We start from the raw sequence: 142,910 nt of genomic DNA on the forward strand, positions 1-142,910 counted from the left end.
AAGATAACAAGGTGACAAAATGAAGCATCATTAAATGTTTGGTTACGGCTTACTTCTCAAATGTTTGATATTGTGGGATAAAATCTTCTCAATATATTGTAATCCTGAATGATGCTATGACTAACCATTACCACACAGAGCTAAAATAAAGTCAGTGTCAGGCAAAGGTTCTACTAGCATTTACAATAAGAGCCGATGCTTAGAGGAAGGTGATGGAAATGAATGAAATGTAAACAATATAGAATATGAAATGTTTTATTCAATATCTGCTCCACTCCTTGTCTCATATCAAGAGATTGTTTAGCACAAATAACCTGGTTTACATTAGACAACAAAGTAATTTGACAATGCTGGATTTATGATTGACAATGAAAAGAAAACAACAACATGCATTTAGAGTCATCATATCACAGTTCACTTCTCAAGTCATTCAGTTGGCAGTGTAACACAAAGCAAATTAACAGCCGAACAATCTGGATTCCACCAATTAAATAAACACTTAATTATATAGAACTGAACAAAATCAAAAGCAAAAAAAAAAAAAAATGTATGTATGCCATACTGCAGCCATCCATATCCACACTAAATGGTACATGCACTTTGGCCACATATTAGTACGTGTCGCACATTCAAAGGTCTTATCCCACTGTCAGTTTCATATGAAAGACAGAGCATAAAACCATCATCAATCAGGCGGTTACTTAGGGGAATAATAAAATAGTGTTTTATCCTGCAGGTTTATTGGCGTGCAGGTCACTGAAGTGCAGCGTTTAAAAGAACTGTGTGGCTGGGCATCATTTTAAAGTGCTTCTGAATTTCCTTCCAGTTCTAAACTGAGGACTGACACTTATCGTACATTCAAAGACTTGATTCAGTCCGTCTCACCTATCATTCAGACAACCCGTCACAAATACCTGGGTGTACCTTCAGGTAGATTCTATTTGGTTCTTGCTCCAGAACATTTACAACACTTCTGGCTTTTTAGTGACTTGATGATCCTCCCTTTGGCTAGAGGACATTTTGAGAAACTCACTTCACATTAAAGAAGAAGCCCTCAAAAACCTTCTGTTACCAAACAAACCCCTTTTATGGTTTAAAACCACACAAATAGGATAGGTGACAGATGAACATGTCATGTTGTGCAGTGTACAACAATAATATATGTTATTTAAATGTACATATTACTCCATCAACACACGCTTACATCATTAGTTTCAATATTGTAAACATTCAGTCTGTATGAGTGAACCTTTTCTGTAAAGGAAAACAATCCGACCTTTTTCCTTAATATTAGGATGGTTTCCAGAGCATAGCAGTGATTCTTTTTTTTTTTTTTCAGAGACTGAGCTCATGGTAAAAAATAAATTTCAGTTATCAAAACACACACTGGGGCCATTCACATGTTCTTGCATTCGTCTGCACCACTTTTAATTGTCTTGCTATGTAAACACGCACTACACGGACATCTTTGACAACAACCGCTGCGTTTCGTAAGTTAAAAAGGTTAAACTATTAAAACGCATCCTGTGTGACGTGAACAGCCCTTTATTCGTGACAAAACTTGAGCAGTGTTTTGTCCAAAGAGCACTATATCCTGATCAAAACACTTAATTTCAAGCTAGTCTCTCCTCTATTTCTTTATTTCTCTATAATCCGTTTGCTAGAACAATGGATGAAACTGAGAAGAAAAAGAAAATCTTCAGTTATGAATAATTTAACACAATTATCCAATTAAAACACAAAGTGTGCTCAGGGTTGATTTGAAGGATTGTTGTAATGTGAAAGGCAGAACTGAACTCCTTCATAAACCCATGCTTCTATAAAAACATACTGTCCCTCTTAATGATGCAGGTCAAGCAAAACATTGTGGGTTAACACATTATATAAATTTTTAAAGCATGTACATTGTGGATGCATGGATGCATGTGTATGAGTATATTACATGTGCGTGTGTGGAAGAAAGGCACTATAAAACACTGAAGCTGTACGGGTTCCAGCTATCAGAAAGGTACAAATCTAAAAAAGATATTCTATTTGGACGACACTTTTTGGAAAATAAACCTGCGAAATATTTAGAAAAAATTCTTGCTCCAGACCAGGATTAATAAAATTATTACAAAAAGATGCTTTTTAAAAAGAAAATCTGTTTCTAAGTGTTCCAGTTTATTCAATACAATTTTGGCAGGTAAATGAACCTTAAATGACATATTCTGCGTGGCCAAGTCCATTGAGAAGACAGCAGGAAGGCTCAGTTCTCTATGACACCAAGGCCTGGCAATTTTTAACCATAAAGAGCAGCAAATCGAATCCAGTTTTTAGATGCTCTGATCTATATATACATACCTGCTAGAGGCATTGAAATGCTTTGAATACTACAAAATGATCGGTGTATATGCGTCACAGTGCTAAACCAGTTTTGCAGGGCTTGATGGGAAGAGCAGTTTCTCTTTTAGAGTCTCACAGAGCTCCAGCCAATCCGGAGTCATGGGTCACGACTCACGGGAGTCCAGCTTACTGTACTTAACCCGGGCGCTCGTCAACGTTCGCATCAAGAATGGTAGCTGGTAGTTTCGAGGTACAATGCCACAGACGTTACTCTCAAAGTACTGGAATAGGCTGAACCACCACACACGAGAGAACAGGTTGCCAGTGGAATTTTCCTTTAGAGCCTATAGGGCAGAGAGAGAGATTATGTTAAGAGGCTAAATAGATTTTGTAGTACCACTGTTTTCCAGTTCTCCAGAAATGGATGAAATGCAGGAAGGAAGTTACTCATCAATAGCAGCAACATTTTTCAGCTGTACACCCTCACCCTCACATCCAATCAATATAATCAAAGACCATACGTATATATGTACATATATTCATATATTCTACAAGTCACACAAGTTACATAATCAGATTACTTTTTAAAATTAACTAGACACTGAAGACTGGAGTAATGATGCTGAAAATTTAGCTTTGCACCACAGAAATAAATTATATTTTAAATTATATTAAAATAGAAAACCATTTTTTTATTGTAATAACATTTCACAATATTAATGTTTTTTTTTATTAAATAAATGCAGGTTTGATGAGTATAAGAGACTTCTTTCAAAAATATAAAAAATACTACAGTTTCCAAACTTTTGACCGGTACTGAATAAATATATAAAAATGTAATTACATAATTGTGGTATATATATATGTGTTATAAAGAATAATATAATACAATTACTATAGCAAGAACACTGTTAGTGGAAATCGATTAATAATGATAAAGCAAGCTGCTTAAATAAATGCATATAAACATCAATTACCACTTTAGATATCTTAGAAAAAATGATGACATTTTTTAATTGATTTAATTTAATTTTAATGTTTTGATGATCATTTTAATTGTGGTATGCATAATACATCACTAAAAGCATTACAGTTAAGACTGAAATAAATATAGATACCTGCTGTGTCATATGAGACACATTTACAACACGATATAAAAAAAAATATTGTATGAAAAATTAAGTAGGCACAAGATGCTTGAATCTGGTAAATAAGCTTAATCAGTTTAAACTCCAAATTTACCTGCTGATTGGCCATTGTATGGTACCACCAGAAGAGGCGTGTGGTCATGAAGTAGGCCACTACAACGTCGATGGTGTAGTGGTCATGAGCCAACAGAATGCAGAAAATACCGACAGCACTCAGGCACCAGCAGAGCCAGTGATACCACCAGAACCTCCGTGGAGAATCTGTCACCCAGAATTTTTTTTTAATTCTTTGTATTGCTTTCAAAGTGTAGGCAAAAGTAACAAACTCACAGATGCAGTTGGTTTTATGTACGCAAGATGGCATCATTGCTCTTCATGTCCACTAGATGGAGTTCAGACAGAGGCTACAAATCTGATTTTTGACATGATTTTTCATGAATATGTGTACTCACACTCTTTAATAAAAAGGTATGTTAGTGTCAGCATCACTGTGTGTCCACTGTACAGGTAATCTCCACACAAAGAATGAGAGCCAGTGATTGATAGGCCACCACCTGCCATCATTTTCATTACCCGCCGTGACTGGGCCTCCCAGTCACCAAAGAGCTAGAACACACACACAAACAAACAAACAAACACATATAAGCATATACAAGCACAAAAAATACTTTCTTCACTACTTTATCTTTGTTCTCTCTCACAACTTTGATTTTAAGGAATAGTTAATAGTCCGAAAACGAAATAACTGTGTATGACCATTTTTTTTTCATACATCATCCACTTCAGATCAACTGTATGCCTATTCTGGATGAACTGGACCAGCTTCAATCATTATGGTTTAATTTCTGTGTCGAGCTAAGAGTACTGTCATTCTTCAGCAGTTACCTTGGGGGAACACTTGAAGTGCATGCCTGGCACAGGTAACGTTGTAATGTACATGGTCACGCATCTGTACAAATACAGAGTTCCCACGATAAAAAAGAACCGGCGGCCGATTATGGACCTGCAAACAGAGAGAAATCAGGGGCAGAGTCAGCCAAATAACAGCCAGAGAAGGATCATAGGATAGGCCACATAGTTTAAGGATGACAATGCTAAAGAGAACATTCTTGATTTAGTAGTCACAACAGGAGTTTAATGAAGTTGTGACCCATCTGTTTAGGAGATGATACCATGAAATTTAACAAGCTGGGATCAGTTGTTCTTAACTGGGGGCAGGGGTCCACTAGGTAGCTTCAGCAAACTTCCAAAAGGGGCCTCAAGATGACTTAAAACAATTTCAAATAACACAAAGGGCTAACATAAATAAGATAACATAGATTTCCAAATTTACCTGCCTTTTACCTGCCATTGTACGGTACCACCAGAAGAGTTTAAATTATTTAATTATTTAAAATAACACAAAAGGCTAATTTAAATAACATTATTTCACAAAATGGCTTTAAAAGCCAAAACAACCAAATGTCAATATATTTCTTATTTTAACTCTCTCTCTCTTGTGTGTGTGTAAGTGTGTTTGTAAAGTTAAGGCCCCGATATACTTCAAGCGAAATCGAACAACAAACCGATGCAACATAATTTCAAACAAAATCAGGCCAAAATTAAGTTTGTTTGGAGTTTGTTTTATGAGGTCGAAACAGCTTGCAAAGCGGAAAAGTTTGCTCTGGCTGGTAAACACCTTCGACGCCTTCATCTTTGTGAGGACCAACAATTTTCAACCATCAGAGTGAGGACAATGTTAAGTGAGGAGTTTCACTTAATCACACAAATATCAACAATGGTATATAAAATAATCAAATTAGAATCATCAATACAAATGGATTTGGTTCAACCTGAACCTGAAATTTCTATGAATTTCTGTCTTGACCTGTCTTTTTTGCCTGTGTAGAACTGAAACACCAACTTAAATCTATTTTAACACATGCACACACACAGCTTATAGGCTGTATTAATTTATTGTCATATACATAGAGCGCTTCACGGCCGTTAAACATCACATAGGCTACCCAACACTTCATTTGTCCTGTTAAACTACTTTACTAAAACGCTCCCACATGTTACTTGACTTTCCTTTTTTTTTTTTTTTTTATTAGGTAAATTCTGCAAATTAGTACCTGAACCTGAAGAAAAAAAGTTATAAACACGTTAATATTTCCAATCATTATGTTGAAAAATTCTTATCAGAGTAATTTCTTTCAAGTTAACGTATGTTTTTAGGCAAAACTTAAGTTATTAAGCAATATCTAATGTAGGGTTTTTCCTTTGTGTTTTATATACTGTCCACTAGGAGGTGCTCTAGGCATATGTTATCCTCAGTTATTGCGCACGTTTGTTGCGTTTTACTCTGAAATGAGAGTTCTGTGTCTTTAATATTATCAACACATTAATTATTTATCTCTCATTCACCCGCAATTAATTACAATTAATTTTATGATTTGGTCTGCCTGACCCGCGATATAAACGTGATCCGCTCATCACGAACACACTGAAACAAATATACGCACACACATACATCGGCTAAACTTCACTGCCGACAAATCAGCATGATCAAAAACATCCGTGATCTTATTTTTCCTTCAGATAACAAGTCAAGAGTGTCAACAACGCAAAGCAAGAAGGGAATTTTATTCACTATTTAAAATAGCCCGTCGGGCAGGGCTGTGATGCGTTTTGATTGCCCGGCTGGAAGATACCACAGCCCCGGGACATCGGGCTAGTGATTTTGCGAGCCCTGCTAATCAGAGATACGGGGGCCGTACTCTGGGTTCAGGCCAAAATTCTGAGCCCCACCTCAAACAGCATGCCAAATACGCAAACATTTTATTATTTCTCATTATTTGTAAGTGTGAACTTATGAAAGGGCTGTTTGCGGGTTAAGACTTGGTTATAGGGATAGGGTTAGATTTAGGTTAAGGTTAGGATTAGGCATTTAGTTGTGATGGTTGATGTTAAGATAAGGGGCGAGGGGTTTCATTATATCAATGAATGTCCTCACAAAGATAGCTCTAAAAATGACTGGAAAAATCATGCAGGTTCAAAATGGAATCAAAAAGGTTGAAAACCAATGGTATAATGTGTAAGGAACCAACCTGTGTTTAAGCAGAAGCCACTGTGTAAACCACAGTCCCACAAGCAGCATGCCATTGATCTCACAGATGGAGAACGCCCACTCCACACGATCAAACAGATCAAAGAATTTATCTGGCAGGGGCGGGGACTCTTCTTTGGGTGGGACACGTTCGTGCACCACTGAGATCACAACTGTTGTTGTGAGGAAGCAACACAGAGCGTATAGGAAGGCCATGCCTGTTTTGAACCACTCTGTGGGATACGGGGTGCGCTCCTGCTCAGGCAGCGGCGGAACCAAGATGCGAACCACATCTGAGTGCAAGCAGTTCTTTGGAACACCGTTGAGGATCTTGCCATTGCTAACACTGCCGTTGGCAAGGGCGCCGCTGACGTGACCGTTGGCGTGGTGACTGTTTTCATGGTTGTTGTTCTTGTGTGCCTTCATGTGGCTGGTGAAGCGTAAAGTCTCTATGCGCTCCAAAAGTTGTCGACCACTGTCCCCGGTGACCAGGGACAAAGGCGAGGCGTTAAAGTCTTCCTCAGAGAGTTGCAAGAGGGCAGGGCCGTCCACTTTCCGCAATGCATCCGTGTACTCCTGCATGCCCTCATCGATCAGCCAATCAGAGACATCACTGGCTGTCCACAGCCTCACCTCCTTCATGTCTGGGTTAGAGGGAATAGGGGGGCTGTTTCAGGGGCTGGGGATGGGAGTTGAGCCCACACTCAGCAGTTTGGTGCCCTGACAGCAGTCATAGTGTCTCTGGGACATTGGAAAATAGTAGATGGGAGGTCCAGTTTTTCACCCCCTACACCTCCACTGTGTTAAACTCAGTAATGGCAGTCAGACAAATGTTGTAGTCTCAGGGATGCTGAATCCCTTAGTGTCAGTGTGCACCAATGGATGGCCCTGAAACAAGAAAAGCACATTAAAGTCAGATAACAGATTGTGATGTGTATACAGAAAAAGCAATTATGTGCCCTGGCAGTCCTAGAAATCAACAATCTTTGCTGACAATTATGCAGACATGTGTGCCCAACGACAGTTACTGTGGCATAGCACGGAAGAAAAAAAACAAAAAAAAACTTTTCCATTATATAGCCATATCTATTACATAGTAGAGCTGCAACTAACGATTATTTTTTCTGTCGACTAATCTAACGATTATTTTTCCAGATTAATCTTATTATTCTTTTTTTACTGATTATTGTATTTCAAAGAGGGTAGTGAATTTGTATATTATTTTAACATGAAATCAATGAATGATGACAATATTAATTGTATTTCAGGAAGGGTTGTGTACATAGTATGCCATTTTATAATGAAATATATGAACACAAGAAGCTTTTTAAACATAATATATAATGATACTATTCATCATAAAATGTATACAGAGTAGGCCTAATTAGGAAAAGTTGTTTACTATAGTAGTTGAGTATGATTTACTTATTGATTTGTGTCAATAGTAAACGAAAATGCACTTGTATTTATCTGCAAAAGGTTCACATACAGGAGCTTTCAGCATAGTGTTAATGTTTAACTAGTCGTCTATTTTGAAGATACATGTGCACAAACAACGACTAAAGCTGCCAGAAGTTTTTGCCCAAACTTCAAAGACACATTTAAATGATTAAAGCTAGAGGCATATCTTAACTTTAATGTTACTTTAATCATGTAAACTACCTATATACAGCAAGTTATTATGCATATGTGTTTGGGACAGAGCGGAACCAGGTCGCATTAACAGGAGATATATGCAGCCCATAATAAATAAAAGCACGAGACGTACTGGGGTCGGAGAAGAACCCAGGAAAATGTGACCGTCTGTTGCAATACACGCGCCACGGTTCAGCTGCGCGAGAGAACCATGGAGAGAACACTGGAAGGGTTGCCAGGTTTACACAACAAAACCCACCCATTCGTTACTCAAAACTAGCCCAAAACAAGCCCAATCGCGTTTCGGGGAGGTTCTCTGGTAAACATCGCGTTCGGGGGGTTAAATATGTGTGTTTTTTGCTTCAACCCGCGGACATGAGACACAGCCCGCGGCAACAGTGTAGAAGTAGCCCAATTCCGCGGAAAAAAGCGGACTTGGCAACACTGACTGCAGTGTGAAAGCTCCCGCTCTCCACGCGCACAGCTTCGGCTCTGCCACCGCATGCAGTGTGAAACCGGCGTTATACAGAGCGAACAAAGGACAGTTTTATTCGGCTTCTGTTTAAAGTACTCCCACACTTTTGAATGTCGCGGTCTGGCTTTATATGATAAATTATCATTTTCACTATGCCCGGGAGCAGAAGCCGCCATTATTCTAGATCTTCTGTTCCATTCTAGAACGTAAATAATGTGCCGCCGACGCGTCGACGCATTTCACGCACGTCGACGTATTTTCGTAGTCGACGTCATCGACGACGTCGACGCGTCGTTGCAGCCCTATTACATAGCTATGCTGATCTGGTGCTCAGGAAACCTTTCTTATTATTATCAATGTTCAAAACACTTGTGCTGCTTGATGTTATTGTGGAAACCTTGATAATTTTTTTTCCAGGATTCTTTGATGAACAAAAAGATCAAAATAACAGTATTTATTTGAAGCAGGAATATTTTGTAACATTATAAATGTCTTTACAGTAACTTTTGATCAATTTAATGCATCCATGCTGAATAAAAGTAATACTTTCTTTCTAAATAAATCTTACTTGTCCCAAACTTTTGTATATATGTAAATATTTTACAAATATACTGTTTTAATACTTCAATAAATCAATAGTTCATAATGAATCATGGGATGTGTCATTCCTTGACTCATAAAATAACTTAAGCACACAGTCGATTTCCAATTGTTGGTTTGGTTCAAAGCTGCAGAAAATAGAAACGTGAATGAGAAAAATACCTCCCAAACCAAGGACTGGCCAGCCACTGCTAGTCTGTTCTATTCTCATATATTAGTAGGTATCTAAGTGTATCTAATTTTAGAGCTGTACAAACTTGATTTAAAAATCTATATTTCATGTTGACACAGAGCATACAGCTAGATTTTATATTACTTGTTATGTAACAATTACACCATACACACCCTCAATGTTCTGGAATGTGGATTATGACTCCTACTTGCCAAGCTATAACTTGGAAGTGTGTGTAATTGAGCATACAACAGAATACAAAGAGCAACAGAGTGAGAGAGAGGGAGGAAGAGAGAGAGAGAGAGAGAGAGAGAGAGAGAGATGAATAGTGAGAGAGAGAGAGAGAGAGAGAGGAGAGAGAGAGAGAGAGAGAGAGAGAGAGAGAGAGAGAGAGGAGAGAGAGAGAGAGGAGAGAGAGAGAGAGAGAGAGAGAGAGAGAGAGAGAGAGAGAGAGAGAGAGAGAGAGATTAAAAGTCTCTGACTCAACACTATGTCTGGAAGACCTTTGGTTATTAAATCAGCTTAGGGGAAAAATACACCCACACACACAAAGAATAACCAGTCAGCATTAAGAAACAACCACAACAACAAGTAAATAGCAACTTGGACATTATGCCAAATAACCACAGGACATTTGTCAGATGACCAGCCAACCATTAGCAGTGATAGAAATCTGTGTTGTTGCTTTTAGAGAACTGACCTGTGGGTAAAAGCTGATTTAGTTTTCCATTTTCCACAGTATGTATTCTTGTTTTATTCTAAAATATTGTTATCTCAGCTCTTAAACATTATAATATCACTAAACCGGTTCTGCCACATTCATCATTTCCTTATTTTTTGTAAGTTATCATGTTACATCACATTGTGTTTATTAGAAACATAAGAAGTATTTGTGATAGGCATTAACAGCGCTGAAACACTTCCTTCTTTGAAATGTTTTTGCATTTAAAAAAGTTAAATTTTAACAAGTTAAACTTCAACATGATCCTGTTAAACAACAAGAGGACAAGTTGCAGGCTACGGCTTTGAATTTTGTCATTTTTAAACATTTAGAAGTTAGAGAAGAGAGGTCACTTTTATAACTGCGAGTTTATAACTGTTAGATACGCTGGTGATAAACATTCTTTAAAAAAAATGTAGGACACATGGCTCGATCGTTTTCACCAACTCACTCTTTAATATAGATAAGCCAACAATTAACTTGTAAATGTCTTCTCAGGTAACACTTTACAATAAGGTCTCATTTGCTAACATTAGTTAAAGGTAGGGTAGGTAAGAATGATCTAAAACCCTTTTGTCCAAATTTGTTTAAACTTTCTTTATATGTCAATACATAATTAAAATGTAAGTACTCTGAAAAAGAGAGTATAAAAATCGAGTAACTCTAGACCTTTTAATCTGCAATAAACACCGCTCATTATTTTCGTCCGGGACGAAACAAGTGATTGGCTTGGGCGACTGTCACTCTCTCTCGCTACCATGGCTACCACCTCTTTTGCTACAGGATCTGCCCACATGCGCCCACCTGTTTGATTTGAGGAGTTCACGAGGCTGTAGTATTTCTGTTGGACAGGTAATCTGTCATTTTGATTATACATTTTTTTTGTTTATGTTTTCATGAAGCATGTATCACTAGCACACGTAGCTGCCTAATATAGCTAACATAACATTACTTAGCATAAAGTTACAATACACTTAGCGAGCCATTAGTAGAGATGATAAATACTCAATATGCTTAGCTCAAGTTGATCGCTGTCGTGTTGAATTTCGCAAAATGTAACTTTAGATAACAAAATGCATGTGTAAAAGCTAGAACACCGCATCCAGGAACTTTTTTTAGAACTAAGTTAGCTTTAGCTACTACCCTCTGTCTAAACTCTTTTACCATGTTCACCGGGAACTTTACCTGCACGTTTATTTCGGCCCTTGGTTTGTTTTTATATTCTCTACCTATGTTTACTGATGTTTTTATCTTGTATCTGTGTGTGTCGTAGACACTGTGTTGTGTGTGTATTTTAAACTTTACCAGTATCGGTATTCTAGCTTGATAGTGAGTACTAAAAGACATCTTATTTGTTTATATTCATAATGATAAAGTTAGATGTGATTCTGACATGATGTCACTACATGCACTTCTTCTCCACTCGTCTCAGGTAAATAATGCGCCTTTCAGCTGAGCTGATCGTGGTCGGCGTGGCGCGTTCATGTGTTTTGGGGGCGTGGCTTTGGAAAGAGCCTAAAAGGGAGAAGGTGGAGTGAATGGAAATAATGAGCTGTCTTTAAAACAGTCGTGAGAGGTCTACAGACACTCAATTTTTATACTTTCTTTTTCAGAGTACTTACATTTTAATTATGTATTGATATATAAAGAAAGTTTAAACAAATTTGGAAAAAAAGTTTTTTAACCAATTCTTACATACCCTACCTTTAATGTATTAACTAACATGAACTAACAATGAGCAATATATTCTTGCAGCATTTATTAACTGGTTAATGTCAATTAAAATGTATTAGTAAATGTTGGGATTAACATTAATATTAATATTAATAAATGTTATTAAAAAAGTGTTACTACCTCTCTACTTGACTATTCAATGTAATAGTCACAAAACAATGCATTTATATTTAATATAATGAATTTTAGTGTTGAGCAGTTAGTTATGCTTATTACTGTTAACCAGTTTTTCCAGTAAGTTATCAGCAGTAAACATTGTGTATTTATGATGTTGATGATGATGCATTAGATTTAAAAAAGTTTCAAATGAACTGTGAACAAACTGACAACGTGAATAACCAAATCTCACCTTGACTACAATAAAACCTACTCAATAAGATTCTATAAATTGTCTGTGACCCTGGACCACAAAAAAAGTCATAAGGGTAAATTTTTTGAAATTGAGATACATCTTCTGAAAGCTGAAGCTTTCCATTGTGCCCCAAAAATGGTCCCAGAGCTAAGGAGTTTAACACTGCTGTTGATGCTTTGTCCACAAACCAAATGCACAGCCTTTCCCCCCAAATTTTTCCAAAGTGGTGACGCCCAAAAACAGCTAAGAATGGAAAAGCGACAGCATTTACTATTTTTTTCCGAGGTTGTCACTTGTCAGTCATATTACAGTGGATCTCCATCATTTAATTGTGACCATAAAAAGTAGCCTATACGCTGGTGATTCTTCAAAGCCGTTTGTCTTCTTTAAATCTTAAAAATGAAACTGAATTAAGGATCTAATCATTACCTTGATCAGTTTCACTGACTGATAATTACTGAATCAATGAACTAGTCAATTGGATTTTATGCTATGCCTTATCATAGAAAATGCAATTTCATGAAATGTTATGGAATTTAATGTCATTCAGCTTTAAAGAATTATATATTTGTTTGCGGATCAGAGAGAATCGACCAAATCAGCTTTTTGCATGACTAAAACCGAATAAACATCATAGTAGAGATTTAATCCCATACAGACTTGATACTGTATTTGTGTATAGCTGCACCATTTTGATCACCTCTCATTTTACATCACCTTAAAACAAACATGGCCTCTTAACACACCTGGCTCAGTTCCTATTCACAGAAGGTGGCAAATATTTACAGAACACACACATACAAGGACACTACACATATGTGCATCCAAGCAAAAGAAAATGACTACAAGCTAGTAAAATGAACAGAAGAGTCATCTGGCCATTGAAATCTGCATCATAAAAATATTGTCCGTTCTTTATTTTGCAGTCCAGCTGATGGTAAGGTGGAAACAGTCATGCGTGTCATTGGTGAAACTTAACACATAACACACATTAAATTAATGGAACACGCACACCTGCTACCACAAAAGAATACTTAAAGGACTATACATTGCCAATATTACATAAAGACCAATGTTGGGCCAAACAGCACAAAGTAATGTCTTTACTAACTGCAATTAGTCATGCAATAGCACAAATAGGACAGCTAAGCACTCTCTTTTGGCTTGTAATTATTACTGTGTGTATTGGCAGAGAAGCCGCTGTTCTCTTTAAAGTCACGGCAGTCATAAATAGCTTATTTGCTTTTACTCACAGTAAGCCCACTAGCTGGATATAAAGATTTGCTTACAACTGGACAATTTGGTTAATATTTACATTTTACAAGCAGTTAAATGCACATGACAGTAAAAGTAATTTGTTTGGCAACCCATACAATTCAATCTGTCATTTTTGAATGATAGAAATACAATATGTTGCTATATATTTGTGACATCATACTTTTGGTTTAGACTTTTATCATTTAATTCACATGTAAGCAATTAAAAACTGTATAACATACCCAGAAATAGTGCTGGGCGGTATACTGGTTCATACCGAATACCGGTGTTTATTTTTATTATGATATGAATTTTGATTATACCACAATACCGGTAGCCTGACAAGCCAGACCCACATCAAGATGTTGGATCTGGGAACACACCATTGGCAGGGCTCAATCCGAGAGGCAGGGATAAACGGTTGTCTTTCAAAGCGCTACAACCAACCAGAGCACTATCAGTGGTGAAAACAATCACAAGCGAGTCCCATGCGTTTTCCCACCAGCGGAGCTAGCGTCTCCTTTTTATATCTTCTTTTAATTCAATAATTAAAAGAAAATGAAAGCTTTAGCATAAGTTCTGCCAGGAAGACTTAATTGTCACGTCACTTCAACTTTTTATCTATCCAATCACATTCTAATACTTGGGTACAAAAGATTGATCGGTAACTATTCATGTCTGATGCTGACGCTCCAATTCACCGCCATCCTCCCCACCACCTCCGAGTCAAAACCTTCCCTACATCCACCCCACCACCACCAGGGTGGTCCCTTCCATACCTCACGGGGGGGTCGGCTGCGCCTCTGCCTTCGTCTTCAGGCAGGATATGCAGAGTCCGGACCCTCAGATTGCGAGCTACGGACAGGGCCTATGCCAAAGTACTTTATTGCTTGCTGGGTTGTTAATAAATGGATAATTGTCACAGTATTTATTCTCCCGAGTCTTTCTGGTAGAACTATGAGATGTGTTGCACTGATGGAAACAACACGAGAACATGCGACTGTCAAGACTGGCTCGCACGGTGTCCAGAGTTCACGCCAGCAGCAGCAGTGAGCGTTCCTTCAGCACATCTGCAATAGTTATGGCTTTTTCACCTCATTCATTTTCTCTGATCAGATATCTATCCGATTGTAAAAAGATAATTTACTATGCCTTTCGAAATTCTTTAGAGATGGATTAATATCGATCACTCAAACAAACCAGAAGGTGGTCTGGTTACGCATTTCAGACAAAACTGCACACATGTAAATGCATCTGGTTGTTTAAACCATATGTAAATTTGACTCCTTCCAAATTGTTAAACAATAAACATGTGAGAGGGTGTTATAGGCTATATGACATGGTGTAGGGCAGGCTAGTCACACATAACTCCCTACTGCAACACGCATCACCGCAAATGAAACAGAAAGTAGCCCAAGTCTCAGATGCTCAAAAACACAATCATCTTCATTAAAGGGATTGTTCACCCAAAAATGAAAATTCTGTCATCATTTACTCACCCTTAAGTTGTTCCAAAGCTGTATGAGTTTCTTTGTTCTGCTGAACACAAAATAAGATATTTAGAAGATTATAACCAAGTTTATAACCAAGCAGATAGAGCAACTGTTGACTACCATAGTAGGAAAAATACTATGGTAGTCAATAGTTGCTCTATCTGCTTTGTTACAAACATTCTTCACTCCGTCTTCTTTTGTTGTTCAGCAGAACAAAGAAACTCATAAAGCTTTGGAACAACTTGAGGGTGAGTAAATGATGACGGAATTTTCATTTTTGGGTTAACTATCCCTTTAAAACTAATGAGACTAAATGCTCTTACCAGTGCTTAGGTCGCTCTTTCTCCTATTGCGGCCGTTGATCTTGAAATGAACTGATGATAAATAAATGCAGCTCATATCTGTTGCTTTCGTTGACGTGAACTCCGTTAAATGTACATAGCGTGGGAATTGAAGATCGGATTTATATTCATTTTGCGGAGTGGTGTAAAGTAAGACTAACTGCATGTTTTTTTTATTTTATTTAGTTTATTAGTAATTGTAGCCTGTTTGGTTTGAGAGCGCCGTTGCGAGCAGCATCAGCCTGCCACAGCTTGTCAAAAATGCGTTTTTACTGTGGTGGTGATAGTAAACATTTAAACTAACATTGTGATATGCTTGAAGTTTTTTAAATCTAAGGACTTTATTATACAGGGAGTGCAGAATTATTAGGCACGTTGATTTTCTGATCATATTTTTTTTCCAGGCACATTTGACCAATTCCAAACCACAGTAATCCTAATAACTACTATTGATTTAGTATTTAATAATGTATAAGTGATATATAATTGTTCATGAAGGCTGGAAATGAAAATCACCTTATATTCAGGTGTGCAGAATTATTAGGCATGTTTTCTTTTACAGATAAATTGAGCCAAAAAAGAGATTTAACTCAGACTGAAAAGTCAAAAAGTATTAAATGCCCATGAGAAGGATGCAATACTAATGCAATACTAGACATTGCAGTTAAGGCGTGACCATTGGACAGTGAAATGCTCGTTGGGTCAGCAGGATCTGACAAAAACAGGTGGTGAAGAAAAGACACCTGTTAACTGCAAAAGAATTAAGAATTAAGGTGAAGAATAAAGTGTGAAACCATCAGGAACCCTTTAGTCTCCAGCGCCACCATTTTCCAAAGCTGCAACCTACCTGGAGTCTCCAGAAGTGCAAGGTGTCAGGATCTCAGAGACTTCAGTTAGGTAAAGAATCCTAAAAAATGACCCCCACTAGATAAGAATCACAAGCTGAAGTGTTGTAAAATACATGAAGAAGGTTTTTTTATAGGCTTTATGGACAGATAGGTTGAGAGTGACTCTTGAAGGACCAGCACCACATCCTCTAGTACCACTGTTTGAAGAATTCATCTTCCAGAATCTGGCAGTACGTTTTGGGAGTTCATTTTAGTCCATCCTGAAGTCCGTTTTGCAGAGATGGACTCCCAAAACGTACTCTATCTGTGTGTGTGTGTGTGTGTGTGTGTGTGTGTGTGTCAGCGCGTAGGCTATACGAACAGCAATTAACTGACCTGTATAAACTGTGTAAAACATGCAGTTACTATAGTGATTATGGGCATCTATAAACACAGATAACTGCTCCTGCATCTCTGTGTGTGCCTTCAAACTGCACTTGATGTGACTGACGGGGCGGAGTCACGTGAAAACCGGAATAACCGACATGGGAAAAATACGTCGGTTAGAGGTTCTGAATGTCGGTTTCGGTTATTTTTCGATTAATCGTACAGCCCTACACTATATATTTTTTACTGTTATAAATTCTAATTTAACGGATGACAAATGCTTATCTAATTATCTTTCAATTTTGCCAGAGAGCGCAGTAAAGCCCAAAATGTGAATATTCAAAATCTTAAGACTCCAAATCAAAGGTCATGCTGTTAAGGGGTCATTTATGGAAGACGCAGGTGTATGAACCAGTGTCACTAAGCGATTCTAACTATGAGAGCTCTAGTTTCTCTACTTTCCCACAAGCTTTAGGTCTTGGCTGTGGGAAAGCAAATGTTTTTTTAGAGAAGAAAAGCAAACCATCTACTAGAATCTCTGACTGTGCTCTCTAAGTGTATGTGCGTGTGTGGATTTTTCCATTAGGAGACATCTTCAGTGTCCGTCTCCGTGACTCCATATCGCACAAATGTATTCATCAGCACTTCAAAGACTAAAACATTAACACCGTTTTGGTGCTCTGCCTGCTATCTTGCCCTACATCTACAGCCCACATCGTCCTCACAGACGTGTACCTTTACATAGCAGTGTAAACCTGAATCTGCCACAGATGCTATTTTTGTTGTGTTTATTTTTATTCATGCATCAAGCCAGGGGCCCTCAGTTCCTGGAGGGCGAGAGACCTGCAGAGTTTAGATTCAACCCTAATTAAACACACCTGATCCAGCTAATCAAGTCCTTAAAGCTTATTTGAAAATGCCTTAGGCTGCCTTTGCGTGCTCTCGGAATTCTTATAAATACGAGCTTCCTAGTTCCTAAAAACTGGACACGAATGCCATCTCAAGTTGTATTTACCGCTGGGAAGTTCGAGGGCCATCAACTTTAAACATGCTGGAGGGGAAAACAATTGCTGATGTGACAGGTATTCCTTATTCATTTTTTCCACAACATTGACATCGTCTTATAAAAATAATGCATATTTACATATATGAATTATCATTTGAAGTATATTGTATGTTTTATACACAGTAAAAAAGCCTGTATTTGACCAAAATGTCAGCAAGCTGACTATCTAGATAGCGTGGTGAATGTATATGGTTGTCAATGAATGGGATGCTAAATATGATTTTGGTTTTAATAAGATTTTCCCAATAAATAGCCAGGAGTAAACCTGGTGTCCCTCTTCATGATTCCTGTTCTTTCCAACAACAAAGCACTTGAATGCGACAAGCTCATAATCATGACTTCAGAAGGCTGCATTAAGGAAGGTATGTGTGTTTTGGCAGGGTTGGAACTAAACCCTGCAGGGCTGTGCTTCCTTTGAACCAAACCAATGGCCTTAGCATTGCTAACAGCACCATGCTCTACCAAATATAGGCTATAAGAATGCAACTTAAACAGCTGATGCCAGTGAAACTTTTGTTTTCTATTGTATTTATATGAAGAGAGAATGCGATTTATTTGTCCAGTTTAAGGGATCGTTCACCCAGAAATCATTATTTTGTCAACATTTACTCACCCTCATGTCCCTTGGATTTAAAAGAAGATATTCTGAAGAATGTTTCAACGGTCTTTGTCCATACAAATGTCCAAAACAACACTTAACTTCACTGACTTTCATTGTACAGATAAAATGCATTTTTAAATTCATTATTGTGTTAAATAAAAAAAGCATCAAATAGATATTACAAAAAGTAGCTTTAGAAAAAAATATTTTATTTGATTCAGCACAGAATTTATTACACACAAACTTTTAGGTTTCAATGTCCATGAGGGTGAGTAAATATTGACAGAATTTACATTTTTGGGTGAACTAAACCTTTAATGGGGTTTTTATTCATATGGAAATTATATATATATATATATATATATATATATATATATATATATATATATATATATATATATATATATATATATAAAAACATACGTTTTTTTTTTTTGGCTTTTAGTATGAATATTTTAGCCTAAAGCTTATCCATAAGCTAGTGTGCTTCAAAACAATGACAAAATTCACACTCATAAGATATAAGCATTCAAAACTTAGAGTCTCCCACTTCCGCCAATATGGATCAATGATTTTGACAACATCACTCTGCACTTCAGCTTCTCATCAAATTTTCTGTCCAATCAAATGGTCTCTAGAATCTGAAGCGTTAGTGTCTCATGCAAACCACTGCAGCGCACACACAGGTCCAGAGACACGATAGCACAGAGCGGATCATATGCGTGAGTCGGCGCAGCCCACAAAACATATCGAACTCATTTGAATTTTACACAGAAAGCTATATTTTCAAGCAATGGGGGAGAAACATTTAGACAGACTCGGCATTAGAAACAGAAATGAAGAGTAGAAGAGATAACACCTGTGCCATGCACCAAAATAAACTACACACTTTTCATACTACACATTCTCAGCATGATTATGTTTAATGTTTTGCTTTAGTAAGAGTTTCATATTAAGGGCCCTATTTTAACGATCTGAAACGCAAGTGTCAAAGCGCGAAGCGCAAGTAACTTTGTGGGCGGGTCTCGGCGCTGTTGCTATTTTCCCGGCGGGATAAATGGCTCTTGCGCCCGGCGCAAATCTAAAATGGGTTGGTCTGAAGTAGCTTCATTATTCATAGGTGTGGTTTGGGCGTAACGTGAATAAACCAATCAGAGCGTCATCCAACATTCCCTGTAAAAGCAGGTGCGCAAGTTCCATTATGGATTGCTATTATTATGGCGTATTTACCAGGCGCACGCCAGGAGCGGTTCACAGCCAAGGAGACTGATGTTCTTGTAAGAGCAGTGAAAGACAGAAGTTGTGTTGTATGGGGATGGGAGAAAATAACCCAAAATAGCGTCGGTTAAACAGGCGTGGGAGGAAATAGCCACAATTGTTTCATCAGCTGGCATCCCCATGATGTCGCACCAGTGCCGCAAGCGCTACAATGACATCAGAAGACGGGGAAAGTCCAAGCTTGCCAGCATCAATCGGGCACGCCGTGTAACGGGAGGTGGATCTGCCTCTACTCAGGACCTGACGCCAGCAGAGGACATCGCTGCGTCCACCCTCACCGATTTTTTTTTCCTGGTTCTTGACGGACAAACCAATTTGTTAGATGTCCTTATATACATATATGTCTTGCCAGAAGTTGCCACTATTGGGCAAACAGGTCTCCTTAATTATTAGACTACAATTAGCCTGAATAATTTGTAAGCTAGATTTATGCCTATTTTTTCACATCTTCGTGGCACACCACAATGATTTCCGTCATCTTATGTGTTAATATTTTTTAGTGTAACAATTTATGATTTGCAAAAATAACTGTTGCATCTGTGTAGATTACATGAGCAAAGTGTATGCGCGTTGTGCACGCTATTATGGTCAAGCATGCGCCCTTAAAATAGCATAATGAACAACGCGCAACGCGCCACTGACTTTAGACTAGGTTTTTTCTGGTCAGTGGCGCAATTGTTTAATGGAACAGCAAAATAGCACCAGGGATTGTTTGCGCCGGAACACGCCTCCTTTTTTGCGCTGAACCGCCCAGGGAGCGCAAGTTCATTCACTAGTTTAGCGACGTGCTTCTGTGGAGGGAAAAGCGCGCTTTGCGCGGGTGCAAAATAATAATGACACATGCGTCGGTGTACAAAGTCAATTGCGCTGGGTGCAAGATAGGGCCCATAATCTAAAAGGGGAATCTATTAGACATTCGGAGACACACAACAGTTATTTTTCGTTGGCAAAATTTACCAAAAGCAGACATTATTGTGTCTAAAATGGAACACAACATTAACTACTTATTTATTGAACTGTTGTATAAAATCAATATCACATTTGAACTTGTATTATTTGGGACAAAAACAACACGTATGATATTGCTTAAAGGAGTAGTTCACTTTAAATTAAAAATTACCCCATGATTTATTCACCCTCAAGATAGGAAGCTTGAAGGTGAGTAAATCATGGGGTAATTTTTCATTTAAAGTGAACTACTCCTTTATTTAGGTAGTTCACTTCCAAAGTGTGTATATGACTTTCTTCTTTCTGATGGATCTTATCAATAAATATCCTGACGCTTCCCAGCTTTATAATGGCAGTGATGGGGTCCATTGAGTTTGAAGCTCAACAAAGTGCATTCATCCCTAACAAACGTACTCCACACAGCTCCGGGGGTTAATAAAGGCCTTCTGAAGCAAATCGATGGGGTTTTGTAAGAAAAATATCCATATTTGAAAATGTATAAAGGAAAACATCTAACTTCCGGCAGACGCCTTCCGTATTCAACTTACGAAAAAAGCGTAACTGGTGCGACATATCAATAGTGCGGAAGATCAATATTTTTTATATAACTATATCATGATATAAATATGAGACAAAAACGTATTTTTGCCCCACAAGTGTGTTGAAGGTCTTTTTATTCCCTCACCCCGCATGTGTGTGTATAATGAGAAGGAGCAGCTGCTACTCTTTTCACCAAAATACAGTGCCTTATTTTCTTGAAATGAAAAACAATGTAACTGCTGTTATGCAAAACATGTACTCCTCCTTTAGTGTGACCTTGTCCAAAGTCCTCATCCATCCTAGCTCCTCTGAACACCTGCTACTCTAGGTACAAACTCCATATAACTCCCATAACCTCAGCTCTGCCTGTTTTATATTTGCATTTTTAAATGTTTTTAATTTATCTTATTAGTATGCATGTTCTCATAACCACCCCGTAAGCAGGAACTGTCTGACCTCTACATAATTTGGATGTTTTTGTCCCTGAAAGCCTGACTCTTCCCCACAGGTCACACGTTCACATTTTTGTAACTTAACCACAAAGCACTTCCTCAAATTTAATTTCCCTGCCACACATTTACCAATTTCTCTTCCTTATTCTCTTTTTCCCACTTTTCGCCTCATACATTTGGTTTGTAATACTACACAATTCTTTTGAATAGAAAATACAACCAGTAACAATAATGTATCGGAAACTGTGGAGTTTATTGTAAATTAATGTTTTGGCTTCCATTATTTACTCTTCATTCTTTGCCCAGAGCATAATAAACCACTGAACACACAAACATCCACAAACACTTTCACACTGAAACCAAGTAGCCGTTCGTATGTAAAAACGTATGTAAAAAAATTAAAATTACTTCTGTGCCACAAACAAAGGGGTATTGAGGGTGTTTGGGTCTCCTAAAACATGCTTTAAAGTTGTTATTACCTCATTATACTCACCCTGTGCCTGTGCATCTTGTTAATAAGATCAAATTCTGATATTTAACCTCCTTAAAATGCATTGAGTGCAGTAATTGTGTTTTTATGCATGTGATGAAGTGAAGTGTGTAATCAGTGAATTAACTGGTTGAAAACACAGCTGGAATACTCCAGAGTCTTGCACTTAAAACTACATCAAAACACCACCTGCCATCTGGTGCAGTTCGTTTGATTAAAGGTTCACCTCAAAATGAAAATTCATCATTTACTCACCCCCATCTCATCCAAGATGTTCATGTCTTTTTTCTTCAGTCGAAAAGAAATTCAGTTTGAGGAAAACATTCCAGGATTCTTCTCCATATAATGTATTTCAATGGCAACCAATGGGTTGAAGGTCCAAATCAAAGCAGTTTCAAAGGGCTTCAGAGGGCTCTGCATGATCCCAGCTGAGGAAAAGGGTCTTATCTAGCGAAACCATCGGTCATTTTCTAAAAAAAAGAAACATGTATGTATACTTTTCAACCTCAAATGTGCGACTTCTGTGTTGTTGTACTACGATGTATGGCGTCTTCACGCATTGATTTGGACCTTTAACACATTGGTTGCCATTGAATACAATATGGAGTATATGTAACATATATTATATATATATATAAAAACGCAATTTCTTTTCGAATGAAGAAAAAAAGCCCAATACAGTTCAGTACAGGCGTCAGAAACGCCGTCTCCTTGCAGCAGATCTCTGTGTGCAACGAAGGAATTCCTGGCACTGTTTTGACTCCTTAACACATTTTATAAACTCTTCATGATTTCTCAGTTGGTCCAAATGCCATCATACGTACGTACACACAAATAACGAGTGCATTTAGCCCAGAACACAGCATTGTTTTGGATGTTCGGTAAGTTCCATTGCAAAATATTTGTTGGTATCTTTAGGTTCAGTCTTAAAAATGACAGTGTGAACGCTAAGCGAACCAGGACAAATTATAACTATTATTTTCTTTTTTGGTCTGGACCAAAAGAACCGAGAACCAAACACACCCTTAACAGTCAGAAAAAGAGAACAAGAAACAAATAAATGACTACAATACAAAGCCAACCCACCTGGACAGTACTGAAACTTCCCCCCGCGCACACACACACACACACACACACACACACACACACACACACACACACACACACACACACACACACACACACACACACACACACACACACACACACACACACACACACACACACACACACACACACACACGTGTGATCAGTGACAACAAGGGGGACCTACTAATGTCTTCTATGATACAGTATCTTCTCATTGAGCCCACCCATTAAATAACATTGTCCCAGGCTCCTTGAATTTGAGGGACGGCCCTGCTTGTGAATGTTGTTATTAACCTCCTTGGGGTATTGATGATAAAAATATAGACCTCTTCCTATAATTAGACCATATGACACTTCACTTTAAGTAGGACAAATTGAAAAAAGAAAAACAGAGATAGAATGAAAGAGAAACAATTGGAAACACGGAAAGAGAAAGGGTGGGGCGTGAAAGAAACTGAAGACACATGTCACAAAGACTCCACATCCTCATAGAAAAAATGACCTCACAGTAAAAAAGTCCTCATAGTAAAAAGTCCTCATAGATTGCAAAACCAGATAAATCACCAGTTTTTGAATCTTACATCACATTTGACTTGTTTAGGATTACATTAATACATGGAGTAACATCTCACCAGAGACCAGTGATTTATATCTTCCTTTATATAGGCCAATATGAGCATGTTGCTATCTCCCTCCGCTCTTCTTCCCAGTATTTAGAAACACATTTTTCTCACTATGGCTTCCATGATGTCACGATGTGGCCCAGTTTTAAGTCATTTCTGAGAGAAAAAATAAGTGGTCTCTTTAGACTGAAACAGTCTGTCAACTTGGGTCTTAAACTACAGAACTGTGGCCAACACAACATGGAACACATCTGACTCCAGATTTTATTCAGCTTTCCCTCCATGCCCTCAAAAAGATCAGGCAATTTACTATGTGGCTAAAGACCAACTGTTTTAACTCTTCCAGGGTTTTTCCTGGGTCAAAAATGGTCTTCGGTGGTGGCTGACAGACATGGTCATCCATACACACACACACACACACACGCACAGTAAAAAGTACCCTACCCACGTGATCTGTAAGCGCAATACTGACAATACATTTTAAATAAATTCAAAGAAAGTTTGTAACTTTTGCTTATCTTATTTTGATCCCACATGAAAAAATACTAGAGTATATTATAGTAAAATTACTCTAGTAATTACTATAGTGTTTTTGAACCGTACTATAGTAAATATACTACAGTAAATTAACAAAGTGTAGTATATACTACAATTTACTGTAGTATCTTTACTATAGTATGGTTCAAAAACACTATAGTAATTTTACTATAATATACTCTAGTATTTTTCCATGTGGGATCCCTTGATGTTTGTTTTTGTTCCTCATTTTTACACTATTTACTGATAATTGTTTTGGTATATAATCATATCAACTCTTACACCCAATCTTGCTAAATTGTGTAAGCACACTTGTGTTCTCATTTCAGATGCGCTCAGAGTAAATGATTAAACTGATTCGTGAGTTCAGTGTTGGACAGATCAGATGTTCTAACCAGTCGTTGAAATGATTCGGTTCAAAGGAGTCATTAGGTGGCGAATCGGACATTAGCAGACGCGTTGAGTGCGAATCCCGTCTGTTAGAACATCGCGAAAGATTTGTAAACACACAGAAAACACTTCATAACCGGATAGGATTTGTTTCCCGTTTATTGAAAGTATGGTTTATGTCAGCTGGTCAGAGAATCAGTCAATGTTTTTTGAGCGCAATTCACACCCAGCGGTAATTAAAGGAAAACATTGTCTGATAGCGCCACGTGCAACATGGATTCGGTCTTCCGACCTTTTGATTTGGATTAACGTAATATGTGAAATATTAGAAAGCTAAGAATGCTTATTTTGAAGACAGAGAGTGTGCGAGCGGTGACTATTCTACATCATTCATAAATCACATTTGGCGGCCGCCAAATAAATTTAAATGTAGGAAAAACCCTGTCTTCTATCACGAATATTTGATTTTACAGCATTTTGACGGGTCAATGATCTCTTCCAAGATATTATCCATGTAAAGCAGAAAGAACAAGGTCAAAGTCCTCAAGGTCAAAGTATCAACTGCAGGGCCGTGCAGAGAGTTCTTCAGGGGCAGGAGCTCAAATGTAAAAAAAGGGCAATATATATATATATATATATATATATATATATATATATATATATATATATATATATATATATATATATATATATATATATATATATATATATATATATATATCCTTATGCTCATCAAGCCTACATTTATTTAATCAAAAATACAGAACAAACTGTAGCCTAATATTGTGAAATATTATTACATTATGTTCTTTTTAACTTTTTATTAATCCAACAATCTTGAAAAGAGTATCACAGTTTCCATCATTGACATTAAATCCTCATATTAGAATGATTTCTGAATGATCATGTGACACTGAAGAGTGGAGTAATGATGCTGAAAATCCAGCTGTGATCACAGGAATAAATTATATTTTAAATTATTTTAAAATAGAAAACCATTATTTTAATAATATTTCACAATATTGCTGTTTTTTATCAAATAAATGCAGGCTTGATGAACATAAGAGACTTCTTTCATAATACTGCATAATATTCAAAAATGGTAACGTTAATATAATAAAGTCCTTTCACGTAACCATTTCGCCAGCCTACACTTCACATAATAGGCCTGTAGGTGCCGGTGGCACTTGGGTTTTGTTAACTTTGATAGTTTCATGAAATAGTAAACGGTGTATCAATATACATAAATACAAGTGAATTTAACACTACTTACCATTAATGCGACTTTTGCTGCTGTGGTTTTGTGCAGTGATTTGTTTGTTGTCAGTTAAAATCCATTTTGTCAGTGATGCAATTTATAAAATGAGACAATCCGCAGGAAATCGTTCCACAAACGTTAGTTCGTCTGTCCATGTCATTTTCAACCGATTTATGAATAAGAACAGAAAATTACCGCTTCACATCGCCCAATGGAATTTGAACTTGCTTTGCCAGATCACGATTGGTTGGTGTATATACATGACAAACGAGCATTGGTGAATTGTGTAATACTTTAAAATATATAATATATAGATTTGTAATTAAATCAACACATTAGCTCTGATTATGGATGAAAAAAAATATTGGTTTAGTTTTTTCCCGTGAGGCCACACACTCTCTGAAAGGACCATATTTGGCTCGAGAGCCGTTTCCGAACAGTGGAAAATCAGCTGTCAATCAAAACGCCCGCAACCCATAGCAACGCGTTACGGCAACGCCTCAACAGAAATTATCCGACTTTTGAGCCGTCCGTTACTATTGTATACATTGTCATGTTATAGTCAAATTTATTTAGTTTTATTAACCACAATATTATCATTGATATTTGTCTGAGAGGGGCACTTTTGATTCATTTTGAAAAAGGGCAGGGGCTCGAGCACCCAAAGCCCCCCCCTCTGCACGTGCCTGATCAACTGTGAGGACGCAGCAATTGTTTTACAACTCTAGTGGACAAATATTAATCAAGTGAGAATTATGAAGAAACACATGTAAGAGCGATCAAGCATCACTCATGTGTATCTGAATGAATGCAAAAAAGCTCACTGGAATTCAGGTACAAATAATATTTTACCTGCCACTGTTTCAAATGACCCAGAGGACTTTACCCCAAAATGAATACTTTGTCTTCGTTTACTCACCCTCAAGTTGTTATGCAAACCCATATGACCTTATGAGAGAAGTTAGCCAGAATAACAGACTCAGTCACTATTCATTTTTAGTTCACTTCATGGAAAGGTTGGAAAAGAAGTGAATGGTTTTCTAACATCTCCCTTTTTTATCCCACAAAAATAACAGGACGAAGGAAAGTCATACAGGTTTTGGAACAATGGGCCTAGGCTTGGCTTGAAATCACCCAAAGGAGATCATAAAGTATTTGTGTAAAAACAATAGTGAAATATTGTTTTAAATATATCAATGAACTATTCAAATAGTTATTCAAATAATTTTCTGGAAATCCGTTTCAGTCTGACCGACTGCGCTAAATTTGTACACTCGCAAAAACTCGCAAGAGCTGTCATTATTTAACGCGTTATTACAAACTCACACTTAAAGCCACAATATGTAATTTTTCGCTTATTTAAAACAAAGGCGTACTTTGATGATGCCTTGATTTTGCTGAGCTTTTATAATGCCGCAGACGACCGCTGTATATGGGGTAGCGTTCTGCTGTTTTATCATATTGGATACATTTGAGTGTTTTGAAAGTTATGTTATAATGCTACTCTGTGCATTTGCTCAGCGGCTACTATGAGACACTTGCACAATGCAATTATCTAGATCGATATCAGGCATGGTAAAACATGGTAGCCTACTTCTGGTAAATCAAGAAAACGAAATTTAAACAATAAGACGAACTGTGTTGAGCTATATAACAATGATTAGTTTTGTGTTGATGACAAATATCCAAACAGTTGCTCACATCTGAGGTCTAATAAAACACATCATGTATTAAAGCGTCTTTGGTGTTTCCATGGTTTCTACAAAATAAAACCGGAAATCGAGGGTAATGGGGGTAACTGTTATGTGTCATTCATAAAAGACGCAAGGACACGGTCCGTGTCCTGGTTAAAACTGCTTATTTCTCTTGATTTAAACATTCGTGGAAACAGTTGGTTTTTGGATTATTTTAATCCAAAAAGCGTACATATTGTCAAATAATCGTTAGTATTTTGTATAAAACATCTTTAAGACGGTTGACATTAGCAAATGTCCTAGGAACCAAAAAAACTGAAAGACTTAAATCTTTTTTATTTTAAATGTACTACCCCTTGAAAGTTATTGTATACTTTTCACACTCATTTTTTTTTTATTTTGGGTGAACGAAATCTTCGGTGGCATATTTTGGGGAAAAAATTGAATAGGACGTGTGTCGTAAACAACCACAGAAAGCAACATGTGGGCCACTCAGCCACAAACAATTATATCGCACTTTTACTCACCAAACTCGGCAGCATGTCCTTGAGCGTGTGGTTATTTTAGCGGTTTTCGTAAACTAGCGCGTCTGGCGCGAAAAAAAAAGCGTTACACTCGATTACACTACAACGGCCATCGAAAACACCAACAAATATGCTCTCTAATGCGTGGCAAAAGCTGGCGATGTGTCGTGTCATAACGCCTCTTTACCTTCGGAAACGGTAGAGCTGGTCCAGATGACTAGACAAGCGATTAAAAAGAGATTAACTGTTACACAGCAAAGGATCACTCGACCCTGGTGGAAAATAAATTCCCCTAGTCCACAGTGGGCGGTTATTATTTATATACAGAGGACTAGTTGACGTCAAAATACAAGAAAGGTGTTCTTAGAAAGGCCTTGTGGAAGTATAGATCAACAGCTCTATTGAGTCTAACTCACCGGGTTTTTCTTCTTTTTTCCAATGGAGACTTGTAGCTCGTCCGATCCTGAGCCGTGGCGATCCAACGCGATCGCGAACCAGGCCAAAATAACACGCCTCTCCTGGCAATCCCGCTGTCGCGTAATATATCCCCGTCAGAAAACTGTGTTGTGATGGGGCCGGTGGTTTTGGCCGCGTATACGAAGCTGGGGACGTGCGCGTCAGTGGGCGGATTGTTAAAAAACGGCCGGTGCTGCGTTAAGAAGGAGGAGAAGAAGAAGAAGAAGAGGGAGGGAGGGAGAGAGGGAGGGGGATCCCATCTTGTTCCACTGCCTGTGACGTAGAACTCAACGCCCCGCCCCCTCTTCTCGGTCCAACCAGAATGTAACACTGGATTTGCATGCACAAGTAAAGTCTTTTTCGCCACATTCTTTTCCCGTGGCAAAATAGGTTCAATAGCATTACATTTGTTCTACAGACGCCTTATAGGGATACAATATTATATACAATTCACTTTCAAGAAAATATCTTCACAAAAGTAGCCTACAAATGTCACCAAAAATATATTACAAATATTTCTGACAGCATAAAGGATATTGAGATCATATGTGGTTAAAACACAGGGCAGGGGCAGCTATAAAATATCAAAATCTTCATTTTCTGATGGCATGTTATTTTAGAATATAAAATGCTCTAAAATGCTTAAGTGGGGTTTTAAACATATAATTATGTTCACGGGTTTTCTTAATTAATTGTGAGTTAACATAATGTGAATTAACCAGATATTAATTTGTTATGACACAGTAACTAACATACACTACCCCAAACCAACTCCTGCAGTGCAGACTATTAATATATGACAATCATTTCTGGAATTTCTACTCGATTTTATGTTTCATTCGATTTTCTTCATAAGTGGTTGAAAACTGTGGTTACCATTTTTTTTATTTTTTTTTGCGTCATTGTTACAGTGTAATTATATATTTAAGTACTGAGTAATATTAATTAATTATTAATTAATTAATTAACTAAATGTACTTACTATAGGGTTATGGTAGGATTAGGGTTTGGTTTAGTATGTATGTAATTATGCATAATTTACTGTTATTACTATGGTAAGTACAAGTAACATACATATGTAACAAGAACACTGTAAAATTGTTACCAAAACTGTCACTTTGAAACAAAATTTCCTTCACTAATAGATTTTATTTTAGTAGGCCTACACTTAATTTATAGTACACTTAATTCAAATGTGTTAAGAAAAATTTGCCCTGACTTTTAAGAATTTATGGATTTCCATGACTTTTCCATGCCACTTTTAAAAGTTTGATATTTCCAGGGGTTTTATTGGGGAATCCTGTTAAGAACCAGCAGCACTACCAGTGCAGATGCAGAAACAGGGAAAGCTACTATTTGGCCAACATTTCGAGGTCCTCAGTGTAAACACCCGCAAACAACAGCTTGCGAGTAAAGTCTAGTGAAATGAGTCACTTTTCACTTGCGCAAAACCAGGCAACGGAGAGGAGACGCCAAACAACGCACCCCAAAACACAAATATGGTTAAACAAGTGGTAACAACAATATGTTTTGTTCTTTTTCACTGCATTATAAGTTACTGGGCGTTTATGTCATCTTGTAGTATCCACTCATCCACAAAAAACAGCATACCAGCGATCGCCAGGTATTTTGGCACCAAAGGTCGCTATGAGGAGGTTAACTCGTACTTAATCGACGATATTTTGGCCATAAACAACTCCCTCGTTACGCTGCCTTCCTCGACATGCAGCGCAATTCATTTGACAGCTATAATCCGCCACGGGACGAGGTTCCCGACCACTAAAAACATTCTAAAGATGCGCGAATTTTATAATCTCGTCGTGCGTAACGCGACCAACAACTTAAACTGTTTGTCAGAGATAAAGTCCCAGTGGGAGATGTGGTACAAGGATGAGATGGACGGGCGACTGGTGAACAAAGGCCGTGAGGATCACAGGCACCTGGCGCAGAGACTCATTAAATGGTTCCCCTCTTTGCTGACCGAGGACAATTTGCGTCAAGGACGCGTACAATTGATCACCAGCTCCAAGCACAGGTGTGTGAACAGTACCATCGCTTTCAGAGAGGGACTAATGACAGGACTCGGCATAAAAGAAGGTAATGCATGAAGTGGACCCAGCCCTGCAGTTTGGCAAGTACTGAATCATCTGCATGCCATACTAATAAATCATTGTAGCTACTTTGCATGAACGGATGTTTAAGTTAATCCGTGCTCTGCATACATGATAGTGCTCACTTGTTTAACCGCAACAGCAGTGAGATTCAGGGGAGAGAAAACTGAACCTGAACCTGAAACTGAATTCTTGTGTAATAACCAAACAATGTTATCACATGCCTGTTGCATTTCTACATGCTCATATAAAGAACCACCAAACATAGATCTCTTTATTATCTTAATAGTTGTTTCTCCTTGACAGCAATGAGATTCGGCGAAGAAAAAATTCTCCTGACTGATATATTACAGTCATATATCAAAACTGTCTGATATCATTATTGTTCTATAACCTAAGTTTTGCTCTGCAGTAATGTGTATTCATTCATGTTGTGGTTGACACATAATTTTAAAGCCATATGTATGCCAAAATGTTGAATTACACTAATCTTTTTTTTTTAAATACCCTGAGGAGGCAAAAACAAAATTTAAATTGACTTAAATTTGAATAAAGTCTAATTGACTATCTAAAAACTTAAATATGCTCATGTGAACCTTCAGCAATGTGCCTTATTGGCTGTGTTTGTTGTCTTGATATATTTATATAGCCTATATAGTATATATGCTTTCACAATTCACACACAAAGAGACTGGTAGCTATATGGGCAGACAAAAACAGAAAATGTATCATGAATCCATTTTGAACAATACATTTTTTTGATTTGTCTATTTTTATTAGAAATCTATATTACTTTCTTAATTAACTTCCCCCACTGATTAAATACGTTTAGAAAGTAACATGTAATTCCAGCTTTAAGAGTCAAAGTACAATGGTTATAAACCGGTAATTCTGTTAAGGCTCTCATTTATTATTTTTTTGTTTGTTTGTTTTATTCTTCAGTTGAGTTGGAACCTGCTGTGAATGACGCTTTGATGCGTTACTTTGACCAGTGCGAACGTTTCGTGAAAGAAGTGGAGAACAACAAGAGTGCCTTGGAGGAAGTGAAACGTTTCAATGAAGGCCCTGAGATGAAAAGAGTAATGGAGAAAATGGCTGACAGGCTGGGGGTCCCTTACACCAGCATCACCGATGGTAAGTGATTGCATAATATGATCATGACACTATTACACTCTGCTGAAGTACTGAAATAAATCAGCATCCAAGATGCTATTGTGCATTTTAAAAATATGCTAATGTTCTGATAATTTTTTGTTATGTTTTATGAAAAGAGCTGCTTCAATTTCAGAACACGAGTCAAATTCACTTTCCTCTAAATGTCACGCTCTACTTTCAACCACAACCACAAAACTTTGCACACGAGTATATTATTTCACACTCTTCCTTCCTGAATTCATGTCAGGCTGACATCATTTCACATGTCAAATAAACGTCTTTAGGTGAGAACCTAAAGATAGAAACGTTCTTTAACTCTACCATTCTTTGTCTTTTCAAATTTCCTCTGCAGTAAGCATGCACGTAAAGCGGATTAGAGGTTCTTGAGATGATTTATAAATGTTAAAAATCAATAAACAAAACTGGTGGAATCCATAACTCAAGTTGATTGACAGGGCTGGGCGTCCAAAGTTCACAATTTGACATGGTTTGCAACCACATCGCTAATCTGGGGCCGTATTCACAAAACATTTGATCTTATCAGTAAAAGTAGCAGTAAAAGTTCTTAGTTAAGAGTTTTCTCTTAAAACCTATTCACAAAGCTGCTGAGACCAACTTTTACTAAGGAATAGAGAGAAGTCTTAAGCTAAGAGTACGGGCGGGGTTGACCTCGTTGCAATGGATGATGTCAGCACACTTACTAACAATGCACACATTGATTGGCTGATAGGGGAGGGATCTCTGTCAGTGATTTAATTAAAGAAATATTTTGTTGAATGAGGTTTCATGTTGCCACATTACATTTTTAAAATGTATTTATTAAGAATGTTGCCATATTCAAATAAAGATTTTAGAAGTGTTGCTAATTCAACTAGTATATGTTCAGCTAATTGTCAGCCTCTTACATGTCTGTATCTCGAAGGATTGCAAAATTCAAGCAAAAATTATGTTTTAAAAACAAAGTTTGTGAGGAGCACGTTCAAATGGTATATCTAATCAGCGCGAGAGTATGTATATACACAGCCGAGAGCCACCCCGGCACCTCACTCTCGGCTGGGGATACGGGGCAGAACTCTGGGTTTGGGCTAAATTCCAAACATGGAGCCCTCGTTCCCCTCGGACAGCACCTAATATTCTTTTACTCAATCATTTGTAAGTGTGAACTTGTGAAAACAACTGCCGCAGGTAATCTGACATAATTTTTGAATTAAAGATTTATTGTTGGTGTTTTATCATAGATTCAATTCTATAAATCTAAATATGTATTGCATTTATGAAGAAAAGGTTCAGCACTCAATGTTGTATAGTGTCTTTGGGCAGATTGCTGAGGCGGAATGCGGCAACATCCATTAGGATTGTTTAGTGATTTGGTCTTAGTGACTTAAGAGTCCTCTTGACTACTCCTAGCGTTTCACAGATTTAGGAGCTAGGTTTAGTACTAAAATGCTTTGTAAAATACTCTTAGAGCAAAAATGTAGGAGTCCTATAATTAGGACTGACACGCCCATTATTTTAAAGAGTTTCTCCTAAATCAGCAAGTTAGGAGCTAATTTTAGCTTAAGGTGTTTTGTGAATACGGCCCCTGTACCATAATTTAGATAGTAAAATGTAGCTACAAAAATATCACACATTTTGCTGGAGTTATAAAAAGAATGAAAAATGTAAAAAATACATATATATATATATATATAAACCTTATGAGAAGCAATTTGAATTGAGCACCCTTGCTGTTATAAGCTGAAATATGTATGTTTATGATGTTAAAGTTGCACTGTGTGAATTTTAGTGGCATCTAACGGTGAGGTTTGCGAATTGCAACCATCCACCGCTCACCCCTCCCGATACAGGACAAAAATATGTTATGGTCTGAGACAGCAGAGAGTAGCTAGCGCTCTGTAGAGCAGTTTGTCCGTTTAGGACATAGACTGTAAAAAAAGTTGAACTAAGTGAAGCTGCCAGTGTCCAAATATGGTGCTGATGTCTTGGGTCTCGAGTCTGTGCAGTAGAAACTTGGAGCCCATGTCTGCACACTAGTGAGCACGAAGTGGAGCCGCGATATCAAGGTACCGCCCACACTCCCGCCTAATCAACAACCTTTTGTGAAATAAACAGTTATGGAAATGTAGAAATTAAAGTTAAAGCTCCAATCTCCTCCCGAAGTTCCCGAAAAATGTCTGTTGTTGCCTCAGTGAGTACTTCGCTCAGAAAAGCTGTCAAACTCAGCTGTTAATCATAACGTCACATCCCCTGTTTTTTATAGAATCGAAAAACTAACCATAACCAAACTTATTTCAAGAACGAACACTTGAACAAACATCAGTGTGATAAAAACCTAAAATGACAGAAAGCATCTTTGGAAATGTATTTGAAGTGTAATTTGATTGTTTAATTTGTCTATGTCCCATTACATTTCATGTAGAGGGCGGGGTTTATGACCTATACTGCATCCGGCCACCCGGGGGCGATTGAAAAGCTTTGGCTTTACTTTTCAGGACTCGTGTGGCACACTTGGGCTGAATCTGAAATCGCCCCTAAACCCTCAATCACTATTCCCTACGTCAGTCCACTTATACTGTTCACTTGAAGGAGTGGATGAAAACGAGTGAGCAAATTCAGACAGCCGTTGAGTGGATCGGTAGAAACATGTAGAAACATGACAGCGCAAAATGGTGATTTCACTGTAAGGGGACCCACGGTGTATGTAGATACAAATGGCTCATTCTAAGTTAATAAAAACATAACGGTTCATTAAGAAAGGTCTTTATACACCACTGAAACATAGTTATGTATATTATATTGCATTTCTGTCAATATATCCTCATAAATATTACACACTGCACGTTTAAAATACTCTGTCCAATCCTTCTCCTATCTCAATTTGCACTTTTTTTCCCCCTCTTCTTACTTGAAATGTAAAAATTGTGGGACAGTATCCATATAATTTAAGTTGATTGAAATAGATTGGAGCACTGTGTATTGTTGTTAAATTCTATAGATGACAGGCCACGTTTGCTGCAGCCTTTTCTCTGGAGAACAGAAGAAAGATGGGAAGAATTGGGAATGAGAATCACAAAAGCAAGAAAACCACCAAATGTGACGAAGCAGTGTTTACTAGCTCTAAGTAAAATTACTAAGAGTTTAGAGGTCAGGGCTGCTCACTTGATCTGCTGCTGTCAGCAGCTGTAAATCAATGCACAAGCAGAGAGCGAGATAATGTTGAATAGTGTTAGTACCACTAGATGGCAGTGTTGTTTACAAGACCACTAGTAGATTTTTTTTTTTTTGCCCCAAAAAATATCAGATTGCCTTGTACACCAGCACATGCTTTTATGAAATATTGCATGTTTTATTTATTTATGTTTTACAATGATAAGCACAGTTTAAGGTCTAATTTGGTCTGCTGTTTAATGCTTTAGCAAATGACACATATTTATTTTGCTTTGTAGATTCAGTGGAAGCAGCGTTCTACCTGTGTGCATATGAGTTTACTATCCTCAAAGAGAACTCACCCTGGTGCCAGTTGTTTGACGAGGTAGATGCACAGGTACTGGAACAGAGCAGTTTTTCCTGTTTGCCCTTATTTTAGGATGACCACCATCAAACAAACCAAATGTGGGACGATTACTAAGTTTGTGTGGGACAATGTGGGACATGTTACCAACACTAAAACATATCCTGAAACGGTTATATAATGTCTATCTAACTTAATAAAAACATTTGTATTCTGCCTTTCAGCTGATAAAAATACTTTGTTCTTTAGTCCCTTCCAGAAAACACCATTACATCACAATGGAACATAACATGTCTTTTTTTGCATGTCATTTAAATTTAACATCACTGAGCCCAAAGGCAGCAGGCATCATGCAGATAAATATTTTTGAAACAGTCCAACTAAAATCCAACAAAAATGAACAAATAAAATATAAAACAACATGAAATTAGTTAATTGACAGTCTGCTTTTAGATTAGACTGCAAAACACTCTTTCAGTATCCCCTTCTAATGGCCTCACCCAGATATATGTCCTAGCCCAGTCTTTACTAAAAGAAAATTTCCTCTTTTTTGCCATTATGCCGACTTGTAAAATTTTAATTTACCGAATTATCCATTTGTTCTCTGACAGGGAACACATGGAATGAATCACCGCTCCACATTTTGATTGACAGCCGTCACAACCTACTAGTGGCCGTGTTTACTCCTTTCTTTTCAACCATTGGATAGCATTTAAAAATGGCTGTTGTATTTGTGTAAGGCGGGATGTTACTTCTGACGAAGCTATTAAATAAAGGTGAAAATGTATGCCGCAAAAAGAATAAATAAAGTGTGCATAATAATGCATGCATGTTTTCTTAATATGATCATTAAAAACCAACAGACTAATGAAAATGCAGGACATTTTCTCAATATGCGTCAAGGGGTGAAAATGCTGTGCGGTACAACGCAAAGCAGGACGGGTGGTCACCCTACCTTATTTACTTAACTTAGGACCTAGGAGATTATATTTAAGTATACCAGGAGTATTTCTTCCTCAGATGGAACATAAACATAAAATGTGTTCTGTCATCAAATTCTGACATGTTAAAGGCACTTTAATTTTCAGTTTGCCATCTCCAAGTAAATCCATCCAGAGAAGAAACAGTTGCCTGTGGTTATTTTTAATTTATATAAGAAAAAAATTGTAAAACTTTACAAAATGTTTTCATTAGTTAACATGAACTAAGAATTAACAATACTTCTACAGCATTTAATAATCTTAGTTAATGTTAATTTCAACATTTACAAATACATTATTAAAGCCGCACTAGGTAACTTTTGCTCTCGGGCTCCCCCTACAGTTGTGAAACAGTATTGTCCTCTACTACTGTCGTAAACGGTCACTCTACATCAGGGGATGCATCGCACGTGCATTTGTTGACATGACAACTATGATAGCCCTGAACTCTGCAGGAGTTCACATGCAGGTGTTCTGCTTGCGTCGCGTGTGAAATGTCTTCATCCCAGGTACAGTGGCATATGTTTCAGCATGTCATATGAATCCAATTTCATGGGTTTTATTTTTTTCAAACGCCAAATGATCGCGATGCTCACGTTTACAAGCCAGCGTCATTATAGTAGCCTAGTCTATTGGTTCCCGTTTTACAGAATCTATATGATACTTCAATTCAATGTTTGAGTGGTAGGTAATCACCATATATCGTCAATATTATAATATCAAGCTACCATAGATGAATCTGCAAATTCGAAAAATCGATTTGCATTAAAGCTTGAGGAAAGACAAATAAACCAATATCACAGACATGTTAGGTATCCTAAAATATGATTTTGTATTTATTACGTATTTACTTGCAAGAATGTAGCCCCTCCTCCTCCAGCTCACGTCAACGAGCAAACGCTGGCCCAATGTTGATCCTCGTCCTGCCTTTAATCCGATCACTTTCTCGTTTTCTCTTTTTGCTTTCCTCAGACAAAACCTTTGCTTTCTTATTTTTCTGTGCTGCTTCGGCCATGACTATAACATTCGGCAAACAAATGATTTGCGAGCGATTTTTTTCACGCACGTCCGAATTTAAGGAAGTGGGGATGGTGGTGGAAGTGACGTATATGCCGTAAAGCAGTCTAATTTTGTAGTTCTTTTTGTTCTCGGGTTACTACCCGAAACCCGAAGTTTAAAAGTACGATTAAAAACGATACAGACCCCGTCAGGCTATGGCAGACGTGTCATTCAACCTATTGTAAGTCGATGTATCATCACAAGAGTTTTGAAAATATATTATGAAGGTTGAAAAGTTACCTAGTGCTGCTTTAAAATCAAATGTTGTATTTGTTAACATTAGTTAATGCACTGTGAACTAACATAAACAAACAATGAACAGCTGGATTTTTATTAAAGGGATAGTTCACCCAAAAATTTAAATTAGCCCATGATTTACTCAAGTCATCCAAAAAAAGCACCTGTCCATCGAATAACGTGCTCCACGCGGCTCTGGGGTGTTAATTAAGGCCTTCTGAAGCGAATCGATGCGTTTGTGTAAGAAAAATATCCATATTTAAAACTAAATCAAGTATAAAGTTCCAGCCGATCGCCTTCCGTGGAAAAGTGTTGAAAGTTGTAACGGTTTATCCACTGATGAGGCAAGTTGTTGGACCCAAGTGCAGCTTTTTATTTACAAAATCCAAACATAAAACAAAGACGTTGCGACTTGACTTGACCTTGACTTTGGACTTGACTTTGGACTTGACTTGACTATGACTATGACTATGACTATGACTATGACTATGACTATGACTATGACTATGACTTTGACTTGACTTTGACTTTGACTATGACTATGACTTTGACTTGACTTTGACTTTGACTTTGACTTTGACTTGACTATGACTATGACTTTGACTTGACTTTGACTTTGACTTGACTATGACTTGACTATGACTTAACTATGACTTGACTAGACTTGACTTTGACTTTGACTTGACTTGACTTGACTTGACTTGACTTGACTTGACTTGACTAGACTATGACTATGACTATGACTTGACTTGACAAAGAAACAAAGACTTGCCTGACAACGGATTACAATGACATTCAATAACAGACGAAGACACATGGCAAACATGAGGGCTAAATACAAACAGACTAATGACAAGACAAGTGACACATGTGAACAGTGATTAAACAATGAACCAATGACATGACACAACACATGTTGAAAGTTGTAACGGTTTATCCACTGATGAGGCAAGTTGTTGGACCCAAGTGTAGCTTTTTATTTACAAAATCCAAACATAAAACAAAGATGTTGCGACTTGACTTTGACTTTGACTTTGACTTTGGACTTGACTTTGGACTTTGGACTTGACTTTGAACTTGACTTGACTATGACTTTGACTTTGACTTGACTTGACTTGACTTGACTTGACTTGACTTTGACTATGACTATGACTATGACTATGACTATGACTTTGACTTTGGACTTTGGACTTGACTTTGGACTTGACTTGACTATGACTATGACTATGACTATGACTATGACTATGACTATGACTATGACTATGACTTGACTTGACTTGACAAAGAAACAAAGACTTGCCTGACAACGGATTACAATGACATTCAATAACAGACGAAGACACATGGCAAACATGAGGGCTAAATACATTTATCCACTGGTTTATCCACTGATGAGGCAAGTTGTTGGACCCAAGTGTAGCTTTTTATTTACAAAATCCAAACATAAAACAAAGACGTTGCGACTTGACTTGACTTTGACTTTGACTTTGGACTTGACTTTGGACTTTGGACTTTGGACTTGACTTTGGACTTGACTATGACTTTGACTTGACTTGACTTTGACTTGACTATGACTATGACTATGACTTTGACTTTGACTTTGACTTTGGACTTGACTTTGGACTTGACTTTGGACTTGACTATGACTATGACTATGACTATGACTATGACCTTGACTTGACTTGACTTGACTTGACTTGACTTTGACTTGACTATGACTATGACTTGACTTGACTTGACTTGACTTTGACTTGACTATGACTTTGACTTGACTATGACTATGACTTTGACTTGACTTGACTTGACTTGACTTGACTTTGACTTGACTATGACTATGACTATGACTTTGACTTGACTATGACTTTGACATGACCTTGACTTGACTTTGACTTGACTATGACTTTGACTTGACTATGACTATGACTATGACTATGACTATGACTTTGACATGACTTGACTTGACTTGACTTGACTTTGACTTTGACTTGACTATGACTTTGACTTGACTATGACTATGACTATGACTATGACTTTGACTTGACTTGACTATGACTATGACTATGACTATGACTATGACTTTGACTTGACTTGACTTTGACTTGACTATGACTATGACTTTGACTTGACTATGACTATGACTATGACTATGACTATGACTATGACTATGACTATGACTTTGACATGACTTGACTTTGACTTGACTTTGACTTGACTTTGACTTAACTATGACTATGACTATGACTATGACTATGACTATGACTTGACTATGACTTGACTAGACTTTGACTTGACTTGACTTGACTTGACTTGACTTGACTTGACTTGACTAGACTATGACTATGACTATGACTATGACTATGACTATGACTTGACTTGACTTGACTTGACTTGACTAGACTATGACTATGACTATGACTATGACTATGACTTGACAAAGAAACAAAGACTTGCCTGACAACGGATTACAATGACATTCAATAACAGACGAAGACACATGGCAAACATGAGGGCTTAAATACAAACAGACTAATGACAAGACAAGTGACACATGAGAACAGTGATTAAACAATGAACCAATGACATGACACAACACATGAGGGCATGGGAATCACATGACAATAAAACATGACAAAACCAGGAAGTGCATGACAAGACTGAACATGACACACTATAACATAACCAAGAACATGATAAACTTAAAACATGAACAATGAACATGAACCAACACCAAAACACCCTGTGACAAAAGTGTAACTCAAGATGCGTACGTGACGTTATGACGAGCGTACCTGGTCGCGTTAGTCTTTCGATCGGCAGAGGACCTTTCAACACTTTTTTCATAAATTGAACACGGAAGGCAGTCTGCCGAAACTTTACTTTATAAAGTTTTAAAGATGGATATTTTTCTTACACAAACGCATCGATTCATTCAGAAGGCCTTTATTAACCCCCCGGAGCCGCGTGGAGCATGTTATTTGACGGACAGATGCATTTTTTATGTACTTCAAAAACAGAGCAACTATCACTGCTTTTAAAATGCTTGGATTAGCCAGGACTTTTGTAATATAACAGAAAGAAGAATGTCATATACACCTAGGATGACTTAAGGGTAAGTAAATCATGGGCTAGTTTTCATTTTTTGGTGAACTAACCCTTTAAATAACATTAACAAATATTAATGAATACAGTTAGAACGTCTCGGTTACGTATGTAACCCTCATTCACTGAAGTAAGGGAACTGAGAGACGTCACGTCAGTGACTGACAGAATGGGGGTTTCGCTTAGAAGCCAATGACCTTCGAGTTCTACAAAACGAGCCAATGGCATGACAATGCCATGGGTCTGTGGAATTTGCATAGCGCGACTCTGCCCCACCTCATGGGTATAAAAGGAGCTATGCAGCAATCTCGCATTATGTTACCTGCTGAGGAGCCGAGGCTGAGCGCCCCGGCCTTACCAGCGGTACAGCGGTTGTGGCATGGGGATGTAACGTCTCCGTTCCCTTCCTTCAGGGAACGAGGGTTATATACGTAACCGAGACATTCCCTTTCAGTCAGTCCACTTCGAGTTACATCAGTGACTGACGGAATGGGGGTCCCAGTCTAATCTCGCCACAACGGCTGTCTTCCAGATGGAAAATATGCCAAGCAATTCCTGCCCTGTAGGGAGGACTTAAGAATACACATATGACCCATTAGAAAAAACACTGAGGTATCCAGCCAGCAGGGTGGAATATTTCAACCCCAGGGGTAGGAAGTTGTCTTGCCAAGGGAAGACACGTGCTTGAAGAGACTTACCGTGGAAATACACATGTGGGCACATGGAGACACCTAGCCAAACACGTGGGCTGACCAAGAGGGCATGCACTCTGGTGTCGGTGTCAACAGTGCTGGAGGAACTCAGGGCTTACTGAGAAACTCACCTGAGTGAAAATAGTGCACGCATCCAGTCCATGGAGTGGAATGGCGCAGCAAGCGATGACACCTGAGCCTGTCCATTACTGGCCATTTGGTGCGAGTACACGAGAGGACTCTGGCTCTACACAGAGATTATAGAATCTCACAAAAATGTTTGGGTGTCGCCCAGCCTGCAGCTCTGCATATGTTTGTCAATGAGGCGCCATGCGCTAAAGCCCAAGAAGAAGCCACACTCCTGGTGGAGTGTGCTCTTACCCCTAAGGGGCATGGCAGTCCCTGAATCTGGTATGCCAGGACAATAGTGTCCATGATCCAGTGAGACAACCTCTGCTTGGAGAGAGCCTTCCCTTTCTGCTGTCCTCTGAAACAGACAAGAGCTGGTCTGAGGTCCTGAAACACTTTGTCTTGTCTACATAAGCGCGAAGGGCGCGTACAGGACAGAGCAATGCCAAGGCTGGGTCTGCCTCCTCCAGGGACAGCACTTGCAGGTTCACCACCTGGTCCCTTAAAGAAGTGGTGGGAACCTTGGGCACATATCCAGGCCGGGGTCTCAGGATCACGTGAGAGTTCCAGGTTTCCTCAATCAAAAATGCCTGCAGGTCCCCTACCCTCTTGATGGAGGCCAAAGCAATCAAGAGCACTGTCTTCATAGACAAGAACTTAAGCTCAATGGACTGCAAAGGCTCAAAGGGAGCTCACTGCAAGGCAGAAAGAACCCCTGTGAGATCCCAAGAGGGCATCAGGACGAGGAGGGTTTATCCTCCTTGCTCCTTTAAAGAACCTGCTGACCAGGTCGTGCTGACCTACCGTTTTTGAGTCCACAAGGTGATGGTGTGCCGATATCGCGGCCACATAGACCATGGTAATGGAAGGAGATAGCCTTTGATACAACCCTTCCTGGAGGAAGGAGAGCACGGACACGATAGGGCATTTCCTGGGGTCTTCTCGGTGAGAAGAGCACCAGGTGACGAAGAGTTTCCACTTCAACGCATAGGCCTATCTCGTAGACAAGGCCCTAGCGGAAGTAATGGTAGCCACCACCTGAGGTGGTAAGGTACTCAAACCATCCAGGGCTCACACGTGTAGGTTTGACAGGTCGGGACGCGGGTGCCATAGGGTGCCCCGTCTCCGAGAAAGGAGAAAAAGCTAAATAAACCCGATACAGCTGAGCTGTCATACAGCGGTATTGTGGCAGTTGTGTGTCATGTGAGACGCATGACGCATCGCCATGGAAACAATATATAAGGCGATGCGTTCTAAAATATTTAGCCAGAGAATATGGTCATATTTCTGCAAAATAAAGCTGAAGCTTGAAGCTGGTTTGTAGCATACCAAGAATACAGACTACTGCTGTTATTACTGTAACTGTTATTTAGTGTTAAATTAGTTGTAGTTGGGTTAGGTGGCTTTAGTTTTACTGTGAATTTGTTAAGTAAATTGTGTTTTGTATTTATTTATATTTATATATTTAAGTATACTTTAAACTTGTAATAAAGTTTTAATTTTAAATAATAAAAAATCAATAAAAAGCCATTCTTTAATCTCATCCACCTCGTTTTGTGGCTCTTTTTTTTTAAGTATCGGTTCAGGCACCGTTTAGGCACCGGTACCATTTTAAAAGTATCGGTATGGCACCGGTATCGAAAAAAACCCAAACGATACCCAACCCTATACATTAACTACATTAATACAAACTTAGTTAATATACGTTGCTCTTTTTCCAATCATAGCTGATCATGTGAAGTCATACTATAGATCTGTGTGAAGAACAGGTGCAAATTTAAGTTATGGTTTCACAATATCAGCTTTTTTGCTATTCAGAGCTGTTTTCTTGAGCAACTTGGATTACTTAGATCTTTATGGTGCTTTCAACCTTTGTGTTCCACAAAAAAGTAATAATACTTTTATGGTGTGCAATTATTTTCAGGGAAACGCACAGCTAAAGTAGGTCTAGGCAGGTCTTGACCGCATTACAGTTCCATATCACTTGACCAAATGATTTCAGTTATTTCAGCCTACAGCAGCAAATGAACCAAAACCCACAACAACACTGACCAAAAAATAAATATACAGTAGTATAGGTTTTTTTTTTCCAAAACAAATTAAGTTTTATTATGTATGGAAAGCACATACTCTAGCCTCTTTCTCCCTCTCTCTCCCACTCAAACACACACATATATATACAGTACGGACACATACTCAAACGTATTGTCAGTGCCAGGTCAGCTAGTTGGACCAGTTATAATTGCATTAATAATAACTGCATTAGTCTGCTATCAACAATGGCTCAAGCCTCCGATACTGGCTTTAAGCTGACGTTTTGGAATTAGCAACAGAGGCTTGGCATTTACACCTAAATAGTCCTAAACACAAGAGCATTTTAAGGACAAAAGCCCTGACAAATGCCTTAAAATACATCATCTGAACAATGTTTTGAGGTGTGGCAACCTTTGGATAAGCATATAATATCAATAATTGACTGTAGGCTGTTTAATTATGGAAAAATAATGCACACCTTAAGTGTAATGAATGTGCATTATTTTTCTAATTATTCAACGGCCCGTTGTCAATTATTCCTCACATATATAAAAATTTAATTTATTCCTGTGATGGCAATTCAGAATGTAAATCTAATGACAACAAATATATTTCTGAATGTTACTGCACACTGGTGAGGTCAAATGCTCCTGTAGATGTTTGAAGGGACTGTATTGTGTCTCTTAAGGTGATGGAATATGCTGGTGACCTGAAACAGTACTGGAAGCGAAGCTATGGGCATGATATCAACAGGAAGTCCAGCTGCATTCTCTTCCATGATCTTTTCCATCGTCTTAACCAAGTTGTAGACAAGATCAAGTAAGAGCACCGTGACATGTCTTTTTATATAATGCATAAAATAAATGATTTATACTATTTCCACTTAGTTCAAAATTCCTTCTATTGTTCTGAATTCTCCATGTTCAGCATAATAACCTGAGATGCGCACAGAATCAGCGCTGCACGTTATGCTGGGTACACACCAAAAGATGTTTTACATCTTATAAGATTTTCAAAATGTGATAGACCACAAACATGAGGACAAATAATCCTAGATTTAACCGTTTTGCTCCTATAGTGTGTGGTGTGCCATGATGTGACAAAGACAGCACACTACACACGAACAGATTTTCAACCAGAGTCCTGACTGTAAACACAGGAAATCTCACAAAATCTCGCAAGACTTCAGAATAAGCATGGCCGATGATATGCAGGAAGAAATTGCGATGATAGTGTTTGGGTGATAAATTGACAAATATCAATTTCGATCTTGATTCAGTATCAATTCATATAGCCTACTGTACATATAAGGAAAGTTTGCCTTTTTAGAACTATTTTAAACTTTTCTTGGGTTAAACATATTTGCTTGCATTCATTAATATTCACTTGTGTGTGCTTATATAAGTAGCCTATCATTAAAAATATTAGGATGTAAGTTATTAACGTTTTAAAATTTCACATTTAAATAAATCTAGTGTTTGATCATGTCTAAATATGTATTTAAATGCAAAAACTAAAAATAAGTAAGCAGTTATGATCTGCAATAGCCAAGATTCCGTCAGATACATGTATATTTATTAAAGAGCCATTCAGGCACCTGGTGGGTAATGGCATTACAAATAAAAATTATTAAGACTAATATTATTATTATTAGACTATAAATTACTCTAAATTGCCTCTGTGCATTGGAATTCTCTATTTTAACCTTAATTACTACACTAATTGTTATATAAATAATAAAAAAAAAAATATTTTAAGTGGTAGGTAGTAGGCCTATTTAGTACCAAAATATATCCTCAAAATATTCAATAAATATTATTAAACTAAAATATAGAACATTTATTTAATTGAAAGATATTGTAAAAAGGTGTATGGTCACATTTGATCACCAATGAGTATGAGTGTGACCAATTAGTAAGGGGGCTGAGGGGGCTAAATACAAGAAAAACATTAACATTAATGTAACAATGTTGCATCAATCATCACTCTCCATAATAAAACGATACTGTAAATCTGATAAGATAATCTTTAGAACCATCAAGATAATCGGGACATAGCTAGGATTGTCGGAACGGGGGAAATCGGCCCAAAATCAGCCCGATTAATAGTAGCCCGATTAATAAAATGCGGAGTTTACGCTTAGTAGACTGAGAATATGCGTAGCGCTAGTTGCATCAGCCATTCCGACTGGAAAGTTTGCTCGCTGGATTGCTCGCACTTTAAGGACATTGTATGAGAGTAAGTTGAGTAACGTACAAGTAAGTCCAGTGTTATTTGAATATTAATGTTGTATTACAAGTGTATTCGTTGCAGATACTGTTTATAAGTTTTATTCATTTATATCCATGCGATCTATTTATCTCACGTGAGTTATGCGCTGATCATAGACGTCAATCCTTTGAAGTTTAATATAGCGATCGCTATAACTTGAATGAGGAAGAAGACCATTTATGTTTATTTATATCTGTCATGTAATATTTAAGTGATTTATATGTTAATTATTATTTCTCTTTAACTGTTCTAGATAAACCTTGCACATGTCCATCTGTGTTGATACCAAAGCAATCATTAAAAGGCTATCATCTATCCATGACTCTGTTCTCTGACAAGAACACTGTGTGGCGGTCAGTGCACATTGATCCAGATATATCCTAATTCAGAACATCTATATTCAGACCTAGTTTTCTTAGCTAGTTGTGTCTTAGTTTAGCTGTGAAGGTGACAGCCTCATTCAACATCAGTTTCACCCTGTGTATTTGTTTACTTCTGTGAATGTTATTTTTAAGAATCCAATTCACAAAAGAGAAAAAATGTATTACCGATTTCTTTCTGTTTTTGAGAGAAAGAGTTGTAAAAGTGATACATTTGCTTTTGTTCATACACAGCTCATTTATGAAAAACATTGAAACCCACATTTTATAACTGGTGACTCAACTTTTTAAAGGGGTCATAGAATGGTACATGCACTTTTACAAGTTGATTATACGGAAATGTGTGTTGGCAGTGCCTGTACACAACCATCCTATAATGATAAAAATACATCCAGTGTTTTTTTTAATCTCCTTATATATTTTCCCCTGTCTCAAATCAAGCCGTCTGATCGTGTGACGTTACACGGTGTACGCCCCTCCTACTATTGTTGATTGACAGCAGCGTTTCAACACAGACCCGCCCTGAGCGAGCTGTCATCAGTCCGCCATTGTTGATACGCTGCAGCAGAATGGCGTCTAAGCGATTGTGGTGTTGTGTTTTATTAACCTTTATATTAATCTTTGCAAATCGCTTGCACGCTTCACGATGAATGAGGCTAAAGTTTACAGGGTAAGTTACATTACGGCATGCTTTCTGTGTATGACGTTCTCAATATAATTCATAATCCCACGTTTATAATGAACAACGCGTTATGTTTGTTATTACAAACTGTGTACTCGGGTGATAAAGTTAACGTGGTAACACTACACTAAGCTTACTTTTGTACATGGTTTATAACGGTGTCTGTTACTGATTAAGAAGTAATGTAAAAAAAAAATCTTATAACATAACATCAATCTGTCAATGAACTAACATATACATCAGTAAACACATAGCAACTACGCTACTCTGCCAGTACAAAGATAGATCAAAGTGACATGACGTTAACCAACCATTCAGAAACGTTCATCATCTGTTCCTGGTCCGACTCCGGTTCAAAATGATAAGGTTTCTCAGATGTGTCCTCAGAGACTCCCGTTGCCATTATTTCTCGAAAATATACCCTCAAATGTTGTCAAGGCAACACTCCACGTGTGTTGTGGTGTTGTGTCGGGTCGAACCGAACGCCCCACAGAGCAGAGGGGGCGGGGTGAGCAAAGCTCATTATCATTTAAAGTCACATACACTGAAATGACTTGCTGAAAACTGAGTTGGTTTTGACCAGGTAAAATGAGTGTTTTCTTACAATACTAATGAGAATTTTTAATTAAAGTATATTACAAACTTTTCATTTAGACACTAAAGAATCATATTAACTTGTACAAAAATGTCATTCTATGACCCCTTTAAGGATATTTTGAGAATAAGTTCTACTGATATGCAGGCACGTGCAGAGGGGGGGGCTTTGGGTGCTCGAGCCCCTGCCCTTTTTCAAAATGAATCAAAAGTGCCCCTCTCAGACAAATATCAATGATGATATCGTGGTCAATAAAACTAAATAAATGTGATTATTATAACATGACATTGATGACAATGTATACAATAGTAACGAACGGCTCAAAAGTCGGACAATTTCTGTTGAGGCGTTGCCATAACGCGTTGCTATGGGTTGCGTGCGTTTTGATTGATTGCTGATTTTCCTCTGTTCGGAAGCGGCTCCCGAGCCAAATATGGTCCTTTCAGAGAGTGTGTGGCCTTACGGGAAAAATGTAAACCAATATTTTTTTTCATCCATAATCAGAGCTAATGTGTTGATTTAATTACAAATCTATATATTATATATTTTAAAGTATTACACAATTCACCAATGCCCGTTTGTCATGTATATACACCAACCAATCTGGCAAAGCAAGTTCAAATTCCATTGGGCATGTGAAGTGGAGCGGTAATTTTCTGTTCTTATTCATAAATCGGTTGAAAACTACATGGACAGACGAACTAACGTTTCGGGCTTTCGGTACGGTGCGCGCGTGTACCGAACGGTTATGAATGTAATCTATAACAGTTAACAGTCGGCTTGTTTAAAGCGCGGAACACACTTCAATCCGAGTTCCCACACGAACATATTAAGTATTCAGTCCATTTTATCACGAAATTCAAACGATAAATGCCGTTTTAAAGCTCTATTATGTGACGTGACAGATAGACGCGTATCAGTTCAACTTCAAGCGGCAGCGCGCGGCGCGCGAGTGAACGCCATCATCTCTTCCTAAAGAAATGAATATCTAAAGGTATGTTGAGGATACATTACAACTTACTGAAACGTATCATATGTTGTGCAATCGCTCCATCGGTGTTTCAACCGCGGAAAGACAATAAAACAGCTTGTAAATAAACAATGTCATGTAGAATCACATTTACCTCAGAAGTCATTCAGTGTCCACAGCTGTGAGTTCACTAGAGAGATTAACTCTTTCACTGAATACATGCACTATATTAGCCTATATATTCATTATATTAGCCTATATATATTCATTATATACCACTTAGCCTGTTAGTGATGTCTTGTTTATTTAATGTATGTTTAAATAAACCTGTCATGAAAATTACAGCCACTAAATGATTATATTTCAACAAATAAATCAAAAAATAATAATAATTAGATTTACATATTTATGCAAAAACTGCTTTATGTGAAGCTTATGAGTGTTGATTATTATATCTAAAAATAAATAGCAAATGAATTTAGGCTAATAGTTTGGGCTCTGTTGTTAATCTTTAATAGCAATATGTAAGGGCTCCCTATATAGTTTACAGCATTATCTTTAAGAAACTTTTAGTTATAATTGAATTCATTTAAGGACAGAATTTTTTTTTTTTATTAAACCACTGTTGAATAAAAATGAATAAAACGCAATTTTGTAAAACTGCTGTACCGAATCCGTACCGAACCGTGACTTCAAAACCGAGATACGTACCGAACCGTCAGTTTTGTGTACCGTTACACCCCTAATATATATATATATATATTTACATATTGCCCCTTTTTTACATTTGAGCCCCTGCCTCTGAAGAACTCTCTGCACGGCCCTGCTGATATGTGCTTTATGAAAGAAATAACAGTAGACAAGTAGTCTACCTATGTCTCTTATGCTCATTAAGGCTGCATTTATTTGACAGACATACAGTTAAAACAGTAATATTGTGAAATATTATTACAATTTAATGCCACTGTTTTCTATTTTAATATATTGAAAAATGTAATTTAGTCCTGTGATGGCAAAACGTCTTCAGTGTCAAATAATCCTTCAGAAATCATTCTAATATGCTAATTTTCCATTTCATCTTAAAGGGGTGGTAAAACACATTCTTTTGAAGGCTTGATTGTGTTTGTGGGGTGCACTGTAACATGTTCATGCTTCGTTTTAAAAAAAATTGCATTATTTTTCATATATTTGACCTTTATTCTACACTGCTCTGTCCCTCCTTGTAAAACGGTCTGATGCGTTCCGGGTTGTATGAAGCCAGTCCCTCAAAAATACGCAGTGGGCTCTGATTGGTTAGCTGGCCTAGTGTGTTCTGATTCGCTAACCGCAGTGCATGTTTAACCGCAGTGCAACGCCACGCCCTTTACCGGTAGACTGTGCTTTGGTCAGTAGCCAGTATTAAACCATTGCGTCAATAAAAACATACCAATCTGAGCCCGAATCAGACCCAGCACATTTTAGTGAAGATGATCGAGCAGAACCTGTTCAACCTGTTCATTCCTCAAGAGTAAAGACTGCGGATCTACAGTGATCGCTACTGAATGGCACTGTTACTTTTGTATTTTTAGAACGATTATAGCCAAATATCTGTCGCAAGAACTATTAACCCAAAACGAACACTAAGCACTGGCTTTAACTAGTAAGTTAGCCAAATCACACACAGAACCATGTTTAGCATGCCTGTAGATAAATAATACATAAAAGCTCTAATCAAAGAATCATTTACACTAATGCCAAGTTCGCTGTTGAGATTTTAACGTTAGTGTTTGTAACGTTAGGTGTTCGTCGGATAACGTTAAGTATGAATGAGCTTTTAACAGACTGGTTTGCAGAACAGCGTTGTCATCTGTTTACTTCCTTGCTACAACATATTACAGGAAAACACATCGATGAAATATAAATCAGACTTACAGGTTGTGGCCCGTAAACAGCTTCTGTTTGTAAATCCAGCTTTCAGGACAAGCCGTTGTGAAATTCCTGCATTGAACTCGCGAACATTGTGAAAGTTTTCCTCCGTGAAATGTGCTGCGGGAGGGAGCCCCGCGCGCGTCGTGCATTCACGCACTGGCCGCGTTTGTCTCGGCGCGCTGACGTTGTGCAAATCTGGCATTGAACTCGCGAACATTGTGGATGTTTTCCTCTGTTAGATGTGCTGCTGGAGGCTCTGGAGCCCTGCACGCGCCTGTTTCCCTCCGTCTCAAACACACGTGCATATAACATGCTGTATGTTAAACGCTCTGCAACGCACCCCTGTCCCTATGAAGGCTGAACAAAGCAAGTACCCCAGACCTGCAATCCGGATGAATATAACAGCGTTTCCTCGGCATCGCGGCAACAACACTCCAGCCTAAGTGTTGTAACTATACCACAACAGCGCCGCGATACAAAATGGCCTCACCCCCCCCTTATTTAATATTCTCGGAGGAGGGGTTTATGTAAATATTGAGCCTGGTGATGTCACCAACCCTGGAGGAATGTGTGTAGTCGCCTGCTGGCCGTTTGCTGTAGTTCTTAGAAACTGATTTCTTTAAAAGCAAATATCTCCCTTTGCTTTAAACTTTGAACGTTGTAACTTTGCAGATGTTGTTTATGCTCAAGCAGCAACATTACATGCTAGCTAAAGTTAGAATAGTGAAATCGTTGTTTACCACCCCTTTAAATTATACATTTACAAGGTTAAATTGTAAAGTGTTCACAGTTATTAAGCATGGTTTTAATTTCAGTGAACATCTTTATTATTACATGATCAGCCCTTTGAGCAGTAACAGTTTATTGAATCTTGTCAACATATAGGCGTCTATGTATTTATTATGTCTATGGTCAGTTCCACCTACCGACCAGAACAAGATAGTGACGAGTGAGCTAAATGAAGGAACGCGTTTGTGCTTTAAAAAATGCGAACAAAATGGAAAAGAGCGCAGGGTGTCCACACATGTTTTTAAGAACTTTTAACTTGACAAGTTAAAAAGACGCCTGTTTAACCCATTAGCCTGTATGTTAAGATCGAAAACAACATTTGCTCTTTTTTATCACCACTAGGCTAGGGCGAACAAAGATCAAAAATCACAATTTTTTTTGGTCAATATTGAAATCACTATTATTTAACACGATTAGCCTATTGGCAGTGTTGGGCACGTTATTTTAAAAAAGTAATTAGTTATAGTTACTAGTTACTTCTTACAAATAGTAACTGAGTTAGTAACTGAGTTACATCATTATAAAAGTAACTAATTACCAGGGAAATTAACTACTGTGTTACTTTTTTTGTTCAAATATGTCAAATAACTTGGATGCCCCCAATATTAAATATGTTAAATGAATGAATTGGACACTAAATAGAATAAATTATTATTATAAAACATTGTATATTAATGTACACTATTGTAATGTTGCTGTGGGAGAATGTGAGAGACACCTATCCAATTCAATACATTATTGTAAATATTATCAGTAGACCTACTATAGTGTAATGTGTAAATATTATCAGTACTACTTCTTTTGTAGTGGAGCTCGCGTTATCACCGGGGTTTTTAGCCACTAATTTTGTGGTGGCATGTGATGATGTGAGGTCAGGTGCTTCATTAGATTAGAATTACTTGCCACCTACGTGGAGAGACTCTTTCTTCCTGGGGAAAAGTTACACATTACATTCACCTCAACGAGGGAAAAGTAGCGCTTATACTTCCAGACTTGCCATCGCTGACTGTGCATATGCGTGTGCGTCATAAGTGTCTGTGTGTGTGTGTGTGTGTGTGTGTGAAATCAACCTATCAACCTCAACATTGTCTCCCACCCACCAATCATCATCAGTTATGTGTACCACCCAACCCACCCCCCAACACGCATGGCTGGCGCACGCGCACACACACACACATTGCAGGTCCGACTGACAGAGAGCCTGTTCGGATGAAAACCGCTTCAGTGAGTTCAGTTATAGTAACGCCACATTTTTTCTCAGTAACGCTAACGCCGTTGTAACGGAAGAAACAGTAATTCATTTCATTACTTGTTACTGAAAAAAATTATTCCGTTAGTAACACATTTATCTATAACGCCGTTATTCCCAACACTGCTCCGGGGTTTTAATAAAGGCCTTCTGAAGTAAATCGATAAGTTAAGAAAAATAACCATATTTAAAACTTTATAAAGTTAAGTTTTGGCCAAAGTGATTTTTCTTTTGCCATTGGTTGTTTGATGATCATTAATGACAGATTAAGCTGCTGTCCCTTTAAGAGCTAATGCATGGATCCAATATACTGTTACACACGCATTTTCTTTCTCAATTCTGTACATTTACTTAAGATATAACCCATTGTTTAAGTGAATTCTCTCCAAAAAGGCATTTAGGGATTTTTGTGTGTATGTGGTGTGGATCTGAAGCCCATTTGCTTTATGTTCGGAGCGTGCACACAGAAAGCCTGGAGAACAGTGTCTCTTTTGCAGTATAATGCACTTTTAATAACACTATTTAATATCAAACATGTCCCGCAGTTTAGCAAGCAACTGCATTTTACAACACTTACTTATTTGGCTGATTTGGATGTTAGGTTTGGGCTTTTAGCGCCCCGCTGTGAAGGAAAGGAAGCTGCGCTGGACAGAATGCGACAGTGAAACAATGATCGTTTTACCTTGATTATCTTGTTTTCATGTTTTTTGGAAGGCAAAATCTAAATCAAATGAATCGCACAGGTCTAGTTGGAGGGATTGAGAATGAATTCATATTATGGCCCTGGTTATCTTCTGAGCTATTCCAAGATGTGTCTGAATTTTTTGCTTCATATTTAATAGCACTCCATTATGATTGCTCTTGATGAGCAATCATATTTTATTTTATTTTTTAGGTTTTTAGTGACTTTTTATTTTTTTTATGAAACGGATCATTGTTTGATCCGTTCCTGTCTGCTACTGAGCGTCAAACCACATAGTAAACATTGTTGTCTACCCCAAATACAATGTGTGAATGTAGCCAGAGATTGAGTGTTTGCCTAACCAGTAATATTGCTATTTGAGAGTAGTTGAGCATTCATAAAAACTTTTTCACTTTTTTCTAGTGAAATTTTGTAGCCTAACAAGCATCATAACACAAATAAGCCTCACACCCACTGCCCACTTTACACACAGAGCCTCACACACCACATTACACAGAATACACAACTTCTGAACAGGAACTAGAGTGATATAATTCTCTTGCGTAATAATTAGCAATCCTCCTATTCATTCTCTTTGGTCTGTTCACATCTTTTTTGTTTGAATGTCATACTGAAAGTTAAGCAAACTTGGGTGTGGGGGATGTGTGTCATAAATGTTCATGGCTGAGGGTATCCACAAATAAGGATGTTTGTCCTTAGACCTTATATTTACATTTATGCATTTGGCAGGCGCATTTATCCAAATCATTGTCTGGGAACCAAACCCATATCTTTGGCATTGCTAGCGCCATGCTCTGCTGTTTGAATGAAAAAACTGTCATCATTTACTCACTCTCCTCTTGTTCCAAATAGAAAGTCTTGACTGCTGTTGTCAATTTAAAGAATGTGGATGCTGATTTATATTTATGAAATGTAACTTTATTTGATGAAATGCTTCTGAATGTGTGCCTTACTGTACATTTCAATCTGTATTTCACACAAAGCTACCAAATGGTTCATAATTACACTATTCAAAAGATTGGGCTTGGTAGAATTTTACTTTTATGCTCACTAAGGCTGCATTTATTTGAAAAACAAAAACATTGAAAACTTTAATATTGTGAAATATTACAATTTAAAATAACTGTTTTCTATATTAATATATTTAAACATTTTATTTTATATTCCTGTGATGGCCAAGTTTAATTTTCAGTTTGCCCATCCCTGATTTAAGGGATTTGAATTATAGAAATGTGACGTGTGTTATGTGTATGCTGGATTCAAGATTTAAACCCTCAGAGTGTGTATGCCTCCGGGTGATCACTTATATCAATGTTATATATATTGTCATACCGTCGAGCCCTAAAATTTTTATAGTTTTTGTCATTGTTTATTTAGAAACATCAAATTGGGCAGAATATACAATTTAATTGATGAGTTGACAATACAATTTATAGGGTGTGATATTACCACAAAATTCAACATATTGAGACAAAATGATAACTGCAAATCCACATTTGGCTGCCTGGAGTCCAGTTGTTTCTGTGAATTGCAGATCTTTTGCACAGTCAATCTCAAAGCTCTTTCCCATTTTAGATTTCTGTTGTCATGACAGAAATATATAATATTTGGTGCTCAAGAAATATTTCTTTTTTCACATTTTTCCAGATTCTTTGATCAATAGAAAGTTCAAAAGGACTTTTTTTTAAAAAGTCTTTACTGTCACTTTTGATGAGTTTAATGCATTCTTGCTGAATACAAGTACTAAAAAGTCACTAAAAAGAGCAGTTTGAACTTCATGCTCAACTTCTCGTTTTGTATTTTGTAAAAGGGGAAAGATGGCCATACGAGTTTGGAAAGGCCTGTCAATGGGTAAATAATGGAACTTAATTTTTTACGAGTTTGGAACAGCTTGTCAATGAGTAAATAATGGATAATCAACTATTCCTTTAACATTTCCAGAAACCCAACCAAATCGCTTTTCAATACTTATCTGGCTGTTTTTTTTTTTTTTTTAAATGGTTATAACCAAGCAAATGTAAAAGTAGGTAATAGCATCAGATAAGAAGCAAATCAAATGATTATACTCCATTAGGTAAAATATTGTAGACTGATATGACCAAACTAAATGCTTTAGGCTATGATGTTTATACAGTTGTCTAGTAACTTTGATTTTTGTCACAGTCATTTTAAGATCTGTTTTTAATGCTAAAGAAGTGGTTTCAGATAGTTCCCTAAATCCTGGCAATGTTTGCAAGTGTCTATCATTGTCCAGGTTACCTGTTATTTAGAAACCCACTGCTTGATGTCAGAAGAAGGTTGAAATGTTGCAACATTAAATCAAGTGAATTAATTCTAAAACTGTTCATTTTTGTCCAGTAAGGCCCATCTTGGGCATGATATCCTTGCCAACCAAGCAAGTTACCAGCTCCGACATCTTTAGGTTTACAGCATACAGAATTTTATTTGCAGCAGTTGTAAAAAAAAAAAAAAGGTCTCGTTACGTATGTAACCTTAGTGCAAGATGATCACGGGCATGCAGGGAGTATGGCAGGGCGACGTACCCTTTCAAGGGAACTCACGCCGTTTCACCGCTGTGGGAATGCTATACCCACGTCTCCATAGGAGCCAGATGCCCATCCATGTGAACATAGCGCACTACGAATCGAGCACCTGTGCCCCCGGTGTAGAGCTGAGGTCAAGTTCATAGAACCTCACAAATGTATGCGGTGAGGACCACCCTGCTGCATCACACACTTCTTGAAGAGAAATTGCTGACAATAAAGCCTTAGAGGCAGCCATACACCTAGTAGAGTGTGCCCGTACAGCCAAAGGTGAAGGCTGACCAGCCACCTCATAAGCAAGTGAAATGGCCTCGACCACCCACTTGCTCATTCTCTGCTTAGATGCCGGGCACCCCTTTCTATGTGACCCGAAACATACGAACAGCTGTCAAGTTTTCCACCACAGGGCAGCTCTGTGGACATAAGCATCTAAAGCCCTCACAGGGCAGAGCAGATTAAGCTTTTCCTTGTCTGACGTCCGAAAGGGAGGACGACAAAAGGCTTGCAGAATAACTGGTCTTATAAAAATGAGTAGGAACCTTAGATATAGGAAGGCCTTAACCATACCGGGCGCAAATTCCAAGCATGAGGGTGCCACTGAAAGAGCTTTAATGTCTCCTATTCTCCTGAGAGATGTAATAGCAAGCAAAAAGAGTGTTTTCAGTGAGAAATTTCTCAAGAACTCGAACGGAGACTCCGAAAGGCCCTGAAACACAATGGCCAAGTCCCAGGCTGGCAACCTAGTGCGGACTGCAGGTCTTAACCTCAAAGTGCCACAAAGGAAACGGGTAATAAGAGGGTGTCGCCCAAAAGATACACCACCCAAAGGAGTGTGGTAAGCAGCTAAGGCCGCCACATACACCTCTATTGTGGAGGGGGCTAACCCTGCGGAGAATCTCTCCTGCAGGAAGTCCAGCATTGCACCATCCGGGCAGTTAAATGGGTCCCACTGGTGATTTCCGCACCATGAAGTGAAACGTTTCCACTTCAAGGCATAAAGTTTCCTCATGGAGGGAGCTCTAGACTGTATAATGGTCTCCACAACCTCAATCGAGAGACCAGTACTTATGAGCTGGGCCCCCTCAGAGGCCAAGCCCACAGTTTCCACAGCTCTGGGTGAGTGTGTAGGATTGACCCTTTCACCTGAGAAAGTAGGTCTCTCCTGATCGTAATCGGAGAGCCGTCGAGGAGAGACACTATGTCCGAAAACCATATTCGGGCCGGGCTACTAACAACATCTACTAACAACTAACGGCTACTAACGCCCTGTCCCGGCGAACTCTCTTTAGAACTCCCGGAAGCAGAGCAATCGGGGGAAATGCGTACAGGGGCAGCCTCTGCCACTCCTGTATGATAGTGTCCAGCCCCAGAGGAGCTGGATGAGTTAGGGAGAACCACAGACACAGGGTTTTTCCTGGGTCAAAAATGGTCTTCGGTGGTGCCTGACAGACATGGTCATCCATACACACACACGCACGCACAGTAAAAAAGTACCCTACCCACGTGATCTGCAAGCGCAATACTGACAATACATTTGAAATAAATTCAAAGAAAGTTTGTAACTTTTGCTTTTCTTATTTTGATCCCACATGAAAAAATACTATATTATATTATAGTAAAATAACTAATAGTAAATAGTAAATACTATAGTGTTTTGAACCGTACTATAGTAAATATACTACAGTAAATTAACAAAGTAAATACTACAATATACTACTATTTACTGTAGTACTTATAGCATGGTTCAAAAACACTAAGTATTTACTAGAGTAATTTTACTATAATATACTATAGTATTTTTTTCATGTGGGATACCTTGATGTTTGTTTTTGTTCATTTTTACACTATTTACTGATAATTGTTTTGGTATATAATCATATCAATATTAAAAAGTAGTATTAAAAAAATGAACAAATAGCCTAATTTTCTGCCATATACAATTCCATAAAATTATCAGCTAACTAATAACAACTTTGTTCTGGGTTCACCTCACTCCAGTCTAAACTAAATGATTTTAGGCTATTTATTTTATTACACATTGTCCACATAAATAAGCTGAAAGACTGTGGATAATTCAAACTAATTCTTACTATCCACTCTTGCTAAATTGGGTAAGCACACTTGTGTTCTCATTTCAGATGTTCAGAGTAAATTATTAAACTGATTGGTGATTTCAGTGTTGGACAGATCAGTTGTTCGTTAAAATGATTCGGTTCAAAGGAGTCATTAGGTCGCGAATTGGACATTAGCAGACGCGTTGTGTGTGAATCCCGTCTGTTAGAACATCGCGAAAGATGTCAACACACAGAAAACACTTCATAACCGGACAGGATTTGTTTCCCGTTTATTGAAAGTATGGTTTGCCAGCTGGTCAGAGAATCAGTCAACGTTTTTTGAGCGCATTTCACAGCCAGCGGTAGTTCAAGGAAAACATCGTCTGATAGCGCCACGTGCAACATGGATTCGGTCTTCCGACCTTTTGATTTTGATTAACTTAATATGTGAAATATTAGAAAGCTAAGAATGCTCATTTTGAAGACAGAGAGCGTGTGAGCGGGGGAGGAGCTCTGATCGTTCTCTGACACTCAGTCACAAGCGCAGCATTCTACATCATTCATAAATCACAATAACTCATCAAATAAAGCTTTGGCGGGACAAAAATTTGTTTTGGCGGCCGCCAAAAAATTTTCAATGTAGGAAAAACCCTGCAGACAGCAGTGAGATGTTTCTGATGATGCGAACAGATCCACCTCTGCCCTGCCAAAATTATCCCACAGGAGCTCCACCACCTCGGGTGGAGTCTCCCATTCCCCGGGCCTCGGCCCCTGCCTCGACAGGATGTCTGCTTCTACATTCAAATACCCTGGGATATAAACTGCCCTGATAGATAAGAGTTTCCCTTGGGCACACAGAAGGAGCTGGTGAGCCAGCTTGTACAGCGGGTGCGATTTCAGACCTCCCTGATGGTTTAAGTACGAGACCACCGATGTGTTGTCTGTTCGAACTAGCACATGATGGCCCCTGAGGTCTGGAAGGAAGTGCTTCAGAGCCCGAAACACTGCCATCATCTCCAAGAAATGTCAGACAGGACAGGACAGATGATGGTCCATCCATGGTCGCCCCCCAACCTGTGAGGGATGCATGACCTTGATCATGCAAAAAGGATTTCCCCTCAGGGGAAGAATCGACACAATGCGAGGCGGAAATAGGCGAGCCTGCATAGTTATCGAATTCCAACTCACACCCAGATAAGTGGTTCTCTGTGCTGTACTTTTCTTGGCGCAAATTCAGCCCCAAATTCTTCTTGTGTGCGTGAACCGCCATCTGTACCGACTGCGCTAGGATTAGCCAGTCGTCGATATAGTTGAGAATGCAGATCTCCTGCATACGCATGGGAACCAGAGCTACCTTCACTCTTTTCGTGAAAGTCTGGGGTGACAATGCTTGACTGAACGGAAGGACCCGGTATTGGTACGCTTCTCCCCCGAAAGCGACCCTCCATCCATCTTTGGAACGATAAAGTACCGGCTGTATAAAGACCCTTTATATAGCCTCCTTTCCCAGAAGAGTCTGTACTTCTTGAGTCATAACCAGAGCCTGCTCGGGGCCCACCACTCTGGGCAGGACCCCCCTGAAACAGGGCGGGTGAGACCCGAACTGAATGGCATAACCTTTTTTTACTATTTGCAAGACCCAGCGAGATATATTTGAAAGATTCTCCCACTCTGCTAAAAAATCTACTAGGGGTATCAGTCTCTTGAGACTGACCTCTGGTATACTTCGAACAACAAGTGGCGAACCGGCAAGGAAACCACTTGCTTGACTGCTCTACAGCCCTCCTCAGAGGGTGCGCGCCATCCTCGGATGACTCGCAAGGGCTCTCCACGGCCCGGCATTCCGGCAGGGTTGGTGGAACGACTCTCTGAGGGCACCGAAAGGGAGACAGACACCGTATAATGAGGTGGACACCGCCTGCCTTCGGAGGGGACTACCCTAAAAAAAACTGGCATCAGGATTTCTTTGACGTAGCCTTCTTAGAAATAAGGACGGTCCTCAGAGCCGTCTTACTCTTAGAAGGTTGCGCCTGAGAGCATTGCACCGCCCCTCATCCCTTCTGTGGGTGGGCGTAGGTCTTCTGTTGAGCCCTGTGTGAGGAGCTCATACTCGGCTTCTGCTGCCCCCGCCCTTCTACTTAATATAGTAAGTATTATTATAAATAGTTTTAGGGAGTGTTCACACAAAATGCAGTTTTGCATTCCACTGTTTTTGCAGCATCATGCATATGACAGCTCCAAAACCTCCAAAGACTTCAGGACCTCCAAAATCTCAGGTTTCAGCTTCTGCTGGGCGTCCAGGAGAAAACTCTTGTCTTTATCTTTTATCTCAGTGAGATTCAGCCATAAATGCTTCTCCGTGGCCACTAGGGCTGCTATAGAATGGCCCACTGATCTGGTTGTCTCCTTAGTGGCACTAAGAGCTAAATCAGTTGAAGAACGGAGCTCTTAAATAACTTCAGCTCCCACTTCCTCACTTTAGCAAGTGGGCTTGATATGCCTGCAATATAGACATTGTATGCAGGCATGCCGCAGCCTGACCTACAGCCGAGTGCGCTTTGTCCACCAAGCCACTTAGAGCTACATCTGCTTTGGTGGTCAATGTAAAGGATGATGGCGATTTGGGAGAGAGATGGCTCGCGAGCGTCTCCACCCTCAGCATCGGCCCATATCCATGCTTTTTTAGCCCTACAATATTGCTGTATGTTGACGTTTGTGGACTGAAAATTCTGGAAGATACCGGTCTCATTCACGACCTCGACACCTCAGTGTGTAGGTCGGGAAAAAGTGGTAAGCCCTGGCGTGGAGGCTGATTGTTACGAGCGGGCAGGAAACGCTCATCTAATTTACTCATTGCTTTATTTGAGAATGCTCCTGTCTCTCTGCTGACCAATCTAAGCTCAACTTGGCCACAGCATGACTCGAAACCTCCATCAGCTCCTCACTAGCAGGAGAGCAAAACATCTCCTGCCATGATACTAACAACATCCAGCTCCTCAGAACTGGATGATTGCTGTACCGGTGTCTCAACCGGGGTGGAAGAAAACCCTGGATAGAGGCACTGGATCTGAAAGGTGAGGGCAGAGATAAGGCAGCGCCCGTCTCTAACCCCCCTGTCAAATCCATTTGCGATCCCCACGACTGAAGCTGCTGCTTTACCTCGGCAGAATTTTTTAAACACTCAGAATTCTCAAAGTACATTAAGGGGTGATTCACACAGAGTATGTTTTTGCATTTAAAATTGGCAATGGAATGGGAAAAAATGCAAAGTCAAGATATTTAAACTACTTTTAACAGTGTCACATGTTTAAAATGCTGTCATGTGCATGATGCTGCAAAAACAGTGGAATGCAAAACCGCATTCTGTGTGAACACTCCCTAAAACGATTTATACTTCTACTTACTACATTATCACTGACAAATCTTCCACCCTTTGCCAATTGATCAGCCTATTTGCAGTGTAAGTTTTTGTTTGTTTAGCATTTCTCACATCTTCTCACCTTTTAATTGGCTTTAATTGGAATCAAATAGTGTTTATGAAATGATGGCTTTGGCCTACATATTCAGAAATCCCTGCACAGGCCTATTTTTGATCAATGTGTTTTATGAATGATTGTGTGGCAGGTGGTTTTTATTGCTGGTTCTCTTCTGCAATATGTTGGGTTTTAGTGGTGAACTACTTGTTCACATTCTCTGTTTTTGTTTCATTGTTCTAGGTATGAGGACATAGATGTGAATATATGTATATATTTTTCTCTCTCTTTTCAAAGATCACCTTTGTTCATGTTCAAAGGTTGTGGAGCACTCCTCTACAGCAGGAAGGGAGAAACCCACATTGACGTATAAGTACCTAGGCATACTCTCATGTCCTCTAAAAATCCAAACCATAATTGTAATTCGAGTAGTTTGGGCTTTGTAATGAAAGGGCAATGTAAGATAACTCTTGATTAAACTTGGAGGACATGCATTCAGGACTATTTAAGGTAGATTATGTAGAGTATTATATTGCATTATTTTTAGTGGCAGGATTAACCATCGGATAAGGATGCAGGCCAATTTGACCCATTTCGTTTTTTTGAGAAATACTGAATAAATTATGTTTTTTTTTAATAATTTGTTTTGTTACATTTTTTTATTTAGGGTCATGAACATGCCTGTAAAGTGTCGACATACTGATGTTCTGTTGAATGTGCATACAAAACTTCTAATACAATTATGATGTTTGCGGGTCAGTTTGACCTGCATACTTCCATGGCTAAAGGCAGCTGCACATACCCAGATACATGTTTTTTTTTCCAAATGTATTTTATGTCATCAGTTTCTCAACTACTCTCTGAGGGTATTTACATTTATATGATTTTGGTAGACACTTTTAATTCAAAGAAACTTACACAGCGTTGAAAGCATTTTTTTTTAAATCAGTTCATCCATGTTCAGTTGGCTAGGGATTGAACCAAAGACTATAGACCATAAAGACGGTTCTCTCCTATTACTCATGAATGGGAGAAACTACAACCCGCAATATGGCGGAATAGTGACGCCTTCTAAAGTAAAAGAGCCAATTGCTGATTGGTAAAGTCATTGCATCACTGCAGCTGCTGCTAGAAGCTCCGGTTCCCATAGAAACCTGAGACTCGCGCTTAGGACTGCACATGCGCATTGGCTCGTTTAGCCTGAAAAAAAACACGTTTTAAAGCAATTTGAGCACAAGAACATTTTATGGGACAGATCATGTCAGATTTTGTTGCTGATTTGAAATGTGTTATTTAATTGTGAGTTCGGCAAGCAGTTTTTGAGAATCCAGGATTTCCCAATCTTCCCATTTCCGGAGGCATTGCAAATATGGCCGCCGAGTAAACAGACTTTCAGTATTAACAGTATTAAAACTGTTAATAATATTATGTAAACAAAAATAAAAAAAAATATTTTCCCATGTTTATTTTTTGTTTGCGTTTTTTATCAGATTTTTGTTTTTGTTTTTTTATAGAGGTAAATTATATTGAATTCATTTATGGTCAGTATATACACATTTTGATCTAATTCAGGGGATAAAAGGTATTTTCTCTGTTTCTCGAGATCATCACAAATAATGGAGGTATTAAAGTTTGAATGCGTATTTGGCGTACTGTCTGGGGGGAGGGCTCCGAGCTCCCCCAGTGAATGTAAGTGGTTAGAACTTGAAGTGTGGAGAAGGGGTGGTGGAAGCTGATAAACTGTCAACAAACAGTAAGACTGCTGAATATATACCTCTTATCGTTGATTGGCTGAGTGCTCTCCACTCATGTTAAATATCTGAACGTGCTCCTCCCGAACTTTGTTAATAAAACATAATTTAATTCCGTTTTATCTCTCTCCCTTTCTCTCTCTCTCTCTCTCTCTCTCTCTCTCTCTCTCTCTCTCTCTCTCTCTCTCTCTCTCTCTTTCTCTCAGCTCCGATGGTACTGTATCAGAGGCTGTAACAGTGCAGGTCGGCCATGCTGAGACGCTGATACCCCTCCTCACCCTGCTGGATCTCTTCAAAGATGACGTCCCTCTCCGATCAACTAACTTTGCATCCCAACAGAATAGAATATTTCGCAGTGGGCACATAGTGCCATATGCTGCCAATCTGATGGCAGTACTTTATAAATGCCCGGAGGGGATTAGATTGGGCGTGCGACTCAATGAGAAATCTTTGACCTTGCCTGGACTTACCGACCCTGTCCCTATGTATGATGATGTGAAGAAACACTACAGAGCTCTGCTGGGGGGTTGTGACCAAGAGACTGTGTGTAAAATGAACTATTAATTAACATAAAAGAACAATATAACTCATAAAGACCAGCTCACTGACATTGTGAACAACAACTGGCAAAAAATATGTATATAATATAACATATAACACATAATATAACACATATAATATATATGTGTATATATATATATATATATATATATACACACATATACATATACATATACATATATATATATATATATATATATATATATATATATATATATATATATATATATATATATATATATATATATATATATATATATATATTATGTGTTATATTATGTGTTATATGTTATATTATATACATATTTTTTGTATATATTATATATATATGTGTACATTCTGTTTTAAGTATTACCAAATTTGCCCCCAGAGTGTTATGGACTGAATTACTGGAACAATAAAAGACAGAAAATTCCATAATAGAGAACTTTAAGAAAAGGACCTATTACAGACAATAGCAGAGAAATTCTGACCAGCCAATTAAACAAATAAGCACATTTGACATGAAAAATCTTTCAGCATTACAATGTCACCTTAGTAAAGGTCTTTACATTAAAAAAAATGTTTTAGATGAAATGTTATCATAGCTGCATTTCTAGGCAAAGAACCAGTGATTGTACTTTGTTTACATGTCTGAATTGTAAATTCCTGGTTTCGGTAGAGACTTCTGTTCTTGCTTACTACTAGAGTATTTCTGTTAATGCTTCAGTCAATTGTATGTAATACGATATGTTCAAACCAAAGATTATTTTGGCCAGTATATAATGCCTGTTTTATTTTATTTGCACACCAAATTTATAAAAGAATATGTTTGTGTGTAAAAATGTAATTCACTGGATTGAATTTGCATACAATTTTGTTCCTATGAATTGAAGGCCAATAAAATGTATGCTACACTTTGCTACAAACATCACAACATGTTTTATCATTATGGAAATTAATACAATTTAAAAAGTCATTTAAATGTCTATAGTGAATAATATGACATAGTTATGGTCAACTTTAAAATATTTAAGTGCAATTACTTTAAAATGTTTTTACATTTTTTATCAGGAAGGACTGGAAATGTCATGGAAACTCATTGGACAAAAGTTTTGGGAGCCTTTAAATGATTTTATATGATTTGTCAATTTGTTACGGAAATACATTAAACTGTACCTTGAAAGCAAATTTGTGTTGAGTATTAGTAATTAACAGCTTACAATAAGTTGTAACTTTATAATAACTAATTTGTTAACATTAGTTAATGCATTAACTAACATAAACTAGCAATGGACAATATTTTTTTACAGCAATTATTAACATAACAGAGGCCTACAGTGATCTTAAAAATATATTAGTAGGCTAAATGTTGCTATTAACATTTACAATGTTAAGTAAATGCTGTGTAGGCCTATTGTTCGTTCATGTTAAAATTATGTAATTAACTAATGTTAAGATTTTTTTATCATAAAAAAGTTTAGTTTAAAAGGTAGGTAGTTGATGACAAGTTTAAAAAAAGAATAAGAAGTCGACTCCTTGAAAGTCATCATAAATCATATGCACTTTTCCCAAAATCATTTTCATTTTACACATGAACTCAGAACAAGGGGTTATTTTCTCTTCACAACCTTCTCTCCTCCCCCTTCTATCCCGTAGCTCTTGGTCCCTCCTCCTTACAGTCTCATACCGGTACATTGCTCTCCATTCAGCCGTATGCAGATTGTGGGTCCCGGGAGGTGGGACGAAAGCTGGGCCGTTGGAATGCGACGTGTCTCGGAACGCTCTTAAAAACGCTTCTCTTTCTGCATCTCCACAAACTTCCTACAAAAAGTTCACCTGTGCGTTTAGTCCGCCCCGCCTCCGAGCGAAAGTCCAAGCCAGAGCGTACTTCACCGGAGCGACATGCCTGGAAACACAACACTAAAACCGGTGAGATTAGACAGAATGCCGTAGCTGGCAAAACTTCTCTGTAGTGGGTTGTTTATTTTGTCTGGGCTGTCTTTTTCTTCGTTGGCGTTCTTTAGGGACTCGGTGTGTTTAGCAAGGGTTGTCTGAGATGCATGAACATGGGGTTCGTCGTTTTGTCAGCTAACTTTTTTTCTTTCTTTTTTGTTTTCATGTGTTATATAACTGCCTGTGATCATTTGGGGAGATATTGGGCCAGCGCTCTGCTTCAAGTCTGCGCTCGGCTAGACAAAAAAATCATGACACTGAAATAATACTGTAAACTAAATTATGAATTCTATACAGAAATGTGACTAGTTTTCAAACGTTTTACTCTTCCCACTCTATTGAACTATTACCACCGTTATTATTGAACACATGTTGTCCTTTGTGCATGTTGCCACATTCTATGGAGAAAGTTATCACAGTGAGAACCTGTCATTGGCCTTGGTAGCTACATTTAGAGTAAATCAATTATGAATTTTCATGTTGTGAAAAAAATGTAAATATGTAATATAATGTAATATCCAGAAATACAAAACCACTGTAATTAATAAATTGTCTATACATGTATTCCGTTTAAAATAACGTGACACCTTGCCTAATGCTCCATGGTTACGACTTGCAGCAGTGTTGTTTTAGAGTTCATGTCAGTTTAACTGAGTCATGGATCAGAGTTCAGTTAGTGAGGCAACCTGCACTTGGAAAAAAGTATCACACATGGTTGTTTGGGTTTTTTGTGCATTTAGGCTATATACCTTTAAATGGAGTCTATAAAGATTCAGATGTATATTTTTACTTTGTTTTTGTTAAACTTAATATAAAAATATCCTTCTCAAAGATAAAAGTAAAAAGGAGATAAACCATAGTTCTTCATTGCATATTTTCAATACATTTTAACATATAATTTAAATACTTTAGAAATCACTTCAAGTGATAGCTGAAAAAATAACTCTGATTTTGGTGATAAAACTATCTGGAATAAATCTGCTAAGATGGCTGCCTTCACTATCGTTTTCTACTCAAAAGGACAAAGAAGTCCCTCCACATTCCATTTGTGGTAGATAGCCAGGTGTCGGAGTATACATCTTTTTATAAGACAAACCGTGAAAGACATTTCAAGATTTATGTACCCTGATTTGTTGTCTTAGAATACATTGAAATGTGACGTCTGCACTGTAGTCAGAAAGACAAAGATCCACAGTCTGTTAGACCCTGTTCAGAGGTCAGAGTACTGTATATTCTGCTTATTTCATGCAAGTAATTCACATATTCAGGCTGTTGGTTCTACAGTGCTCATTCATAAAAGCCTACTGGCACTGCATGTATGGCTTAACAGAGAAAATAAAAGGGAAAAAGCGTTGAGTGAGGTGGTCTGTTAGTTGGATTCACTGGAAGCCATGTATGGTGTGTAATGAATGAATCTGTTTGTTTTTCGAGCACTCCACAAGTAAATTTGAGACGGGGGTGTATAGAAAAGGCTGTTTGTGTGTGAGTGTACAGCTAAATTACATCATTGGCTGAGTTGTTAATGCACGATTTATACTTTTTTTATCTAATGTGTAACAGCCAAGCAAGATTTGTATATCTGACCTGTGTAAGGGTGTGTGTCCTGTCCAAAGTTGATGCAGATACATATAGTTAATGAATATAATGGTCTGTTTAAAAACCAGTGTTGGTTTTCCTGCAGCTCGTCCTACACAAACAGTATTTTTCCACCTCAGTTCTCAGTGAGCTCTGCAGGACACAGAGGTTAAGGCAATACAATGTATCACTCTGTGTTAGAGAAAGAGAGAGAGATGTAAAAAGTTATGGCTACAATGACTGAACACTAACCACATTGCATTAATAACTCCCAATTGAGACCAATAGCTGTAACACTGATATTTTAAGTACTTCTTCCATCGTACCCTACATACATTGTACATTTCCTAGAGTAACAGTTAATTCTTATCAGCACACTATGGATTTTCCAAACTAGGAAAAGAAAAGTAAAGCAACTTGCATATTTATGATTCTGCTTATATCTGTTTCATCTTTAGGAATAATAGACATATTGGAAAAATTGTGTCCATTGCTTTGATTTCTGCCCACACACATATAATACTGCTCATTTTTATTTTATTTTTATTTAAAGAAATCTCTTATGCTCCACTTATTTGATCTTTATTATTACAATTTAAAATAACATTTCTATCTTATTATCATTTAAAATGTAATTTATTCCTGTGATGGCAAAGCTGAATTTTCAGCATCATTACTCCAGTCTTCAGTGTCTCATGATCCTTCAGAAGTCATTTTAATATGCTGATTTGGTACTTAAGAAACATTTCTTCTTATTATAAATGTTGAAAGAGTTGTGATGCTTAATATTGTTGTGGAATTTGTTAAACTTTTTCTTCTAGGAAGAAAAACTATTGTTAAACTATTCTTGAATAGAAAGTTCAAAAGAACAGCATTTATTTGAAATAGAAGTTTTAAATGTTTTGATCAATTAAATGCATCCATACTGAATAAAAGTATTAATTTATTTTTTTTAAATCGTACTGACCCCAAACGTTTGAACAATATAGTGTACATTCACATCTACAGATTTTGAATGATAAAAAAGCAAGTGAATTTCAACCATCGGGGGAACAGATTTTTTACAAGGTGCTTGAAGTATTTAAATTTAACTTTTTGAAATGTAATGTATGAAAAGTTCAATGAAAGACAATATATATATGAAATTAGTCAGTGTTTAATTTTTCTGATAAAACACAAATAAAACATTTTCGCGTTTGGTTGTGGTTTTGTTTCATGCCCATGTTTTCATGTCTTTTATATTGTAGTTTTCATAGTCATGGTTCCTGTTTGTCATGTGACTTCCTTGACCTTATGTGACCATGGCTGCGTTCCACTCCACTTTTAGACATACACCATAGACTGTAATATAAAAATAAAAAATATGGACGTAGTGTCCGTGACGTCACCCATAGGTGTTACAATCGCCTAGGCAGCAGGAAATCAGGTAACATAAAGAACATCAACATTAAGAACGGACAAGGAGTGCAGGGAGTGAATACAATATAAAGGCGTGCTAATGACAATTCATCTTCAAGAATCTGGCAGTACGTTTTGGGAGTTCATTTTTAGTCCATCTCTGCAAAACGGACTTCAGGATGGACTAAAATGAACTTCCAAAACGTACTGCCAGATTCTTGAAGATGAATTCTTCAAACAGTGGTACTAGAGGATGTGGTGCTGGTCCTTCAAGAGTCACTCTCAACCTATCTGTCCATAAAGCCTATAAAAAACCTTCTTCATGTATTTTACAACACTTCAGCTTGTGATTCTTATCTAGTGGGGGTCATTTTTTAGGATTCTTTACCTAACTGAAGTCTCTGAGATCCTGACACCTTGCACTTCTGGAGACTCCAGGTAGGTTGCAGCTTTGGAAAATGGTGGCGCTGGACACTAAAGGGTTCCTGATGGTTTCACACTTAATTCTTCACCTTAATTCTTAATTCTTTTGCAGTTAACAGGTGTCTTTTCTTCACCACCTGTTTTTGTCAGATCCTGCTGACCCAACGAGCATTTCACTGTCCAATGGTCACGCCTTAACTGCAATGTCTAGTATTGCATTAGTATTGCATCCTTCTCATGGGCATTTAATACTTTTTGACTTTTCAGTCTGAGTTAAATCTCTTTTTTGGCTCAATTTATCTGTAAAAGAAAACATGCCTAATAATTCTGCACACCTGAATATAAGGTGATTTTCATTTCCAGCCTTCATGAACAATTATGTATCACTTATACATTGTTAAATACTAAATCAATAGTAGTTATTAGGATTACTGTGGTTTGGAATTGGTCAAATGTGCCTGGAAAAAAAATATGATCAGAAAATCAACGTGCCTAATAATTCTGCACTCCCTGTACTATTGATTTTTGTAATTAAACGTTTTTCCAATAGCTCATATAGCCTACCTAGGATTTAATATATTATACATAAAACAAATTCATAAGTAAAAAAGGGGTTTTAAATAATAAAACGGCTCCATAGTTAATTCCAAGGGCTTAGTGCGTTTCATTTAAACCTTATGCACAGGTTCCACCAGTAGTAGGCACTCATGCAATACAAGTAATGACACACATCCTAGTCCACGAGATGGAGGGAAGTTAGTGAGTGAAGTGAAGCAGACAGCTTTCGAATCGCTCTCGTAGTACTTTGATGTCACACACCGATCGGTCTGTACAGCGCCGTCTTATGTGTCAGGTTCTGATTGGTTCCCTAGTTTTTTATTGTGATTGGTTTGTCTTGTCATGTGATACTTTTCTCTGTTTGTCATTGGCTCATTGTTTGTTTGTTTGTTTACTGGTGTTCCTTGTTAGTCTTTAGTCCTTGTTTATGTATTGCCCTCATTGTTCCTTTGTCTATCTTTAGTCCTTGTGTATGTATTGCCCTCATTGTTCCTTTGTCTAGCTTTGTTTGTGTAGGCTAATCATATATTCATTAAAAAAAATAAAATTAGTCAAAAATCAAATTAGTTTGATCACTTTGTCTTAGTATCCTTTCAATGGTAAAGAGGATTTCCGCTTTGCTTTTCAGTTGCACCTTATAAGGTGTTGTTCAAAATTAAAATCATTTCCTTGTTTACTACCTTGCTTCTCAATACCAAGTATGCCAACATTATAATATAAAATATTATTTATTGAACAATAATAGGCATTATAAACGTTTGTATTTAATATATATTATTAAATACGTTCTAAGTTGTATTTTGGATACCTTATATCTGTAATTTGAGTTAAAAAAACAAAAGCCCAATCTTTAAAAAATAAACAATCTTTTTTGTGCAAACAAGTCATTATAGTGTTACAATGAAATGCTTTACATTTTACCGATTAAATCCTTATTCTTCTGTTATTACCTTTAAATAGATTATTATCCTTTAATAAGAATCGTTTAAGAAGTTTATGCCCTCTTTCTATTTGCTCTTCTTTGCACTGAAAGTTCTAGGGCTTTGTTAATGTTCCAATACTTAAAGTTGACACAGTAATTGCACTTTATTTATACCAATTTGTTTTATTAGTATATTTTTATTGATCTATTTAGCTTTTGTAGAATTTAAAAGATAATAAAGAAATTGTTTGAAAAGTGAGATCTCCTATTGTAGTCATTGAAAACCAAAAAAGTACTAGTGCTTGAAAAGTCCATGAAAGTCCTGGAATTTAATTTACAGTTCTCAGGAAAGCTTCAACAAAGAAGCAGTTTTTACTAAACATTAGAACCAAAAAAACTCTAAATACACTGTAAAAAGGCATAAAAACCTGTGTAAATGCACCTTTTGTAAGAATTGTTGAGTTTTTTTCTTTTTTTTTGCAAATATGTATTCCTTAAAGTGTACAGTAATCATTAATGGAACTGTTAAAGAACCAGAATCATTAAATATCGGGCCGATACCGATATTAGGGAGTAAAAAACGTCTGATATCGATATATCTGGTGATATTCTTTGTGTATATTATAGTACAGTACTAGTCAAAAGTTTGAACACACTTTCCCAGTACTGTATGTAGAATGCAGTATATACATAATATACATACATTGTACATAAATACAACAGAACAAACATACAATTGAAAAACAGTTATTTTCAAGTGTTTTTCACGTTTTTAATGTTTTAGAACGTGCCGTTGTTTTTAGTGATTGACATACTGCAGCAGGTGCTGTGTATGGATCACAAGTGCGCAAAACGTGCATCTTGTTCACATATTTTTGTTTTAAGATGGAAATTTGATAGGCTTGTACTGCAGTTCAATGAAGTTCTATGGCGGTTTTGCCCTCCAAGGTTCTGCGACAGTCACATAACTGAAAACCATGAATATCTGCAACAGGCCAATAATATCGGCAGACTGATAAATCGGTCGGGCTCTAATTATAATGCATTTGAATCTAACAATATACCGGTAGTACTGTATATAGTACAATACATAATGCTTTTAATATACAAATAAACTTTGTTTTTTATTATTCTGTGGGTCTTTTTATGAGATTTAAACTGCATTGAACTAATCATTTTAATGTATTTAAAATAAAGTGAATGAAGAGTTAAAGCATTTCTGTGGTTCAAACAGCAGAGCCTGGCACTATTAATGCCAATATAGGATTTGGGGACTGCATATACTATTAAAGCCCATTGTGTATCCCTGTGCTATAAAATGCTAATACTAAGCTAAACACTAGTATGTATGAATGTGTGTTTGTAGGATCTGCAAAAGTCCACTAATGTGGTATTCCAGGCTCATCATGTCAGCCGCAGCAAGAGGGGGCAGATCGTAGGAACCAGAGGAGGTTTCAGAGGATGTACAGTCTGGCTCACAGGTAATGCATGGACACACACACAACAGTAAAACCAAATACATTATGCAAAACTTGCAACACACTATAGTTTAAGAACAGTAGAAATCACACAAGATGTCAGGCAAGATTTAAATAGGGAAAACATTTCACAACCATGCAACACCTGTAAAACAAGTTGGTCTGAACTTTAAACCCCAGCTGCTGACTAATATACAGGTTTTATTTGTCTTTTGTACCTCCTCTGCCCCATCAGTATGGATCAAGTACCTTGCATGAACATCAAATCAGAAATGTGTTCCTTATAACTCATATTATGCTGGATTCATAAAACTTGCACACATTATGCACATTTTTTTCTTTACTTAAAATAAGTGAACAATTAGATGAATCACAATTTCAGTAAGATTTCTCTCTTATGCTCACCAAGGCTCCATTTATTAGATTGAAAAATACAGTAAAAACAGTAATATTGTGATATATTGTTAAAATATCTCATATTTTAATACATTTTAAAATGTAATTTATTCCTCTGATGGCAAAGCTTTATTTTCAGCAGCAGTATATCCAGTCTTGCATCACATGATCCTTCAGAAATCATTCTAATATGCAGATTTGGTGTTCATGAAACATTTCTTATTATTATCAATGTTGAAAACAGTTGTGCGGCTTAATATCTTTGAAGAAACCGTGATACAGGAATCGTTATATTGACATTATAAATGTATTTACTGTCACTTTTGATCAATTTAATGTATTCATTTCTTACCCAAAAAAAAAGCTTTTTAAATTGTATCCAAGTGTAAGGAATCTCTTATTTCAGTGCCTGTGTGTGTGTGTTTGGATGCAGGTCTATCAGGAGCTGGTAAGACAACAATGGGATTCGCTTTAGAAGAGTATCTGGTCTCTCACGGCATTCCCTGCTACTCTTTGGATGGTGATAACATCCGTCACGGCCTGAATAAGAACCTGGGCTTTACTTCTGAAGATCGAGAGGAGAATATTCGGCGTATTGCTGAGGTGGCCAAACTGTTTGCAGATGCTGGGCTTGTTTGCATTACAAGCTTCATCTCGCCATTTACCAAAGTGAGCAATCACCACCGGATTATTTTATCACTAATCCAGTGAAATTGGTTGAACTAGGTTTTAATTTGAATCAAAAGATCACAACAAAACACAACATTATTAGAAAGTTTTGAAAATGTATGCAAGGTTTCTTTAAATCAAATGTGTCTTCTAGGATGAATGTTGATGGGTTTTTCAAGGTCTCAACATTTACATTTATTCATTTAGTGGACACTTTTATTCAAAGCGACTGATGAGAATAACCCGAGCAGACAAGTCAACGTGTAAACACAAGGAGCAACAAACGCTATGTTTTTAATAAAATGTACCATAAAAGGCATAATGCTCTACATCTTTACTCTGCAGGACCGCGCAGAGGCCCGGAGCATTCACGAGAAAGCAGGTTTGCCATTTTTTGAGGTGTTTGTGAACGCTTCCCTGGAGGTTTGTGAGAGCAGAGACGTTAAAGGACTCTACAAAAAAGCAAGAGCTGGGGAGATTAAAGGTAATATAAAAAAATAGAAACTTTAAAACTGTGCTGTTCCAAAAATTAAGTAAAAATGTACAAAACAACTGTTCAACGATTTGTTCCAAAAGCCTTTTTTGTTATGCTGATTGAAATTCTCTTCACATCCTGATAGCCATCACTAAGTTAAGTGGTCTAAATGTATTTATATGTATACACCGATCAGGCATAACATTAACAGGTGAAGTGAATAACACTGATTATCTAGACGACTGGGCTCCAAAACTGCAGCTCTTGTGGGCCTCTAAAAATTGCCTACCCCACCTTCAACAGAAAATCATAGACACATAAAAACAGCCTGCAAACAGAACAGACTAAAGATAAATATACTCAACTTTCTTCTTTCATTCCCATCTTCCCCTGTTTTACATACTTCATTTCTTACACAGGCTTCACCGGTATAGATTCTCTGTATGAGTGTCCAGTGGCTCCTGATCTGATTCTGAAGACCGGAGAGCTCACAGTGAACAAATGCATTCAGCAGGTGGTGGACCTGTTGAAGGAAGAGGTTAGTCAAAAGCTGAACAAAGGCTTGAGAAGACATTTTATTTACCATTTCCCAATTGGTGCACATACTTTTATCTTTAGAGTATCTCATGATCAGAAGTCCAAGGTTGAAGCCATTGGGGTCAAAGTTTTTTTTTTTTTTTTAAAGAAATTAATATTTCTATTCAGTAAGGATGCATTCGAGCTGATCAAAAGTGAGTGTAAAGAGATAATAAATTACGTTCTTTTGAATGTTCTATTGATCAAAGAATCCTGTAAAAATGTATTGCTGTTTCCACAAACATATTAAGCAGTTAATATAACCGTTTTCAACATTGATAATACAAATAAATGTTTCTTTAGCACAAATTCTATAAAATAAATGAAAATAGAAAACAGTTATTTTAATATTGCTGTTATTTTACACTATTGCTGTTTTTTTACTGTATTTTTTCATTAAATAAATGCAGCCTTGGTGAGCATAGGAGACTTCTTTTAAAAACATTTTTTAAAAATTGCACTGACCCAAACCTTTTGAACACATCATTTTTAAAGAAACTTTACATAGATCTTTTCCATACAATAAGTTCATAACTATGTGCTACCGAGCTTAAAAAACACTACGGAAGTGTTTGATTTTTTGTACAAAATAGCCTACATCTTATTATATACAGTAGTGGCCAAAGTTGTTTTTAATTACCCTACTAGTTTTTTCATATATATTTTAAATATGAAGGTATTTATCTGACAAAATGATTTGTCAAAAAAGGCAACTTACAGCTCCAGGTTTTATTTTACTATGCAAAAAATGCATAGAAAAATAAAAAGCTCAGAGGAAAAAGCATACATTGACTATAACAATCAGATATTAATATTTTTTTGATTCTCTTGGTGTTCTCTTGGACGACAGCCTGGCCAAAAGTAATGTCTGCACAATTTGGCATGTTTCATTGTGTTTTCACAAATAAAACAATTGCACACAATACAATGTGGTTACAAAATCTTGAATAAATCTTTATTAATATTTTAAGGGCTGACATGACATTTGGCCACTACTGTAGTTATATTCCAAGTGAAGCCTAAAGCCATATTGAAAATTGTATGAGTGAAAAAATTATAGTATTGTAGTACAAATTATTATACACTTATAATCTTCACCTCCACATTAATAACTGTAAAAATGTAACTGCTTTTATTCACGTCAAGGACATTGTTACATGTTTAGTCTGTGTCAGTTGTGTTTTTGGTTCTGTCACATGTTCCTTTGTTCCAGTTTTCCCACCACTCCCTCATTATTGTCATTATGAGTTCATTCTGTTCAGCTGTGTCTTTTTAAATACTTTGTTTTCCTCTGTGTATTTAGTCCGCTGTTTCCCCTCAGTATTTGTCCATCGATGTTCCTGTAAACTGGTGTTTTTGAGTGTTCCTGAGTTTATTGTCTATTAAAGCTCCAAGTTCGCCTTTGCGAGTTTTAATATACACCAAGTTTTTAACAGTTGTCTACTATTACTGAACAAACCTGACTACATTGCAATTACAGCAATGAAAATCTTTTTTAAGGGTCAGATCAGATAGAAATAGCTCAAGGTAACATTTGCACATGCCATTAGACAGAAGACAAAGTTATTTTTTTGATCTCTCTCTCTCTCTCTCTCTCTCTCTCTCTCTCTCTCTCTCTCTCTCTCTCTCTCTCTCTCTCTCTCTCTCTCTCTCTCTCTCTCTCTCTCTCTGTCTCTCTGTCTCTCTGTCTCTCTGTCTCTCTGTCTCTCTGTCTCTCTGTCTCTCTGTCTCTCTGTCTCTCTGTCTCTCTCTCTCTCTCTCTCTCTCTCTCTCTCTCTCTCTCTCTCTCTCTCTCTCTCTCTCTCTCTGTCTGTCTTTCTTTCTCAGAGCATCGTTCCCAGTGGAGTTGTAGGGGAGATTAATGAACTGTTTTTGCCTGAGAACAGACTCAATCTAGCACAGGCAGACGCCAACACCCTGCCCTGTATCAGCATCACCAAGGTAACCAGTGGGCATTAGTCCTCAAGGCCAGGGACCATTAATGTTCATGTGTTCATAAATATGAGTGAATTATTGATAAGATGACACACAGCAGCTTTATCCGCCAATGAACAGTGATCCCTTATTACAATGCAAGTTTATTTCAGAATCCCACAACAATAAATTAAATACTTTACTTTACATTGTGGAAAATTGTTTCTGGCTTCACAGTACATCACCACATATATACACATAAGAAAAACATACAATACACAATAATCTATAGAGAGAAAAAAAACCCACATCATTCACTTACATTTAAAATTTTGACAGCACTGGGCACAAAGGATAATTGGTAAATTTCCCAAGTCGCTTGTGGTTGCCTATAGCCCACTTGAGCCATATCATTGGCATATTTAAAAAGACTAAAAACCTTATTTTTAATTTTAAACTAATTGATATATACAAAGAAAAAAGTATGGTTGATACAATTGCTCCTTGTTATTCTGTTCTTTAAACGTATTCTCACTTATTATTCTACAAAGTTGTTACATAATCTTTCCAACAGACAATCAATCAAAAACAGACATTTCGAAGAATATGAGATTAGCCAACTGTTCCATTTGTAAACACAGCTTTTCTGTATTTGTGTAGTTGGACCTACAGTGGGTGCAGGTGTTGGCTGAAGGATGGGCCAGCCCTTTAAAGGGCTTCATGAGGGAGAGAGAATACCTACAAGTCATTCACTTCAACACCCTCCTGGATGGTAACATACAAGCACACACATTTAAAAAGGGGTCTCAAATGTTTTAGTCGTCGGGAGTTTCTTGTTTCAGGACTAGACATCTCCTTCCAATTATTAGTAGTACTTGTTTGTATTCTACACACAAGGAATAATAATAACATTTAGGATAATCTTCTTTATGTTGGCGATGGTATCAGCAGCAGAAGGCTGAGAAAATGTTTCATGCTTAAAATAATGTGCCAGAGCTGCTTTCAGGAGACAGAATGATGCAATGATCTGGCTTCCTGTGAAACGCACACACTTTGCTTGGTTTAATTGGGTTGGTCAGCAATCATTGGTCAGGGGAGGAGGCAGTATTTGCAATTGCACGCAAGTGAATAACATCCATTGGACTGACATACATTGTTAGCAGAATTTAGCCAAGCAGGGAGCTAATGATGCTTAACACATCACACCTCTCTTCATCAGTTTGCACTTGTTACCAATAGCCGCTCGCATCAAATACAAGCCACCGATGTTTGCCTACAGAACAGCCACTGGCTCTGCTCCCCTATACCCAGTAGCATTTCCTGACCGTAAATTTGGGGAGGGCTGATTCTTGCTCCAATGTTGATACATAGAATGCATAGAGAATGCTGTCCTCCAGTGAGAAAAACAAGCCATGTTAAACATAAAACAAACAAACTATAAAAATGTTATTCACATGAGCAGGTTTAAACTAAAGGATTTATACTTTCATTAATTTGATACGCTAATCCACATAGGAAGAACAGACATGTTACTGACCTGATGCAGACTAATATGCACAAAGCTGAAGCGGATTGATGTCGTCTTGGTCTGGAGCGAGGTTTACGTAAGGTGACTTGAATTTAAGCGGGGCAGGCCAGTCTGAAATCTGCCCCAGTGGCTCTCAATTTGAGTATGCTGCAGTTCCATTTTTCACCACAGATGCCACAGATTTTCCCCCGCTGCCCTGCTTAGTATCATAATACATGCCTGCCGAAGCCATACGTTACATTTTAATATATCCTGCTCACTCTCCAACTTAAAATCTGAAAAAAATATAGTAAATATAATAATGGTCTAAGTGTTGGGTGAATATGGAGCTGCCTATACCTAAAGTCACTACTTAAGACTTATGTGCCCTCCGAAAGCTTGTGTTCTGCAAGTGAACAGCACTTTGCGGTGCCACCCCAAAGAGGCACAAAATCACTTTCATGGACCTTTACCTTTTTCTGTTCCATGGTGTTGGAATGACCTGCTTACTCTACCTGAGCTGCTGAGTATTTAACCATCTTTTTTGACAACACTTATTTAATAAATCCATTAATACTAAAACTTTCTATTGTATTTGTATTCCATCTACTTTTTTCTATTTATAAAAAAAAAAAAAGTGCTAGACTGTCACAGCCTTTACATATTGTTACCCTTTTGTTGGTTTAATTGCTTCTAATGTTCTCCTCATTTGAATGTTGCTTTGGATAAACCCGTCTGCTAAATAGTTAAATGTAAATTTTTACTTTGTTATTTAGAGTGATCTCTACAAATTATTTCTAATATGTGTTTATTAACACTCCTATCTCTAAATGCAGGTGGTACCATCAACCTCTCAGTACCTATTGTCCTTCCTGTTGCCACCGAGATTAAAGAACGTCTTCAAGGCAGTGCAGCTGTGGCTCTGGAGTACCAGGGAAAACGAGTCGCCATCTTACGCAGCCCAGAGTTCTTTGAGCATCGAAAGGAAGAGCGATGTGCTCACCAGTGGGGGACAACCTGTCCCAAACACCCTTACATAAAGGTATTAAATACTTTTCATCCAATGCCATGATAATGAATTCCTAAAAATACTTATGCATTAAGTATTGAGGAAACCTTTAAGAAGTCTCAGCTGAATACAATTAACTTATTTGTACCAGAAAAAGGGCTCCGAAATGCAACAAAATGTTTCTTACGTAGTGTATGAAATATGTACACTCACCTAAAGGATTATTAGGAACACCATACTAATACTGTGTTTGACCCCGTTTCGCCTTCAGAACTGCCTTAATTCTACGTGGCATTGATTCAACAAGGTGCTGAAAGCATTCTTTAGAAATGTTGGCCCATATTGATAGGATAGCATCTTGCAGTTGATGGAGATTTGTGGGATGCACATCCAGGGCACAAAGCTCCCGTTCCACCACATCCCAAAGATGCTCTATTGGGTTGAGATCTGGTCACTGTGGGGGCCATTTTAGTACAGTGAACACATTGTCATGTTCAAGAAACCAATTTGAAATTATTTGAGCTTTGTGACATGGTGCATTATCCTGCTGGAAGTAGCCATCAGAGGATGGGTACATGGTGGTCGTAAAGGGATGGACATGGTCAGAAACAATGCTCAGGTAGGCCGTGGCATCTACACATTCCCCACACCATTACACCACCACCACCATCCTGCTCAGTGGTAACAAGGCATGATGGATCCATGTTCTTATTCTGTTTACGCCAAATTCTGACTCTACCATCTGAATGTCTCAACAGAAATCGAGACTCATCAGACCAGGCAACATTTTTCCAGTCTTTTGGTGAGCTTGTGCAAATTGTAGCCTCTTTTTCCTATTTGTAGTGGAGATGAGTGGTACCCGGTGGGGTCTTCTGCTGTTGTAGCCCATCCGCCTCAAGGTTGTGCGTGTTGTGGCTTCACAAATGCTTTGCTGCATACCTCGGTTGTAACGAGTGGTTATTTCAGTCAAAGTTGCTCTTCTATCAGCTTGAATCAGTCGGCCCATTCTCCTCTGACCTCTAGCATCAACAAGGCATTTTCGCCCACAGGACTGCCGCATACTGGATGTTTTTCCCTTTTCACTCCATTCTTTGTAAACACTAGAAATGGTTGTGCGTGAAAATCCCAGTAACTGAGCAGATTGTGAAATACTCAAACCGGCCCGTCTGGCACCAACAACCATGCCACGCTCAAAATTGCTTAAACCTTTCTTTCCCATTCTGACATTCAGTTTGGAGTTCAGGAGATTGTCTTGACCAGGACCACACCCTTAAATGCATTGAAGCAACTGCCATGTGATTGGTTTATTAGATAGTTGCATTAATGAGAAACTGAACAGGTGTTCCAAATGATCCTTTACGTGAGTGAAAAATCCTTTTTTCATAATTAAAAAAGAAAAAAAAGAAAAGAGAAAACAACTGTTGCAATGGATGATTGGTATAACTCACAAATGCACATTAACTATATTCTTTAACCTTTTACCTGTGAATAGATGGTTTTGGAAAGCGGCGACTGGTTGGTAGGGGGTGAGCTAGAGGTATTGGAGCGAATCAAATGGAACGATGGGCTGGATCAGTACCGTCTCACTCCAAGGGAGCTGAAGCAGAGATTTAATGAGATGAAAGCAGGTAAAAGCAAATGGGCTAAAGAGGACAGATAAAGGGATAGTTTCCCCAAAATGGAAAATTCTTGGCCCTATTTTAACGATCTAAGCGCATGGTCTAAAGCGCAAGTGCACTTAGGACATGTCCGTATTTACTTTTTCTAGTTGGCGTGCTGGGCGCATGGTCTAAAAGGGTTGTCCCTAGGGCTGGGCAATATATCGCATGACATTAGGCTTGTTCGACTTCACCCAGCGATGCGCAGACCGATCGGCGGCTGACTTGAAGCAGTGCATGCCGGTTAGAAATTTTGTCCGGATTGAGGCAGCGCCGACGCCACGTGACAGTGACGTATGTCAACAAAGTGCCGCGAGAGCGATTCGAGAGCAGCCGGCGATTACAGCCGGTGCAGTTTCTCGAGAGCGACTGCTTGAGGCTGCACGGGCTCTGATGACGACACAGCCGTTCCACGATTGGCCAGATTCACCGCATGACAGCGATCACGTGTGTTTCGTGTTTATTCTAAACCTTCAGCTCCACAAATGCGCACAAATCTGTTATTTATAACAGTAAAACCTCCTTTCATGTAGTCGCGATGTTATATTGTCATGTTTATCAAAATATAACTGATTAAAAACATAGACCCCACTTCATTGATAGTGTAGGCTTATATGTTGAACTTTATTCTTGTAAAAACACACGCTGTATTAAGCAGTGCATAAAGTATTACATGACAATAATGTCTCTGAAACATCTGTGTATTGCCAAATATTGCATTTATTTCACTTCAGCTGATAAAGTGTGCAAACACAGCGCGAGCGTCACCGCGGGAAGCAGAAAGTGTCCGACTTCACGTCTGTGTTTGCAGCTCCTCCCCGCCTGCACGCGGCTACTCTCGCCGGTCAGTTGCATCCAGCCGCAGCCGATGTCGAACACACCTAATGTTATGCACATCTCGTCAGTAAAGCCGGTTCCTTGATTAGTAGTAAATCGCCATCACCTGCTTTCAGATGGAGTGGCATTTACTACACAGAGCCATAGTTCACTGACAAGCTGAGCCATATCGCATTAATTATCGCAGGCGATACGTCGCAGGTGATGGCGATTTACTACTAATCAAGGAACCGGCTTTACTGACGAGATGCGCTTAACAATGTCATGCGATATATCGCCCAGCCCTAGTTGTCCCTATTCTCTTAATGAGTAATGGGTGTGTTTTGGGCGTAAGGTGCAATAAACCAATCAGAGTCTCATATCCCTTTCCCTTTAAAAGCCAGTTGCGCTCTCGCCCTGGCTGATTTGCTATTTACATGGGGGAATTTGCGAACGGAAAGACTGAACACTTTTCCAGAGAGAAATCCTTTTATTTGTAATATTTAAAAAATGTTTGTGTGGTACTGCGTATGCGTCCCTGTGTGTGTAATAAGCACAGTGTAAGTGCGTTGTGGACCCATAGGCCCATAGACCTATAGGTGCATATTACTAACGCGTTCTTTAAATAACAAAATAAATATTGCACCATTGACTTTAGACCAGGTGTCAGTTGGTTAAAGATTCTACCCAACCTAAAAAGCCTCTGTATCCATCTGAAAATCTCTATGAACAAGAGCATATTAAAACGCAGATAAATCAAATCATTAACTTACAGTGTGACTTTCGATGTCAATTGCGCTCGCTCCTGTTGCGTGTCCTCAAGCTGGCAACCCGCATGACCGTCGAGTCTGAGGTGGAGGGAGCGGGGGAAACAACCTTCTCCAATATTTTGAATTTGGACTGCAGTACCTATTTCGACCACTAGCTGCCAATCCTACATACTGCACCTTGTACATACCGTACCCATGCATCTCCAAAAAAATCTTTATCATTCTGGATCTAGGGTGTCATTTTTATAAAACCATGAGGCCAAACAGACTCTTAGCACCATGAAATTCTGTCAGTAAAATATTGCTTTAGGGGTGTTGGCTATATGAAGCAAGGAATCAAAAGACATAATATTAAAAATGTTATTATATTAAAACATTGAAAAAGCATGTCAGTTTATAGTATGCATCAGTCCAATGCTATTTTAACAGACAGGTATGTGATAGGGTGAGGCCAAAAGAAGTCACATGTTTACCACATGTCAAGCATTCGTTGGCTGGTGTCAATTTCAAAAAGTCAAATAAGAAATCAGGGTTGTTAATTTGACTCTTGGATTTCTGGCTTAGTAGGTTCTTAGCGCCCTCTTGAGAAACTAAAGAAATAATCTGGGCTTGGTCCACCATGGTTACGCAACAACTAAGTAAAGTAACTGACTGGAATTGACAATTTCATTGTTTTCCCAGACGCAGTGTTCGCTTTTCAGCTGAGGAACCCGGTGCACAATGGCCACGCCCTGTTAATGACCGACACGCGTCGACGATTGGAGGAACGTGGGTATTGCAGGCCAGTGCTACTTTTGCACCCTTTGGGTGGCTGGACCAAAGATGATGACGTGCCTTTGGACTGGAGAATGAAACAGCATGCTGCCGTGCTAGAGGATGGAATTCTAGACCCACAATCCACCATTGTGGCCATCTTTCCCTCCCCTATGATGTACGCTGGGCCTACAGAGGTATGTAAAAGCCTATGCCTACGAACAATGACATAAAGAGCCCTTTTAGGAAGTTCTAGCCTTACACACACCGATTTTAGTAATGCTAATAATTTTTTTAAGCATTTTTTAGTTTACACTACCATCCAATATTTTGGGGTGAATATTTTATTTTGGAAAGAAATCTATATTTTTAAGAGATTTATCTAAAATTATAACTGGTTCATAGTCTCATGGACTCATTTCATTTCACCCATAATATATAAGTGCCAACTTTACAAATAATAACCTTGTCCATGTGTCTGTCAGGTCCAGTGGCACTGTCGTGCAAGGATGGTAGCAGGTTCTAACTTCTACATTGTGGGTCGTGATCCTGCTGGGATGCCCCACCCAGAGTCAGGACAGGACCTGTATGATCCAACTCATGGAGCTAAAGTTCTGTCCATGGCACCTGGACTCAACTCTGTGGAGATTATCCCCTTCAGAGTGGCTGCATACAATAAGACCAAGAAAGCTATGGACTTCTATGACAAAGATAGGTGAGATTGAAGTGCATAAAGTATAACAGTTTAACAGAACTTAAAATATTTGTATCTGGTATAGGATTATAAATCCCTATTATTGGTATCCATTAAGTGACTGTGGCAATGGTTATGACACACACTGACCACATTTACATGTACATAAAAAAATTTATCAACAAAATGGCAGAAACACTTTTTTGGAGCAAAGAAATGTAGAGATATCTAAAATAAATTAATGCAAATTACAACCCTAAATCAAGAAAAGTTGGGACATTTTGTAAAATGCAATAAAATCAAGAATATGTGATTAGTTAATTCCCTTTCAACTTTCAAGTACAAAGAAAAGATTTCCAATGTTTTTTTGTTTTTGTTTTTCAAAATAAAAGTGAAATGCTTATAGATTATCCAAGTTAAACATTTTGAAACAGTCCAAAATAAGTAGCTGATTTGGTAATTGGTGAGGGCATCGGGATTGAGTATAAAAGGAGCATCCACAAAGACTCAGTCTTTGCAACTAAAAATGGGTCATGGCTCATCACTTTGTGCAAAATATCATGAGAGAATTGTCAAACAATTTAAAAAAAATCAATGCAAGATTGCAAAGAATTTAGGTATTTCACCATCTACCATACATAATATTGTGAAAAGATTCAGGTACATGTAGGGTAATGCATGAAATGTGAATGTGTGTGACCTTCGAGCCCTCAGATGACATTGCATGAGAAACCGTCTGTGTTAAATACAGTCACATGGGCTCTGGACTTGGGAGTACTTTGGACAACCGTTGTCACTTATCAAGGAATGCCACTTGAATTTCTGTTACGTAAGGAGAAACCTACACATCAGTTATATGCAGAGATGCCACCGAGTTCTCTAGGCCCAAGCTCATCTCAGATGATCCAAAACAGTGGAAATCTGTTCTGTGGTCAGATGAGTCCATGTTTCAGCTTGTTGGGAAAAACAGACATTGAGTTCTTAGTCCCAAAGATGAAAGGGACCATCCGGGCTTTCATCTGCAACAGGTGCAAAAGCAAACATCTGTCCTGGTACGGGGTGGATCAGTGAATGTGGGTAACTTGCTTGTGTGTGAAGGTACCACTGATGTGGAGGCGTATTTTAGGATTGCACAGAGACATCTAATGGCATCAAGATGACATCTTTCCTGGGAAGCAAGACAATGCAGGCATCATTCTGCACATGCTAAAACAGAGGCTTGTCTGCAGTCTAGATCTGTCTCCCACAGAAGATGTACGGCCCATCATGAAAAGGAGAATCAGACAGTGACAACCATGGACTGTTGAGCAGCTGTCTTGTATTAGGCGAGATTGGGCAAAAACATCCCATCGCAATGATGCATAATTTAGTATTCTCAAATCCCAAAAAAATCCCAAACTTTTAAAAAGTGTAATTAAAAGGAAAGGTGGTGTGACACAGAGAAAACATTGGAAATCTTTTCTTTGTACTTTTGCCAGTTAAATGAACAAATCACAGATTCTTGATTTTATAGCATTTTACAAAATCAAGAAAAGGATTGGGGTTGTAATGGGTATTGTAAGGGTTGTAATACACAGACCAGTAAAAACACTATAAGCAACGTCTCATGACTCATGCCTCTTGACATTTCAATTCATTGTGCGTATCAACTAAGTCACTGTGCTAAATGACTAAAAAATGACTTTAATTGAAAGTCAGAGGATTTCCAGTACTTCACAAGACACCACCAGGAACAGATGAATGTGCATCTCTTAAACCATTACAAATATGCTGATTGCATGCATTCAGGAAAATTACAATTCATAGTTTTCAGTCACGTGACTGACACAGACCTGGAGGGCAAATCATCCATAGAACTGCAGCACAGGCCTGTCAATTTTCTATGTGAACAAAATGCAAGTTTTGGGCCCCTGTTATCCATATACACTATTTGCTATAGTATTTCAATCACTAAAACAGCAGGACATTCTAAAATGCTTTACACAAAAAACACTGTAATGTACTAAAAGGCATTGATGATGCTTACTATAAACAGGCGAGCAGATGATCGGTTGAGTTTTTTCTTTATATTGGGTTTCTATGGAAAAACGCTTAACAAGGACTCATCTGCTCGCCTGTTTATAGTATGCATCATTAATAAGCTGTATACTGAATTTGTTTTTTATATCACTGTCTTACTACATTATTACTTAGTACAAACATGGTAAAATTACTGATGGGCAATGGAGGAAAGCCTTGTGGGCATGACTTCACATGAAAATTATGAATAGACATGAGGTGTATAAATGTCTTTTTGCATAAATCCGGTAAAAATTATTTCCTTGTAAATTGGTTACTTTGTGATTCTGAAGCATGAAAGTCAGACTGCTTTTACCTCTATTTTTCAATTCAGAAATGCTGAGTTTGAGTTCATCTCCGGGACCAAGATGCGCAAGCTGGCTCGCAGTGGAGAGAACCCTCCCGAGGGCTTCATGGCCCCTAAAGCCTGGAAGGTCCTCACCGAGTATTACATTTCCCTACAGAAAGACCAGTGATGACACATACAAGAAGTTCCAACACAGAAAACCTCAGAAGATCACAGAGCATATGGTTCACACTGCCTCTAGAACTACTTCAAGGCATTGAAGAATGAAGGTGCGCACTTACAACCAGCTGATGGCAAAGGTGGCCAAGATTTCCTGTGAATAATTATTTTATTACAGCATTGTTTTTAAATGGAAATATGAAGATGCTTTTTCAACTGTGAAATTTAAACTGATGTGCCTTGATTAATAGATTGTCAATCCCAAGGAGATTATGAGATCTTGTTCTTAAATTGTATTTAGAAATGTGCCTTTTATGCTTTAGAAGGCATTTCAATGAAAAAGTATATCAATTGTAATCGAAATTAAGCATGTATTCTACCATTCAAAGGTTTGGGGACGGTAAGATTTTTTAAAACCTTTTTTTAATTTCTAATGCTCACCAAGGCTACATTTATTTGATTAAATAGTACAGTAAAAAAACTGTGATGTACTGTGATGGCAAAGCTGAATTTTCTTTAGTGTCACATGCTCCATCAGAAATCATTCTAATATGCTGATTCGGTGCTAAAGAAACATTTCTTATTATTTTGAATTAAACAGAGCATGTATTTAAAATATGAATATTCTGTAACAATGTAAAAGTCTCTACTGTCTCTTTTGATCAATTTAATGCATTCTTTCTGAATATATTTTTTTCTTTTTAAATCTTAATCTTACTGACCCCAAACTTAGTGTACATCAAAGCAGTCTTCATGCGGACCAAATTGCAGTCAGATTTTACTTCGTAACCAGAATAATTTTGTTTACATGTTACAAGAACGGGGTTGTTATCTGGGGACCATACTGGGGAAAGCATACTAAGGAAAATATTTATTTTGTTCATTCAAAAACAATGAATAACAATGTTTTATTAAAGATTTAACAGCAAATGAAATATGTCACGTAGATTACTGTATATCTTATCAGTTTTAATTAAACCTTTGTACTGTGATTACATAATTGTGACTATGTGGCTGCTTTTTGGATGCTCACAGTGTGTGACTGTATGTACAGCTTGCTTCCTGTTCTCTGAAACAAGGGCAAAAGTTATGCTGCACATCCACAGAAATATTGATGCTCCTGTGCCATCTGGTGGTCATTGGTATACAGAAACCACAGGGCTCCATGGGAAAAATAGCTGATTATGCAAATATTATAACTTCAGCTAACAGTTACAGTTCATAACCAAACTTTTGTTGTGGACTTTTTCATTCCTGTGTGTTGCAATGAGCAATTCATATTCAGTTTATGAGGTCATGGCCCGAACATGCATTATGCGCCCTAGAATATAGGTCCCAAAATCTCTTATGGGTGAATAACTCCTAAGTTGATGGATCGACTTAGGGAGTAGGGCTGTGAGTGTGTTCCGCTAGACCCTAGGCATTCCCAAAAGGATTTAGGGGATTCCCAATTAGACTTATTAGACTTACGATTGAGAGCATTATACCCAGTATGTTCTAGTTAACCCTATTTAAATCTGCTAACTGAAGCTGCAGTGCTATGCAATCCTAAAAAGGTTATGGTGAGTATGTACAGTGTGCATGGCATGGATTTTCCCAGGGAACAAGCAACTATAAAATAAGCCACTGGAGGCTGGGAGACCTACTTTGGGTTAAGGACAGGACACACTCACCCATTTCCCTAAATCTAATAGTGTTTCTCAAACCTTAGTTCTTGAAGCCCTCCAAACACATTTTGGCTGTCCTCCTTACCCATTTTTGGAGTACTGACAAGTAGCAGAGCTGAATCAAGTATGTTTGATTAGGGAGACTGTGTACTGTTGAAGGTATTCTAGGAACAAAGTTGTGAAATGTTTTTAGCATCCGACTGCAGAGTGGCTACTAATTTGACTATTTCTGACATCTTTATTTCAAAGTTATTTTAGCTCAATTTACTTCTGGTCAAATATTGTGCACCAAACATCATTAACAGCTTTGCGTATAAGTTGGCAAATGACCATCTTAATAATCCATGGCTAGATGTGCATTAAACAAGGCAGAGTGTGGTATATATATATATATATATATATATATATATATATATATATATATATATATATATATATATATATATATATATATATATATATACACACACACATACATACAGGTGCTGGTCATATCATTAGAATATCATCAAAAAGTTTATTTATTTCACTAATTCCATTCAAAAAGTGAAACTTGTATATTATATTCATTCATTACACACAGACTGATATATTTTAAATGTTTATTTCTTACAATTTTGATGATTATAACTGACAACTAAGGAAAATTCTCAGAAAATTAGAATATTACTTAAGACCAATACAAAGAAAGGATTTTTAGAAATCCTGGCCAACTGAAAAGTATGAACATGAAAAGTATGAGCATGTACAGCACTCAATACTTAGTTGGGGCTCCTTTTGCCTGAATTACTGCAGCAGTGTGGCGTGGCATGGAGTCAATCAGTCTGTGGCACTGCTCAGGTGTCATGAGAGCCCAGGTTGCTCTGATAGTGGTCTTCAGCTCTTATGCATTGTTGGGTCTGGCATATCGCATCTTCCTCTTCACAAGGTTAAGGTCAGGCGAGTTTGCTGGCCAATTAAGAACAGGGATACCATCGTCCTTAAACCAGGTACTGGTTGCTTTGGCACTGTGTGCAGGTGCCAAGTCCGGTTGGAAAATTAAATCTGCATCTCCATAAAGTTGGTCAGCAGCAGGAAGCATGAAATGCTCTAAAACTTCCTGGTATACGGCTGTGTTGACCTTGGACCTCAGAAAACACAGTGGACCAACACCAGCAGATGACATGGCACCCCAAACCATCACTGACTGTGGAAACTTTACACTGGACCTCAAGCAACGTGGATTGTGTTCCAAAGAAATTGCAAAATTGACTTTCATCAGAGAACATAACTTTGGACCACTCAGCAGCAGTCCAGTCCTTTTTGTCTTTAGCCCAGGCGAGACGCTTCTGACGCTGTCTGTTGTTCAAGAGTGGCTTGAAACAAGGAATGCGACAGCTGAAACCGATGTCTTGCATACGTCTGTGCGTAGTGGTTCTTGAAGCACTGACTCCAGCTGCAGTCCACTCTTTGTGAATCTCCCCCACATTTTTGTATGGGTTTTGTTTCACAATCCTCTCCAGGGTGCGGTTATCCCTATTGCTTGTACACTTTTTTCTACAAATCTTTTCCTTCCCTTCGCCTCTCTATTAATATGCTTGGACACAGAGCTCTGTGAACAGCCAGCTTCTTTTGCAATTACATTTTGTGTCTTGCCCTCCTTGTGCAAGGTGTCAATGGTCGTCTTTTGGACAACTGTCAAGTCAGCAGTCTTCCCCAGATTGTGTAGCCTACAGAACTGAGAGACCATTTAAAGGCCTTTGCAGGTGTTTTGAGTTACTTAGCTGATTAGAGTGTGGCACCAGGTGTCTTCAATATTGAACCTTTTCACAATATTCAAAATTTCTGAGATACTGAATTTGGGATTTTCCTTAGTTGTCAGTTATAATCATCAAAATTAAAATAAACAAACATTTGAAATATATCAGTCTGTGTGTAATGAATGAACACAATTGTGGCAAGCGGGGCATGTTTTCGTGAGGTCTGCACAGGCAAAGAGAGTGAGGAGACTAGCGGTAAGAAAGTAGGTCAAGTGCATAATGATAAACACCTGTGTCTAATTGCAGTGATTGGCGCGGAGAGACCAGATAAAGCCGCTCCCCAAACAGTGCTGGGGGAGAGAGACGGACTGAGGACTCATGGACAATATAAGAGAGTCCCAGAAGGATATGCTGATTGCAGAAACCAAGTTGACAGTTACTGAGTGTCTATATGAATTTGTGAATTTGGAGGTCAAGTCAAAACCTCAAACTCGTTGTGCTCCTCAAATCATTCCTGAACCATTTTTGCTTTGTGGCAGGGCACATTATCTTGCTGAAAGAGGCCACAACCACCAGGGAATACCGTTTCCATGAAACGGTGTACATCTGCAACAATGCTTAGGTAGGTGGTACGTGTCAAAGTAACATCCACATGGATGGCAGGACCCAAGGTTTCCCAGCAGAACATTGCCCAAAGCATTACACTGTCTCCACCACCTTGACTTCTTCCCATAGTGCATCCTGGTGCCATGTGTTCCCCAGGTAAGCGATGTACACTGACCTGGCCCAACATGATTCATCAGATCAGGCAACCTTCTTCCATTGCTCCGTGGTCCAGTTCTGATGCTCACGTGCCCACTGATCGCGCTATCAATGGTGGGAACCCTGGGTCCCTATGCAGCCCCATACGTAACAAATTGAATTCTGACACCTTTCTATCAGAACCAGCATTAACTTTGAGCAATTTGAGCTACAGGAGCTCGTCTGTTTTGATCAGCCCACACGGGCCAGCCTTTGCTCCCCATGTGCATCAATGAGCCTTGGCCGCCCATGACTGTCGTCGGTTCACCACTGTTCCTTCCTTGGACCACCTTTGATAGATACTGACCACTGCAGACCGGAAACACCCTACAAGAGCTGCAGGTTTGGAGATGCTCTGATCCAGTCTTCTAGCCATCACAATTTGGCCCTTGTCAAACTCGTTCAAATCCTTACGCTTGCCCATTTTTCCTGCTGCTAACACATCAACTTTGAGGACAAAATGTTCACTTGTTGCCTACATCCCACCTACTAACAGGTGCCGTGATGAAGAGATAATCAGTGTTAATCTGTCAGTGGTCATAATGTTATGCCTATATACATATGAAGACCCTATGTATATAAATATATGTTTATTGCAACATTCATGTAGTTTACATTTTTCATCTAATTTAAATTTCTTCATTTAAATAATAATAAAAAAGTATTGTAATTAGATTGTTCACAACTTATAATAATTACTTTAATGAGATAATTGTTTCTGCCGTAAATTAATTATTTAATAATCAGTAAACATTATTAGCTGCGTAATTTGTATTTGTACATTTCTGAAATACATAACTTGGACACAGTAACCTCTGATAACAGATCACTCTAAATTGTAACATGCATTTTCTGTAAAGCTGCTTTGAAACGGTGTTTTGTGAAAATCGATATTCAAATAAATGTGAATTGAATTCAACTGAATTGAATTATAGCCCTGCTTTAAAAACTAGTTTGCTATTTAAATTCAGCAAATGTAAACGTCTGTATATGTGTAATTGTTTTGGGTCTTGTTCATGTTCACGCTTCATGTCTTTTATTTACAAGTTTATTTCAGTCATGTTTTCGGTCTTGTTCATGTTTCCTGTAAACCACTGTTGGTGAGTTCTCTGTTTCTAAGTCAAGTCTGTTTAAGTCAAGTCAAGCCTTTTGTTTATTTTGTGTCTATTCGCTGAGCTATTCGTTGTTAAATAAAACTGCACATGGATTCATAAAGGTTGCCACCAGTGGACTGTCGTTACAGAATACCAGACCTCTACAATGAACCCAGCAGTTTTTCGCCTCCTGCAACTTCGTCAAGGTGATTGTCCCATTGAGGACCATGTTGAAGACTTTTGTGAACTCTGTCACTTGGTAGATTTTAATGATGTAGCCCTCAAAGACATTTTTAGATTTGGGCTAAATGAGCCCTTGTGCTCAATGCTTCCTGGGGGGAAAATCCTCTGGTCCCTGGAGGAGTTTATTGATCATGCCCTTCAGTTGAGTGGCTCATCATTTACTGTGGGAACAGCGGAGGAGCCCTACAGTCCCACACACTCCACGCCTGATATCGTTCATATCATGCCTGCCATGTCTGATTTTGTTCAAGTCATGCCTGCCCTAACACAGGGCTCCAGCCATGACCAGAGTCCAGAGAGGGCTCCAGCCCGTGACCAGAGTCCAGGGAGGGCTCCAACCTGTGACCAGAGTCCAGAGAGGGCTCCAGCCCGTGACCAGAGTCCAGGGAGGGCTCCAACCTGTGACCAGAGTCCTGGGAGGGCTCCAGCTCGTGACCAGAGTTCAGACAGGGCTCCAGCCCGTGACCAGTGTCCAGAGAGGGCTCCAGCCCGTGACCAGTGTCCAGAGAGGGCTCCAGCCCGTGACCAGAGTCCAGGGAGGGCTCCAACCTGTGACCAGAGTCCAGGGAGGGCTCCAGCTTGTGACCAGAGTTCAGACAGGGCTCCAGCCCGTGACCAGTGTCCAGAGAGGGCTCCAGCTTGTGACCAGAGTTCAGACAGGGCTCCAGCTCATGACCAGAGTTCAGACAGGGCTCCAGCTCATGACCAGAGTTCAGACAGGGCTCCAGCCCGTGACCAGAGTCCAGACAGGGCTCCAACCTGTGACCAGAGTCCAGACAGGGCTCCAGCCCGTGACCAGAGTCCAGACAGGGCTCCAGCCCGTGACCAGAGTCCAGACAGGGCTCCAGCCCATGACCAGAGTCCAGACAGGGCTCCAGCCCGTGACCAGAGTCCAGACAGGGCTCCAGCCCGTGACCAGAGTCCAGACAGGGCTCCAGCCCATGACCAGAGTTCAGAGAGGGCTCCAGCCCGTGACCAGAGTCCAGGGAGGGCTCCAACCTGTGACCAGAGTCCAGGGAGGGCTCCAACCTGTGACCAGAGTCCAGTGAGGGCTCCAACCCGTGACCAGAGTTCAGAGAGGGCTCCAGCCCGTGACCAGAGTCCAGACAGGGCTCCAGCCCATGACCAGAGTCCAGACAGGGCTCCAACCTGTGACCAGAGTCCAGACAGGGCTCCAGCCCGTGACCAGAGTCCAGACAGGGCTCCAGCCCGTGACCAGAGTCCAGACAGGGCTCCAGCCCGTGACCAGAGTCCAGACAGGGCTCCAGCCCGTGACCAGAGTCCAGACAGGGCTCCAGCCCATGACCAGAGTTCAGAGAGGGCTCCAGCCCGTGACCAGAGTCCAGGGAGGGCTCCAACCTGTGACCAGAGTCCAGGGAGGGCTCCAACCTGTGACCAGAGTCCAGTGAGGGCTCCAACCCGTGACCAGAGTTCAGAGAGGGCTCCAGCCCGTGACCAGAGTCCAGACAGGGCTCCAGCCCATGACCAGAGTCCAGACAGGGCTCCAGCCCGTGACCAGAGTCCAGACAGGGCTCCAGCCCGTGACCAGAGTCCAGACAGGGCTCCAGCCCGTGACCAGAGTCCAGACAGGGCTCCAGCCCATGACCAGAGTTCAGAGAGGGCTCCAGCCCGTGACCAGAGTCCAGGGAGGGCTCCAACCTGTGACCAGAGTCCAGGGAGGGCTCCAACCTGTGACCAGAGTCCAGTGAGGGCTCCAACCCGTGACCAGAGTTCAGAGAGGGCTCCAGCCCGTGACCAGAGTCCAGGGAGGGCTCCAGCCCGTGACCAGAGTCCAGAAAGGGCTCCAGGCCGTGACCAGAGTCCAGAGAGGGCTCCAGCTCGTGACCAGAGTCCAGAGAGGGCTCCAGCCCATGACCAGAGTCCAGGGAGGGCTCCAGCCCATGACCAGAGTCCACGGAGGGCTCCAACCTGTGACCAGAGTCCAGGGAGGGCTCCAACCTGTGACCAGAGTTCAGAGAGGGCTCCAGCCCGTGACCAGAGTCCAGGGAGGGCTCCAGCCCGTGACCAGAGTCCAGAAAGGGCTCCAGGCCGTGACCAGAGTCCAGAGAGGGCTCCAGCTCGTGACCAGAGTCCAGAGAGGGCTCCAGCCCATGACCAGAGTCCAGGGAGGGCTCCAACCTGTGACCAGAGTCCAGGGAGGGCTCCAGCCCGTGACCAGAGTCCAGGGAGGGCTCCAACCCGTGACCAGAGTCCAGAGAGGGCTCCAGCCTGTGACCAGAGTCCAGGGAGGGCTCCAGCCCGTGACCAGAGTCCAGGGAGGGCTCCAGCCCGTGACCAGAGTCCAGAAAGGGCTCCAGGCCGTGACCAGAGTCCAGAGAGGGCTCCAGCCCGTGACCAGAGTCCAGGGAGGGCTCCAGCCCGTGACCAGAGTCCAGGGAGGGCTCCAGCCCGTGACCACAGTCCAGGGAGGGCTCCAGCCACTGACCAGCGTCCAGAGATGGCTCCAGCCCCTGACCAGTGTCCAGAGACTGCTCTAGGCCATAACCCCATAGCTCCGCCCAATAATTTTTTCTGGGGTGGGCAGTGGGTACCATGATCAGGCCACGGAGGCCGCGCTTCTGTGGCCTCCTGAACTGCCTGTACCTCCATGGCCCCCTGAACCTCATGCACTGCCATGGCTTCCTGCACTCCATGGCCCAGGTCCGCCCACGCTCCATTGTCCAGGTCCACCCACGCTCCATAGTCCAGGTCCGCCTACGCTCCAAGGTCCAGGTCCGCCCACTCTCCACAGTCCAGGTCACCCACGCTCCATGATCCAGGTCCGCCCACGCTCCAAGGTCCAGGTCCACCCATGCTCCATGGTCCAGGTCCGCCCACGCTCCATGGTCCAGGTCTGCCCATGCTCCATGGTCCAGGTCCGCCCATGCTCCATGATGCAGGTCCGCCCACGCTCCACGGTCTAGGTCCGCCCAGGCTCCATGATGCAGGTCCCCCCACGCTCCACGGTCTAGGTCCGCCCATGCTCCACGATTGCAGGTCCGCCCACGCTCCACAGTCCAGGTCCGCCCAGGCTCCACGGTCCACAGTCCAGGTCCGCCCACGGTCCAGGTCCGCCCACGCTCCATGGTCCAGGTCCGCCCATGCTCCATGATGCAGGTCCGCTCATGCTCCACGGTCTAGGTCCGCCCAGGCTCCATGATGCAGGTCCGCCCACGCTCCACGGTCCAGGTCCGCCCATGCTCCACGATGCAGGTCCGCCCATGCTCCACGGTCTAGGTCTGCCCATGGTCCACGATGCAGGTCCGCCCACACTCCACGGTCCCGGTCCGCCCATGCTCCCAGGCCCGTCTCTGCCTTGCCAGGTTCCACATCCTGTCCCCCTGCACGGGCCTTTCTCACCATCCCTCCCTCAAGACCGCCCTCCTAGACTTTTGTTTTGTGGTGTTTTGTTGGGCGTCTGGAGCCGCCCTTAGAGGAGGGGATATGTAATGGTTTTGAGTCTTGTTCATGTTCACGCTTCATGTCTTTTATTTTAGTCATGTTTTCGGTCTTAAAATAAAACTGCACATGGGTTCATAAAGCTTGCCACCAGTGGACTGTCGTTACAATGTGCAAATTTTATAAGTCAGTATTTAGACGTGCACTATACATGGCCTCAAAACCCCACATAACAGATATTTTATTTCATAAGGTCTTTAACGTATTAATCAAATTACCTATTTTATTCCCTTATTCTTCAAGGTTCTCAGATGCTGCTTAACTTTTTTCATAATAAATGTGAAAGTAGGGGGAAGAGTGAATAAGCGCCGTTTGAGTTCTTGTGTTTATGGTCTTCAATAGGTGGCGCAATGTCAACTATTACTGTTTAACTAGCTCTTTAGGCCTGACCCTGTGGGCCTAAAAAAAATCAGAAACAAATAGTTATATGGGAAACTTAGTCTTTTGCTACCTCCCTCAGGTAATTTATAAATATGCATACATTCACTATATTACTAGAAGTTTAATGTTATATAATCAACACACCTAAAACAACAGTGGTTTAATCTTAAAGATAATTTGTATCCTCAAGTATCCTCACATATATAAACCAGCATACAGAAATCAAATAGTTGACAAGTTACACTTGTATTTTAAAAAATTCTGCTGAAGATCATGAGGTAGTTTTTTTTTGTTTTTGTTGTTGTTGTTGTTGTTGTTGTTGTAAGTCATACTAACTCTAATGCACTAAACCAGGGATCTTATAGATGCAGGAAACCCCACCCAGGCTCTGTCAACCCAGGGACCCCCTATATAAAAAGCTAGATCTTCTCAATAACAATTTTTAATAACTCAGGGCAATTAATAGCACTACATAAACAATAATTCTAGCAATAATAATTAGGCCTATACTTAACAGATAATTAGTTAGTTAGTTAGTTAGTCATTTTTCTTTATCTAGACCTGGAAATGTCAATGATGTTAATTAATAAAAATGTTAATTAATAAAATAAATGCCATGGGCATAATAATACATTGTAGGTATCATCAAACCTAATTTAATGCATTTTAATGCCATGTTATATATATATATATATATATATATATATATATATATATGGAGTACTTTCAGGGACCATCGCATCGACCCCCACAGACTCCGCTGTAAAAATCATCCACGAAAATATAGGTTACTCTATTAGATGTATGTGGGGGTGAGACCAGCGCTCTGCAAGGAACGAAACAATGTACCGCCACCGTGCGCGCACGTGACCGCTCTGACAGGGAGAAGCACTGCGTACATCCTCACATTCAAATCTTTCCGCTCTTCAACGCGAATGTCGCTTTATCACCATTGCGTTTTGGAAATCACCTAATTTCCCTTCCACACAACGTGTTGTACATGTTTAATTTTTTTCTTAGCTGATATTTTTTAAAACGACTGTTCGGATTGCTTTTTTAAAAACACTAAACGGCACGCGTCCACGCACTATTTCGCCTCGTGGCGGTAAGATATGTTTTTTTTCTGGGTAAACGTGCCGGATCTACGTTCTTTTTTCCTCCGTGGGAAGCCATGATGGCAGTTTGAGAGCGGAGCTGCAGAGCGCCCTGAGGAGAGATGAGTCCCGCCGATAAACCGCACATCTTCACGCTTCTCCAACGGCTACCGTCGCATATCTAACGCACAGTTCAGGTGGAGACTGTCAGTTGTCATTTTTCACGGAACTAACTTGGCCATCCAGCGACGACGATGATCATTCGTTAGGAGGGTTTTGGGGAGGGGGGGTTTAGCTGTGGTGGCTAGCGGGCGATGCTAGTCGGGAAAGGCTCGTCTGTGTGTTTTCTTCTTCGCGCGGAGATGGAGAGGATTCGCTCCTCTCTCTGGACCTGATCACGGCGCGCGCGCCGGACACACAGACTTCTGCTTTATTGTTGTGGTTATTATATCGGATGCGTTCCGGCTTGACCGGGCCGCGGGATCGGAGGACCTTTTCAGCAGATCGGAGGACTGAGCGATCGGGACCGGGAGAGTCGGGCCTGCTGCGCCGGAGCGGATAGAGGCCCATCTGCGAGAAGCTCTAATCCGACCCGCTGCGCGAGACCCACCAAGCCAGCCCGCGCGCACAGATACATACTAAAGGTTGAGAGAGGCTCAGAACCATCCCGAACAAACATACCCTCCTTTCTAACAATAAACCGGAATAAAACTTAAGTGTTTTGAACTGCTGTCATGGCAATGACTGCCAAAATTAAAGAAATAGTCAGTCGGAATAAGAGGAGGTACCAGGAGGATGGTTTCGATTTGGACCTGACATGTATCCTTACTCTTATTTACTGTCTAAACTACTTTTTATTATTATTTTCCTTTACGTTTAATGTTGTGTCTGTGTGTCTGTCTGTGTGTGTATTATATCTGGTAAACGTCAGGTTTTAGTGAGAATGATGGGTATGCTTTCCCAATATGGCTTCTTTTTCAAATTCTTTTTATGTTAGGCAAATCCTTTTAAAACTGCTTGGTCATGACGCTCTTGCTGTTTTAATCATGGAATATTGTTTTACCCTTTCTTGTAGGACACCCTTGGTCAGATCTCTCGTTTGACAGCTACATGGCTGTAATGACAGACAGTCTCTTTCCAGACCTCCAATATAAGATTCAGTGTAGGATGCTCTATTATTTTCTTTAATAGCAGTGTGTGTATTGCAGTTTGACAGCTCCTATATATGCTTGGCACAACAATGACAACAATTTTCTGAAGAGATTGCAGAAATCAGTGTGTATTGACAAATCTGTGATTTCTTCTACTGGCTAATGACCGTACTATTGATCATGTAAAGACATAAGAGGTCTATTCAGTGAGCATAATGCAGTGTGGAGTGTGTCCTAACCTTGCTAATCTTAGCGATTTTTGAATCAATTGATTTCCAAACACATTAGTGGAGAGAAGTTTGGTGACACGGAAGCTCTGACTTGGTCCACTTTACAAGAAAATGTCAAACATCTTTAGCCTATCAAACAGGTAATTACTCAATAATATGTTCAGGTCGGCTTCGTCATCAAGTGCAAATGCTGTGGGTAATGATAAACGACATCATTTTGATGTCTAAAACATTTTATTGTATCTATAATAGTGGTTGACTGGTATCAGCCTTTGAAAACCCCATATCTAGAAAGCACATTAGCCAGTGGCTGATATATATATCAGTGAGCTGTTTTATCAAACTACTCATTTTATACAAAATTCATTATTAACTTTGAAAACAGAAATGTATTATCAATTGACACAGCTGTCAGTTCAGCTGATAAAACTAAACTCTCGGAGATGTCCAGATATCTGCTGATTAATCAGCTTGGCCTATATGTTGATCTTTTATTAATCCACAACATAACAGAACCAATATTTTGTTTTCCAATGCATTTTACATGGACAATGAAACAGAAGGTTGAAATTCCCTTTTGGTTGTGGACTCATAGGGACTGTTAACGGAATTATGATAGATTTCCATTTGCTTTAAGCATTTAGACCTCTTCCTCATTTCATCTGGCTTATATCAGACTGCCTTTTGTTTGAACAATTTGGCCCCTGTGTGCAAGCACCTTTGATGCTGGAGAATTAAGGTAAAAGTGTGTGGTCTTTCTAACTTTCTGCAGAGAGAAGCAGATGTGATTGTTCTTGTTCAGTTTTTGCACCAGCAAGCGGTTGGAGTTTACTGCTGCTATGCTGTGTAGATTTGAGGAAGTGTGGCAGGTCAGGTGTTTGACAGTAAATGGCCTACTGTTAGAATGGAACAAGATGTCAAGTATAACAGTAACAGATCTATCTGATCCATTAATGAGACTGACTCTTTTTGGTGTTTTCTAAATAATCAAGAACTCCAGCATTATTAAACGAATGGTCTTGGTTATGTGACATACCCAGGTATGTTTAAGGGTAAGCAAGCGGATAACCTCAACTTTCAGTTCCAAAAACGGAGGTAATTTTCAGGATATGCAAGTAGCCATAGCAACTAACTCTGAACATAACCTGCTCCAGAACAGGTTTTGTTCCTGGGTTAGTTTACTTCAGAGGTGTTCAGCGCACGCGTGATCTATTGATGAGGCTCTAGTGGGCGTGACAGATTGCCCACAATATTATTTATATATATATATATATATATATATATATATATATATATATATATATATATATATATATATATATATATATATATATATATATATATATATATATATATATATATATATATATATATATATATATATATATATAAAGCATTATTAAAGTGCCCCTATTATGCTATTTTAAAGGTTCCTAATTTTGTTTACAGCAGGTTTACATGCGTCAAAGGTCAAAAAACACTTTTCAGATGATTCAGTCCATCCTTTTCGAGTCTACTCTGCTCTGATTGGCCAGACGGCCCAGTCTGTTACAATCCGTCTATCGCTTACAGCGGTAGCCAAATGCCCATTACCATTACTGAACTTCAGCTCCATCCGGAGGCTTCCTGAAGCTCAGCGATTGTACACACCGTAAAGACAGTAACAATGACGTCAATTTTACCATATCAGAGTCCGATGATGAAACATTAGAAGAACTAGTTATTCAACCCGAACCTCCATCGCAAGGACGACTTGAGCAGGATGTTTCTCAGTAATACACCACTCATTTTGAGGTACATTATGAGATGTTGCAATTAATTCCTCACCATCAACATCAGCAACAAGTGTATGTCCATCAACAAACCGATGTGTATATTTCTGATTTATTGCAGTGCACATGCAGGAACTGTATCAATAACACAGTGCATATATTAGCTGAGCACTTGCGTGAATGACTGATGTAACATTAAAGTTTGTTAAACAAATTGTGCTCAATCCTTCATCATAGTAGTAAGAACGACATACAATCTGCATTAATAGACACAGTTTTAGGTAATATGGGCACACAGCAGATTAGCATTAACTATTTCAGTAAGACAGTAATGATGCGAGTTAGTTGGTGACCTATACAATATAAAACACGAAACTACATATTTTGAACACCGGGTAGAAAATATAAACATCACTAATTAATCGTACTTTCAAGTTGTGATTCTGAGGAGTAACCTGGACCAAATAAACTGGGAAATCTTTCAAGAGCAACTGTTTTGCGAATCACACGTTGTAGGGCGGGTCAAGTTCTTGACAATAATCAATGATTAAACTTTGCAGACCGTTAACATTCACAAACAGCTATAATACAGACTGCATGAAAAGGAATATTCGAAAAAACAAAATAGGGGCAGAATAACAAAAGAAGAAGAATTTAGTAGTATGTTTGCTTTTTCTTAGCATCCATTTTCATAGTGACTCGTTTATTCATCGCTCTGTCGAGAATGTCTTGTGTGTTAACCGTGAACATACTCTGAGTTGAATGAACTTACTCACGGACGTGTTTTTGGAGCCAGCATACCTTGAGTAGGCAAGGTTTGGGTTAATCAACCAAGAGTTCAGTGTATGTTTGATGGTAAGGTAACCTTGCTTTCTGGAATACCCCCCAGCATTGCCTTTTTATTACTGCAGTACATCTCACCTCTGATTCTGAAAAGCTACACCACTGGAGTACTGAGCATGCTGGGAAAGGTCATGCAAGCTGTCTGAGCTGCAGAGTTTAACGCCTTAGTCTGCTCATTAGAGACATTAAAATAGTGTATTCTCTGTTGCTGATGTAAACATTTGTGTTTCGAAAAGTCACAGCCTCACTTTTGCGTTTGCTTGATTTCTGAGATTTTTTTTTAAGTCTATGTGCTTGTGGTTGAAGTGTCATGTTAGAATTCTTGCACGCTGCTATGTTGAGAAGGGGTGGAGGGTGTTTTAGCATTCTGGGTTGAAATGGTTTACATGTCAAAACCACTAGCTCTTACAGTGTTTGTACTTGGCTGACATTGAGATATTGCTTAGCAGCTGATGAGGGAAAGGGATGCAATGCAGATGCCTTGTTCTTCTGTCTGTGGTCTGCTACGCATTACTTACACATGATGAGAATTGATAGATGTTTCATTCACATTGATGTTCCATCTTTACTTTTCATAAAATATGCATTTGTCATTAGAATGCCTTTGTCAAAATACCTGCAGTGTGTGTGTGTGTATTGTTGATATAGGATATTTAGTAGTTTTTTTTGTTTTGTTTTTACATTTTAAAGATTGATGGTATACATGATATACAATATTAAAATCAGCTATAGATTGGTTATTGACTATAACATTACAATAATTATTGGCTAATCAGTGCATCCAGCTGTGCATCGTCTTGCCTGTGAACCCCAATCATTTGGCTCAGTGACATGAAGCTGTTGATTCTGCATTTTTCAGAAGTGTTGTCAAGGCTTGTGAAAAATGGTCTTCTGCTGTAGTTACTGATTAGACAGAATCAGGTTGTTTGCAAGATGTTTGATTATTGATTTTGTTTTCAGATGGGCTTAAATTGTTTTACAAATGAGCTTTAAAAGAGTCCTTGGACATGCTTTGGTCACCATCCGTATTATTCTGAAGTGCCACGTACGGTGCAATACAGTGCAAATTCCCCCACCTTTCTCTTTCTTTTATCCTGTCGGTTCCAGTGGTTTGTCCAGTCTGTATTGGTTCTGAACACCAACTATTTTAGTGCTTTAGATGTATTTAACATTAGTTATGATAAATGAGTCGCCAACCGTTTTAAAGGAATTGGGCTAAAAATAAGCATGACTCATCCATTTATAAAGCTTCTGGGTTTCTATTCTGACAGTGTATGACAGGAAATGAGCAGAACAGAGAAGCCCTGCTTCTCTCCCTCTTTCTCCACCGTGTTGTGGTTGAGGTGTGAACCTCCCCCGGAGTCTGCACACATCATGGGAGCGAGAGCATACAGTAGAAAAAAGGCCTGCAGATGCACAGTGAGCAGGGGAAGTGAGAAACGAAAGAATGGACATGAACAAGGCTCTGTAAGGAGACTGCATTAATAAAGTATCTGAGTTGCATTTGAGCTGAGTTGCATTTGGCTGCTTGTTGACCTTTGACCTGGTTGGTGTAGGTCAGGATTGTGAAGCTGTTTGACCTGCTTTGCGTAGGTGGAAAGTGCAGACACTCCTGCTCCTACGGTCTGTCGCTTTGCTAAAAGGTCACCTGCTAATGATGATTGTGAGAGTGTGACATTTTACAGACAGCTGAGCTTTTGCATCACAGCTTTTGTCTTTGTTTGCTCATTAGTTGATATTGAAGTCTTTGGTAAGGTACAAGCCATGAGTACAATTGACTGACTGCATGATTACAGCAATTTTACCGGACATTTAATGACACACTCCGGGGAATCTCTGTCCAAATAAGCAATATTGTTGCTTGTTTATGTTGCTGCATGTATGTATTGACAATTTTGAATGTTTATGTTGTTTTGCTTGTGGTCATTTGTGGATGAATTATTCTTTATGTGAGTGCAAGTTGAACTTCAGGCTTGTGAAGTGGTGTACAGTCATTCTTTTTCTTGACAAGCATATCAGACATTTATCCAAACATAATTGCCATGGGCTTTCCCGCCGAAAGGTTGGAGGGGGTCTATAGAAATAACATTGATGACGTGGTTAGGTAAGTCCAGTTGGAGACACCTAAAAAGCTTTATCTTTTTTTCTTTATCTTCTCTTGTCTTACTGTATATTTGAAAAATTAAGCGTTTTGTAAGTTACAATTAAACATTGTCTAAATCACAGCCTCTAAATTATTTTATCTGATTGCCTTTTGGAAAAAAGTGACATTTCAGTCTTTCTTACATGGTGTTGTTTTTTCTTCCAGATTTCTTGACTCTAAACACAAGAACCATTATAAAATTTATAACCTGTAAGTATTTAGTCATATTATAATAAGTTACAGATAAGCGTTTATTGTAAGAAAATTGGATTCTCAGAGCTGGGCTAAACTCTTGTGCTTTCCTTACCAGATGTGCTGAACGACACTACGATGCATCCAAATTCAACTGTAGGGGTGAGTACATCTACTTCTACTTTACGATATTAAAATTTAAAGTGTTTATTTGTTACAAGGGTTTTTTGTGTGAAATTTGTGATGACGTGAGTACTTTCCCACAGTACCTCTTTTACTACACCTAAATAGAAAAAATTAATAAATTGTAAAACAGAAACATCTCTATAGGAGAAAGGAGAGACAGGGAGAATGTTTACTATGAGACTGATCACTCAAATCAATTGCGCATTTGTTCTGAAACCTCTCGCAATACAAACATTTAGAAAAATTAAGACCGTTCAGCGTGATCCTTAGTTGCGCTGCGTTTTTCGTACGATTTGTTGCATGCTAAATATTTCACAGCACGTTATTTTTAGCTTATGTTTTATATGTTTATTTATTTTTAGAACTCTAATTTCCCAAGACTTTCCAAAAAGAATCAGAAATGTTTTTAATGCTACCACACCACAGCTGCCTAAACTGTCATTAAGTTTAAAACCCTTTTGAATTCCTTTTATACAGTGTTTTTGAGTGACGGTGTTACAGGAATGGCGGGATGGCATTTATTATATAATGTGAACATACTAACCAAATTGAGATATTCAAATCGGAGGGCCACTAATATGGTGATATAATGGAAGGCAATGGGATCACTCAATTAGCACAGTAACTTCATCCTTAAAAATAAAGGCTCTTTATTGGCATCTGTGGTTCAATGAAAACATTTCCATTCCACAAGAGGTGCTTTATAGTGAGAAATGTTCTTCGGATTATAAAAATGTTCTTCACACTAGTAGAAAAGGGTTTTTAAGTACTGATCACTGAAGGGAAACTGTTTTTCTACTGCATCACCTCTTTTGGAAACTTTTGAGTTTATTATAACAATAATAACAAAGAGGAACCCACACGAAGACAAAACATTATCAAGGTAAAATAATTTCATGAACTAAATATAAAACACTTCAGTGTAGCCTAGCATTAAAAAGTCAACGATTATTTTTTCCTATCAGCCGATATAAGTCATTGAGTTTGATTTTAAGGCTAGAATACATTACACAACTTTCAGATTTGCATTCTGGAGGAGACATAGTTGCAGAAATCATTGTCATATATAATAGACAGATTTTTTGGATTCAGATTATGATACAGAATTTCAGAAAGAGATGAGAGGCTGCACATGCCAAGGTCTAAACAGTTGCTTGGTTCTTAAGTCCACAGTTGAATAGCAGTCATCGCACATTATATGAACTGATTTGAATGTCTGCTGCAGTTGGCATGGCTTGTTATTAATGGGAAGTCATTAGGCTGCTAGTAGGGCTGCCCGATTAATCACAATTACCCCAAAAGCGTGCTTAAACCGATTTGGCTTAAGTGCGAATATGAAAAGGCAAAAGGCTGGATTTTTGTAATTGTTTTATGCGCAGCTTGTCAGTGAAGCAGGGCTCTGTGATCAGTAGTAAACGCTGCTCCATCTGAAAGCACTGCATGTTTGAGTCGTATATAACATGCATTTGAAAAAGCAACACGCGTCAGACATCTTTCCAAACATGAAGCATTTATGAACCTCTTGTCCAACTAAAGACAACATTTAGCATTTAAACTCTCTTCTTAATGTGAGCATAGCCTTTATCACTGTATAGAATACGATGTCGATTAGTAAGTATAAATATACTTTATTATCATGAAAATACCAGAGAAGGCTTGAAGAACTCATTGTTGTAGTTGTGTGTTTATTAGTTGTGTTTAATCAATCAAAGTTTTTCAATCTCCTGTTTATTCAGCTACAGCGATAGTATGATACCTATTGGGATTTCCTGGAACGACGTGTGTTATCGTACTTCTACGCCCTCTGGCTTTCAGAAGGAGCAGCATTTACTACTGATCACAGAGCCGTGCTTCACTGACAAGCTGTGCATCCAAAAATCACAGCCGTTGCCAAAGCGCATGAGGTTTAATTTCGATCAATCATGCAGCCCTAGCTGCTAGTAATGATAGTTTTGCGGGCTGTGCTTTCACTGAGTTTTCATATGCAGTGACCTGTGAGAAGCAAGCCAACACTCCTCCAACACCCATCTCCCCCGGCGGGAGTAGCTACATGCTGGTCTAATACTATGTTTGAGTGTCAACCAGATAGTTACTAGCCCTGGCAACCCTCTACAATGCGAGTAAGACACTCGCATATGCAAGTAAATCGTCACTCTGGGCGATTAAATAATATCTATCACTAGCCATTGGCTAATAAATTCTCAGATATTACTCGGCAGTGTGTGTGTGATGCTAAGAATAAGTTTAGCATAAATATATTTTTACTCGCTGAACACTCTGAATGAGCGCTTGAGAGTTTCGCTCTCGTCAAGCGATCTATACGATTTCAAATCAGCTCATCTGATGTACCGTAAACTCTAGTGTGAAGAACTTCGTCGATTTGCTGAGCGCGAGAGTCTTACATACCACGCAAAATCGACGCGCTACATGTTAACAACATTCTTTGTTGTATTTTCCTGTCAAAATAACGGAGTTCATTTGGAATTATTCAGCTTTTAAGAACAAGCAGAAGATATGCTGTTTTTTTTTCCAGTAGTGGGCGGAACTAATGCGCAAACGGCAATCTCATTGGCTGGCGCTCATCTTTTCCTGTCCCTGTCATGAACTCAGCAGCTCATCAATCCTTAGTGCGTTCTATATTGTTATTAGTAGTAGAATTAGTAGTATTATAATTATCTTTTAATAATATAATATAATTACTATTATCTATTTTTTACAGAAACACCAACAATATCTTAAGCACCACCACCAGTCCAAAGTTCAGTTAAATGACAAATATGGATTCATACATGGTTACCAGTGATGCGCGGGTCAATGTATAAACAACCCGCACCCGACCGACGTTTTCAACTAACCCGCCCGCAACTCGGACCGCAAAAAAAAAGAAGAAAATATTGTACCCGACCCGCTTACTGACCCGCATTTTTTTAAAGTAATAAATGCTCATCGTAGCTCATTGGGCCATTGAGAAAATGTTTCAGGCCCTGACGTGGTGCGCTCAGAGGTGCAGCGGCGAGAGCAGGCAGTTCTTGAGGCGGCCCATCATTTTCCATTTCAGCTGTCTAGATGCATACTATTGATGAACGCGATGTTTATGTTTCGACCCGGCTTGAAGGTCATCAGCAGGTCAACTGCGAGAAAGCCCTTAAGAGCTAGTTTTCACTTTCTTATGCCAGCTGAGTGATGTAGTTGCTTTTGAATAGAAGCTTCAACTAAATTATAAATTACAACTAAATTATGTTTATTACATAACACTAGACTATATCATACAGCATTCAGAAAAAGAACAGTTTGCGCTCCTAATGGATTGATTTATTCATTTATTTTGTTTCATTTTCTTAACAATTAAGATGCTGCATGTGTTTATCCAGTCTAATCGATGTGTGCGTCTCTCCCCTGACAACAAAAATCCCGCCCCCTCTCAGAAAATACATAAAACTGACTTTTCTGAGCTATATGCGTTTAAAAGTAGCCTATTAAAATGGCACAATGGCATTGCTCAGTTCAACGTGTTGGGAAAGCGGGCATTTTGTCCCGCGTCAGTATTTATTAAAAAGTTAATAACGCTCAACATTCAAAAGGAAAATAAGGATGACCCGACCGACCGCGACCCGAATATCATTAAAAATTATTTTGGATGACTCGACCGCGGGTGACCGCAGGCACCCGCTCATTTTGGATCAACCCGCGCATCACTGATGGTTACCAACAGTTTTAACAAAAAAATGTACTAACCAATGGCGATTCTATTGCCAAGGTGTGCGTAGAGGGTTGCCTGGATTATTTACCACGATATCTCAGGTTTAGTATTAACCTGATATTATACTTTCATGATATCAATACTGATATATTGCGACACCCCTATTACTGACAAGTTTTAGACAGTTTTGCACCACTTGGGTGAAGATTGTGATCATAACTCAACATTCTCATTCTCTGTCCTCTTCTGAAGGACTGTAAAGTGTGATTCTAGAATCTTAAATCTTTTTGTGTCTTCAGTGGCACAATATCCCTTCGAGGACCACAACCCGCCACAGTTGGAGTTAATTAAGCCCTTCTGCGAGGATCTCGACCAGTGGCTGTCCGAGGACGAGAACCACGTGGCGGCCATCCACTGCAAAGCAGGCAAAGGTCGCACGGGGGTCATGATATGCGCCTACCTGTTGCATCGCAAGAAGTTCTTAGAGGCACAAGAGGCACTGGACTTTTATGGGGAAGTCAGGACCAGGGATAAAAAGGTACGACATTCTTTACTTCTGCATTCTATTTTCAATCTGGAACTGCTGTTGCATCGATGATGAGTTATCACAGCTAGTTTGTATTTCCGAGTTGTAACGGATCACAATTTTTTTTTTTACTGAGCCTTTTTTTCTTTACTTTTTCAGGGGGTGACCATTCCCAGCCAGCGCAGGTATGTGTATTACTACAGCTACCTGCTGAAGAACAAGCTGGAATATAAACCCGTTGCTCTCCTCTTCCATAAAATGGTTTTCCAGACTCTGCCCATGTTCAGTGGTGGCACCTGCAGTAAGTCTTACACTCCTTTAACCTTTCTGAAACATGAAACAAGTGTTGCAATTAAGCTTTTTGAATGCTGAGATGTTTTGAAAGTTTTTGGACGTATCTGACATGGTTATGCTGTCATGTGGGGTTGTGGTCACACTCACAAGGAGCTGCAGTTGTGTGTGTCATTTTAACTCTGTACCACATCTTTTTGTCTCTGTCTTTAACACTCTAACACTCATGGGTACTTTGTCTTTCTCTGTTCCTGTTTTCTTTTCTTGAAAAATTTCCACTGAGAACTCTGTTACGACATTTCAGCTCCTGCCGCCCACCACAGTCTCACATATAATGACATCACAGATCGTGCCCTCTGTCCTCCCCTCCCCCCATTCGTACATTGTGTGCTAGTCCATGTTTTGCTCACGTTCGAGAACTTGTGCGCCACAGCCAGGCTGAACGCCAACCCGAACTGCACCCTACATCACTGCCATTTTTGGGAAGTTCTTCATGTTTTGAAATTGGAACTAAAAGTGCAGAGTCAGTCTCAGAACTCCCATGATTCAGAGGTAGATTCCAGAGTTCCAGACCCCAGTGTGTGTGTGTGTGTGTGTGTGTGTGTGTGTGTGTGTGTGTGTGGGGAGATGGCTGTCCTGCCAAGGCCAGTGCGGTGCAACCGAGCTCTAGTCTTGATCAGGCTCATGGTGGTGTTTTTTTAACTTCCTTCTCTCTCTCTAAGGGGACAATACTGTTAAAAACAGGAGTGAGGTGAATCCCCAGGGCTTCAAGAAAGGCAGCTGGCACTGGGGTAAAACGGCATTACTTACTACTACTGTTAAGAGAAGCATCTTTAAATGTCAGACAGGCCCTGCCCTATGCTGCATTCAGTACAGTTCAGTACAGCTTGTGTTGCTCTAGTCTCTTTCAGGCAGGAGTCTAGAAACATGAAGTAGAGAGAAGTCCTAAAGATTTACTCTTTTCATCAAGAACAAAAGCAATAGCAATTTAACTATAATGATAGAATTATTATAAAGTAATCAGGTCACTCTGAATAAATTTGTTGTGCATTAGGTGGGCGGTATGACCTAAATTTTATATCATGGTATGAGTAATTTTATATTGCAGTAAAGAATTAAGTACTACTGGTGAATTAAATACTTTAAAATAATCAAATGTATTATAGTATTTAAAAGTTTTAAATGTACTATTTAATATATTTAGTATTATTATTTTACAGTGTTATACGTGTACTTCTAGTTAGTTATTTGCTGTAATTTCTGGACTTTTAAGCGCTTATAACTTATATGCACCCCATGATAAGTTCTTGCTCGTCTTTTTTGCATGTAAATAATATCTGTTTTGTTAACAGATATATTTATATACATACATACATACATACACACTACTGTTTAAAAGTTTGTGGTCGGTAAGATTTGTTTGAAAAAAGTCTCTTATGCAAATTTATTTGGCTGTATTTAGTTGATCAGAAATGGTTAAAACAGTAATATTGTGAAACCTTATTCAGTGATTAGATTTTTCCATATTTTATACAGATTTTTGTATTTTCCATCCTCAAAAATATGACCCACATGAATTGCATAAATCCAAGAAATTAAACGATTGGGGGGGGTTGATGATTGAAATTGCGAAATGACCTTAAACAATGAAAAAAAAAAAACTGCAAAAGGTTACATTTTCTAATAAATTTATTTCTTGCTTGGATTGCTCCTGACAGCGCTGCACAAGCATGCCATATTTTCCTTATTTTTTGTTTTTAGCGGATCACATGCCTTATTTTTTTACAAATTAAAAACAAGCGTTTACTATTTTAATATATTTTGTAATGTAATGTAATTTATTCCTGTTGTGGCAAAGCTGAATTTTCAACAGCCATTACTCTAATATTTTTATGGATACTAGGGCTGGGCAATATGGCCGAAAAAATCATATCTTGTTGGATAAAAAAATATTTTGTATTTATTTTAATAAAATAATATTTCACATCCTGCCCAGTGTTGTCCTAAAAACTATATATTATGTGCAAAAAAGGTTAAAATCACTTTACATTCTAACATTGTAACAACAACATTACAATCTAAAAATAAAAATAATGCTTTTTAATGAAAATAAATAAAAACAAAAGCACAAAGTAAATGTAAACTGGTAAGAGGAACACATTCACTTAGTAGTAGGGATGCTCATTTCGGTTAATTTTCCTCACCGACAACCGCCACTCATTATCTGAATATTAACCGTTAACTGATAAGATTATAATACTGAATTGGCATTAAATAAAAATACAATTGATGAGTATCTGTGACCAGTTAAAAATGTTCACAGGTTTATTTTACAGTGCAAACAGAGGCACAGAACCTCAACAACAACAGAACCTGGATTCACATTATCAAATTTACACGCACCTGCAGCGTTTCTGACAACAGAGAGAAACAGAATAATATAATATAGCATAAAATAAATAGGCCTACACTAAATATTTTTCACTAAAACAATTAACAAATTAAGATGACAAAACGAAAATACACTGAATCCATTTGAAGCTTTGAAGAACCGGAATAGTTTTTTCTGTCAGACTAAGTTTTTTTTCCGTCAAATAAAATTAGCAGGCCTACTTCAATCCACACCTTGTATGGTTTTTAAAAAAGTAACATGTCTACGTGATATACGTGGGTTAGTCTGGAGTGCAGCCTGTTGTCAGTTAGACCCGCGGCAGAAAACACCCTCTCAGATGGCACTGACATCCTGGGAATAAGCGCCTTTAATTTGTTTTCCACCAGTCAAGAGCTTGTATTACTGCTGTATTTTAATACAGAGTAGCATATATTGCAAGTAACTTTGTCGCCCTCTCTGTCGAAATGGTCCCCCACAGTAGGCATACTTTTTTTCGCTCGTTTCATTTTGCGAAATATGTCTGTGGAGGCACGTGTTGACGTGCACCGCGAGTTAACAAATATAGCATATTTTTCTTTAACCATGCAGACAAAAAAAAAAAAAAAAAAACCCTTTAAACCGTTTAACTGATAGTATTAATCGGGTCAGAATCCTTACTTTCGGTTAACGGTTAAATGGTCAGTATGAGCATCCCTACTTAGTTATATTAGCCTATCAATAGTCACAGTTGCTGCTATCATAAAAAGACACTTTCTTGTAGGTTTAAAATTCTATATATGGCACATTTAATATCCAAAAAAAAATATATTAGCAAAATGTATATTTTAGTCAGAATTATTGTGCTCTGGTGCTCGTCTGCCGAAGTCTGTTTAGTGCAGTTTAGTGGAGACTCGCTTACATAAGGCTCGTCCACTCCTGACAGGAGAATGTACCTGTGAAATGTAAGTTATGCATTGAGGAAAACGCAACGTCTCAAAAATATAAAGTATCTTTCAGAACATCTGACTGGGCAAGCAGTGTTTAAGTATATGCGTTAATTATACTTTACAAGGTATTTTAAAGCCTTTAATATAAAGCATGGCTCATTTTCCTCATTTCCTATTTTTCATGTGCGCATGTAATATCAAACTACTGTATATCAATATATACGGCATTGCCTCATTCTATATAGTTTATAAAAATGTATATCAATATACCACCCAGCCCTACTTGATATTCTTTTTCTGTAAACTTTGATGAATGGAATGTTCAAGAAACATTCATTTGAAATAGATTTTTTTGTAACAATGTAACATCTTGCCTCCTTGCTTGATAAAAATATGTAAACTTTTGAATGGTAGCGTGTATATATAGGACAACATACTGTCATACCGCACACCTAGTGTACTTGATTAAAAGAAGAACCTCCCTTTGTTACATGCTGACTGTGCTGGGTGCATGCAGGGGTTGGGCGGCTGGTTATTCTTGGATGCATATTCTCTCCCTTTGCATCAACCCTGTTCCTAATTACTGACATGTCTTGACTGATGATGTCAGACCTGGGGTGGAGTTATTTCACTAGGCTGTGGGCTCCTTAATAATTAACACCTTTTTTCCCCTCTTTTCCTCAATACTTTATATTATATTATACGTGGAATAATTTTTTTATTTATTCCCACCATTTGATCTCTTTCTCCCTTTGTCACTCTCCCCATCTCTGTTCTATCAAACAGACCCTCAGTTTGTTGTGTATCAGTTGAAGGTAAAGATCCACACGTCAAACCCAGCCCACACACGGAGAGAAGAGAAGCACATGATCTTTGAGTTCCCTCAGCCTCTTCCTGTTTGTGGCGACATCAAAGTGGAATTCTTCCACAAACAGAGCAAGATGATGAAGAAGGTAAGTTCCTGTGTAAGCTTTGACCTGTGACCTCCTCTCAAAACCATAATCTCGTTGGTACATCATATTGCTGGATCTTGACCTCGTTGCCATGACTGCAGAGAGACGTTGCCTTCTGGTGGTTTGTGGTTTTCCTTTTGTTTTACGCCTTTGGTCTCTGCTTCAGCAGCTACTACGTCCTTTTGCGTGTGTTCTAAACGTTTTCTTCCTCTATTTCTTTTTTTCCCTCACGACAGAGCATTACTGTCCTGTGCCTGTTTGCATTTCTGTTCTCTATATGAATGTGTTTATAAGTGCAGTTGTTGGAATGTGTATTTGTGTTTGTAAACACTTGCTATTTATGGCTATCCAATGCCCAAATGTAAACCTTTGCTTGTGTGCTTGTGTCTGCGTGCGCAGGATAAAATGTTCCATTTCTGGATAAACACGTTCTTCATCCCGGGTCCCGAAGAAGCTGAGGAGAAAGTGGAGAATGGGTCGGTGGTCAACGACGTGGACAGCCTCTCCTCTCAGAGCCAGAGCTCTCCGGCAGAGAGGGAGAGAGAGAAGGAGAAAGGAATCGCAGCGGGCGGACTTGAAAGAGAAAAGGGCGCAGAAAGGGGAGGAGAGCGAGCGGGAATAGCGGATGGAGATAAAGACTACTTGATTCTGACCTTAACGAAGAACGACTTGGATAAGGCCAATAAGGACAAAGCTAACCGATACTTCTCACCCAACTTCAAGGTGAGGAAACAAAACGCTATGCTGAACAGTAGATCACCTAATTTAGTTTTCTGGCCTTATATAATAGGAATGCAAAGCACTCCAGGTTCTCTTCATGACATTTGCATAATTTCAAACTTGGTGGTTACATGTTAAAAAACAAAAATATTTTAGTCAGAATTATTGTGCTCTGGTGCTCATCCGCTGAAGTCTGTTTAGTGCAGTTTAGTGGAGACTCGCTTACATAAGGCTCGTCCACTCCTGACAGGAGAATGTACCTGTGAAATGCAAGTTATGCATTGAGGGAAAACGCAACGTCTCAAAAATATTAAACAGCACAATTATCTGTCAGAACATCGTACGGGCCAAGCAGTGTTTAAGTATATGCGTTAATTATACGTTACAAGGTATTTTAAAGCCTTCACACTGGTGCAACCACCATTTTGCCCAATTGACAAGAGCTGCCATTTCTGTTGCATATGAGAAACATAAAATGGCAAACGAAACAAAAGCGGAACAAATCCGCACTGCTTGTTTGAGCTGCGCAGCGCAGCACAAATCAGAATAGATTTACTCACAGTCACAATACCAAAAATCTAGTAGGCGGTACCGATACCACAAAAAGTACACGATACTCGATACTAAAGTTGATACCACGGTAAAACATTAAACATTTGAACATTACATTTTTTTTAAGATATTCAATTATCTCACCAAAGTGTTTGCTCACTTATATTTGTGTTTTAATAAGGTAGCCTAACTTGTTGCAAAAGTCAGTAATAAAAAAAGAATGAATAAACACATTAGAAGCAGTAGCATAAATAAATACAGTAGAATAAAGATACAAATTAAACAATGCATATTTTTTCAGGTAGGTGTAACAGTAGTATTCAAGTAAAAATACCACAGAAATTGAATAATCAAATATAAAACAACTCTGAATAATCATAACTGTTTAAGTTAAATATAGACTAATCTTTATTAAAGGTCCTGTTCTTCGTGATCCCATTTTTCAAACTTTACTTAGTGTGTAATGTTGCTGTTAGAGCATATATAATACCTGTAAAATTATAAAGCTCAAAGTTCAATGCCAAGCGAGATATTTTATTTAACAGAAGTTCCCTTTCAAAGCCTACAGCGAACAGCCGGTTTGGACTACATCCCTGTACATCCCTGCTTTAATGACGTCAATAGAACAGTTTGTTGACTAACCTCCGCCCACAAGAATACGCAAAAAAGGGGGCGTGGTCTTGTTGCTCTCCCTCGTGGAGAAGAGGAAGTGTTGCGTTCGGTTGCGTTTGTCGCCATGTCGTCCAGACGCTGTTATTTTCATCCCGGAGTCAAATCACCTTTGTTTGGCCTTCAGGGGCTGTAGTTTGAGCGCGTTCATCTCCCCGTTATGGTAAGAGGCGTGACCTTTCCGGGCAATGTGCGCTAAGCTGCTGTCGAATCACAACATGGGAACCGCTGGCACAAGCAGAACTCGTTACGTGTTTCTGAAGGAGGGACTTCATAGAACAGGGAAATCTTTCAAGCCGTTTTGAGGACAGTGAAAACAGCGGTATACAGATAAGTAAATTGTGTGAAAAATACTGTGTTTTTTTACACGTGAAACATGAACACATGTTATATTGCACACTGTAAACACAATCAAAGCTTAAAAAAAACAGGAAAAACGGGACCTTTAAAGCTTTTCTTTTGTCGTTTGATTTTCATTAATAATACAGACAGCCAATAGTATACAGTATCAGGTTTTAACGGCTAATGGATGGAGACGATATGCTGTTACACGTGCTGTTAACATTCACATAACCAGCGCGAATATTCGCCAAGACGGGCATTTTGACATAACTGTGTGTATCGGAACGTTTATGTGTAGTAGGCTAATAAGCCACGAAAATCTGACAATCGCACACTGTGTGCGCTTTGGTTGAAGCACACAGACCTGCATGCTATAGGCCTAGTGCATAAATGTTTGGTATCATCAGTACTTACTACGGCTGTAAATCTTTGGGTAGGAAGCGAATCGATTAGATTCACGATTCATAGGTTTTTTCCAATTCGATTCAAGAGCGATTTTTGACAATTCAGAACGATTCGATTCGAGACGATTCACATTAATATTCGATGCGATTCGATTATGCATTTTTTTTTATGCATTCATAGGATGGTAAAGGATGGTCAAGGATCCCCTAATGTGTCTTAGTCAGGGTGTTAATTACACAGCGGCCTTCAGAGGTCAGAGAGTGGGCAAAAAAAGGGTAACACTTTATAATAAGGTTCATTAGTTTAACATTAGTTAACTATATTAGTTAACATGAACTAATAATGAACTGCACTTATAAAGCATTTATTTTACCTTTGTTAATGTTAATTTCAACATTTACTAATGTATTATTAAAATCTTGTTTACATTAGTTAATGCACTGTGAACTAACATGAACAAACCATGAACAGCTGGATTTATATTAACTAACATAAACAAATATAAACTAATGCTGAACAGAGGTGTTGCAAAATAAAACATAATACCAGGTTAGTTGGTTAGGTCATGTTCACTAATGCATTAACTAATGTTAACTAATACATCCTTACTGTACAGTGTGACCAAAAAAAAAAAACCCTTTAGTCCATTGTTAATGTTAGTTTATATTACTTTGTTTTATTATTATTACACACTTTACTTCCCATATAAAATGGCATTTGTAGAAATTTACATAAGCCAGAATTTAAAAAGGCTTTAAAAGTATTGTTAGTTAATGCTAACTATTGTGTAGGATAATGTTAATGGCTACACCACCTTATTAAAGTGTTCCTGGCATTAAACACACAATGCTGCATGGAGAGACTCATATCGTGCACTTTTCCAACTAATCCTAAACTAACTTTTCTTCACAGAATAGAAAGAAAAACCCTCTTTGTTCTCTTTATACGGGTAATTTTCCCTATGATGATTCTGAAAGAAAACACACCGGTGTCTACTCTATTTTCGGAGGCTACTTCAATGCGCATCTGATTGATATATAAACCGTACGCTCTTATTTCAGTGTTGGTAATGTTGTAGTTACTTTTAGGGATGCACCGATCCACATTTTTTCACTTCCGATCCGATCCCGATACCTGAATTTGGATATCGCCGATACCGATACTATTCCGATACCAGAGCTGTGTTTGCTTTAATATTATTATTATCATTATTGTTGATTTAATATGATGCTGACATAAACTCCACTCAACAGGCAAGTATGATATGAACATAATAGTGACCCAAATTATCATGGTTATCAATTTATATTTGAAAGTCAACAAACAAAAAATAAATCAAGCAGCTCTACGCACTTTTTTAAGCTAGATTCTGTGGGATTTCCTTCCTTATAATGGCCGTCGTCAATGGCAACGCATAATGCATAAATCTCTAATATTATATCTGTAAATATATTCTCATCAGTGTTCTATCAGCTATGACACATTTAAATCTAGCATATTTTGTGTAAGAGCCCATACAGTATTCTAGTGAAATAAAGCATATATTTTCATATTATTTGACAGTTTATTTGATTAAATATCAAAAATCCAAAAGGTGTGCATCATACCTAACACCTTGACGAACACTTTACAGTCAGTTTTATGACTAAGTCATTCTCTTCAAATGCCATTTAAGTTAGAAACGTGTATAGCCTACCAATGTTGTATGTAACTTTAGAGACGGTCCCTAGATTCGCGAACGTCAAGCCAACCTTGCTAGTCATATAAGATGCGCTCTGGTTCTGCTGTGTTTTGTTTGAAACTATTTTCGGTGCTGAAATAGAACAAAAACTGTCAATCACTGTATGATGAATGAATCTCCTGCGTGCATCGCTCATTTATCTCTGCTTTGAGTGTAGATTTCAGCGAGAGTGAGAGCCGCGCGCGCTCTGAACAAAACTCTGCTAATCTGAACACCTCTGATTATTATATTCATAAACTCAATATAAACACGTGTGATTGGTTATAATGCGCAAAGTGATTATAGCAGATGGCTTTTGAGAAGACCATAATAAGTTCAAAGTGGCTGGTGTGAGTGTTACACAGCCGAAATACACGCAGATGGCGATTGTCAATGTCAAGCCCTGATTATTATCTCTTAAATGTCACCCTAGTCTTATCTGCTTTTTTAAATGTTTGATTGCGTTCGTTGTATTGTACGACGCGAGGGAGCTTCCACCTCTCTGAATTAGGCTACGGTTTTGCAAACATTGTCTTGCTCTGCGGTGTGTCCAGTGTGAAGTATTTCCACACAGCTGACATTGGCTAGCCACAATGCTGCTCAATGCTATCCTGCTGCAAACTGCGGAATGGATTCCCTGAGTGGGGCGTGTCTCATAACTCTGTCTCATTGAGCCGCACCTCCGTTCAGGAAATCCATTCCATAGTTTGCAGCCAGCTAGCAGACAAGCCGGCGGGAATCACTTTTGGAAAGCGCAGACGTGGCTCATGGGTATCGGATTTCTCCGCAGGTTGGATCGGGAAAATCCGATACGTGAATTAAGCTGGTATCGGTCCCGATACCGATACTGGATCGGATCGGCCCCATCCCTAGTTACTTTAGCATTTTCCTTCGTATATTCAGTTAAACGACTAAGTTAAATTTCATGTATCATTCATCAGAACTGTGCGTATGCATTTTAGACACTTACACAAACGTGTTTGCTCCGTCCATGCAATAAATGTTAATCCTTGAATAAGCGGGGTTTTACTTCAACTGCTCAGGTAGGCCTACTGTATTTCCGTAAAACTTAAATATTTTATTTTATATAAAATAACGGTGACGTTCCGACGCAATGAAAGCGTTTTATTTCAACAGTAGTGACCGCGGTGACTTGGCAGTTGACAATGGCTTGCGGTTTGACGTGGGACAATTCCTGTCTCGATTGAGAGCGGTCATCTGCTCATGTGGTCGCAGTGGCCATCCGGAGGAGAGCTCAAACATGTGTCAGTGAGCGACGGACGGAGCGCGAGAGCACTCCAGTGAAGGCGGTAAAGCATGTCTGTGAAGGCGAGCTGTGAGAGCGCAGATGACGCAGCACAACGTCTCTATTAATTCACACATTTAGTAGATATAATCTAATGTTAATTATAAAGCACTGAATCGCTATTGAATCGCGATTCATACGATTCTTAGCATTTTAAATCGATTATCTGGCCGAAATAAACGATTCACGATTCAAAATGCACGTTTCAAGATCGACGCATATGCATCGTCAGGATTTGTAATCGATGCATCGAGAAGATGAGTGAATCGTTACACCCCTAGTACCTACGGTACTGAAGAAAAACAAGTACCGTCAGGATTTTAAAATGTTGATACCCACTTGGTACCGAAGTATCGCTTCTCATGACATCCCTAGTTACTACACAGCACTTGGAGATGAGAAACCAATTGAATTTGCTGCAGAATTAACTTTGCAGCAAGATCTAATGGGAAGTGTTTAAATTCGGTTCAGAATTCTCTGTTATACAGATATATATATATATATGAGATGTTCTGATACTCTTTTTCCCTTCCCGATACCGATTCCGATACCTGGACTCAGGGTATCAACCGATACCGAGTACTGATCCGATACCTAGGTGTGTATCTGTATATCGTCGCTGCCCGATGAAACTCACGTATGTCCAAAACGGATACTTTTCAGGAAGTGAAAAAACACCGTATTTCATAAGCAGTTGAATGTAGCGTTGTCATACTTGGTACGGAATATTTACATGTAACCATATTCTTGCCAGTGTATTGATATAATCCACATTTGACCAAAATTGAGTTTAAATGGACATACGTGCATATTTTACAGTAACAGTGGTCGATACACGTTCTTCCGATCATTAATTAGAATGGCCAAGTCGCGTTTCATATTGAGAGAAGGATTACGTGCTGGACATTCTCAGCCTCTGGCAAGCGGTGATAGCAGTATGAGTGAGGCATGTTCTAGTGACAATCATGACAGTAGCATTACAGGCTATAATTTGATCAGTTTGACTAAGAAAAAAAAAGTTTGAATCTTATCAATGAGATAGAGTTTATTTACATACTAGCAAGCAAACTAATCTGTGAAGAACTAGATTAGAACTAAACTGTGGAGAGCTTCAATGTCGTACTTTCGGCTATCCAGTGCTGAGCTTCGATGAAACTTCACGAGACCGGCGAGATGCTTCCACAGGGCGGGAGATACGCGGCGTGATTGACAGCTTTGACACCAAATGGATATACGTGAAAATCAGATGACATGATTTCACAACTTTTCATTGGCCATTTAGATATGTGAAGCATACTGTATACGGAAATGAACCTGGATATTCAATCCGTCGAAAAATCTAAAAATTGGCAAAATGGACATACGTGGTTTTCATCGGACAGCGACGATATACAGCTGTATATACTACTAGCCCTGTATGAATTGCTAGAATTATTTTATGGTGTGCCTCAGACTTATCCCTTAATTAAACATGAACAAATACACTACTGTATTTATTACATTATTTTTTATTATCTGACATTTATTTGACGGTAATATTAATTATTTAAAAAGAACTTAAAAAGAACTTCAAATGCAGCCACAAATTTAACACCGCAAACTGAAAAATATATTTTCGTTTTACAATATAACTGTATAAAAAACTGTGCAACAAACAAGTCTAGGAATATAAAAAATATATTAATCATAAAATAAATCTCTTTACAACAAAACAAGTAAAAAATAAGCAACCGTCTAGGCATAATTATTATTATTAGTAGAGACGTATTATTATTACATAGAGATGTAGCTAAATCTACTGTAGGCTACAACGGTAGCTTAATATATTGTCAATTTATTCTCGTTAAAGCAAACTTTTATTTTGATGGGTTGCCGTGAAGATCTTTGAGTGTGTGTGTTCATGATATGACAGTTTTATCTCAAACGAAACGGTAAATTCTCATGAAGTGGAGGTTTATGTGTTCGTGTCCTCATATAGTGACACACGGCAAACTACAAAGACAGCGAGCGCCTGCGCATCTGCGCCCGTCATTCACAGAGACGTAGAATTTGCTGGAGTAATATTTAAATAGTATTTGGCAGTTTAATATTCACAAACACTAGTATATATTCAGCTACAGTCTGGAGCCCTGTGCTTAGATTAACACGGAAGCGACTGAATGCAGCTGCGGGTAGGGCTGAACGATATGGACAAAATTTCATATCTCGATTTTCATGCCAGATATCTCGATATCGATACAATACGATATGACTATGTGTTCGGTGAAAACCAGAATCTGAATTAAAATGTGTTTGATTTAAGCCTACATTTCAAAAATTTGTGTCTAGGCTGGTCCCTGGAGGGTATGATCAAGTGCATCACATGATCAACTGCTAAATTCAAATGTTGAATTTAGCCAGAGACAGGCGCGCTCTGAGCTGTCATATATTACAACTTTTCAGTGTTTTCAACCACATACTGTTTATTTTAGGTTTCAAACATATAAAAAAACAAAAAAAACAATACATTTAGAGTTTGTAAAATACACACTGATGTCTATGGAAGAGGTAATAATAATCCTTTCCATTATAATTCGACACGTTTTATTCATATCAGATACACATTGTGTAAGTAACTTCAATGTTTACTCTATTCTATTCCCAGTTCATCGCGCATACAGCTCAACTAACGCGATCGTTATAAAGGTGTTTAAACAACAATATACTTCCACTTGCATGTATGTATTTGACAATCGGAATATCAGATATTTCATGCCATAGCTAACACATTTGTGAATATTCTGAATAAAAAAGGAAAAAATGACATAAAAGCAGATCATTCATTCAGTACTGTTGCTGCTGCGGTGTGTCACGTGACAAGCAATGACGCGTCACCATGGAAATACCCCCCCCCCCCCCCCCTCACAATATAGCTCCCACGTCCCTGGTAGTGTGTGCGCGCTGGCTTTAGCGGTGCATTCAAGGGCACTCGTGTGTTTGTTGTGACTGCCAGAGTTGTATGCAGGGCGAGCGCGGAGAGGGGAAATCTATATCGTCTATATCGTTGCTTTTTTCTATAGTAATATCTTGAAAGTTCATATCTAGATATAGATACGATAACGATATATCGTTCAGCCCTAGCTGCGGGTACCGAATATAGCCTACTCGGGAGTCGGTAACTTATTACCGGTACTACAGAAATGCTGGTATCGTCACATTTTTTAATTTCGGCACCGACTTGGTACTGAAGACATCCCTAGTCGCCGTTTTACTGTCTGGTTGGTCCATTCTGAAATACTGCTAAACAGCGGACACACTGCTAACGCATTTTCAAAGAAGAAGAACCGCGCAGTGGTTAGGCAAAGCTCGCGGTCATAACTAGGTCTTGTTTAAGAAAATGGTATCGGATCGGTACATGGGTTCAAGTACTCGCCGATACCGATGCCAGAATTTGTTGTGGTATCTGTGATATTTCCGATACTAGTATCGGAATCAGAACAACTGTAATATATATGATATTATAGATATCAGAGCAAACAGAGCTGTTGTGGTAACCAGTAGAAATATTGTACCATGAACGAATAAGTTATAGAAGGCTTTTCAGTGCACAAATCACCAACATTCACCATGGATTTAATGTAGTAACGCTTACTGTAACCATGGTATTGTGGCAGAAATAGTTGTATTAAAGGGATAGTTCACCCAAAAATGAAAATTAGCCTATAATTTACTCACCTCAAGTCATCCTAGGTGTATATAGCCCTATTCGCATGGGATTAGTATTATCTGGAGACCTCGTGTGATTTAGAAATTACTCCCCCACATCTGAATTTTGCGTGGCGCATTCGTACGGGATAAGCAAGCCTGTGATTTTACTCTAATTTACTGACTTATCTCCCGGATATGATGTCAAGACTTGTAAATGTTTTTTGGATAGTTATGGATATAGCTGTATGAAATTATAAACAGTCGTATCCATATCATTTTGATTGTTTTAAAGTAATAAAAATAATTTAGTTCAATTAGAGAACAGACGCTACAATTAAAAACTGAACTGAGCAATAATAACAATATACGGCGGAAGATTCAGTTTCAAACCTAAATGTAAAAGCGCCCATTTAAGCGAGTTTGTCATTGTCCTTTTCTGTTTTTGTGTTTTTCATTAAGAATATTAAACACACCATTCAAGCAATTTACTCCCAAATTGGTGCTCATTCTAAAGGAGAAAGTATAATCGGTGCGCATTTTATGCAGCCTAGCTCCATTCTTCGTGAAAGATAAAGATAAAAATACGCACAGGAAACAAAAACCTTGCAAAAATTATATACGATCCGCCTAATCCCGGTCAAATCACAGAGATGCCGATTCGCACGGGAATAATATTATCACAGGACCTCAGTGTTTAGCGGAATATGGTAGGTAATTTGCGGGGGAATTTTTACTTTACATATTACAGACATGGCCGATTCGCACGGGATTAAGATCACAGACATTCTCTGCAATTATTACAAATCACCAGAGGTCCCCAGTAGGGGTGGCACAGTTCACAAAACCCACGGTTCGGTTCGTATCACGGTTTTAGGGTCACGGTTTTCGGTTCTGTGCGGTTCTTGTTGTTGTTGTTTTTTATCGTTAACACTCCAGAAATTTACTTCAGCATATGATATATATATAGTTTAATCATCCACAATTTTTTTTTATATCAAGTTGTTTCCTAACTGGCTGTCTACCGAGTCCGACACATTGGCGTAACATTTTTCTTGTTAATCATATAAATTTTGATCAGAACAATGCACTGTGGCTTTAATTCAGCTGACCTGATTAACAAATTTCACCATGAAGTGTTCCGTGTGTTTCACAATCACCATATGACATCCACCGCTGTGGGAAAAAAAAAATACACGAAAACACAACACTGCCAGAAGTTTCTGCCCAAACTTCAAAGGCATGTTTAAATTATTAAAACTAGAAGCATATCTTAACTTTTAAATGTTACATTTATCATGTGAACTACTTATATACAACATGTTATATATGCATGTGTGTATGAGACAGAGGGGAACACGATCGCATTTGCAGCAGATATGCTGCCCATCATAAATCAAAGCATGAGGCAGACAGGGGTCGGAGGAGAACACCGGAAAATGTGACAGAATGGACAATATTTGTCTGTTTGCAATACACGAGCCGCGGTTCAGCTGCGCGAGACAAACACTGCCAGTGTGTGTATGCGCAACGGGCGCGCGCGGCTCCCGCTCTCCGCTCTGCATCTGCCCTGCTGGCGCATCCTCAAACAACTCCGGGCAGCCTTCCTTATCTCTCCCACTTGCATTTCTACACGTGACGTGACCTGCAGCACTCCACTTTTACTTTACTGTATGTCCACACACACACACACACACACACACACACACACACCTCTTATTTCGCGCTAAAAGGACACCCACTGTCTGAGGTAACATATAGGCACGAGGATACATTGCGCATGCGTCGAACCGTGCGAAGCACACACTCCGAACCGAGACAAGCGAACCGAATGGTTCGGTTTTTTTCCATGTACCGTGCCACCCCTAGTCCCCAGATAATAGGGATAATAGGTGCGAATAGGGCTTATGACATTCTTCTTTCAGACTAATAAAATCGAAGTTATATTACAAAAGTCCAGGCTAATCCAAGCATTAGAATTGGAGTAATAGTGGCGTAAAAGTCCATAAAAAGTGCATCTGTCCGTCAAATAACGTGCTTCACGCAGCTCCGGGGTGTTAATAAAGGCCTTCTGAAGCGAATCGACGCGTTTGTGTAAGAAAAATATCCATATTTAAAACTTTATCAAGTAAACTTTCGGCCGACCGCCTTCCGTGGAAAAGTGTTGAATGTTGAAAGGGAAACTCAAGATGCGTACGTGACGTCATGACGAGCGTACCTGGTCGCGTTAGTCTTTCGATCGGCAGGGGAACTTTCAACAATTTTTCCATAAATTGAACAGGGAAGGCGGTCGGCCGAGAGTACTTTATAAAGTGGATATAAATATGGATATTTTTCTTACACAAACGCATAGATTCGCTCCAGAAGGCCTTTATTAACACCCCGGAGCCGCGTGGAGCACGTTATTTGATGGGTAGATGCACTTTTTGTGGACTTCGAAAACAGACCAACTATTACTGCAATTCTAATGCTTGGATTAGCCTCGAATTTTGTAATATAACTCCGATTTTACACCTAGGATTACTTGAGGGTGAGTAAATTATGGGCTAATTTTCATTTTTGGGTGAACTATCCCTTTAATAATGTTTTTACATTAAATATCTCTAAATAGCTCTAAATATTTTCCAGTTTAAATAATATTTTTAATGTGATGGCCAAAAACATTATTTGTTCAACATCTATCAAAGATTGTCCCCATGTGTAAAACTAAATGTTTCAAGATTTAGGAAAATTAACACGTGGCAAAAAAAGAGTTTTTATTTAAAAATAAAAAAGATATGAAAGTTCAACTATACCCAGTAGATGGTGGCAGAGGAGCACTTTGGCTTATTAGCCATTCACACTCCTTAATATTTTTTTTCTCACGTTTTTCTTTTAAATTTATGTTTAGATATTATAAAAAAGCAAGTAAAAAGCACTCCTTTTATAATCACTGAAGCTGTCGGTCAGTTTAGTATGATACTATAGAAGAACAATGGTACAAAGAGTGGAATATTAAAAAATGTCCCTATAAAAATTAGGTTGTTTTTAAAAGTTAATTTTATCTGCATCTCAACTCAAGCTCAGTGCTTTACTGTCAACTGTGCCTTTCCAAGAAATAAACATGTAATATTATTAGTAACTGCACTTATTAATGCAAAAGAAATTGTAACTTTATGATTAAATGACAGACCATGTAATAAAATATATTAAAATAGAAAAGTTATTTTAAATGATAAAAAATGTTTTATAATATTATTGATTTTACTGTATTTTTGATCCAACAAATGCAAGTTTCTTTCAAGAACATCCTTACCGACCCAAACTTTGAAATGGTAGTGTACATAAAAAGAAAATACGTTTTTAATATACATTTAGAATTGATTTTATTTTTCTTGTGTGCTCCCGAGGATTCTTATTTATTTTTTACCCTGTCCTTTGTCTCTCTCTCTCTCTCTCTCTCTCTCTCTCTCTCTCTCTCTCTCTCACTCTCTCTCTCAGGTGAAGTTGTACTTCACCAAGACAGTGGAGGAGCCCTCAAACTCAGAAGCGAGCACTTCAACTTCTGTCACTCCGGATGTGAGTGATAATGAACCAGATCACTACCGGTATTCAGACACCACTGATTCCGACCCGGAAAACGAACCTTTTGATGAGGAACAGCACGCACAGATTACAAAAGTCTGAACACTTTTTGGCATCTGCACACACACCCCACACACACACACACACACACATACAGACATGCACACAAACAAATACATGCCGGACAAAAACAAGAAAAACCAACCAACACCAGTGAAATAAAAAAAGGAGAAAACTTGAAAATAAACTGAAGAGAAAAAGGACCCTTCCTCCCCATCCCTCCAACAGCTTGAGGACAGTCACGTCGAACGCCATTGATCATAACGAAGAAAATATCCTGACCAATATATTGTTTTACTTCATTTTGATTGATGTGTTTCGTGTGTGGATAACGACACCGTTGCCTGAGGTGGGAGGGAGGGTCCTGTAGCTATTCTGTGTATATAAAATCCCTTTTTTGTGTCAAAGACGATAAAAATCTAGGCAATCAGGCGAGGGGAGAGGAGGGGAGGAGAGGAGAGGTAGAGCAGACCACACATCTCTCCTTTTCCCTGTCTTCACCCAGGCCAGTGCTGCAATCACCCTCTCCCCCTCTCCCTCGCTCTTCCCCTCCTTACTGTGAATGCTTCTCGTGCTGTCCGCAGGCGCTAAGACCTTTGACCCCTTCCTGCGCAGTGTGTGCTGGTGTACGTAGTCCTTCAGGCTGTTGTACAAAGGCTACGGTGTGCCAGCATTCCTTTTTCCTAGTCTCACGACCCAACCCGACCCCACCCCCACTGTGTATAACGATAAATTATGCAGAAAAACACGACATCCCATGTAATTGTCGATGTTTTTTTCTTTATTTTTTCTTTTTTATCCTAAGATAATAAAAAAATATAATACATGAAAGCGCAGGGAACCAGTGTTTGCAATAATGTTAACACTCAACATTTAAAGGATAAATTGGTGTGCATGTCATTGGAGTCAGTGTCCATGTTTAATAAATGCTATATGATGTGTTTTTATTAAAACAGAAGTGTCAGAACTCTCTTAAACGGTCGTCTGAGATCAATTCACAAAGGTAAATCGGTTTCAAGACCTTAAGCTGTAATTTTTTATAGCAATTTAGTGAAGCACAATGTATAAAAGTAATATATCTGCAAGTGTTTTTTTTTTATTTTTCAGTTAGATATTCAGTAGATACTCATTTTTCCCTTATTTTACATTTACATTAGCCATCATCTAACCCTTACTTAAAATATATATTTTATAAAACACTAATAATTTAACAAAAGTGTCATTTTCAGCAAATCACAAAATGAATATCTATTTTTCTTTAAAATGATAGGCCTAGGGTTTTTTTATTTTCAATTATTAAAAATGGTAAACTACAGTTCAGAAGTTTGGAGTCTGCAAGACTTTAATGTTTTTGAAAAATGCTTGCCAAGACTGAATTAATCAAAATTACAGTAAAACTGTATTTTTAAATATAATTTGTTCCTGTGATGCAAAGTGGAATTTTCAGCATCATTACTCCAGTCTTCAGTGTCACATGATCCTTCAGAAATCATTGGTGCTCAAGAAACATTTCTTATTATTTTCAATGTTGAAAACAATTGTGTTGCTTAATAGTTTTGTGGGAACTGAGATACATTTTTATCAGGATTCTCTGATGAATTCGCAGTTTAAAAGAACAGCATTCATTTGAAATATAATTTTTTGTAAGAATATAAATGTCTACTGTCAATTTAATGCATCCTCCCCAAACTTTTGAACGGTGTAAAATATAGAATAGAATTTTAATAGACTATTTATTAGTTAAAAAAAAATACATTTTTTCTCTTTCTCTGAATGCATGTTTTTATCATTTTATGAGATTTTCCAGGTTCACCTTTTTGAAAGTCTCTCCTTGAGTTGGAAGTTTCTTTTTCAAACAAGGTCTTTGGTGGGTGCTCATTCCCTCTGTCATCGTCCTGTGAATAGAGAACGGATTTCACAAAATTATAACTGCTATAATGCAGTGTATTATACTTGTTTGAAATTGGGGTCTTCTATCGGTTTCTAGGTTGATGAGGATATTTTTAGGTTGACATAAATGATGCAAATCCCTGTGATGGGTTTAGGCACAGCACTTTTGTGCTCTGAAGCAGATGTTGGTTCAGGCAGCTATTTAGGGCTTAGTGCTTGATATAAGTAGTGAAAATTGACTCTTATAATTATGATGATTAAAAAAAAATCTTGATAGTTACTATGGGAATCAGTAATCTGACCAGTCTGTCCTGTGTATATAATTGTCCAGTCGTAATGCTGTCTCTGCATATCTGACGCTTTCAGCTGTCTTTAGATTAGAGCGCGTAGACATGGAGGAAAATATAAATCTCATAACAAAGAGAAGAGGACATAGATATATAATCCACCCCTCTCCTCATCGCTCTGTCTCTCCTATTCCTTTTGATTCTCTTCTTGATTGGTTTTATGCCAGTTTGTCCATTCGCTCCATGCTGTCATATAGCTTTTTATGATATTGATAAAAACATCAAACTAGACTCATACCCGCTAATGATGGAGACAGGAACTGTTCCACTACACCGTAATTGGATGCCCATCGGGGAGCCATAGAAACAAGCCCTGAATGACCAATGAGGTGCTTGCCCTCTGTCGGCAAGCACGGTTTCTTTCATCAGGAAGAGGTTCAGTCACCAAGAACGGCTACTCCTCCAGTTTACATAGCTGATGCAATGCCATGACAATATGGCAACCGCTGTAGCCTGCTATGCATATTTAGGGGATTTTAAGAGCAGCTTTATTCATCAATGTGAATTGATTAGAGTTTGTAAAATTCTCTTAGCTTTGACTCATACTACAGTAATTCATCTAATTGCAGCATTAGCTGTTCATGTTTCTCTTTTTGGAAAGTATTCGCTCAATCTTGCAACCCCACATCTACACTGTGGGACAGTATGAAACTAATCTAGCAAAAACTTGCTGTTAGAGCACAGCTGTGCTATGTTTGGATTATGTCCAAAATGAAACAGGAAGTGGGGATTAACTGGCCTGGGTGGCAGGTTCTGCATTTCTTTAAAAGAGCTAAATGCCTTTTTTTTTTAAAGTAGTGGTGCTGTACTATTTTTTTATTCATTTATTTTTGAAAATATAGGCATAGCTGTGGTCAGAGATAAAATCAGAAAGTGTAGGCTTGTTTAAGAATTAACCCAATGACCTCAGTTGATCTTAAAGGAATATACTGGGTTTAATCAATTTAGCACAATCAACAGCATGTGAGGCGTAATGTTATTGCACATTTTCTTTCAAAAAATAAAAACGTGTCCGAGCGTCACCTATCAATGACATCATAACGGTGTTACCCTCGAAACACCAAAGACACTAATATATTAGGCCCTACAGTGGGGCAAAAAAGTATTTAGTCAGCCATCAATTGCACAAGTTCTCCCACTTAAAAAGAGGAGAGAGGCCTGTAATTTTCATCATAGGTACACTTCAACTATGAGAGACAGAATGAGAAACAAAATCCAGAAAATCACATTGTCTGATTTTTAAAGAATTTATTTGCAAATTATGGTGGAAAATAAGTATTTGGTCAATAACAAAAGTTAATCTCAATACTTTGTTATATACCCTTTTTTGGCAATGACAGAGGTCAAACGTTCTCTGTAAGTCTCCACAAGGTTTTTACACACTGTTGCTGGTAGTTTGGCCCATTCCTCCATGCAGATCTCCTCTAGAGCAGTGATGTTTTGGGGCTGTCGCTGGGCTACACAGATTTTCAACTCCCTCCAAAGATTTTCTATGGGGTTGAGATCTGGAGACTGGCTAGGCCACTCCAGGACCTTGAAATGCTTCTTACCCGTTGCCCGTGCGGTGTGTTTGGGATCATTGCCATTCTGAAAGACCCAGACACGTTTCATCTTCAATGCCCTTGCTGATGGAAGGAGGTTTTTACTCAATCTCACGATACATGGCCCCATTCATTCTTTCCTTTACACGGATCAGTCGTCCTGGTCCCTTTGCAAAAAAACAGCCCCAAAGCATGATGTTTCCACCCCCATGCTTCACAGTAGGTATGGCGTTCTTTGGCTGCAACTCAGCATTCTTTCTCCTCCAAACACGTCAAGTTGAGTTTTTGCCAAAAAGTTCTATTTTGGTTTCATCTGACCATATGACACTCTCCCAATCCTCTTCTGGATCATCCAAATGCTCTCTAGCAAACTTCAGACGGGCCCGGACATGTACTGGCTGAAGCAGGGGGACACGTCTGGCACTGCAGGATTTGAGTCCCAGGCGGTGTAGTGTGTTACTGATGGTAGCCTTTGTTACTTTGGTCCCAGCTCTCTGCAGGTCATTCACTAGGTCCCCCCGTGTGATTCTGGGATTTTTGCTCACCGTTCTTGTGATCATTTTGACCCCACGGGGTGAGAAATTGCATGGAGCCCCAGATCGAGGGAGATTATCAGTGGTCTTGTATGTCTTCCATTTTCTAATAATTGCTCCCACGGTTGATTTCTCACAGTAGAGTTTGTAGTCTGACTGTTTGAGGTTGTGGACAGGTTTCTTTTTATACTGATAACGAGTTCAAACAGGTGCCATTAATACAGGTAATGAGTGGAGGACAGAGGAGCCTCTTAAAGAAGAAGTTACAGGTCTGTGAGAGCCAGAAATCTTTATTTTTTGTAGGTGACCAAATACTTATTTTCCACCATAATTTGCAAATAAAATTCTTTAAAAATCAGACAATGGGATTTTCTGGATTTTTTTTCTCCTTCTGTCTCTCACAGTTGAAGTGTACCTGTGATGAAAATTACATCTTTTTAAGTGGGAGAACTTACACAATTGGTGGCTGACTAAATACTTTTTTGCCCCACTGTATTTTAACGAACTAAGCGCATGGTCTGAAGTGTGTGGACAAATGGGCGCAAATGCATTTGCTATTTAAACAACGTGGCGCAGGACGTGAAAATGAAAACTGCGTCGGGCTGAAACTAGCATTGCGCCAGGTTGATGATAGGGACCATTATGTGTTTTATAAGAGAGGTGAGCAAGTTTTTGGATACATTCATCAACAGAAAAATAAGCGACACTTCTTTGTTGACAGCACACTAGCTCCAGTATCAATAAATCAACACCACCTCTCCAGGTTTCTATGATTAAATCAACTAGGTTACCTGAAAATGAGAATGTGAAAATGAATAACACCTGTTAGTGGGTGGGATATATTAGGCAGCAAGTGTTCCTTTTGTCCTCAAAGTTAATGTGTTAGAAGCAGGAAAATGGGCAAGCGTAAGGATTTGAGCGAGTTTGACAAGGGCCAAATTGTGATGGCCAGGGCTGGCCCTGACCAATTTGCTGCCCTAGGCAAGATTTTACTTGGTGCCCCTTGTATCAAGGTTTAGCACTACATGTTTTCAGTCTAAGTTGCGGAAACACTGGTACTGTTTTATTTTTTTAATGCATTGATGTTTTTAAATTTTTATTGTTGTTGTTTTATATGATGTCCAGTCCATTCTACCCCGTCATTATGTTCATGATATTATTGTTATTTAATTTTTTTAAAAGGCTGATGATAGTTAAACTATACAAAAATAGCACCTACGCCACATTACAGCCTAAACACAAATAACAATAATTGCATCTAGCATTCATGCACAAACTACTGAGAACTAGCAAATGTGTTTGTTTTCCAGTAAATGGCAGCAATCTTCCACTAAACTATGCACATTCATGTTTTCACCATGAATTAAACTGAGAAATTTAGATATTTAATGTGAAATTTACATAAAATGTTGCTATTTTAAATAAACCTGTATATAAATATCATTACTAATTTCGGCAAATACATTTTAAAATGTCCATATGTCCCCTTAAAACTGCACAACTGTAGAGTAAAAACATTAGGCTATTAAAAAAGTGATATTACATGCGTTTAAAAAAAAAAAAAAACTGAATTTTTTTTTTTTTACAAAATACACTATCTGTGGCCACTGGAGAACCCAGAACAGCTGCTTGCATATAGTTTAAGGTAAAACTGGAATTAATTAGCGTACATTAGTATTTTACTACTATGCAATTAAATAAGTTCATTCATTACACCACTTTACCTCTGTCTTTACACTGCAAAAAATGCTCTTCTTATTTAGTAATTTTTTCTTGTGTCCAGTCCAAGCATCAAAAAATTCTTAAATCAAGATGTATTTACTAAACACAATTATCTGCCACATGGGGTGAGAAAAATTATCTTATTTTTGTTTGGGACAGAAACAAGAAACAAGATTATTTTTCTCACCCCATTGGCAGATAATTTAGCTTGTTTTAAGCATAAACTCGCTTAAGAAAAAATATAATTTTACTTATCTAGTAAATGCATCTTGGTTTAAGAATTTTTAGATATTTAGACTAGAAACAAGACAAAAATACTAAATAAGAAGAGCATTTTTGATGTGTTTCCCTTATCTTGCCTGCATCAGAGGGCTTCTGTTTTTTATGACACAACAATTCGGCCATCCGTCATAAATTATCAGGAAACTTTCACCTTGTCTACACCTGGAGCGAGCGGCCAAGCACCCTAAAAAATGAAAGCAATCCTGTCTACATTAGATGCGGCGAGAGGCAACGCGACACAACAAATTCCCAACGTTAAACTGATCACGCGTTATATTTCTGACGCACTTCAAGTAGCTCGGCGGGGGAGATTGATGAGGCGGACCGGGAAGATGCGGGGGACTTAGTTAAGTTTTTTTGCGCTTTATTTGGTAATATTTCAAATTAACATGAATAAAATAGTATCAGTAATACATTTTGGCGCCCCCATGGATGAGTGGCGCCCCTAGCATTTGCCTATTCCGCCTATGCCACGGGCCGGCCCTGGTGATGGCTAGGCGACAGGGTCAGAGCATCTCCAAAAGTGGTCCAAGGAAGGAACAGTGATGAACCTGCGACAGGGTCATGGGCGGCCATGCCTCATTGATGCACGTGGGGAGCGAAGGCTGGCCCGTGTGGTTTGATCAAACAGACAATCTACTGTAGCACAAATTGCTCAAGAAGTTAATGCTGGTTCTGATAGAAAGGTGTCAGAATACACAGTGCATCTCAGTTTGTTGCTTATGGGATTTCTGCATAGCCGCAGACCAGTCAGGGTCCCAATGCTGACCGAATGCGGAATGCGCCAACAGTGGGCATGTGAGACCACGGTGCAATGGAAGAAGGTGGCCTGGTCTGATGAATCACATTATCTTTTACATCACATGGATGGCCGGGTCCGTGTGCGGTGCTTAACTGGGGAACACATGGCATCAGGATGCACTGTGGGAAGAAGGCAAGCTGGCGGAAGCAGTGTGGTGCTTTGGACAATGTTCTGCTGGGAAACATTGGGTGCTGCCATCCATATGGATGTTACTTTGACACGTACCACCAACCTAAGCATTGTTGCAGATGTACACAGTTTCATGGAAACGGTATTCCCTGGTGGCTGTGTCCTCTTTCAGCAAGATAATGTGCCCTGCCACAAAGCAAAAATGGTTGAGGAGTCGTTTAAGGAGCACGAATTGGGGGGTGTTGACTTGGCCTCCAAATTCCCCAGATCTCAATCCAATTGAGCATCTGTGGGAAGTGCTGAACAAACAAGTCCGATCCATGGAGGCCCCACCTTGCAACTTACAGGACTTAAAGGATCTGCTGCTAACATCTTGGTGCCAGATACCACAGCACACGTTCAGGGGTCTAGTGGAGTCCATGCCTCGACGGTTCAGTGCTATTTTGTCAGCCAAAGGGGGACCAACACAATATTAGGAAGGTCATAATGTTATGCCCGATCGGTGTAAATGTAGACACAAGTCTCTGAAGGAAAATCTCAGCACTGTACTTGCAGAAGAGCTGTGGGTGATTCTGGTGGACAAGAATTTGCAATGTATGGATGTTTGTATTCAGAGTGTGTGCGTTCTTTCATTTTAAAGAGCGCTTGATTAGACAGAATCCGAAAGGGAAAGGATTAGAGGATTATTGCGTGTTTTCCCTGGAGACGATCGGCCACGCTAGACCAGGCTAACATCCGTCACCGCCAAATTAATATGGGGCTCAGATAACAGGCACCAACACTTCTCGTATCAGCGCAGAGGAGTGTGTCCTCTCCATGAACCCGGCTTACTGTCACACATCTCATATATGCGCACAAAGGCGATCATAAAGAGGTCTGAAATTGCTTCGAGTCGACCCTAGATTATGAAAACCTCAGAAACCTTCTCAGTCTTTGTTGATGTGAGTGACATGTTAACACGTCATGATATAAACACACATGCACTAATACCCAACTACACACACACAAGGATAAAGATAACACCAACGCTGCACTTTGATGTGAATACGTGCATACACAGACGTTGCCATGCAGTTTCGTTACATGTTTTTAGACCACACAAAAAAAACACCTGAAGGTGCCGTTAGCTTAAGTTAACTTATTATGAAGACAAACAAGCATAAGAACAGGAATGTATTGAGTTGTTATGGCTTGAGTTATTATATAAAAGAGTAGGTTGTCTTTATAAGCACCAAGCACATATTAAGATTTCTCATGTAAAAACTAGACCCCAGAATGTCTTTATCTTCTAATGCATGTAACGTAGGAAAAAGCTTTATCTGACAGTTCTCCACTCCAAACATCTGAGAATGACAGAAGAAAGATGACAAAGTTGAGGCAAGGTAAGTTTTGTGGTTTTCATGTCGCCACTTATGAGTAAGGTAAGAAATCAATGAATGTGTCAGATTTATGGCCTACAAAGGTAATTTACTGTAAAAGAGGCAAGTGTTGACATGATAATTGTTGCCAAAGATGCAGTCTGTGACTTTTTTGGTTCAAAATTATCTAAAATCAATTTGAGCAAATACATAGTGTTCAAAACTATCTCCTTCCTTTAACCCGATTCACACATATGCCGCACAAGTCATAAAAAAGTGAAGCCAAGTGTCTTGATCGCACCCAGGTGGTTGGTCCCAGTATATAAACCCCCCCCCCCCCCCTCTCCGTATCAAATTACACTTCAAATTGTTTTTAAAAAAAAGTTGGTTTCTGTCATTTTAGTTCGTTTTCATCACGCTGATGTAAGTTCAAGTGTTTGTTTTATTAAATAAGTTTGAGTTTAGTTAGTTATTTCGATGCTGTAAAAACGGGAGTGTGATGTCATGACTGACAGCTTCTCTGAGGGAAGTACTCATTGAGGTGAAAGTACTTAATAATATTTACGTCAGTAACTATACTTTATCAAAATGTATGGATATTAATGAAACATTTTCATTTTGTTCAGATCCACCAGTAAGAATTCTACACCTTTTTTTGAATGTTATCATTCCACAGAATTCTGGGAAGATTTATCTATACGTAAATCTAGTTATAATTGTGAATTAACATCTAAAGATGTTATCCTATATTTTGAATCACAAAAGCCATCTGTCAATTTTATGATGAATCTCATGAGTTTATTTGGTCAATTTCATATTCATAAAAGTAAATGGAATAATTCTAAACCCTGTTTGAAGGTCTTTGTGTACTTTATGCATTGAGTCTCTGAAATGTATTGGTAACAAAAAATGTAAAGATACACTTTTATTCGCCAAAGAGTTGAAATTACTTGAAAACTGAAGTGGTATATGCGGTCTTTCTTCTTTTTTTATTGTATTTTTTTCTTTAAACAATGTAAACCCTTTTATTTAAATGTGTTATCTTTTTGGATGTCTTGTTAAAAGTGTAAATGTTGTATGCTAAGTTTGTAAGTTCTAATAAAAAAACGAGGTAAAGCAAAAAAAAAAACAAAAAAAGTACTCATTGAGGCACCAACTGATTTCTTCCGTGAACTTCAGGAAAAGATTGGAAATTAACTTTAATTTCTACATTTCCATTTATGTTTATTTCACAAAAAGTTCAGGGCGTGATTGATTAGGCGGAAGTGTGGCAGGACCTTGATATCGCTACAATTACAGGTTTCAAACAGAAATGGCGACAAAGGCAACGTATACAGACTGCAGCTTTAAATGTTTGTTTTTTATCAAAATAATTCTCACCTGGGGTTCGTTCTTCATACCTCGCTTAATACATCTGAGATGATTTGACAGATCTTCTAATCGTGATAACTGATCTCTGGCTAATTTGGTTCTTCAAATGAATTTGCGGATTGGATTGAAATATCTGGATTAAATGATCTAAGGCCCCGTCCACACGGAGACGTGTTTAGCTGTATACGTAAAAATGTTGTACCGTATCAGCATTCCGTCTACACAGATCCGGCAGAATCCGATATTTTTTTTAAACTGGCTGCGTCCGAAACCTAGAAAATGCTGCCTTCGGAGGACACATTTCAAGGCAGGAAGGCACCAAGGCACGTCCGAATCTAATGTTAGCTTCCCTTCCTGTCTCCTGAGATACCTTCATCTGATCGATTTTTGTATTCTTCGCTGCCTTTGATATCCCACAATCCTGTGCTTTCTATTCCGTGACAGTTAAGCTGGGAAAAAAAGGCGTCCGAAAGTTGCGTTTGCTGGTTTGTGTGTAAATGTATGTTTTTTTACCAACATTTTCTACTTCTGATATCATTTCTAGCGAGAAATTTCTAATGTAACGTTAGTAATTAATGGGGATGCCACAATTCTCAATATAATATTGAACCATTCGGTACGGCATTCACGGTTCAATACGCGCTTGTGAATTGCTGTTTTCTCGGTTTTGCATTTAATTAATTATTTTTCTACAAATTCTATAATTTGCCTCCTCCATCCCAATACTGAACAACGCGAAATACATTAAAATCACACGTTAGTGGTGGAGTTATACTCACGGAATACAAGTTATTCACAATCACGAAAGTTCATTCTTTGCATGCGTTTTAACACCTTGCCGGCTCATTCGCGTGCGCGGTTTTAACATGAGCTTTTCCGAGCGCGCGCACTAAACGCCTGTCAAACACGTGATTACAGGACTAAATAGACGTTTTACTGCGCTAATACCGTCAAATACACACAAGGTTAACATAAACACAGTCGGTTATATCTAAAGTGAAAGTAAAATCGGCGTGTCAGTATATTAGATGCGGAGGTCTTAAATTGACAGTGCAGTAGTGAACACGCGATCCTTAAAGCGACAGTTCACTCTAAAATGATGTCATTATTTACTCACTCTAATATTGTTTCAAACCTGTATTCATTTCTCGATGACAGAATTTTCATTTTTGAACGAACTATCCCTTCACAACAACAAAAGACAAAGAGAAAATCCCTCACTGCTCTTGACTGAAAAACTAATACAGCTAAGAATCAGTGTATATTTTATAGTGAAGTCTATGTAGTGTTTTATTTTTACATTCATTCATTCAATTTCATACTTTAATGCTGCTGTACAGCTCTGAGCTGCCAGTGTAAATCTTTATATTTATATATATTTATTTTATATTATACAATACACTAGGAATACAAGGTTTTTTTTAAAGTAAAGTTTTAAGGTAGGTTTTTCAATTCTTTTAAGTAAAATAAAGAAAGAGTATTGCAATAAATAAATTTTTTTTTTTCTCCTTAACCTCTTGCTGTTCCTGTCACTTAAAGGGTAACTAAACCCCTGCTCAGAGCTTAACTCCACCCACTGGCAAATTTTTAAAAATGCTGGAAAAGTGGGCAGAGCCCAGCGGAGACAGAAGGGATGAACCGAGGGCGGGGCTGAGTGGAGGGCGTGCACCTGAGACCCGCAGTCTCGGATTGATTGATAGCTGTCAGACTCGCGAGTCGCAGAGATGGAGAATGACTGGAGTGACGCCAGCTTTGCAACAGAGCGGTCATTTCTCCTACCTTCACCTGAAGTAGAGGAGCCGCTGGCTCAAACTGCGTTAACTCCCGATGCCGACGATGCTAGCGAAGCAGCAGCGCAAGAGAACTGACCTAATCTATGAACAGTCAAATCCTTTTACACTGAATGCCACTAAAAATAGATCAGATATCTGATATACATACGATGTATTTTCATTCAAATACACTGAATCAGCGCAGCAGCGCAGGACCAATAAGTTCAGACCTAAAAGCCTATTATAAACAGATTTCCTCAAATAAGTAAGACTATATACGCCAGCACGTTATGGTATTGTTGTTCGTTACCGCATCCGCGGCAATCACTTGCGTGTCAGGGTTTGAAAGCGCGTCTCATGTATGAAAATTATCTGTACATATGACGGGCGGTCATAATATCGCAAGAAAAGCCTGACGTGTACTGACAACTGCATTATTTAACCGTATTTTCTTCAATACAATGTTAAAGCAAGTGTCAAGTGAGTTTCATTCATAATGTTTCTACTTTGTGTAATATGACAGTTCATACTGGAGTGAAGCCGGTCTCATCATGTGATTGGGGGAAACATTTCTGAGGGCGTGGTGAGCTCGTGACAGGGGCGCGGATAGTGCGCCGTTGGAAGTACCATTCTACGTCACGATGTACCACAACGTCCAATAGGAAAATTCAACTGCAGTAGCCACCGTTCAACCTTAAGAGGGCAGCACTTTGGCGGTTTTACACCATATTTTATAGAATTAAAACACTTTATACTCAAATGTCAAAACATTTACTCGAATCAATGAACAGCATTAATAAAGCCCCAGTATTACAGTTTGTTTAGGGTTTAGTTATCCTTTAAGAATAGAATAACAAAAAATGTATGTGGCAAGCCATCAGAACCGAACCGAACCGAAAACCGTGGCTAAAAACCAAGGTATGTATTGAACCGTGGACTAACTATTGTTGCATCCCTAGTAATTATATATTTGTTTAGTTCTCACCAAAGCTCTATCTATTTTGCTGTAGATCATTAAACGGTTACACTGCCTAAGAAGTCTGTCCGAAATTTGTTTCGTGAGGTGCCTTCATGCACAAACGCTGCCTTACAAACCATTGTCTGATAAGGCAGCGAGGCAACGAGTCAGCTGCTTAGGTTTTCGGATGCAGTGCCAGAGTGGATACATCTGAAAACGACACCCTTGCGTTTTCGTGTGTACAGCCAATCCGTATCTTTTGTGAAACAGTGATACACCACGTCCAGCACAGGAAAGGCTAGAAAGGAATACAACTACGGGCACTGGGCATGCGCACATCAATATTGCGTCATTTAATTACTGTATTTGCATTATTGTAAGGAAAGGTTTAGGGTTGGGGTAGGTGTAGACGTTAATAAAACACAATCTGGTAAGTAGCACATTTATTTATTGTTATTTTATTGTGAGATTTTGCCTCACTTCCTACCATTGCTGTACCCCTTCTAGCCACAACTCTACTTCTCCGTTTTTAGTGTATTTCTGTGGCAGAATTACAGCGCCACATACTGGCCTGGCATGTATACTACATCGTTTTGAGTCTGGGTTTTAGTGCTCTCGTGTGTACGCGGATATTTCTTGAAACGAGGGGAAAAAAAGATTGGATAGGGAAAGTGGACGGGGCCTAAGATTACTGCGCGTTCTTGTGTTCCCTGGAGAGGGCAGATTGTCTGGCTATCACCAGACCAAGCTCAATTTAAGATTGAACATTGGTCTGGGGAGTCTGCTCTGCATTTTCTACTGCACAAGAGGCGTGATAAACGAGCATAAATTAAATGACTCTGTACGCAATTGGATAGTCCTTCAACCAATCAGACCACAAGAGGCGTGGTCAACGGCATCATTCTCTATCCGTCATTGTGTTAAACCTGTCAACAGCGTGCCAGGTGGATAAGCCAGTCTGTGATTGGTTCCCGCAAAAGAGTAACAGAAGCAGTAGAAATTAATGTACAGGTTTCTAGACTGAGTTGCAGGGCGAAATCAAATCTCCTGGCAGATCAGGCTGGGTTTACCCATAGACAGTAAAAGAACACAGCGACCCCATAGGCTTCGACAGGGAAAAGTGAAGTCAATTAGAAGCACTCACTTCCTGATGGCTGAGCGCACTGAGCAGCCTCAGACTGAGCTTGACGATGTAGATGTGACGTGAGCAACCTGTCTGACAGTTGTAAGTCTTCTTGTAGTTGTGCAAAGTGAAATCTGAATCACGTTGAAATATTTTGTCCCGTTGCTTTTGGCTCTCTATGGGCTTCTCCCCATGCTTCTCCCTTGACTTTATGCCTCCACGTCCCCCCGATTGCCTCATAGACAGAAAAAGATTGCCTGTGAGCTTCTCCTCCTGTCTATACGGTAATTTCTCTACTATCCAAGAGAGTCGCGTGGTTATGACGCAATCGTTAGCCTATTTTTTTTTAGAAAAATGGCTTCTACAGGGCGATAGTGTAAGATACAAGGTTACGGAGCCTTTTATACATTGTCGTGTTTCTTTAGAAATAAAAAAATGGCAAAATCTTTAAACGCCACAGAAGTTATTCGCTGTCAAAGTGACGCCAAAATGAATTAGAATCAATGGGATGCAGGTGATGGCTGGGTTAGCAATGGCTGCCCCTATGGAAGGTACGCTTTCCGGGTGCTGGATTACCCCCTTGGGTTTACCCAGTCTAGAGGGCAGATGCACCGAGACTCGAAACCACGATCAGTAAAGCAGCGATTGGCTCGTGTCAAGACAACGTAATGACATCATATAATTAAAAAAGCCACCTGGCAAAAAAACTTGACAAATTTCACAACCATCTCCTGCTGCATCAAGCCACTCCCATATCCTTCATCACTCAAATTAATGCGCTTCCAATTTGATCTTCAAAGGGAAGAGATCGAGAATGAAGTAGGGACCAATGACAACGGTATATATAGGGAGGAGGGACTCCCACATCACTGTCGTGATTGGTCTGTCAACTGACAGACTTGTAATTGGTGCTTCCAGATCTGTCACACCCAGAGGCGTTCCCATTGTGAGATACTGAGCGAATGTTTGAAAGAGAACTACGTGTGTAAGACTCCAATAAAATGATAAAGTAATTATTCCATCACAAATAAATCTCTCAATCAAGTGGCTGTGTCTATAGTATTATACACATTTTACACAACATTATAATATTATTTTAAAATATTTGTTTATATTATTATTATTTAAAATTAGTATTGCCCCTAGTTCAGTAATGAACTCTTGTAATAAAGTAGCGGTGGCTGGGACATTTTAAGTATCACCTCAAGATGCAATCTAATCATGTTTACATGAAATAAGCCTGCTCCCGATCAGGTTAAGTTTACGGTTAATAATCCAAGATCATGCCAAATCGTCAACAATCAAATCCAGCTAACTGAGTTAGCGAGGTACGAAGAACGGACCCCTCGACTCTTAAAAAATAGTTCATAAAGGTGTTTTTTACTGTGATGCCAAATGAACCACCATAGGCTACTGTGCGAGCTGCATATTTGTCAGAGTAGCCTACTGTATGTGTAGGCCTATATTGTCCTCTGGTGCCATCTGCCAGTAACAAAGCAGAAGTAAAACATTCCGTAGGCTAATTCACAGCAGGGGCTCAACCAATAAGAAAATAACAGAAACTGGGTCGCACAGCTGAGAGAGTCCGTCTATGAAAGAAAGCGTGCGGCCGCAGTGTTGCATAAGAACACGAACAGAGTTAGACTACTGTAGCTGCTGATAAACTTCCCTTTGTTTTCAGGTATAAAAGCTTGCACTCTGAAATGGCCATCTCGCCCTCTTCCCCCACTCTCCCAATAGTATGCAGCTGCAGCCCCGCAGTTTCAGAACAGAACCGCGTCCACAGAACCGGAAGTGAGCGGCGCTATAGGCTACGTTATTTTCACGCTGTTTTCACATGGATTTTAATCGGATCGATGTCTACAATATTTAACAACAATACCTTTAAATAAAGCCACTTTTCTGGTCACAGGTATGCCAATGAGACATTTGACAAAAGAAGCATGAATGAGAATATGTTGAGTTGCGTGTGGTATTTCTGTCATGATGTGGTGAACGAATATTGAATATGTTCACGTCACGTTTTATCAGCTTTTTTTGCATTTGTCAAAAGATATTATTTGTCTTGATACCCTTAAATGCATACCTCGGGTCTTTAGCGACCCAATTGGTCTTAAGACGTCATTCATGCCCTCCTCCTCCTCATTCATTTTTTTAAAAGTTAGACTTCAACCTTCTTAGTATTCCTCAATAAATCAATTTTAAACAATATATAACCAGAACAATAAAATAAAATTATAATTGAAAGACTGTTTTTCCACTTTTTTTCCAAAATTGTATAGGGTCGCTAACGACCCGAGGTGTGTTGTGTATTTTTTTTCCTGCAGAATAATAAATGAATCTATAATGACGAATTACGTGCAATTCATCTTTATTCCACAAGGTGGCAGTGTCTGATTCACAATGATGAAGTGTTTCACTCATACTTACTGCAGACTGAAAACGATCGAATCTGCAAAACTTGAGATGGCTCAGCGATTTGAGCGATTTGATTTGGCATTGAACTTTGAGCTTTATAATTTTACAGGTATTATTTATGCTCTAACAGCAACATTACACACTAACTAAAGTTTGAAAAATGGGATCACGAAGAACGAGAAGCGTCTGGCTGCAGACTGTGGGCGAGTGGAGCTCCACTCTCGAACAGGAAATACGTCACCTCCACTTTAACTAATATAAAGGAGGAACAAGGGGGCGTTCTTGTGAGATCTTCAAACTTTACCTCAGGTAATTTTACCTCAGCACTGCTAACGTTATACTGGCAGACTGGCGATGTCATAGAAACTCTGAATGAATATGAATTATGAATTAATAAATTAGGAACAAGGGGGCGTTCTTGTGAGATCGGCAAACTTTACCTCAGGTATTTTACCTCAGCACCGCGACATTCTGATGTCGTAATGTGCAATGCAAGCAAAACGCATAGGGCTTGCGTGAAATTACGCACAAAAGGAAGAAAAAAAACGATGGATTTATATATTTCTGACGAGATTGAAATTCAATAATTTCACTATTATGAAAAATATCTTCAATAACTTAACTGTAACGCACTGAATTATTGCCAAATTCAGTCCACACTCACTCGCCCTGTAGTCTGCAGCCAGCCCCTATTGGGTTCTGTGGCTGCGGTTCTGAAACTGCGGTGCTGCGGGGCTGGATATAGCTCCCACCTGCCCCCAATAAGTGTCAACTTCCTCTGTGAAAAAAGATGATGCAACTTTGTAGTAACACCCAGCGAGCGCTGGCATGCAGTTTCTGCACACAACAATGGTCACGTGTGGTCAAATTATACTTTAGGTTTGAAGATCAAAACAGACATTATTTTCTGCTGTGGTCTAGCCTGCAGATGCATGATGCTACCTCATGTGCAATTTTCTAGCTAGGAATAAAGCACGTGAAGGCAGCACAAGACGACCTGAGAGAACCCTTTCGAAAAATAACTGTTTTTTTTTTTTTTTTTGGCTAATTGATTAACGTTTATATAACCAGTTTTACCACAAATATTATGGTTAATTTGTGGTCACCATGGTTTAACTACAATAACCATGTTTTTTTTTTCAAATATTTTTTATTTGTATTAAAACCATGGTTAATTTTCGTAAGGGAATACAGCTCAATAATGGGCGTTTCTGACACATTTCCCAAGAATACTACAGCTCTGTAGTGATGGAAAGTCCCATAGTTATCTATGGAAAGTCCGCCCTGTTACCACGAATCGGTTCTTTCGAACAGTTTGTTTCAATGAACCGATTCAACAAAACGTTCTAGTGATTAATTTACATCATACCGTATTTAAAAATCCCTGCCGTCTATACACTTATTGAAATGAAGTGTTTTCAATTGAACAAGTCTGTGAGTAGTTAGTCTCGAAAACAGCTCGAACAGAGATTGGTCGGTTTAGATTCGACAGATTGAGAAGATGTTTCAAAAGAACAATTGGCTCACGAATCGGACACCGTCACCGGCACAGCTCTACAAAACTCCTCTTTTTTCACTGTAGGCTACATGCTATTCGGTGGAAGGATTTGTCTCTACCAAACCCCTCTTATTGTTTGCCTGTTGCTTAAAAATGTTTGTAATCACATTCCTGTGTTGTGTGGTAAGTCATGCCTTTAAACCTTCATTTTATACCCTACTGTATCTGAAAAAATATATTGTAGGCTAGCCTACTGTAGGCTATCCTACATCCTAGCGACTAAATCACTAGAGGAATGTATAGACTTGGTTTGTAGCCTACTGTCTTTGTTGATTGTATTCAAACCAGTTAAAATAGCCAATTTAATATAGATTTGGTTGAAAATAGTATAAGTTGTATACTAAACATGAGTTAACAATAGTTTCACTTTCGATTTTCGAAGCTATCTGAGCACTGGTTTATCCAACTAGTTAACAAAACATGTTTTAAAATAATATTTCAGCAAGAAAACGTAACTTTACTTATTATTTTATCTGTAAAATGCATTTCCACCCCGTGTGTCAGATGTTCGCTGGTTTGACTGAAGGCAGTACCACGGGAAGCGCCAAATGTGACTACGGGACATACCAGCATGAGGGGAATACCTGCTGCCTCTGTCCAAAAGGTATCTTTTCTTAGGCCTATAGATATAATATAATATATATTCAACAACGCTGGTTTTAAGTCACTATGTATGGAATGGAATATATTTATTTACATAGTTTTACGGGTAGGCTATCATTCTGATAGGTAGCATTTTTTTGCTGTCGAATTGTACTAACGTTACCTGTTTTAATGGGAGGTAGCAACATCTGACAGAACACCTGAAGAATTC

The 142,910-nt window shown here is 38.8% G+C and overlaps 5 protein-coding genes across 10 annotated transcripts in view; 4 read left to right on the forward strand and 1 right to left on the reverse strand.

The window, feature by feature from the left end:
• Positions 1-239: 239 nt before the first annotated feature.
• On the reverse strand, positions 240-28,781 carry sgms1a (sphingomyelin synthase 1a). 4 transcript variants are annotated; one of them, XM_079833042.1, is made up of 6 exons: positions 28,462-28,781; positions 6,563-7,449; positions 4,359-4,476; positions 3,926-4,079; positions 3,568-3,734; positions 240-2,669 (listed from the first exon to the last, which is right to left on the reverse strand). In XM_079833042.1, the coding sequence occupies exons 2-6, from the start codon at positions 7,201-7,203 to the stop codon at positions 2,490-2,492; spliced, it is 1,260 nt and encodes a 419-aa protein (XP_079689168.1). In that variant the 5' UTR covers positions 7,204-7,449; positions 28,462-28,781; the 3' UTR covers positions 240-2,489. The 4 variants fall into 4 exon arrangements, with proteins under 4 accessions (XP_079689168.1, XP_079689169.1, XP_079689170.1 ...); XM_079833043.1 differs by lacking the exon at positions 28,462-28,781 and adding an exon at positions 28,049-28,353; XM_079833044.1 differs by lacking the exon at positions 28,462-28,781 and adding an exon at positions 28,233-28,344.
• Positions 28,782-29,859: 1,078 nt separating this feature from the next.
• On the forward strand, positions 29,860-63,532 carry minpp1a (multiple inositol-polyphosphate phosphatase 1a). Its single transcript, XM_079833054.1, has 5 exons — positions 29,860-30,598; positions 31,555-31,746; positions 35,214-35,311; positions 44,197-44,327; positions 63,083-63,532. Exons 1-5 carry the CDS (start codon positions 30,001-30,003, stop codon positions 63,438-63,440), a joined length of 1,377 nt encoding a protein of 458 aa, XP_079689180.1. The 5' UTR covers positions 29,860-30,000; the 3' UTR covers positions 63,441-63,532.
• Positions 63,533-65,104: 1,572 nt separating this feature from the next.
• On the forward strand, positions 65,105-86,492 carry papss2a (3'-phosphoadenosine 5'-phosphosulfate synthase 2a). Of its 2 annotated transcripts, XR_013817732.1 has the most exons (13): positions 65,131-65,348; positions 71,615-71,729; positions 72,556-72,791; positions 73,137-73,275; positions 73,686-73,804; positions 75,670-75,783; positions 76,417-76,528; positions 78,100-78,305; positions 79,765-79,900; positions 82,198-82,466; positions 82,755-82,984; positions 85,356-85,876; positions 86,221-86,486. XR_013817732.1 is itself a non-coding variant. In XM_079832809.1 (12 exons), the coding sequence occupies exons 1-12, from the start codon at positions 65,322-65,324 to the stop codon at positions 85,495-85,497; spliced, it is 1,845 nt and encodes a 614-aa protein (XP_079688935.1). In that variant the 5' UTR covers positions 65,105-65,321; the 3' UTR covers positions 85,498-86,492. The 2 variants fall into 2 exon arrangements, 1 of the variants encoding a protein (XP_079688935.1); XM_079832809.1 differs by having other exon boundaries at positions 65,105-65,348; positions 85,356-86,492.
• A 9,532-nt stretch (positions 86,493-96,024) lies between these two features.
• ptena (phosphatase and tensin homolog A) lies at positions 96,025-126,062 on the forward strand. 2 transcript variants are annotated; one of them, XM_079833724.1, is made up of 10 exons: positions 96,029-96,784; positions 101,981-102,065; positions 102,270-102,314; positions 102,415-102,458; positions 106,482-106,720; positions 106,868-107,009; positions 107,722-107,790; positions 111,104-111,270; positions 111,670-111,993; positions 124,149-126,062. In XM_079833724.1, the coding sequence occupies exons 1-10, from the start codon at positions 96,700-96,702 to the stop codon at positions 124,332-124,334; spliced, it is 1,386 nt and encodes a 461-aa protein (XP_079689850.1). In that variant the 5' UTR covers positions 96,029-96,699; the 3' UTR covers positions 124,335-126,062. The 2 variants fall into 2 exon arrangements, with proteins under 2 accessions (XP_079689851.1, XP_079689850.1); XM_079833725.1 differs by lacking the exon at positions 107,722-107,790 and having other exon boundaries at positions 96,025-96,784; positions 124,149-125,937.
• A 15,798-nt stretch (positions 126,063-141,860) lies between these two features.
• Positions 141,861-142,910, forward strand: part of fas (Fas cell surface death receptor) — a 16,912-nt gene continuing 15,862 nt past the window's right edge. The window contains exons 1-2 of the mRNA XM_079832897.1: positions 141,861-142,219; positions 142,601-142,700. Of these exons, the coding sequence (XP_079689023.1) occupies positions 142,190-142,219; positions 142,601-142,700 (130 nt within the window). The 5' untranslated portion in view covers positions 141,861-142,189. The remainder of the gene's footprint in view (positions 142,220-142,600; positions 142,701-142,910) is intronic.

Source organism: Gobio gobio (genome assembly GCF_949357685.1).
Source record: "Gobio gobio genome assembly, chromosome: 13".
Classification (NCBI taxonomy): domain Eukaryota; kingdom Metazoa; phylum Chordata; class Actinopteri; order Cypriniformes; family Gobionidae; genus Gobio; species Gobio gobio.

Excerpts from the sequence above, each read along its gene's own strand:
- sgms1a (XM_079833042.1), bottom strand. The coding sequence starts at position 7,203 with ATGAAGGAGGTGAGGCTGTGGACAGCCAGTGATGTCTCTGATTGGCTG. Across the intron at positions 4,080-4,358 it reads ACTTCAAGTGTTCCCCCAAG|CTCTTTGGTGACTGGGAGGC; the intron begins GTAACTGCTGAA and ends TGTGTGTTCTAG. Across the intron at positions 3,735-3,925 it reads ATACCTTTTTATTAAAGAGT|ATTCTCCACGGAGGTTCTGG; the intron begins GTGAGTACACAT and ends TCTGGGTGACAG.
- minpp1a (XM_079833054.1), top strand. The coding sequence starts at position 30,001 with ATGGTTAAACAAGTGGTAACAACAATATGTTTTGTTCTTTTTCACTGC. Across the intron at positions 35,312-44,196 it reads TTGACGAGGTAGATGCACAG|GTGATGGAATATGCTGGTGA; the intron begins GTACTGGAACAG and ends GTGTCTCTTAAG. Across the intron at positions 44,328-63,082 it reads CAAGTTGTAGACAAGATCAA|CTCCGATGGTACTGTATCAG; the intron begins GTAAGAGCACCG and ends TCTTTCTCTCAG.
- papss2a (XM_079832809.1), top strand. The coding sequence starts at position 65,322 with ATGCCTGGAAACACAACACTAAAACCG. Across the intron at positions 65,349-71,614 it reads GAAACACAACACTAAAACCG|GATCTGCAAAAGTCCACTAA; the intron begins GTGAGATTAGAC and ends GTGTGTTTGTAG. Across the intron at positions 73,805-75,669 it reads TGGACCTGTTGAAGGAAGAG|AGCATCGTTCCCAGTGGAGT; the intron begins GTTAGTCAAAAG and ends TTTCTTTCTCAG.
- ptena (XM_079833724.1), top strand. The coding sequence starts at position 96,700 with ATGGCAATGACTGCCAAAATTAAAGAAATAGTCAGTCGGAATAAGAGG. Across the intron at positions 96,785-101,980 it reads TTTCGATTTGGACCTGACAT|ACATTTATCCAAACATAATT; the intron begins GTATCCTTACTC and ends CAAGCATATCAG. Across the intron at positions 111,271-111,669 it reads AGAGCAAGATGATGAAGAAG|GATAAAATGTTCCATTTCTG; the intron begins GTAAGTTCCTGT and ends CTGCGTGCGCAG.